Source organism: Gymnodraco acuticeps, unplaced genomic scaffold (genome assembly GCF_902827175.1).
Source record: "Gymnodraco acuticeps unplaced genomic scaffold, fGymAcu1.1, whole genome shotgun sequence".
NCBI lineage: Eukaryota > Metazoa > Chordata > Actinopteri > Perciformes > Bathydraconidae > Gymnodraco > Gymnodraco acuticeps.
In genome coordinates this window covers 1,656,177-1,800,355 of record NW_022990014.1, presented here as the reverse complement: position 1 = coordinate 1,800,355, position 144,179 = coordinate 1,656,177, and the positions used below count along the sequence as shown (strand labels likewise).

At 39.7% G+C, this 144,179-nt stretch overlaps 4 protein-coding genes across 12 annotated transcripts; 2 read left to right on the top strand and 2 right to left on the bottom strand.

Annotated features, from left to right (window-relative positions):
- Nucleotides 1-52,681: 52,681 nt before the first annotated feature.
- Nucleotides 52,682-58,591, top strand: hnrnpa3 (heterogeneous nuclear ribonucleoprotein A3). 9 transcript variants are annotated; one of them, XM_034213302.1, is made up of 11 exons: nt 52,682-52,811; nt 53,776-53,898; nt 54,026-54,172; nt 54,254-54,464; nt 54,552-54,641; nt 54,749-54,817; nt 55,181-55,228; nt 55,384-55,536; nt 55,668-55,769; nt 55,889-55,971; nt 57,233-58,591. In XM_034213302.1, exons 1-10 carry the CDS (start codon nt 52,794-52,796, stop codon nt 55,954-55,956), a joined length of 1,029 nt encoding a protein of 342 aa, XP_034069193.1. In that variant the 5' UTR covers nt 52,682-52,793; the 3' UTR covers nt 55,957-55,971; nt 57,233-58,591. The 9 variants fall into 9 exon arrangements, with proteins under 9 accessions (XP_034069193.1, XP_034069191.1, XP_034069199.1 ...); XM_034213300.1 differs by having other exon boundaries at nt 55,668-55,784; XM_034213308.1 differs by lacking the exon at nt 57,233-58,591 and adding an exon at nt 56,073-56,571 and having other exon boundaries at nt 54,749-54,784; nt 55,384-55,392; nt 55,668-55,784.
- Nucleotides 58,592-59,735: 1,144 nt separating this feature from the next.
- Nucleotides 59,736-66,379, bottom strand: nfe2l2a (nuclear factor, erythroid 2-like 2a). Its single transcript, XM_034213298.1, has 5 exons — nt 66,104-66,379; nt 62,895-63,161; nt 62,522-62,614; nt 62,259-62,435; nt 59,736-61,378 (listed from the first exon to the last, which is right to left on the bottom strand). Exons 1-5 carry the CDS (start codon nt 66,137-66,139, stop codon nt 60,122-60,124), a joined length of 1,830 nt encoding a protein of 609 aa, XP_034069189.1. The 5' UTR covers nt 66,140-66,379; the 3' UTR covers nt 59,736-60,121.
- Nucleotides 66,380-72,024: 5,645 nt separating this feature from the next.
- Nucleotides 72,025-99,562, top strand: agps (alkylglycerone phosphate synthase). Its single transcript, XM_034213391.1, has 20 exons — nt 72,025-72,319; nt 75,829-75,918; nt 77,455-77,545; nt 77,651-77,771; nt 77,941-78,015; nt 79,037-79,108; nt 79,881-79,960; nt 81,647-81,727; nt 82,868-82,993; nt 83,273-83,381; nt 86,143-86,270; nt 86,849-86,900; nt 88,400-88,476; nt 88,561-88,673; nt 90,300-90,369; nt 91,293-91,354; nt 92,618-92,707; nt 93,976-94,075; nt 94,239-94,296; nt 97,977-99,562. Exons 1-20 carry the CDS (start codon nt 72,135-72,137, stop codon nt 98,096-98,098), a joined length of 1,902 nt encoding a protein of 633 aa, XP_034069282.1. The 5' UTR covers nt 72,025-72,134; the 3' UTR covers nt 98,099-99,562.
- A 6,796-nt stretch (nt 99,563-106,358) lies between these two features.
- pde11a (phosphodiesterase 11a) lies at nt 106,359-143,220 on the bottom strand. Its single transcript, XM_034213252.1, is given in 21 exon segments — nt 106,359-108,703; nt 112,484-112,567; nt 113,501-113,575; nt 114,011-114,074; nt 114,159-114,236; nt 114,455-114,555; nt 116,974-117,064; nt 117,927-118,036; nt 120,218-120,325; nt 120,444-120,590; nt 122,828-122,878; nt 124,341-124,433; nt 124,534-124,601; nt 129,485-129,560; nt 130,857-131,013; nt 132,408-132,472; nt 132,631-132,771; nt 133,347-133,436; nt 140,901-141,002; nt 141,004-141,060; nt 142,127-143,220. Coding segments are annotated over 21 exon segments (2,751 nt in total). The 5' UTR covers nt 142,901-143,220; the 3' UTR covers nt 106,359-108,484.
- Between the last annotated feature and the right edge of the window lie 959 nt (nt 143,221-144,179).

The following is a 144,179-nucleotide window of genomic DNA, read 5'->3' as shown; positions in this document are numbered from 1 at the left end:
ATACAACACATGATTAGGAGGCTTTGTGCTAAGCTAACCACCATTTTGTTGTACACACTTGACAAGGGAAATAATTGGATTAGATCTAAACACTGTTTTCACGTATCATAACTCAGACATTATACTAGGTAAAAACATGACGTGTGCTTTCATAAACATCCTTTAAAAACATGTACACTCTTCCCTTTGGGTTGAGTGTAAAACTTATATGACCCAGTACTAGCAACATGAGGTTAGAGACAGGGTTACTAAACTTGTACATGTGAACATTTCACACATACTGAAGTAGTTTTCATGGTCTTAAGCACATCGTTCCCCCCATACCAAACGCTTTACGCCTGCTGGTGCTGCATACAGTCCCTGGTTATAATATAAAGGTCGTTGACAGTTGGTTGTGTACTACACAAAGCTATAAGGGGATGGCATAATACTTCACTTTTTATTGCTGTTTTTAAGAAATGATAATGTATGAATTGGTTCGATGCAGTAATTAAACTGCATTATAATAAGAGAAAGGATTTACTTTTTAGCTCAAACTGTAATGAGTGCAGCAGCCGATGACGCAAAGACTTAATGAACAGGATTGTTTCGTCAGTAAAGATGCAGACAAAAGTTCTGAAACAATGAGTACTAGCTGCACCAGATATACTGAAGATATGATCTCAGTTTGACAAATGATTATGATGATTTTGATATTTCCCGCAGACAATTCAACTTTTTCATTTCCTGGTAAAATTGTCTCAGCTCCAGTCCTGTCCTGGTGGGCTTCCCTCGCGGTCCCGTCTCCGCTCTGTGGTTTTATTAAAGCTAACATTTGTCAGCAGGAAGATGGTTGATATGCAAAATGTGGAGCAGCTCACACCTCACGCTTTAGTTATTCTGGCTGTTTGAGAAATGAGATATGAGGAAATGCTATGACACAACAGATAAGAGACATGAGTAATGTTCAGAAGATTTGGCTGTTATTACTCTTTATTATATTTCTTTTATTTGTACCTGAGTAGCTTAGGAGGAATAATGGTACTAGAGAGAAAACATTACGAAAGCATTTTTTACGAATGTATTGAAAATAAAAACATGTATGCAAGCATGTAAAAACTGAGAATGTACTGAACTGAAATAGATCATGTTTGTGCTCACTGGAGTGTGAATTCATTTGCACCATTCAGCCACCATATTAATAAACCATTATTTATCACAAATCTGCACCATTCACTCTTTTGCTGTCTGCCATGCAATGTAATTACAGCAGCCCAAAATGTCAATATATTCTGGGCGTCACGTGAAAGTAGATTAATCTAACGCCTTCGTGCACAGGTCTCATTGTTTCTAGATTTCAGAAGCTATTATTTTCCTTTTTCTTGTTTAACTTGCTTAATAGAATAATTAAAACATTCAAAGTCTGGTATTGTGATGATGAGATGGGAGCCTATTTTAAGTCAAGTAAAACTGAATGTTCATAAACATTATGAAGTTGTGACTCAGACACACGTAATGTGAGTCTACAGCAACAGTTTGCACATTGTATTATTATTTATCATAGGCTGTGTCAACTCAAAGGGACAGATCCTTTCTTCTCGCCTGCTTGTGTTGTCAAACTGGATCTGAGATACAATAAGATACAAACCAGTACAGTTTGAAAGCAAGGCAATTTCTCTGAATATAATTTTTGCTGGCAAGATGAAGAGAGAGGACCATGCTGTGTGAGGAAATTGTTCTGCTAAGTGACTCTTCTCCTCACATTGGCAAGCAGCATCTCTCCATATAAATGGCCGTCCAGGCTATTTGTCAGGAACACACATCAATCTCTGTGCGTCTCGCCTCAGAGCCAGGAGGCGAGTTGCTGTAGTGCTGCTGTTACCCGTCAGAAATGTGTCTCCTCAGGCCTTCTCGCTCTGTGGAGCATAGAGGAACAAAACTGCTGCCACTTTTTCTGTAGACTAGTCACTTTTATTAAAAAAGGAATTACAGGAGCTCAGCTATAGATTTTTCTTGGATTAGTTTACTTTGATTTTACTCAATTCATCAAGCATGTAACTGAAGGCTGCAGTCATGTTTTATTGTATTAGCAGAGAAAACTCTTCTATTATGTGTTCTCTGCATATGTGAGGCAAAATGTTTCTATCACTCTTTGCATCTGTGGGTGCTGATGACCTCTTAGCTTCCCTAAATATGTCAAAAATAAATATGGGGCCAGACGGCTAATCCAGTAAGGATAACAATTATCAAACAGGATTTAATGATCAATTCTTCAAAGAAAACATTCAACAAGGTTCTAAACCTTTCTCAGGTACTGTATGAATAAAGTGTGTATTCATGAGTATGTATACTGTATATATTAGGACCGATTGTTTTCTACTGATCAACTAAAACAGAGAAATGTCTTAAATGTATGGGACATCTCAAACAGCTGATCCAAAATGTATCCAAACATTTTTTACATTTGAAAAAGTTCTTAAGCTCTTCACTCGTTTAAACGATATGAATTGAAAGAGCAAATAGTCTTTAAAATTAAATAAATTCAAACCTATTCATCGCTCAAATCTTACTTATCTTACTTTTACTGGAGCCGCTTGAAATAAAGAATCATTCTCATCTTTCTTCAGCGTAGTTATTTCTGTACGTTTAGTTGTCTGACATTCATCGGTTACCATAAATCCAGCACATACTGTACATGCGTGGATTTTCACGATTCCCCCCTTTACTCATGATTCCCCCCTTTACTCATGATTATATTGTCATGAGCCAGAAGAGTGTGTATTCAGGGGGATGTTTCTGATCTCATGTCCCGAACTGTGGAATAATGTAAGAGCACTGGTGTGTTGCTGCTGCGGCTGGGGGAGCGTGTTGCCATAAAATATTAACGACTTGGAAGCCCAGCCACCTGACAAGATGAATGTAATTGGCCCTCGCAGCTCTATCTGTGCATGTAAATGAGATGGGATGGTATTTAAATCAGTCGCGCCCCAGACACTGAGGCTGCAGACTAGAAAACCACAAACAAAGACGCAGTGAGAGAGTACAGATGCAGTGAGATAGATGCAGAAAATGTCTATTATTCCATTTTGGGGACCTGCTGCTTGCATCTCTTTGTATTAATATTGTTTTTTTTTTAACAATATCCAGTTCAGCCTCAAACCCCTTTTGATCAAAATGAATGGAAAATAATGCTTAGATAAGACCGTTTTTCAGATGTTGTGAGGCAAACAGCGAGGAGATTGTGTTGGTGCAGAGATGCTGTGGACAAAAGGCAGATATAAAGCCGAGGTAAAGGTGTGCACCTGCACAGCACCTGTCCTGTGGGGTCAAGCCCTGCCTGTCACCGGTGGTCTGGAACAAAGCTGTAGTCTCTAAAACAGAATGTGACCACCTCAGGAGAAAACTGGGCTGTGGTAACCTCAAACAACAGCTTCAGCCAGCTCTCCCAGGGGGCAGGACTGGAGGAAATTGAAGCAGGTAGCAATAATATAACCTAAATCTTAAAGGGAAAGAAGCCCGGCTCGTGGTCAGCAATGAATCCCTGTGTGTGTGTGTGTGTGTGTGTGTGTGTGTGTGTGTGTGTGTGTGTGTGTGTGTGTGTGTGTGTGTGTGTGTGTGTGTGTGTGTGTGTGTGTGTGTGTGTGTGTGTGTGTGTGTGTGGTGTGTGTGTGTGTGTGTGTGTGTGTGTGTGTGTGTGTGTGTGTGTGTGTGTGTGTGTGTGTGTGTGTGTGTGTGTGGTGTGTGTGTGTGTGTGTGTGTGTGTGTGTGTGTGTGTGTGTGTGTGTGTGTGTGTGTGTGTGTGTGTGTGTGTGTGTGTGGTGTGTGTGTGTGTGTGTGTGTGTGTGTGTGTGTGTGTGTGTCAGAGGGAGAGGGGTTAAGCCTCTCCGATTTCTGGAAAACTGAATGAATAAAACAAGTCAGCAGATGGGAAGCTGTGTCACTTTACTTTCATTATTCTGACAACTTTGTCCTTTTATGTGACAGCGCTGTGGTCATCCTCACTAGCACCTCGTAAAAAAAGCTCATGTCCTCTGCTGCAGTCATGTGATGCTGGCTGCACCAAGGTGTGATGTATCAAAGCCCCGGTGTCTCAGACAGAAATGTTGGCATGCTGTGTTTGTATCTTTTTGTGTGTGTGTGTGTCTAGGAGGGACCTGACGCCAAAGGGTGGGGGAAGTGCAGGCAGGAGGACAGATGGTCTCCCTCATGGTGGCTGAAATAAAAGAGGGAATTAGAGGACTCCAAGGTGTACACTCTGACGGCAATTACAGCAAATAGATTGGAAGTGGACCTCCAGGCACCCAGGGAGGCAGCTCCATGGGGGGGAGCTCCACCTCACCGCATCTGGTTCATACACCCCCAAAACAAGTCAAGATAAAACCACACACCCTGTCTCCCCCTTTAGCTGAGGCATTACCTCCTGACCATTAGCATAGTGTATATCAGAATAAGTGTCAGAACATAAAAACAAGACTGAAAATAAACTTCCTGTGCGCTGCAGAGTTTGAAATGGATTCCTATATTAACATTTCTTCTTGCTTTAGATATGTGGCTGAAGAATTTGCAAAACCAATTTCAGACAACCCTGGGAGCTGTTTTGCTGCCTGCAGGAGTTTGAAAACAGTCAATTATTTGTGTCTTGCTTGCTTCCGCCCATTGATTCTCAAACGATTTTCACTGCCCCTCCAAGTAAGGATATGCAGCAATTGAATTAAATAAGCCAACCCAATCAATATGAGAGATGTAACACATCCATGCTTTGCTTCCATAGCCTGTGGAAGCTGAGAATTCATTGCAGATGAAAATGCAAACAAACTGAAAGATACTTTTATAGATCTATGAAAGCTGTTATGAAGTTTATAGATAGCCATCAAATATTTGGGATATAAAATATTTAATGCATTACTTCTGGCAATATTTGTGCGCAGAACAGAATTTGGGCCGCTTTCTTTCTTTCTCCCGAGCCATTTAGAGCAGTGGGGATCAGCAGATTCCATTAGCCTTGCCCTGTGGCTGAATGAGCGAGATACCATTTAGAGAATGTGTCTCTAACCCCAAAACCTTGTGTTCCCATCAATGCATAAATGATAGAGACACAGTCTAATGAAACAAAAGGCACCCTGCCAAAGTCGGCCATAAAAATGACATTTGGGGGAGAGAGACCTTAAGCTTATCCATTAACCACAGAAAAGTGTCTTCAGCGTTACTCACACACTGTACGATCTGGGATGCCAACGCCACTGAAATACACACAAGACAACAGTAATAAAACTAAAGTGATTCAACTGCATCACTTTTTACTTCAGTGAGTAAATTAGCAATAGATGTGAAAGATCCAATGGTCAAACTTAAGCAAACGCAGCCAAAATCGACATTTAAAGTAATGCATTTTATGGTAAACCTCATAATGATAATGAAGTTAATGGATCCTCTCAATAACAAATATACATGATATCATCAGAAATGCCCTAAAAGAGGAAGAGGAAATAGATACCGAAGATGTTCCTTGTTGGCTAGTACAGCACTATTATCAGCCTCAGGTATTCCTGTGAAGATTTACACACCAGGCTTTAAAACAAAATGAGAAATCAGGATAGCATTGTGTACAATGTAAATAAGGCCGACTTTTGGCCCGTGAGTTATGGCCTCCAGAACTGGCTGCTTTCCCTTGTTGCATAAATTCATGAACAGTAAATCACTAGCTTCTGAAAAAACAAAGACAAAAAAAGGAAAAAGAAACCAAGGCATAAAAGATAATTAGGCAGTGAACACATGTAACCAATAAAAGACTTTAGTTATTTGTACCCACATTTATAAGAAGAAGCAGAGGGGGAAAGTCACAACATCAAATATGTATCACATCTTAAAAAAGTAATTGCCTGCAAGAGTGAATTTGTTTATGGAACATACAATTAACATTTGACAAATGCAGGAATGCTTTAACGTAACATGTAGATGTGCAACATGTTTTAAGCCCAGCGCTTCTCCTAAAAGAAGAACACATTAAAGACACTTGAGTAAAGGAGAGAAGCAATGTAAGCTCACAGGAAACAAAAACGTTGTCATTGAATACAGTTTGTTTTATGTGGAATCATTAGGGAAAATAACATGGAAGAAAGCACAGAGCGAGTCTTACAAAAATAAAGTCCTTGTGTTTGGGTTTTTCTGCTCCAAAGAGTACACAATATCGTGCTCACAGTAAGTAGTGAATGGTTCGCATTTTTTACGCATCTTATCTGGGTAGAAATATTCTCTTAGTATTAGGGTCAAAATGCAGAATCAGCATAGGCAGGCTTAGCTGAAATCCCTTGCTTTCTGTGAAGGGAATTTTATTTGGCATGTGACTTCTACATGTCTATTGTTGAAAGATGACAATAATACGGTGGCCCTGAAGTGCAAGACACAACAGCATTTCAAAAAACACAACAGCATTTCAAAAAACACTAAAGCATTTCAGAAAACGCTACAGCATTTCAGAAAACGCAACAGCATTTCAAAAAACACTAAAGCATTTCAGAAAACGCTACAGCATTTCAGAAAACGCAACAGCATTTCAAAAAACACTAAAGCATTTCAGAAAACGCTACAGCATTTCAGAAAACGCAACAGCATTTCAAAAAACACTAAAGCATTTCAGAAAACGCAACAGCATTTCAGAAAACGCAACAGCATTTCAGAAAACACAACAGCATTTCAGAAAACACAACAGCATTTCAAAAAACACAAAAGCATTTCAGAAAACGCAACAGCATTTAAAAAAAACGCTACAGCATTTCAGAAAACGCTACAGCATTTAAAAAAACACAAAAGCATTTCAGAAAACGCTACAGCATTTCAGAAAACGTTACAGCATTTCAGAAAACGCTACAGCATTTAAAAAAAACGCTACAGCATTTCAGAAAACGTTACAGCATTTCAGAAAACGCTACAGCATTTCAGAAAACGCTACAGCATTTCAGAAAACGTTACAGCATTTCAGAAAACGCTACAGCATTTCAGAAAACGCTACAGCATTTCAGAAAACGTTACAGCATTTCAGAAAACGTTACAGCATTTCAGAAAACGCCACAGCATTTCAGAAAACGCTACAGCATTTCAGAAAACGTTACAGCATTTCAGAAAACGTTACAGCATTTCAGAAAACGCTACAGCATTTAAAAAAACGCTACAGCATTTCAGAAAACGTTACAGCATTTCAGAAAACGTTACAGCATTTCAGAAAACGCCACAGCATTTCAGAAAACGCTACAGCATTTCAGAAAACGTTACAGCATTTCAGAAACGCAACAGCATTTAAAAAAACACTACAGCATTTTAAAAAACGCAACAGCATTTCAGAAAACGTTACAGCATTTCAGAAAACGCCACAGCATTTCAGAAAACGCCACAGCATTTCAGAAAACGTTACAGCATTTCAGAAAACGCAACAGCATTTAAAAAAACACTACAGCATTTAAAAAAACGCAACAGCATTTCACAAAACACCACAGCATTTCACAAAACACCACAGCATTTCACAAAACACCACAGCATTTCACAAAACACCACAGCATTTCACATTGGATGGAAAGGGTATTCCTTAAGGGAGAACACTTCTTGTTTGTGATTTGACAGAGCCAGACAGAGAAGCACTGCTCTGATTGGTTGTTTTTGCTGCCAGTCAAGAAATGACGCTTCGTGATTGGTCAGCATCCGACAGCGCAACATGTCCCAACACATCAGCCGTTAGCTGTTAGCACACACTCAGAGCTCACAGCCATAGCCGCGGGAAGTCATTTTGCTCAGGGGGTGCTGCCAAAAGTGGGGAGGGGGGCCGGCTGTCAGCGATACGAGCCGCATAAATTGTTTGTTAAAGGCGAGACAGGGCAGGCAAAAACATCGTTTTCATGCACTGGTCAATTTTGAGATGTTGTGCTATTTTGATTCCATACATTTCTTTCTTTCAGGCCTTTGGAAGGAAAACGTACAAAATACACATTTAAGTGTTTATTTTACTATAGTTTCTCTATTTGCGTCGGTATATTTCTCCTAAATTCACCAAAAGTTAGCATTCTAACGTAACATAAAGCAGAGGTGGGAGTAAGTCCTACATGTGCAAGTCATGAGCAAGTCTCAAGTCTTGACCTACAAGTATCAAGCAAGTCCCAAGTCACTGTGGTGAGAGTCAAGCAAGTCAAGTCATTGCTCAGGTCAAGCAAGTCAAGTCAAGTCATACAAAATTCTGATGAATAAGCCCAGTTTCCGCATTGAAATCAGTTAAAAGGCAGTGGTTATGAAAATTGATTTAACCCACACTATGATCTTCATTACATACACAGTTAATCATTTGAAATCTAATTTAGACCAATGACAATCATATTAGATCAATATTAACCCTAGAACTGCAGACAATATAGCTAGGACTCAATCAAAAATGTCTGTTCAAAAAGGCAGAATTCCAGGTAACAAAATCATATATGGCATTTGCCATTACACATATTTAATTTAAATGTAGGCCTATGTAGAACCGCCAACAGCGTCAGCACCTACATAGATATCATTTTCAAATAATTTAATTTGTTCCTCTTCATAATTTCCTTATAAACTAAGTAGGACAATTTAAAACTCAGTTAATTGGGTTCATTTTGAAACTGCTTCAGTTTATCATCAAAACAGATCAAAAAAATTCATTTTACAATAAATCAAAGAATGATGCACTTCTACAAACAAAAACAACATAATTAAAACATTTAAACAAACTACTAAAAGTAGATTAACTACATTATTCAAAAGTTTACAGTAACTTCTGATAATAACACAGGGGAAATAAACGAGGCATCTCTTTTCCTCTCTCTCTCTCCCTCTCCTGACAGCCCGTCAGTATCAGGGTTAGTCAAAATGAATCCCTTGGCGGTTCTAGTGTTCATTTACCGTTTTGTCTTCTCTTTGCAATGCTTAATCGATTTGAAACCAAGTCTAACGTAGCTTAAACTTAACGTTAGCTTTCTAGCTAACACAACACATGCACGTAGCCTACCTTTCTCTGTGGGGTTTTTTGTAGTGACGAATGAAGTTGGATGTTGTGGTGGTCCTGTCACCGATCTTTATGCTGCAGACCCTGCATACCGCTGTTCTTTTCTTATTAGCGTCACATAATACAACATAATCCTTGAATCCAAACTTCACTATTTTTGGAGTAACGCTAGCCACTGCCATGTTAACTGATACTCCTGCCTACTAGTGGGTTGCCAGATTTGCGCGCATGGCGCTATAATCACAATCACATTTCGAAAAAACTAAACGTAATATCTCAATACAAAAACAAACGCAAATATTTGCGTTTAAGTCCTTTCAAGTCATCTGTCTCAAGCTTAATGAATACCAAGTCAAAGTCAAGTCTTTTATCAATGTTAGTCAAGCAAGTCTCAAGTCCAAAAATATGCGAAAAAAATGACTTGACTCGAGTCAGACTCGAGTCCCCACCTCTGACATAAAGTACCGCGACCGCTGTTTGCACCATGTCATCAGAGATATAGTTGGAATGCTCCGTCTCTCCTGCACAATCTCATCGGATCCAAATATGGTCATTTCCTTTGTATCAGCAACCAATCGTGAAAGTACAAAAGGGTCTTAAACCAAGAAACAAAATCTCATTGGCTGGTGTCAACTTCTTACAACGTGATTGGTTCAGATGTGTTACATGGTGGTGAAACACTTCCTGGTTAGCTAGATATTTAAATCTCAAAATGGCAAAAGAACAGCGAAAAAAACGTTCACAGAGAAGACAACAACAATTGTCACTTGCACGAAGCAAGATTATACAAAAAACAAACAAACAAATACCCTGAACATGAAATACCTTCCCGGAGTGCGTCGAGGCGCAAGCTGTCATCCAAAGAGAGTGAGTTTAGGTAGCGCCACACAGCAATCTTTGAAGGTCGTTTTCTCAAAATAAGTTTTTTCTCCTACTCTGAGTCCGAAATGTCCACTTCAGTAGCACGTACAGTGGCGGCTGGTGGAAAATCTTTTTGGTGGGGCTGTTGATATAGTGAGTAAAAAAAATGTTTTTGGGAGAAATTACCCCTTAAATTAGGACTTCTGGTGATGTAATGGCGCATTTCCAGTGCAGCGCGGAGCTCGCTTTAATGCTGCATTCAGACCGGACGCGATGCGAATATTCGCTTCGCTCTAAACGCTCCTATCGCATCGCTCTAGTCGCTCGAGTTTCACCGCGGCTGCCAGCTGTGTTTACTCGCATCATTCAAACAAGACGCGCTCGGGAGCTACAACAAAATGAACATATTTTACCGTGATTAAATTGTAATACACGTTTCTAAATGATGCCGACGTAACAACATACTGATACCGGTTAGTAAAAACCATGAATTAATGCTTTGACAAGTCTGCAGACAGACGGCAGGCGAAAAACCTTTTAGAATGCTTGTTTTCTGAATGGAGATTGGGTCGACCAGGCTAAGCTAACGTTGTATGCTCACTCCACACTCATAACAACGGCCTACAGACATAAATAAACCAGCGACTGTATTCGCCATGACACAGACAGTGCCGAGCCGTGCGGGGCCCATTTTTGGTTGCGTTTCCACTTGGCCTAGTACCGGCTAGCGGGTTCTAATTCACAGTTTTTCTGGTCCCATAAAATCGTGGTTCTAGGGCCAGGAACAACCAGGCTGAGTCGGGCTGAGTATGCTAAACTCGAGAGAGAATCGCTGGCAAGGGGGCTACAACTACAACAAGATGAACATATTTTACCGTGATTTAATTGTAATACACGTTTCAAAATGATGCCGAATTAACAACATACTGATACCGGTTAGTAAAAACCATGAATTAATGCTTTGACAAGTCTGCAGACAGACGGCAGGCGAAAAACCCTTTTAAAATGCGTGTTTTCTAAATGGAGCTTGGCTAAGCTAACGTTATATATGCTCCGACCGTCCACACTCACAACAACGGCCTATACAGACATAAATAAACCAGCGACTGTATTCTCTATGACACAGACAGTCTGTGGTTTGTACTTGTTTAACTTTTGTCTAGTTTCTGAACAGATCGTATCTGTCCCCGGCTGTTTGAAGAGCAAGCATGGGAAACAAAAGACAGCATTTACCTGTTTGCATCCAGCAACAGTTTATCTCCCAAACTTCTCCTTTCGAAAGGATTGGAGATTAGCTCTCGAACAGAATTGGGCGGGGACCGAGGTCCGGCGACTCCACCTGCACACGAAGCCATTCTCATCCAACTACACCTTGGTCACTCACGAGTCTAAAAAACAACTCACGTCAACGCACGTAAGCAACGTGGGCGCCAACGTGAGCGCCCTCGTGACCAAAATATTTGACGGCGCTGATTGGCTGAAATTATGTTTCGGCAGCACAGTTTACTATTGAGACTTTTGCAACGTGCTGGTTGCTGCTGTTTGGCTCGGGGGCTCCTTGCACGGCGCCCGGTAATGATAAACTAATGCCACGAGCAAGGCCAGGCAGGAAACATGTGACTTATCAGTAACTTTAGACATCGTAACACAATTTTAAACGACATTTTATTGTAGATTATACATTTTACTGATACCAATTGTATTATATTTACCTTGTTCATTACAAATAAAAATATAAAATATATATTTTTTTTTTATATATTTTTTTTAATTTTATATATTTTTTTATATATTTTTTTGTATGTGGGAAGAGATGGGGCGGCGCCCCTAGCGCGGTGATAAAAGAGATATCCAAAATCCCTTCTGTAAAAGCCTTAGATGCTAATATGACTACAAAATGAAACAAGAATTTTGAACCTGGCTTTATCCAAAGTTCAGATTTCGGTTCCTGAAATGTGTTAAAATATGCGCATATTTAATAAGATACTGGCTCATTTGCATATTTAAACATGCAATACAAGAAACAATTGCCTTATTGTAGGTAATTTTCTAGCTAATATCTTTTAAAAAAATTACCCTATTCACCTGGGGTGTCTCGCCTTAACTGTTAGGCTTAATAAACCATTATAGACCTACATCACTTAGCAACAGCTGCACATGCCCAGCTAACTATGGGTCATACAAACCTACATAACATTACAAATAGTCAGAAAATATTATTTACAATATTAATAAAACTATGAATTCAATTGTAACTGATTGACAAGGCAAAACACTGCACAGCGGCAGCAGCATAAAAGGAAAATATCGTCTTACCTTGTGTTGGGGCTTCACAAATCTCCAAATGTAGCCTTCCTCTCTGGGGTGGCACTAATGAAGACCCTCATTAGAGCAGATACATCCACATTGTCCAAAATGTTACTATGGACATGCATCAAAGTCAGATGTGTCAGTCTCTTCTGTGTCATATTACTCTAGTTGTAGAGGTGGTGGGCTGAGGAGTAGCTGGTGGTCCACTATTGTTATTGGGTTGTTTGTTGGAAAAAAAATCCAAAATCCTTTTTGGCGCCATTCTAGAAAGTCACTGGCCGTTTCTCAATCTCGAGGATACTGGCTTCCAAGCCAATATTTCAAGGATGCTACGTCATCGAGTGCTGCCGAAGTACTGTTCCAATCTCCAGCATACTTGGAATTCCACCGAGGCCGCGTCCTTGGTTTGGGGGAAATTTCGAGGCTGCACATGAGTAGGCTTCGCGTCCTTAAAATCCCCAAAATGCTTTGCGCACGGACCAATTTCAAAAACCCTTGCGGAAAATGGCTGAACCGACGCAGCACACATTTAAATGTAAGTACTGTATGTGGTGGTGGCGTAGAACATGTGTTGGTAAATATGTTACTTTGTTACATTTGTTATCACCAAAAATGTGTTCCGTGAAAGTAAAGCAAGTTCATAATTAGATAGACATCGTGAGGTATTTATTTTCGGTACAGTTTATGTTGAAACCGTTAGAGAGAGTGGCACACATGTTAGCATGTTCCATTCTTCTTCGTTTTCCGAAGCCGTGGCTTGGAAGCATACTTGCTTCGTTTCTGAAGGAAGTGATTCGGAAGTATGCGACTACCAAGCCAGCATCCTCGCGATTGAGAAACGGCCACCGTCACTCTGCAGTGTGTGTGTCGCGTCAATTACGTCACTATCCCACGACCTACGACCTAGATGACTCGGATTTTATTTATTTGGAAAATAAATTCAAGCCACCGTACTGATACAAATATATACTATGACTATTATATGCTACTGTATAAAGCACATTTTATTTTAAGTAAAATCATAACTATTTTATGTAGTTTAATCATTTTTATTTAGGTGGTCACTCAGTTTTTCAAATGTACACCACTCGCCAACAGGGTGCTGGGGGTGCTGCAGCACCCCCAGCACCCCTACTTCCCGCGGCTATGCTCACAGCCCCTCATATCTGTTCAGAAACTAGACAAAAATGAAACATGTACAAACCACAGACTGTCTATGTCATGGCGAATACAGTCGCTACTTTATTTATGTCTGTCTGACGTGTTAGCCTGATCGATCCGATCTCCATTCAGAAAACACACATTTTAAAAGGTTTTTCGCCTGCCGTCTTGTCTGCACACTTGTCAAAACATGGATTCATGGTTTTAACTAACCGGTATCAGTATGTAGTTACTTCAGCATCATTTTGAATCGTGTATTACAATTAAATCACGGTAAAATATGTTCATGTTGTTGTAGTTGGTATCTCCCATAGGGTTTACATGGAGATACGCCCCACCCCCTCTCCAGCCCGTCTTGTTTGAATGACAAGAGTAAACACAGCTGACAGTAGTGATGGGAATTCCGGCTCTTCTTGGTGAGCCGGATCATTTGGCTCGGCTCACCAAGAAGAGCCGGCTCTTTCGGCTCCCAAACGGCTCTTCAGTTTACCACATATTATACCTTTTAATTAAATCAAATGTAGCCGTGTTTTGACTAATGATTTATATGTGTACACATATATCACTTAAATTATTCAATACATTCTTTGTACTGAAGTATTCAAAAGTAAAAATTACATGTTTAATATAAATGATTTGCTGTGGCCCGTGTAACTCTCTGATACCACCCAATGAATGCATTGACTTGCTTGTATAACCACGCTACACAAAACAGATAGCAACACCTATAAAAACTATTTTTAAAAAAAAAAGGGGGGCTACTGTATCGACCTATATAAAGTATATAAATATAGTTGTTTTTTTTCAAAATACCAAAAAGATCCTGCATTTTAGCCATGCCTCATTTTGCTCTATTTGCTCTTGCCAGCGCTGTTTTTGCAGGGGGCTGATTCTGTGAGCTGCAGCTGACCATGCCCCCCTGCATGAGAGGGGAGCGTGCTCTGAGATCAGCTGCTGGGCTGTCAGAAGAGGGGGAGAAAAAGAGATCTCCGTCCTCCGTGTTTTATTCTTATTCTTGAAGTAATGGGGCAGAAACTCTCCTTTTTACGCAGCGTAAGCCATAGACATCAAACGGCGACACATATTCAGTTGCCAGTTACTTTTGCATTAGGGCAGGGATATCTAGATACTTTCCAAGGTTTGACATAATGAATTGTGCTACTTTTAAAGCAAGCAACGATGTTTTCAAATCTGTAATCAAAAAGCTCCTCAAAAACACTATCGAAGCAGTTCCTGCCGTTGCTACGTTAGTTCAAACCATAGGTTCTAGTGATGTGTCGGTCGCGAACGAGCCGGCTCAAAGAGCCGGCTCTTTTAAGTGAACGACGGGAGCCGGCTCTCGCCCGCGAACGAGCCGTTTTTTGTTTTGTTTTTGCGGAGGGATCTAGATCGGCATGAAGGCACATTATGCAATGTGCACATTATCCCGCTTATTACACATGGCCACATTCTCAACAAAGTAACGAAATGACTCCCAATATTAATTTAAATGCTTTTATGGATTTAGAAAATTATTTTATTGATTTAAAAAATAGTTTTATGTATTGATTTAAATTGACATGCATCCGCTAAGAAAAGTAGTCCGTTGTTACTGTTTGTACTAACGTAACAACGGCAGGAACTGCTTCGATAGTGTTTTTGAGGAGCTTTTTGATTACATATTTGAAAACATCGTTGCTTGCTTTAAAAGTAGCACAATTCATTGTGTCAAACCTTGGAAAGTATCTAGATATCGCTGCCCTAATGCCAAAGTAACTGGCAACTGAATATGTGTCGCCGTTTGATGTCTATGTCTGGACCGCTGCGTAAAATGGATGGTTTCTGCCCCATTACTTCTCTTCTTACTTCTATAAGAATAAAACACGGAGGACGGAGATCTCTTTTTGTCCCCCTCTTCTGCCCGCTGCAGCCTAGCAGCTGATCTCAAAGCACGCTCCCCTCTCCTGCAGGGGGTCGTGGTCAGCTGCAGCTCACAGAATCAGCCCCCTGCAAAAACAGCGCTGGAAAGAGCAAATAGAGCGAAATGAGGCATGGCTAAAATGCAGGATCTTTTTGGTATTTTGAAAAAAAAAACTATATTTATATACTTTATATAGGTCGATACAGCCCATTTTTTAAATAGTTGTTATAGGTGTTGCTATCTGTTTTGTGTAGCGTGGTTCTACAAGCAAGTCAATGCATTCATTGGGTGGTATCAGAGAGTTACACGGGTCTGTAAATGCAATGAAAACAATTGGCCACAGCAAATCATTTATTCTTTCACACACAGTGACGTCACGAGCTACCCACAATGCAACACGCGCCATATAAATATATATAAATGCGCCATTTTCCTGGAGGTGCTAATATCCTGGAAGTGCAAATATAAACAGCTAGCTAACTAGCCAGGCAGAGCGCAGTAGGTTTTTTTTCTGAATTAACGACCGAAGAAATCGCTGCATGTCTTCGGATTACATCTCTGGACTTGAGGGGTGTGCTTTAGGTCGTTACCAGCGTAAACTAGAGCTGTGTGGGTTGTTGCAGACTGCTTGCAGATGTATGGAAAAACGACAGTGGCCTTCGTCGATTTTGGCTGCATCTACGTCTAATTTCTGGAAACACCAGGTGAATACCCCACTTGTCACAATAATATTATCATGCCATTGCATATATGTGGTATTTTAGAGTTGACTAGATATTGATTAAGGCAATAGACTATGATATTCAGTACAGGAAGTTTAGCGACACCTAGACGGTGTACGGCTGCTTGCACCTCGCGTAAAATGGCGCAGACCGGAAGTACGGTGTCGCGCTCGGCCCAATACCCGTATGTGTGTGTGAAAGATGTAATTTTTACTTTTGAATACTTCAGTACAAAGGATGTATTGAATAATTTAAGTGATATATGTGTACACATATAAATCATTAGTCAAAACACGGCTACATTTGATTTAATTAAAAGGTATAATATGTGGTAAACTGAAGAGCCGTTTGGGAGCCGAAAGAGCCGGCTCTTCTTGGTGAGCCGAGCCAAATGATCCAGCTCACCAAGGAGAGCCGGAATTCCCATCACTAATATGTTCAAACATTAACAACGGACTATTTTTCTTAGCGGATGCATGTCAATTTAAATCAATACATAAAACTATTTTTTAAATCAATAAAATCATTTTCTAAATCCATAGAAGCATTTCAGTTAATATTGGAAGTCATGTCGTTACTTTTTTGAGAATGTGGCCATGTAATAAGCGGGGAAATGTGCACATTGCACATTGCATAATGTGTCTTCATGCCGATCTAGATCCCTCCGCAACAAAAAAAGAGAGCCGGCTCCCGTCGTTCACTTAAAAGAGCCGGCTCGTTCGCGACCGACACATCACTAGCTGACAGCCGCGGTGAAACTCCAGTGATTTGAGCGATGCGAATATTGGGTAGTCTACCATATTATTTACATGGAGATAAGCCCCTTAAAAACCATGAATTAATGCTTTGACAAGTGTGCAGACAAGACAGCAGGCGAAAAACCTTTTAAAATGCGTGTTTTCTGAATGGAGATCGGATCGATCAGGCTAAACTAACCAAGTAGCTGCTCCGTCCACACTCACAACAACGGCATACAGACATAAATAAAGCAGCGACTGTATTCACCATGACATAGACAGTCTGTGGTTTGTACATGTTTAACTTTTGTCCAGTTTCTAAACAGATATGAGGAGCTGTGAGCTCTGAGTGTGTGCTAACAACTAACGGCTGATGTGCTGGGACATGTTGCGATGTCGGGTGCTGACCAATCACAAAAGTGTAATTTCTTGACTGGCAGCAAAAACAACCAATCACAGCAGTGCTTCTCTGGCTCCAATCACAATCAAGAAGTGTTCTCCCTAAAGCAGGGGAACTCAAATTCAACGAGGTCCAGTTAGATAAAATCTCCCCATGCAAAGGTCCGGAACATCAAAATGTCTAACTTGTTTTATGAATTAGTGTGATATATATTGAACTAGCCTGTAGCTTTATCAACTTCTGCATGTAATCAACAACTGACTGTCAATCAAATAAAGAAAGTTCAATTCAAAAACAACAATATTTATTGTCAATTAACATTGAACTATACAGATATACAGTAAAATACTGTGGATATGTGTAATGTTCCTCTCTGGCTGCATTTAAAAATAAAATAAATAAAATAGCTTTTGAAAATATGTGCATCTTAAAAGTGCTGCATAAAGATAAATAAAGTAGAGCAGCAGCTTGAGTTTCCCTTTTTCTTTGTTAACCGTTTCACATCATGACTTAACTGTTTCAGACGATTATGGAACAATATCAGTCTTTACACATCATAACAATTGAACAGTTTTAAAGTTTCTCTTTCTTTCCCTCTTATATTGCAGTCCCTCACTCACTTTGTTTTATTCAGTGCGAGAATTGAGCTTGAGCTTATTGTCCTGCCAGGAGTTTGTAAATGTGGGCTGAAATGGTGTCAGGGCCATTCTCATACACATGCAGGTGCTCATTGGTTAGCCTCGGTTAGCCTGCCCTGGAACGATATTTAGTTTTAATTTTGATCCTGGTGGACTGATCATATTGGGCTCTGAGACTGCTTATTTGTTGTGACCTCAGTTCTGACTTGAGAGGGAATGTTTGGTCAAACACTTTGTGTTTTGTCTCATAGTGGCGTTTTGGCACTTTTAATGAGCGCCACGGTCTCTGAACAGATGAGACACACTGGTTCTGTGCTCCCAGTGGGCAGGATGAACATGAATGAGTCCGTCCACTCAGGTTTAAAAGCTGTGTTCTCACTGTCCACTTTCCTCTTCTTGGAGAGCGCCATGTGTAATTATTATGTGTCTCTCCCTGTCTGCCGCTAACACGCCTGTTCACTCTCCTCTCCGTCTTCTCTCCCTGTATCGCTAATTATTCTCTTCACTCACTTTCCTCTCCGCTTCTCTCTGCCGCTGTCTCGTCTCTTCTTCTGTGTTTCTCTCCCTGTATCGCTCACTCGTCTCTTTCGCCCCCTGTCGGCGGCGGTTAAAATAGAATCGCCCCGTCAAAATTGAAATCCCCTATTAATGTATTGATTATAGGTCCGGGTCCGTATAGGTCGGCGTCCGGATCCGGACCGCGGTCCGCCTGTTGCCGACCCCTTCCCTAAAGGAATACCCTTTCCGTCCAATGTGAAATGTTGTGGTGTTTTCTGAAATGCTGTGGCGTTTTCTGAAAGGCTGTAGTGTTTTCTGAAATGCTGTAGTGTTTTCTGAAATGCTGTTGTGTTTTCTGAAATGCTGTAGTGTTTTGTGAAATGCTGTAGTGTTTTCTGAAATGCTGTAGTGTTTTGTGAAATGCTGTAGTGTTTTGTGAAATGCTGTAGTGTTTTCTGAAATGCTGTAGTGTTTTGTGAAATGCTGTTGTGTTTTGTGAAATGCTGTTGTGTTTTCTGAAATGCTGTTGTGTTTTCTGAAATGCTGTAGTGTTTTGTGAAATGCTGTAGTGTTTTGTGAAATGCTGTTGTGTTTTGTGAAACGCTGTAGTGTTTTGTGAAACGCTGTAGTGTTTTCTGAAATGCTGTTGTGTTTTCTGAAATGCTGTTGTGTTTTCTGAAACGCTGTTGTGTTTTCTGAAATGCTGTAGTGTTTTATGAAATGCTGTGGTGTCTTGCACATCAGGGCCACCGTACAATGAGCCTCTCTCTGAAAACATTTCATTTGTCCAAGATGAACTTTGCTCTTTTTCTTTGTTTCTTCAAAAGTCTTCCTCCTTTTCCCTCAGAGCACCTTGAGGAAGAGTAGGCTACTGAAGTTAAAGTACTGCAGACGTTCATGATGCATGTAAATCATATGTTTTAAGCTTTAATGTGCCGATAAACCAACAATACTTTAGATTTTAGATTACACTTCTACCTTACTCTTTATTTGACATGTCAAATACATACATACTGTGTGTAGAGTATACAGGAATTAACTATTTGTTTTTAAAGTTTGAGCAATCCTGGGAGTACTTGCAGCAGCTTCTTAAAATGCAGGGAATGAAAACATCTGACCTTCACTGTGCATGACTGCTGTGTTTATGTTGGAGAGAAAAGTCTGTGAATAAAAGTAAGAAAGTTTGTTGAACTCACAGGGTCATAAATCATACACAATACTTCTCCAAATGAAATATACATTTTAAATAGTAATAATAAGTTATAATAAACAGAAACCCAACTGTGGAATGACACATCTTTACAGTTATTTTAGTAGTTTTTGTAAGCATTACTTGAGTTAAAGTATTGAAGAATAAATCTTTGGAACACTTTCCAAGAACAAGTCAAGCTCTGTTTTTCTAAAGAGAGACCAGAGTAATGACTCTTTGACTATTACCCTAAATTAAGGTTTGAAAAAAACAACAATTGACCTAAAACAAACAGTGGTGTTGGACCCCAGCATGCTCTGATGATCCAATACATTTCAACATTAGATTGTACGGTCATTGCTCCACAGTGCTTTGAGTTCAGTGTGTTTTATCTGCACACTTTACCTTTTCCTGTCCCAGATGTTTGTCTGTCTGCAGGTCAGCAGTGAGCCCACTCTGCTGTGGACAAACAGCAGCTGCAGGAAGCCCCCCGCCTGGCAGAGTGAGCATGTTCTGGTCATTACTGAAACAAAAACATACCTCTGCAATGACACAACAACCTAGTTTCATTTCATAGCATTTTTTTATTAAATCATGCTTAACATTTTCCAGTGAGCACCAACTCTTAAAGTTATATTAAGCCTTGGAAGATAAGCAAAGCATTTCTTTCAAACAGCTATTTAAGAAGTAATCAGATCTGTAACTGAAGTAAAAGTAGTATTATAGTGTAAATGTACCCTGTAACACATCACTAATTCAAATGTGTACATACCAGTGAGTATTACCTCAAAATATACTCATACTACAACAATAGTAAATATACAAGACCTCATAACACAGAATGTCATAGAATAATTCAGAACAATATTATATCACTTGTTTATAGTTTTTGATGCATTACTGTTTAAACATCTCTTAAGCAGGAGCATTTTTCACATCTATAATAATTCATCAGTTATAAGGAGCATTAGATGGAAAGTAGCTCAAACTGTGCTTTTCTTGAGTATTTCCATTTAATGCTACAGCAATTGTGTAAATGTCTTCAGTTACATTCCACCATTTGTTGACGTTTTTCATCCAAACAGTAAAATTCATGCAACACAGTGATGACAGAAATCTCATTGGACTGATCATCTGCCTGCAGTACTGTAGACTGATGATTTCTGAATGTGATCCTAGAGATTAATGTTTTCCCACAAACAAACAAACAAACAAATACACAAGACGCCAAACTAATATCTAATCGCAGCAGCAATAAGCATAAGGCTGTGGTTTGTCTTAAATGTAATCGTCATAAAAGCATTTAATCAAATGCAAACAAATCATATCAGAAACTCGAAGTCTTTAAAGAACTATTCAATATCCTCCTCCAATGATTTTAATAGAGTGAGTCATATTTCAGGTGGCCTGCTTTTCAGATTGTATCACTGCTAAACATTTGTCACCTGTCAAATTATTTTCCCCCCGCATGTCATGTTCATTTGTCAAAACAGCGTTGTTCAAAGTTGCCGACTGCTTCACGTCCAACTAAATCAGATTGGGTGTGGGAAGGGAGGATTTTTATTTGGATGTCATATGCTAATGTTAGAATAATACAATTGTGAAGAATTACAAATGTCATTTATCTAAGTCTCAATGTATTTAAGCACATATCAGGACCATGAAGTGGAAATTAGAATATATTTAATCAGTCTCAGACAGGAACAGCTGCTGCAGGCATCACCTACCTTGCCAACATTAAACAATTGCAGCCATGTTTAATGTGGAGGCGAAAAAATGAAAGGCCAATGCATTAGTGACTATGGTACCTGCGTGTTGAAAGAGCATTTACCTTCTTCACATTAATGAGAACCGAGCCTGGCCGGAGTCCAGACCTCCAGAGGCCATGTTCTCAGGGTGGAGACTTACTGCTGCCTCTTAGCACGGCTTTAACACGTTCATACTTCTGCGGGGTCTGATCAATGCCAGAGAAAACCATTTCTTATCATTCTTCCAGCTACTTAGAGCCACATCTGAATTACGGTTGGTGTATCCGATGCACATTTATTCTTCCCTCCTGACAGTTTTATGGAACTCATTATCCGCTTTGTGGCCATGGCTGTGAATGGAGAACCTGTGGGGGTTTTATATGTGTAGCCAGTAGCTCCTCCACTGACCACATTTAATGTCCTCTCAGAAACAAAAAAAACTGGCGGGTTGAGGGGGGGCATCCAAGCCCGCTTTGACAACAGCAGCAAGCTCTGCTCACATACAGAGTGGCAGTGTCGGGTCCGTGGATGTGAGGGAGCAGACCGAGAGCCAGAGTTTTATTTACATCAGGTGCAACGGCTCATTATAATGGTGTTAATGAGCAGCAGATGTAGCTGAGTGAGGAAGACGAGGGGGGGGGGGGGGGGGAGGTGGCTGGAGGAGCGAGGTGTGGCCTATCCAGAGCAAGCCTACATGGAGGTCCTGTCCAGGGATTCCCAAATCCCCCCTCTCAGTACAACCAATACACCCGCTCCTCACGTGTTAATATCTACTCAGCAAGTGCCATTAGCAAACGCTGAAAACTGCCTGCCGCGGTGATTTAGAGAGACCCTCTCAACGTTGGCTATGCTGAAAGGTTATCAGGATATTACTGTAGTCATCAATGATTTAGACCTGTGAGGCACCATCTTTTTTAAATTATTTGAGTTTTGGTTAGTCTGCACCCACACATATTTGTCTTATTGTCAACAAACCGCATGAAAATACCCAAACCTTCAATTAAAGCTGGGGTATGCAACTTCGGAGAAACTAGCAAGAGTAGGCTAGTTTATCGAAATAATTTGTATTAATCCGCAGCAGAAAATTGTTCCCAAATAAAATCACTATTTTCATGTTTGACTAACTTTTGTTGAAACCTAAATATTTATAACCTATTTTACATTTAATTGGAAACGAGTGGACTTAGGAATGAGTGATGCAAGCAGAGTAAGACCATGTTGATTTAAGTCTTTTAATTTGATTAGGTGTCGTTCGAACTATCTTTAGCATATTACCTCTAATGTTTGACCTGTGCACCGCTTAGTAGTTAGGTTTAATTTTAGGGCTAATAAACATAAAGTCAAGGACATCAATCTGCTTTAATGGAAGAATTAAGAGTCAGACCATTATTGCTACAAAGGACAGAACAATGTTGACATAGAGTTATATCGCAAAACTCAAAGTCAGCACCAGAAAAACGTCTTTTCATAAATCTAAGATATGGCTTTTTATGTTTCCCTTAATGCCTCCCCTGAACCCCGCAGCAGAGAGAAATGCAGCCCTCTGTTAGTGACGAGCCCCTTTCGGCTGCTGACAATGGAATGGCTTCAGCTTTGAGTTTGCCATTGTGACTTCTCCACTGACTGAGCCCTGGCAGTAATGATCTCCATGAGCCCTCTGTGCATGCCAACAGTGGGCCATAACAGTCTTTATTCACCATGAAACCTCCACTGGGAGCATCTCGTGGTCCCCAGGACAACAATGATGGCAGCCAAGCCCACAGTCGGCCCGCTCGTCTTTTACGTTTTTATGGGCTTGGCCTTCCCCCTGCTATTGAGGCAAATGTAGGCCATCAAACAAAACAATTTATGACCCAGTCTAAATTTGACCTTGGGCCTCCTGAAATGCCATTGCCCTCAGAAAATGTAGAAACACCAAGAATGAAAAGATGTATATATATGAAGACATAAACTGGTTGCTACACTTACTTGGCATTACATGAGAACATTTGACATAGAAAATGTGTAGCTGGGGAGTTTTTGTTCCAAGTTGCCGCACATGACAGATCCTGCCCGACATGCTCATATGTTAAGGGGAGTTTTAGGATCAAAGCCTCCGTATAGAGATAATAGTGCTGTCCTTCATGCCTGGAGCAGATAGGAACTGCATTTTTTACTGCCTCAAATATTTCCCTGCTATTAGTTTTTTTTTAGTTACTGACGCAGCACAGTGACCTGGTCGACTTTTGCCTTCTGGTTTGTGAGCATAGCTGCAGGGAATTCCTTATTTACGGCAGGGGTGTGCCTCGCCTTGTCTTCATACACCAGCACATGTTAGGTTTCTGTCTCTCACCCCGCTGCAAAGCTTCAGTTGTTTATGGCTTCGGTTGTTTATGGCTCATCCTTTCTAGGAAGTGGAAAACCCCAAGCTGCTGATTGTGTTGCTCCACATTTCTCAGATGTGCCTTTTTCTCAATGGTTTGTTCTTATTTATAACACACTTTTATAACACGCTTTTCCAATTATTCACTAAAAAGACTGACACAAATACAATCCAACATAAAACATACAATATGACACAGATAAAACACATTTTGGACACAAAATACGCATTAAATTGAGGCAAGAATCATAACAATACAATATATTTGGATGTGCTCCTGTTACAAGTAGAGTTGGGACATACTGCTTTACTTAGAGTACGTAAAGTATTACTCTTTCCAAATCATGTAAAGAAACATACATGCATATAAATCTGCAGCTATGTAAATTAACTTTCATTATTGCAGTTTTAAATGCAAGAAAACATCCTCCTCTGAATATATGTACACATGATTGCTGGATTTTCGCATTTGCTGTAGAGTGACCAAGAAGCATGAATGATACCAGATGAAAAAAAAGGCTCTGTATGTTATATGGATTCTTCTCACGCATTTCCCTCTGAGACAAGGGGTTCAGTAATCTGTATCCTTTAGTGAGAGAACCCCATGGAGATGCATTAAAGAGATAAATTGGTATCATCCCCAGTGTGACAGACTCCTCATCTGTCTTTGCTCGCCCCCATTGATCACAATTTATTTTATTTGTGTTGTTTCATTATTAGGCGGAAGAAAAGCATTGCATTAATAAAGCCCTGATTATAAAGTTAAACAGAAATGCTATACTGTTACACAGGAAGCCGGGGTTAACGCACGAGGCTCTGGCTCGCCTGCCCTTGTATCCTCTTACAGAACAAACTGAGAACACAGGCGGCACTGATCATTCACTGCAGATCTAATTCATTTCTTAACGATTATCAGGCTCTCCTGACTGGACTCACTTCTTCTAAATAGATCAGTAAAATCCTGCATTTCCCAGTAGTCTACTCATATCTGAGACAGAAAACTGAGATTAATTCGGTACTAGTGATTTAACTGATATGCCTTCAAAGGAAAGACTTGATCCGGTTTGTCGTGTGTCTGGTTGTATTAGTCAGGTCATGTGTAAATGTTACGCCATTTTACAGTTGGCTTGGCTAAGATATATTTGGTATCTATACTGATTTCAATAGCTACTGTGTTTATAATGTGCTTTTTGGGCATCTTTTCATCATCAGAGACGATGTTAAATAGCTCTATGACGTAAACAGTCAAATAATATCTAAAGCTATTATCACAATTAATTTAACTGCGTTATTTTCGTGCTCCACAGATATGTGCTGTTGCTTACCACTGTACCAGAACTATTTGCTTTCCACATCTGATTTAAACCAACAAGATATGAAGATCACTGTTAAAAAATCACATCATTATAAATTGTATACAGATGCAGATTGTCCATATTTTAAGAAATTATTCCAACAAAAGATATTGTAAGGTTTCCAATATTTTACTTTTTCTTCTTTTTATGTTTTTATTAGATTTTAGAGCTCTTTTTTATAGCATTAGCAGAAACCATATAAATTCAGAGATTACGAATATTAAATATAAGCAGAATAGTTACCGTGTAAATCCCGTGTTCTAACTGTTTCATTAAATATCACAATATTTTACTTTCAAATCCACAGTAATCCAGCTGTCATGGTTAAGTAAGTGTTGCACCACTGCACTTACTGGAGAGCTGTAAAGCACTCACACATTTCAAACACAACATGTCCTGACATATTTCTCAGTGAGAAGTTGTACACTGGTGAAAGCTTGGACTCTCTTAAATGGACTGAGCTGTATGCTTTGATAAATAGATGGATGGATGTTTTTGAACTTTAACAAGCAATGTATTAATAAGCAATCTTGCAAAATGACTCTAATTGAAATGAAGGTGGGGCCCTCAGATGTTAATTCCTGCCCCGCTCACAGTGGCAGCCAGCAACAACACCGTGGTGTGGGCCGGGGTCTCGTGCTGTGTGCCCTGACTGTGTGCCACGAGGTGATTTGGCAATGTGCTGACAGTATAATATTTCAACACCATTTTAGAATGACCCGACTTTATAATATTCCTTATAAGCCCATATGATTCACCATAAACACAGTGAAACACGCAGCAACCTGGAATTGCAATTATTTCTACTGATCAGGTTGTTGTGACCTTTACTAAGAGACAATTTCATTCAAAGTAGTCAAGCCAAACAACCAAGTGCTTTATTAGAAACACCAGTAAATGTTTTTGGGATCAAAATAAATGGGTTAAAGATTTTAACAGACAGTCATAAGGACACTCAAATGCTAGCTGAAAAATGTATTCAAACATATGTAAGTGTACCAAACAATAATATTAGTGCTGCCTTCAAGAAAATAACTAACAATCAGACGATTTCATCATCAACAGACCTGCTTTAATGAGTTACTCTTCAAAGAAATATTGTCAGTAAGTCAAAGTCCAAACTACCAATTAGTATACCAATTGACTATGAAGGGAAGCAATACATTATATAGAAATATATACATACATAACCACATTTTCAAGAGGTATACCATTTTGTGTGATGGGTGACATGTTCATAGTGTGCAAAGATAACAGTAACGTCCATTGCAATCAGTATTTTATCTAATTTAACAGTGCATTTCTAAACTTGAAAATGTTTTCTTTTTTTTTAAAAAGATGATGCAGAGGCAATAGTAGACCAGCATTCTTACTCTTAGATGACAGTGAAGACGCAAAAAGTAAAAGTTGACCGCTAGGTATATGACTAAAAGTCCCCATCTGGAATTGAACCAGGGACATTGCTGTATTAAGTGCCTGGACTATGAGACCTTGAACAGCATTCACTCTGACACGCCTAACACTTAATGTTCATTTTGAAAATGTCAGGGATTTCTTCAGCCAAATTCCACTTTTTCAATTTCATTTAATGTTATTATTCTAACGATGGTCCTGTTTCACGCACTTGGTATTCACCGGCCTCTTCACTCTCTTAGCAACACAGAAAACATTACTGCCTCTGGATGCCCGCTTGCCCTCTCTAATGATCATATGGAACATTTTCTGGGCGAAAAACCTTCATGCTGTGCTGCAGGTAATAGTGCTTACTTTAAAAATAACCCAGACTGGAAATAACTCCTATTTCTTTTAACTACACTTTACTACAGCTGCTAATACAGTTTTTCCCCTTCTCAGATCTCAAGAAACAAGCCAAAAGGAGTGATTTGAACCACATAAAAGTAAGTTGTAAGATGTGAAATAATGGTTACATGCCCTGTGAGATTTAGCTGTGAATGTATGACAGAAGTAGGATGGGGCCTCTGGACGTCCACATGTCATGTGTGCACGCCCTCATGGAGCAGGAGCCTGTGCTCGGGTTATTTTTACTCCGGCACCTGGAGGTGGTGCAGACTTGCTCCGGCCTGCAGAATACTTTCCCTCAGCACTATCAGGTGTGAGAGCAAGTGATCTTCATTCACTGCAATTAAGATTCAGCCTTCATCTTCTCCTGGTACACAATTACTGCGATGCTGCTGTTTGCTCTAATTGCTCTTTCTGCAGGGATTGGTGGGGAGCCAGTGATTGTGATGGGTAGGGGATTATCTCCTTTCCTTTACTCTGCCCCCTTAAAAAAAAATCATTTGTAAACTCCCTGGTGTAATTACTGAGCCTCATGATTAATTGTCTATTGAAATTAGCACGGGCCGAGCTTTCATTTTTATTGCAACGAATATTAATTAATGTTAACTCCCCCCTTTCTTTCTTCACCCTTTTCTAAAGCACATCTTTTGAATATTCATTGTGTCTTGAAAAATGATCACAAGCCAGTACCTTGAGTCCGAGCACTGACACTTGGCTATCACAAAAAAAGATATATCTGGAATTAAAAGATGTGTTTTAGGCCATAAATAATATTTACAGGAGGTCGACAGGTGAAGAAAGCAAGCTCTTATTTAAATCACGTCTCATCTGTTAGTCGAGAGGTGTCAGGGAATATGCAAAGCAGCGGCTCAGCCTTTGTTTTCCTTTGGAGAGGGAAGAATAGTCACATTTAATTCAGTTTATTTATTTAACCCTTGTGAGAAATGACAAGTTGAATAAGTGCCATGTAATCACATTCAGCATATTGTCATACCATAATGTATAGAACGCAATGTCACCTTGAATAAAGCATCCACCAGAGGAATACATTTGGGTAACAATATGGAAATACACTAGGGTCTGAATCAGATTAACATTAAAATATCACCATATTCTATCAAGCAGAAAATGCTCTCGTTGGCCTGGACCCCAACACGGAGCCCAAAGTTCACAGTATAGGACATAGCATATAAACATCTTTACATTAAATAATTGTATTTAACTTAAGATACGCTTATTGTGTCCAAAAAAAGGTACGATACTTATACAGCACTTTTTAAAACCAAGGTTACAGAATGTTTTACAGCTACACACATTTAAATAATATAAAAAAATGTAAAATATATGGGACTAAATGGTGACTATGGTGGTGCTGATTGCCTCACCAACAACATATCCTTTTACCTTTCAAATTGACTTGTTTTTTAATCAATTGTGACAGATTTAAAGATGAATGTAGCTGTCAGTCAACACTGAATGTTGTAGTACTTGGTGACACACTCCTCCATTACAAACATGGACACCGCAGTATATTTTGACTCAAACCCACATACACAATTATTTGGATGTAAATAATAATAATACATGGAATTTATATAGCGCTTTTCCTAATGCTCAAAGACGCTTAAAATGCGTACTAGTACACCAAATGTTGGTTCATTCTCAGCTGAAAGTAGTCCCCAACAAATCTACACTTATTTGAGTAGCATTTACCAAAAACCACATTGCCCAGCTGTCAGGGGAAATGATTCTGCCTTTCTTTTGCTTTGAAAGATGTACATCTAAAGGAATGAATAGGATTGGCACAAGGATACATCCATGTAAGGGTTGTTTGTATATTGTTGAATATGAGAAACATATAGAATACCCTTTAATAAAGCGTATTTAATAAAGGCTTAGGAGCATTTAAAAGCTATTATGTGTGTCTCCATTCACTCACTCTCTCTCTGTAGTCACACCCCCTCTGCCCTCTTTGTCTCTGTGTGTGCAACAGAAAGAGTCGACCTTCATCTTGCCTTACTCAATCCACATTCATTCAGATAAAGGGATCAAACCCTGCAGATCAAACTAATGTCTTCACCTCTCAGAACAGCCACTGAATAAAAATCGCAGGTGCTGTGAAATGGCTGTGACATAACTTGATCCACGCAGTGACGGCACACACCACCGCTGCACCCTGTAATATATCAGTGCCAGGAAACAGTGGACGTGGAGACACACTGATTGAATCAGGGGCCACGGAGCCTCTGGGGAGAGTTCATCTACAACAAACCGGCAGCAAATACGCCAGAACGCCTCTCACTGCGTCCACTCTAACTATGTTTACGGACTTAGCGGTCATTCACTCAACTTTTCCATGACTGAGCACACAAAAGAGGAAACACAAAAAGTTTTAAAGTCTCCTAATGTAGCATTAAAACCAAAGCACAGCAACCTACAACTGATCTTCAAGAAATCATGTGGAAACTACACAACAATTGATGGTGCTGTCTGCATTTACCTAGCATTCTGAATGTGTGTTCATCATTTTAAATGACATGCATAACTTTAAAATGAAGCACATAAAAGTTGTCTTGATGATCATGGACTTGTATCGCAGCAGTATAAACATCACTACTCACCTTATCGTTTTCAATTCACATTTGATTTATTTTCTGTGAGGATAAACAATTAAGTATTTATGACCATCACTCTGCGCCTCTGTCTTTATGTCTTTATGAGTCACCAACTGTTATACATCTCACTGTACTGAGACATGTCATTGTTCTGCTATAAATGACCAATAATGTTGACAAATGACAGTAAAATTGCATTGAAGGGAGATAATAGAAATCAGATTTTCAGATTGTGACAGCTTATGTTATGGGGTTTGGAATTTTTAATATGAAGATAACATTAATATCCAATAAAAAGGTGTTATTGTAAGGTTGACAATGGTATTTTGCGTCAGATTCAGCTGCCTAGGGAGTAATAAAACAGTTTGAGTTATCATTAAAAGACAATAATAATGGTTTCTTTCCAGTGACCCTAAGAACAAATATGGACAGGAGATATACTATATATATATATATATATGAAGATGTTTGAGGAGCTTATGTATTTTCTTTCTCGAGAAGACAATGAATACAAAATGTATGATTTATTTTTTTGTTTCCATTGATTCCTAGGGCTGCAAATATCTGAATACAGCATATCGTTTCTTAAAGGTAATTCCAACTACTTGTTAGTGATAATAATCAGGAACGTTAAAAGTTAATATATATTTTTGCATATAGTTTATCTGTGCTTTTACTGGATCGATTTCTTCTTGCATTTCTGATCAGGGATAGATGAACAGACAGCTCTGATTGAGTGAGGGAAGTATTTGTATAGACAATTATACTGACAGCTACTTAAAGAAATTAGATAGTATATATAACACTGATGTGATTTGTAGCCACTGAAACATATGCAGCAATTACAGCTGTGCTTAGTTATTTTTGACTTACTGTTTACAACAAATAACAGGAAAAACAACGGTTTGCTTGTTGAACAAATCTGTTCTGCTTAAATCCTTATGACATGATTTTGGCATTGCCAGGAAGCCAACCTTATTCATTACAAAAATAATTGTGATATGTGGAGTTGTTCTCTGAGAAACAGCATGTTGAGGTAAATAATATTTTCTTTGTGTGATAGCCACATAAATTGGTTGTACAATTTCTATTTTATGGTCCAGCTAGACACCACATGCCATGTGCAGTAATGTTTCTCTTTGAAAATATAAGTTATTTAACTGTTCTCTAATATGCTAATGTGGTAAATTAAAGTGTCTGCGGGCTCAGCAGGAATAATAAAGCAAACTGATTTAAAGAAGTCCTCTCATTTGCGATATTGCTGATAGTGGCTGTACATCCGTCATGTTTCTGTACCTGTGTCTTCTAATGGGAACAAGGACAAGTGACTAATTCTCCTTACAAGAGCTCACCCCTCCCAAAAAGAAAGTGGGCTCCATCCCATCTCCTGCACCGCCGTGACCCCGATCCTCTCCGGAGTTGCACTGCTCTCGAAGTATAGCCTGCGTTGCCATAGTTACCTCCTCCAGACTACTTTGTAAGGTCACCATCTCCGGTGAGCTCTTCCCTTGCAGAACAGGCATAACTAATGTCCTGCAGGTTCAGGCTTGATGTAAATAGTCTCAGCTGACAGCCTACTGTACAAATACTCAATTACGTTTGCTTAAAGGAAATGATTTGTTGTAACAGCGAGCACTCAACTTGTGTGACATCAGTGTTGCCTGGGCAACGGGAGCTGATTGCACAGGCTGGAATTAGGTATTGATCAGAGGAGGGCGCCCGGCGCCAGTGAGGGACTGGAAGCCATCCGCCACTACGATTTACCGAGGATGGGGGTGGGGGTGAGCCTGCACACTTCGCCCGAGCTCACAGAGCCGAAAGCCCCTCAGGAACCAATTTACACACCGCTACAGTGCAATATCTGCAGCAGTCAATAATGGAAATCTGATGCCCCCTCTGCCATCAATGTGACCGCTCCTCTGCCTCTCGTTAGAGCACCTTGAAAGTTCTAGGCCAATCCATACACACCATGGATTTCCAATGGTGCAGGGATATTTTGACTTTGGTATTCTCCGTGTAATTACACCTCTAAGTAAGGTTGCCTCTTTAAACTGTCCTCTGTAGTCCCTATGAAACAAATCCTTCTTTGATTTATTCATCACATTCATACTCCTATTACCTTCATTCCAACTGCTTACTATTTCCGCCTATTACCTGTCAGTAGGCTGTGCTTATCAACACAAACTGCTCAAATAGCATCTTTACTTTATATTTTAGAAACTTCATTCATACTGGTCTACGTTTACTTACCTGGGAGAGTGCATTCTGGTTAAGATAGTGCGTTAGCTTTAGCTTGCAGGGACTGCTTTTGTGAAAAATCAAGAAAAGTAGGATGATTGAATCAAAATTGGTCTTAAAATGTACATTTATAATTTAAAAAAAGTGTTTTTGGCACACAAGCATCTTGATTATTAATATGATCTTTGGAAGTACAGGCTTATAAGTCAAATTGTAGTGGTGAGGGCCAGTTGTGAAAGCAGTACAGGTCCCTTTACAATCCTGCGGTTCAGTGGTAAGCAGGGTCGGCTCTAGAACAAATCGAATGGGGGGGGAAATCATTTACAAAGGGGGGGCACACACTGCCGTCAACAACCAACACACAAACACCAACGCAACTTCAAAAAACATGCTGTAAAGTCTATTGTCTTTCACACACATTGCAGAGTGTAGTGCTATTGTATAGCGCACCTATGACCTGTGCATACATGCACGGTTGTGGCACGACCACCAAAACAGAAACATATAAGGACATAGGCCACCATATAAAAAGGGTGCAAATGTATTTAGTATCCTATCCATGTGAACATGTTTTAGGTGGGTGTGGACCTAACCTCCTCTAGGAGGGTCTGGGGGCATGCTCCCCCGGGAAGATTATTTTTAAAATATTGAAGTTAAATGCATCAATCTGGTGCACTTTGAGAGCAACATGAAGAGATCTATGGATACATCTCTCAACATCCATATGAAACAGAACTGTACACAGATTTACTTTTTCTTTATGGATATTTTACTAATCACTCCCCTTGTAAACTGTATTCTTGTGTTACTGTCCTATAGTATTTCATACCCGTTTTTAATTTATTCTCTTATTCTTTAATAACTATAATGATCATATAAAGGTATTCCTCGCAAATACTTGTTTACATAAATGGTGACCAACCCGTTTGAGACCCACTGAGATAACTTACACTAAAGTGAACTATCTAAACACTGAGAGAGTCCTTTACCTCACTGAGCTGAGGTTATACGATCCTCTCAACAAACCTGGAATTATGTATTTGGGACGTTTTTTTGCTTTTCCTTGTTGTACCGAACCCGTACCGAACCGTGACCCCTCCTCCACTTTGGTGTAGAAACAGCTCTTTATATCCGTTAGCATAGCGAGCTAACCAGATGCTAACATCAACATTCCACGTTACCGCTCGCGCACTCACAAAATGCGCTCGTGCCACACACACACAGAGCCGAGCTTGAATGAAACACAGAGACCCAGAAGTAGGATACTTGTACTGTACTGTATATGTATATCATATTATTTTCGATGGCTTTACTGTATAATCACTAATCAGTGTAACAGATGAACAGATCGCCACCGGGCTTTCATCTAAACACACAGCCACGTAATGATAACAAAACAAAGGTCGGGGGTCATTGGTCAAGCAACACACCAATCAGAGAGCAGCAGTGAGCACAGCTCAGGCTGTGTTTTATATTTGTATTCTTTATTTCTGACGTATTTCACACAAAAAACCTTTAGTGGAAACGTTTTCACTTATATGATTTTTTTTTTTTAAACGGCAAAGTGGCTAGGCTTGCCCACCCTGCGTTGGGGGGGCCCAGTGACTCATTTGGGGGGGCATGGCCCGCGAATGACCCCCCATGACGCCGACCCTGTAAGCACTGGGTTTAAATGTTGACCGCAGTACTTTCTACTGTATGTATTGAGTTTGTATGTGCATGTACATGTGGGTTTTCTCTGCGTTTTACTCTCACAGAAAAAGACAAGCATGTTAGCTTCCAGGAGACAAGGCTCTGACCTCTGACCTCAAAACAGACCACCTGGAGGTATATTTGTTTTCATTCAGCAGATGATGTGTGAGACAAAAACGTTGGTATTGGACATCAAAGATCAAGCTTTTTTCCAACATGCAAGATATTTGTAACAACAGTCACCCACAAGATACATCATCCAAACACCGTATAGAGTACCTGATTGTGGTTCAACAAAATGTTTCTTTTAGCTAAACTGAAGCTTGAGACCAGCTGTTGAACCCTGAATGTTGAAGCCTGTTTCTGCTGCGGATATGTAATGCAGATGGTGTCTGAGTCTTTGCTGGTTAGACATGAAGTCACTGAAAGGTAATGCACTGCTGCCTTGATAGAGCCAATCACATTCTTGACATGAAAAACTCCCTCTCCTGGCAGAGCTCTGTAGTGCAGTCCACAGTGTGAAGAAACACTTAGTGACATCTGACCATGTTTAACCCCGCAGGGCCCCAAATTTCCTCCCATCTTCATAAGGAGCCGCCTGCTTGTCTCTTTTACATTACACAGACCTGGGAGATGTCAGCCGCTTGTCTCATCACAGGAATCGATTATAGAATACATTTTCCATAATGTGATATATGCATATTAAAGAGAAGCCTCAAAGGCAACATAGTCTGCCTCTTTAAAAGAATCCAGCTATCAAGGGTGAATTCCAAGACCTTGATGTAATGGAAAAACTGTCTGATCTTCCCAGCGCTCTCATAAGGAATCTGAAATGCCTGCTCGTGGTCACAGGGGTGTTATGGGTAGTCAGCCATGACCTCCAGGGGGAGGGGGGTTGCAGGTTTATGTCACCAAATACACACATTTGCTGCAAAGTTATGGCACCCTCATCAGCAAAGCAATGACAGCTTCATAAAGTTTGATTTAATCAGACAGGATAAAATTGAACCATTATATGACATAATCTACAACTCGGGGATGATATATCTGAAATGTGATGTGAGACGGCGCTGATTACAATTCATCCCTTTGCGTGCAATTCCTAAGAATCTAATCTAGGAAGCAGCTCGAAACAAAAAAAACTCCTTACAACATAACCACCTGCCTGCGTGGTTATGAGCCTGCCTGCCAAAGGTATCTATTTATTTTCGTCTGTTTTGTGTGGTATCATTTCACTGGCGCTGCAAGTTTAATATGTTGTACTTTTTTTTTGTCTCATTCTTTATAGTAGGTTCAATGTCATCTCTTTGTTGTCTCAAAATGCAATCAATGAAGGTCTTCCCACCCCATCCACTGAAAGTCAAAGCCAACCTATCTAGGGCCTCTCCGAGCTGTTCTGTCACATCTAAGAATCAAACCCATATTTCTTGGAGTCATGTTGTGCTAGTCCTCACTCCAGTTTGTGTGTACCCTCGCACCTAATATACAAAAGATCTATTGAAATATGCATGAGGCCCATGATGCCTGCACTAAAAATACACTCAAATAGGGAATACATTGACAGCTCTGTTATTGAGCTCTCCTTGAGCATCCTCTGTCACAGCAGCCACAGATCGCTCTCAGGACTCATGTATTATCATACGCACGCAACACACACACATATATATATATATGTCCTCTCATGATCACTGCGGCTCTCTCTCTTCTTTCTTCTTTTATCGTGTAAATTCATACTCAAAGAAAGATGTATTATTTTAAATTCCCAGCAAAGATGTTTTGTGTTACTTGATACAAATGCTTTGTTAAAAAAAAAAAAAGATTTCTGCAAACAAACATTTTTGTAGTATGAATTAATAACATATAAACTAATATATACTTTAACAACAAGTCTTTAAAAAAGTCTGGTTTAATTCTATATACATGTATTTTTGCCTCCCATGAACTATAATCGTACAGCCTGCAGTGCTACAGCATATCTGCTTTTGTCTATTTCTGTTCAATGGATGGCATTAAAGACTTGTACATTTATAAACACCTTTACTTAAGCCATTAAGACATTTGTAATGGGGCAACCGCATTTAGTAAATTAGTTTGATACTAGCTAGTTGATATAAGACACACAGCTAGTGTAACCCAATCATAAGGGCTTACCGACGTTTTAAACACACCCCTCATGGCCCATGTGTATAAATGTAAGGAGCAGTTAAAACCAACCACCTTCAAAGTAATTTCAACAATTATTCCTATAATACAGTCGGGGCTTCGTTTTACTGCCACAGATGATCTAGAGGGCAAAGTTTTATGCCACATTAACCGCTGCTCTACCATAAAGACCGATGAACGGATAGAAATTGGCCACCAACATACATGCAGACCCTTTTTATTTGACATAATACATAAAAGCAGGGCACACATCCTGTTAAGCCCCCTTATGTTATTGTTCTGTTAAAACATTTGTTCAATATAAGCGCATTAAACTGTGCTGTTGTGCTGTCCACTTTGTCAAAAGCAGTGGTGCTTTACAGTTTTTGCCAAATTGGTAGGCATCAGAAGCTGCACCTCTGTAATTGGGCAGATTTTAGAGAGGTGCTGTGAAATACACCCCTGCAACTTTAATAAGTTCCAGAGTCCTGGGCTCCAGGTTGCTGCTCCCAAGGTGCTGGTCTGAGTTAGCTAACATTTATCACATGAACATCTAACGCCGCTCCTGCTAAAGCAGACAAATGCCTTCCTCTTCTGCAATCCCTTCCTTCGCCATCAGAATCAGGGCAACAAATCCAGCTTTAATAGTTATCTATGGAGTCTCTCGCATGCAATGAACACCCACATTTATTTCTCTGCTTTCTCCCGATGAGGGTAAGTGGATCAATTAGTGAAGACTACAAGTTCAGCATCTTTACACATAGTATCAATTGTTAAGTTGAGCAACAGCAGGTCCCCAGATTATCTCAGATCTGTGCCTCCCCTCACTCCCATCCCTCCTTCTCTCCCTCCACCAGATCCAAAGCTAGCCTCATTACAAATGATCCTCTGATACACACAACCTTGGCACACACCTTCCCGCTAATGGCCCACAGATTGATTTTTAATTAGTAACACTGGATGGTGGCCAACTCAAATGGACTTTTATGAAAAACTAATCACCTTTTAGCTTTAAGTGTTAAAAGGTGTAAGTGGGTGGCTTGAGCCGTAACCGTGTTTGGATATCCAGAATAAATGAAAACGACTAAAAACCTAATTATTCACAAGCTTACATTTGAATCATTTATACTGGTTGTGTGATAAGAAGAAACTACATTTATAACAACACAGAACGATGACCTTAGAGGTTTTTAAAGTTCTATTCTAACCGCGTTGTGCTGAAGCAGCTGGAAAGTGGGTCAGATATTGTCTCAGGGTTGCTGAACATTTTGGGCCAGCGAATTGTCAGACCACATTAAACAAGCAGGTCAGATGAGCCTAAAACTGTTCCCAGTGAGTTCATCTGGTATGTGTTCATTATCAAAGTGTACCCAGCTTTGATAAACTGGGCCGGTATTTATGATGGCAAAAGGAGACACAAACCACATCTGCAGCACTTTAGACCCAGATGTGCTCACTGTGATGTGCCGGGTCAAGTCTGCTGCAGAGGAATACACATGCTATCTTTCATGTTCCTCCATGGTTTCCTCCAAGGCATACATTTTCTCTCACATTATCATTCTGGTTGTACCATATTAATATACGTAGGTCTTTATCTAATATTATTTCATTGTAATTAATACCGCAGGAAAATTCCATCTATTTTTGTAAATTTTCTAGGGTTTTACTGGTTTTTCAGGCACCTTTTGGATCCCTGCAGGCCCTATTTAAATATATAACTTTAAGACTGTTAATAGTCTGGATATACATATGGCTTGACATGTTGTATGATCCATATTGTAATTATTTATTTTTACATTGCATTTAGCTGACGCTTTTATCCTATCTAGTGCATTCGACCAAGAAGATACTAACTTGAAGAAAACAGAATCATATAAGTACATCAGGTTTCATAGAGCCAAAACATTTCATACTTTATTAGTATATAAGTGCTTTGTTAGTAGTTGTATTTCTCGAAGTGGAGTCGAAAGAGATTAGTTTTTAGTCTGCGCCGGAAGATGTGTAAGCTTTCTGCTGTCCTGAGCTCATTCCACCATTTTGGAGCCAGGCTAGCAAACCGACTTGTTTTTGCTGATGGGAACTTGGGTCCCCTATTTCTGTCTATTCTCATACAACATCTGTTCATGTTCCTCCTGGAAGAATGATTCTTCCTTTCATTCAGGGAAAAGTAAGAAATGTAAGAGAAAATGTGTCTAACTGTGGAGAAGACGGCAAATACAAATCATAAAAACATGGATGCCCTAAAACACTATAGAGGGTCATGTGGATATGCATGGGCAACACGTGATCCCTTTTGTAACAATCTGCAATGAATTACCAAAATACATAATGCATTTAGGATTATTTTTTTTCCTACTCTTAAGGAGTTTGTATTTGTGAGCTTAATTTGCCTGTATGTGAGTTTGCCTTCCTCTGGGGGCTATTCATACTTTGGGAGGTTCAGGGCTCTCACACATTTGCTGCAGCTCACACACACACTAACACATCTGACCTAACAATCCACTCAACAGTAATTTATCGGCGTGATCCATCAGTATCATGTTTTATTATGGCCACCATTGGAGATATAATTCACAAATAGGCACGCGCTGTAGTGATGACAGTGAGGGAGAGGGATGTCCTTTACCTTCGTCCTTTGCCAGGAGCCTTCAGGAGTCTCTGCGGCCCTTTATGCAGGAGAGCAGACCCTGAATGGGCAGAGGAGCTGGGGATCTGGGGAGCGGGAGCTTGCCCTGTTAGCCCGTTGCATTGTGGGCCAGCAGGACTCCCATTAAGTGCCAGAGAGAGAAAAAGAGAACACAACGTAGAAACACGTAGTCGGTGCTGTGTCACATGACCACGTTTGTATTCGGTAGCCATAACTCACTGCCTGTGCGTGGGGATTGATCCCAAGCTGGACCCTCCCCGAAGGAGCCCTGGCACTCAGCGGAGTTTGATCCCTCAGATTAATGCAATAGGGATTCCCGGTCCAGGCCTTTGTCTCTAGCCAAACACTTAACGTCCCCCGAATTTGTATCCAGCAAAGGTTGAGTCCTATGTTTATTTGGGTAATGAATTGCTGTAATTAATGCACCTATTGATTCCTCCTCAGTGTCTCCTACAAAGGCCAGTCCGATATCTAATTTAAAGGGAGTGGGAGTGTTAGCAAGAGGATGAGAGAAAGGGGAGGAGAGGAGAGCCCAGTATAGGCAAAACAATTGCACTATGTGCTCGCAGAATGAGAGTGTAATTGTTCAATGAATCACATTTGAATACATTCAATTAAATCTTTCAAATTGAGGGCATTGGTTCTGTTCGTGTGCTTTTATATCACTTCGGTTTCCCTCTCTTGTTTTAATAAAAATGTAAATCCTTGGAGGGCATCTGAGAGCCGATGAGGACGTTTGCCAAGCAGCATCTGAGAGCTCTGGTGTCACGCTAATAACCACAATGCAATTGTCTCACACAAACAGGCAAGAGTGCATTAGCATATAATCCCCTGGAATTATGGCGATACTAATCTCCATCACCATGCCCTCCCAGAGGATTTCTGGACGTGCATTTATAAACTGTTCCTGCATGTAGAGGAATCCTCTGAGCACTTCAAGGACGAGCGGTTTTCAGGTATCGCACTGTGGTGGAAATGTAACATTTGTGGCAGTCCTGGCCGTGTGTGTGGTATGGCTCTTGTTTCTTTTATTTGATCTGAGACCTTTGCAGGGCTCCTTTAAATGCTGTTTATGTCCTTCCCCTTGCCGCGAGGCTGTGCGGCGGTGCCCTGTGTAAACACCTGGTCACCGCCGCTGAGCAACGCCTTACCACAGAACAATGAACAGCCAGCTGGTCCATCTATTATTGTTTATTGAGGTTCACCTCAAGAATTGCATTTGTCCCCCTGTGAGTAATTACAAGAAAATGAGCCTTTGACCTATGATGTATATTGGAAAATAAAACTTTAAGAGTAATATTGTCAATATGTGTATTGATCACAATTGTAATTACTGCTAAATACCTTGACAGTTCAAAGGTGGGTGTTTTTACTGTTTGAAAGATGTCTGCTGCATTGTAATAGATGACTAAAGAGAAAACAGATAATATTACTCTAATCATGAAGTAGACCATTAGATATATGCTTGCTTACCTTTAAGTGCGATATTTAAATTGCTTTGATATCCAAGGAGAGCAGTGATTGTGTGAGTAACAACAATGTAACAGGGCTAGTTATTCAGCTCATTAATAATACTCTTTAACTTAATCATAGCCAGCAGTTCAGTCTATTGCTCGGATTTTACCATTCTAACAGCAATGATGATGAATAATGATTGGTTTTAACCTCCTAGATTTTCTAAGAACCTATGGCATGCCTTATTAAAGACAAAATAGGTAGAAGACTAATTAAGTCGACCAAACAGGAATGACGGCATGCCCAACTGCCAGAGCCAAGTAAGGGCTTGAAAAATGGCTCCTCGGTTATTTCAATTAATCAGTTGTATTTTCCTTAATTTAGTTTGACGTTGGCAGAGGAAACGTCCTCTGGGAGTATCTGTCCTTTGACCACTAATGCTTTAGTAATTCTTCCATCAGTAGAACCCATGATTGAAACAATCAAGTGTGTGTGTGTCTGTGAGTGTGTGTACCTTCATTTCGCTTTGTGTTTGTAGGCATGTCCCTACATGTTTACTGTATTGTTGCCTATACAATGCATACGTGAATACATGCATGTGTTCACACCAGAGCAGTGTGCGTCAGCCCTTCATTCATTTGTGGTGCGTTCATCTTTTTTTCCCTCTGGAGACCAGTGCGGAGGTTGATTGCAAAGCCCACACAACTGAGAGTGGAACCTGATTAACCTTACAGTGACTCCAGAAGCATTTCACCACGGCTGCTTCCCCTCCTCTCCAACCCATAGCCTGGGAAGGAGATGCTGAACTTAACCCCTGCTACAGTGATGAATTAACAATAGAACAATTCAATGCCCCAGTAATTACCAAACACTTTGGACACGGCAACATTTTTCAGCTCTGCCACACAGGTTTGTCACTATTGGTGGCTTTCACCTGGAATCCTGGGGCTCTTTGCTCTTCCTAACTTTGTTTTCTCTGACACAGATTAGATCTGCCACCCCATTACAGATTCATTTTCCTAATTTTTCATGTCTGCGCCGCGCCCCATCTGCACAGGGCTGATAATTGTGGGGACCAGCCCTGGTGATTAACATCAGCAGAATTAATTACGCCCGCCATTAAGGCTCCAGGTTGCACACAATGATCAAGAGAAATTAACTTTCTCCCAGGCCCCTAAATCATCTCACCTTCAAGTGGAGTGATGACAAAGAGACAGGCCCGGAGTCCTGGACCCCGCTCGGCACCTTCTTAACCAAACATGAGGTGCGCATCCCACACCTGCACTGCTTCCCACCGAGGAGATTATAGCCGCGAATGATGTGTATCAATTACGCTACCTTATGTGGTGGGATGAGCGAGGGGTGTCCAGGGTCTGGTGACTAATGGAACTGGGTTGGAGCCGCCCTGCAGCAGGAGACCAGGGATCTGACTGTTTCTCAGGCCAGGGAGCAGCAGCCAGATGCTGAGGGGCTCAGTTCACTGGCCTGACACACACATATATTTATCTGCACAACACATTCGAGTGTGCACTCTGCAGGAGTAAAGTGTGATGCAGGTTAGACTGAAACTGACGAGGAAAAGGTCTTTGTCATGCAATTAGACTCCTGGATCAGTTCCCATAACGTTTTTAAAGTATGTAATATAAGATGCTTTGTCTTGTACATATAAGAGTGTGGCTCCTCAGAGAGAGAGAGTGATGTGTTTGTAAGCTATGCTAATGGAGCAGGCCCTGTGCCCCTGCAGCAGGGAGAACAGTGGTAATGTCAGGAGGAGATAAGCAAATTGCGTCTGTATCATATTGACTTGTCAAGGTTAAGCAGTGTTAGCAGGGGGAGGAGTAAGAGGCAAAAGCTCCTCCATCCTCCTCACTCCCTGTGACCATTGAAAAAGATACATGAGAGCCAGCAGGAGAGGGTGAAGAAGTGAACAAGAGCAGGTAGAGAGGTGGATTTGCCTTGAAGAAACCAACCTCCAAACACAGAGTCCTGTTGAGATAGCAATCAAACAGAGCAGACAACAGACACACTCGTTTGTACAGGGAGGGTTTGGCTCTCTGCTCTCGTTTAGATTGATTTGATTTAGCTCCACAGGATCTAATTAAGCTCAGACTCAAACCTCTTTGGAGTTTCAGCAGCCATATTGTGAATGTCAGGCTTTGAGAAATGGCCATGAGCGATCAAACCTGCGCATGTGTGTTTTTATGAACACACATCACAGTGATAGAACAATGGCTGTCAATGGATATATGGTAATAAAATCTGACGATCGTGATGCATAAGGGGCCATATCCATTTTAATGACAGCAAACGCAATGTGTAGTAAACATAATAACCAAAACAGGAACAATAATGGCAGTTAACATGAGCAAGAAAAGTGGAAAAATGCAGGGAAAATAAATCAGCAGTGCCTGAGGTTCATCCCATGGTGATTGTCACAGAGCTTCCCTTTCCCTCTAATTAGCGGTTGCAGTTTTGCTTGAATTCGGCGTATAATCCCCTGGATGAAGTGCAGTCAGCATCTTTCCTTTTCCTAAAAGCACGAGAGGTGCAGTATCATCAACTCCATCTTCGCTCCAACACTGCCTCAGGATGATTTAATAAGGTTAAAAGACTAGTCAGCAATTACCCCCCGTTCAGTGGGGGAAAACTCTGAAACACAATACAGCTGTAGACAAATGCCAGACACCACATCCAAACAAAGGAATCAGCTATCTCTGCCTTTAACAATCCAGAGGTCTTTTTAAGTGACAAATATATAGACATTTGATAACAAGTTATTTTACTTTTGATTTTTCTGGGTGTGTTTGTGTGTCTATCCCAGAGCCTTGTAATGGTCAGGGTGAGATAGTCCAGAGAGTGTCATAGAGTGACATTTATTGCCTCTGCTGTGAGGAAACAGGTAAGCAGAGCACACCATCTACAAAGTAGTCCCCTTTGACACCAGCACTCTACAAATCAGGGCTGAAGGGCAGGCCAGAATGGGGGCACCGACACACAGAGAGGTCCTTTAGAGCTCCAGCGTGGCCAGGAATGTGGTGGAGCGCAGGCAGCTGAACCTCCAGACGTCTGGGATTTGTCTGGCACCATGTTTGATTTTAACCTCCACATGAGACAACTCAAGGAGATAGAAATGTCTCGCTAGTTTGTGTCCCACTAGACTAACTTGCTTTCCAATGATAATGTTTCAAACTGGGTTATCCTCCCTAACACAAGTCCTTTGAAAAAAAATGCTCGTGGGGGGTATCAGCTCTATTGAAATTAGTCCTCCTAGTTGCACTTATTAGATAATGCTTCCTGTATTAGTGGGGCAGTAGTGATAGCAGGCAGATTTACAGCTCTCCGCGGCAGGCAGCTCACTTTAACATGGGTCGTGTTAACTCTGCTCATTAAACAGAGGATGTCATCACTCCACGCCACCGCTGCATGTTACATGTCACACATATCCTCCATAGGCCAGACTCTGTCCACCTCCGTCCACAACATCCTCTAAATCTGTCAATGCCACCTGGATAAGGGTCCCACATTTGACCACACCGCCCTGCTGCAGCATTGTGCGTGCATGTGGTGGGCACATGTGGAGGCAGATACACACAGGTGTTTGTGTGAGCAAGTGGCACATAGAGCATTACACACACTACCCTTCCTCCACTCACTGCATGTGTGGACGGATGTGTGGGACAGCGGTCGGTCCATCCACATGGGGAGAGGTGTAGGCGTGACGCTCATTACAGACCCAGCTCTGTACACAGGCCAGATAAGCAGAACAGGACAAGATAAGGAAGCGAGCCTGTTACAGCAAAGTGCAGCCAGATATTCTGATGCCAACAGCATCAAGTCCCTCTGGACATTTACTCTCTGATTCACCCATGAAAGCACTATTTTATCAAACTACTTTCTGCAGAACTTTAATCAATGCACAGGAGAGCAACTGCTGAATCTGCAAACTTTGCTCAATTGACTTTATTTACTTAAGAAAAATAGATATATGAAAATCCATTTAAGAACCTTTTGAGAGGCTTTCACCGGTGCCTGTTACTTACATTACACATAACTTAAAATCATGTTTTGGTTATTAGTAGTATCCCAATACAATGCAAAAATATATATGTTGTTGTTGTTGTACAGTTTATTCCTTAAATATGATATTTAGCACATTGATGTAATAATGAGAACTTTTCTGGGTTTTTATACTCTAAATATTTACTTAATTATTTTTTTTAAAGGGTTAATGGCAATTGGCTCAACCTCAGGCTTGAGGCTCCCAAGTTGTGTCCGAGCATTGCGTGGAATTTATTTATCAAAGCTACCACAATTTGCATCAAATAGAGAACATTCAAAAACTAGAAGAATTAGAAGAAAAAAAATGTGTAACCATTATACAATTTACACATAATAAGAAAATAACCATAATAAGAGAAAACCAAAGTAATATCTGGATGAATGTCAAAATCAAACAATACCAATTTATATTATATTATTTGCATAATAATGAATGTGATTTCAAAGGGGAATTATTGGATTATTTTTTCTGACAAAGTTCCTATCTTTATACCTTACATAATTTATTTTCTAAGAGATGTTTATTATAGGCTTTGTATGATAACAAATGTATTTCTATAAAGTCTAAAAATGTGTTGAAATGCAGCTGATAGTAATAATTTCTCTAACAGGATAAAGGGCCATTGAGGATTTGCCTGGGTCGACTTGCAAAATGACCCGTGCCAACACTGGCTATTATCCTACATTAGTCATCGGCTCCTGGGGCCACACAAGCCTTATGGAGGATCAGCTTATTCAAAACATAGAAATGTGTTTATCTGTTATATGTTTGTGTATATAACTATACAGTATATTGAGGTTGTGTGTTAGTACACACAACCTATGTGTGTTTACAAGTCTGTGGGTGAATTTAAAGAGTGTGTGTGTGTGTGTGTGTGTGTGTGTGTGTGTGTGTGTGTGTGTGTGTGTGTGTGTGTGTGTGTGTGTGTGTGTGTGTGTGTGCATGTCTGTGAGGCAGTATTAGATCACCAAGTGTGAAGGTCATAATTCTGCTTCATAGTGATGCAGATAGTGTTTACTGTGTCCAAGTGGTGCCATTAGACATCATGTCTGCCGAAATGTAGCCGTTTCTTCTCAACCAATAGATTGCTCCTCTCATCATCAACAGTGCAATCATTCTCAGTGATAGTCAAACACAGGGGAGGGAAGAGGAGCCGGCCCTCCAAGATGGATGTGTGTTATTGTTTGTGGGATGACAGTGTGTTTCAATCAGGTCCTCTGTGCTCTAATCCCAGGTAGAGCTTTTGAAGTGCTGAGTCAGTTACTGCTTCATCGATCCATCACAGTGGGTTAGTAGTGGGCAGGTGTACTCCCCGGCTCCCAGGAGACGGAGGAAACACCTGCCCTGCACTGCTCGGGACTTCATCATCCCACCATCCCTTTGTCTCGATCTGCCGGGAGCTCAACGTCGGGCCACAGAAAACTGTGAAAGCAGCACTTTTGTGGTCGTTTGTTGCCCGTACACAAAAATTAGAGGGAGGGAAGGATGGTTTTCCCCTGCCTCCCACAACTGCCCCCTGCTGTATTCCTCACCCATGAAGAAGGGACATGCAGTGAATGGACCGCACACAACTGCCTTGGAGCAGGTTCACACCATTTAAACAGAGAGCAGGCATGCAGCACAGATGCAGTCCCCAAACTATAATTTTATTAGTCAATCCCTGTGTTATCAAAATGAAAACTCTTTTATGATGGCTGTATAGGAGGATGACTTTGGAAGTGCATTGAAAGAAAGCATAGTGTTTATTATTACATCTGAGATCAGTGGGCCAGTGAGGGGTGAGAGTATGTTTCTCCTGCTGCAGGCAGTCAATTAGTGCCACAGGGAAACACAGCACTCCTCTGTTACTTTCCACTGAGGAGCTGTAAATAAAGGTTTTTATTACACCACACTATCTGCGTCTCTCCTCTGGACATCAATAGGCCAATGCATTGGACTGTTTCCTAACATTATCACTCCTCTTCTTTCTGTTTGTCTCTAAAAATCAAGATGGAAGGTCATGGACACTGACTTAAAAATGCAAAAATGATCAAATTCTTGGATAGATTGGTATTTTTGCACTGACAGTAGCACCAACTTTCACAGCCATGAATCCTAGCATTACATTATTCATTTGGGAAAGGATTGACAAACCCAACAACCTAACACGCTTTATTGCTCCCACAGAGCATTTGAAGAAAACCGGCAATTATCTGTCCATATACAGGGGAAGGAGAAAAATACTCCAAGCCCATCCTGACCTGTAGCTCATTTAAAAGGTTTTGTCCTGGCCTGTCTGACAGCATCAATACTCACTGTGATGGCCTCCATGTATCAGACTAAAAGAATCGGTCAATATTTAAAAGCAAACTAATTGCATAGATGTTCAAAGATATATGGTAACAGAGTATCTGAGACACCCAGATACTCTAGCAAAACACAGTTCTCTATGAAGATAGTTATTTATGTTGAAAGAAATGTGATAATCTTTTCAACACTGATCCCTGTAACACATTAGCTTATACTATTTTGACTGGAACCATTCGATGTTAATACAGATTTACATTATACAATTATTGGTATGGAAACTGAGCAATCTGGTGCCACTAAAAGTTTTTAAAGCTCGCTTGGATGCTACTCAATCGGAAGCTGTTGGTACCTGTTCATGTGGATAGTTATGTAAATTGTAAATCCCTGTAATGATGCTGTATGATGTCCTTTTTGTTGTTCTGTTTATGTTTTTATGTTTCATGTGGAACCTACTTGAGCAGGTCTCCCTTGAAAAAGAGATCAATGATCTCAATGGGATACACCTGGATAAATAAAGGTTTGAAATGAAATGACAGTAGTAGCAGTAGCAGTACAAATATACATATGATAATCTGTTAATTCACTTATAGCTTAAGAACATGCAATACAAATAAGTGTTATACAACTTTTTATTGCATGTTCTTAAGCTATAAGAAATCTCAAGCTATATGCAATAAAAATATGTGTAAAGAATGAATAAATACTAAAGTTAAGTTTTGTGCCTAATATTTAAAGTACATTTTGGTTAATTTTCCTCTCAGCTAGTAAACGGCAGAGTGCTGAAACTTCATTTGTACTTACATTTTAAATTGGAGAGCCACATAACTATTATTTTATATCTGAAAAAGAAATTAAATTATTATGGTGTATACTCTGAGGTCAGACTCTATGAGGAAATGCAATCTTTAATAGGTATAAATATCGAAAATAATTGCATGGGTGAAAATAGAAAAGGAATTGTTCCTATAAAGAATATGGTTGTGTAGTATATGCTACTTTCCTGATAAACATGACATTCTAAGGTTATATAGAAAAACATATTATTTGGTATGTTTCCAGTTTGAAAGCACATGAATGTCATGTGATGAATCTGATGCAGTGATATGTCCATTTTAACACTGCATGTAGATACATGTACATTACTGTAACCAACTTCAGCTCCTGTAAATTGAATGCTGATTCTATTTATATTCATTGTGATTTACACCCAGTTTCCTCTATGCAAGTGAGCAGGAAACAGATGCTAGGAATTGTTCTTTCCCTAAATTCCTCGGAGAGAGATTGTACTCAACACCGACGTGTGAGACTGGCTTTGTACTTGCATGCGAAAAGGTAGTAGACAGTGACTAAATTGACTCTCTGGTTTCCCTGCTCTGAATCTCCATTTCCTCAGAGTTTCCACTTGCGTACGTCCGTCTACCTTATGGCAGGCAGGCTTCCCTAATGGAGTCATGGAGCCAAGTCTACTTTCTCAGGACAAGGTCAACCCTAACACCCCAGGCACCACAGCCAGAGGGTTAGGGTTTGCTAGGACATTGAGTTCATACAAATATTTCAGTGACATATAAGAAAAAGTAAACAGATATGACATATGCAGCTAAAAAAGGTGATCAAAACAGTAACAATATAAAACTGTTATCTGTTCTATTCTATTATCTGTGTCTAGTATCTGTTAATAACCTTTAAACAGCCTCCCCAATAAAGTACAATTTAGCTATGCAACAGTTAACAAGGACAAATAATAAAAATGTGTTCCCCATAATTACATTAATTAAGGAAGCAAATAGAAACAAATTAAATTATGGTTTCAAAATGATTGCAGATAATCAAGTAGACAGAGCTGTGACACAAGGGGAAAATAATAATTTAGTGTCAAGGAACATTATTTGACATTTACAAGGTGATATGATTTGAAAATAAAAGGTCTATCTTTTCATGGACCATGGTGCCATCTAGAGGACGCTGAACATCAGGCACAATATGGCCCTCATTTATAGATTACATGTTAGTGTTGTTATTTGCTCTGTGTAAATAGTGGGGCTTGTGCTTGGTCATGCAAACTTCTTTTTTTTTTGTTGGAGAGGATTAAGGGGAATTATTGGAAATGAAACCCTACAGGCTTAGCTGGTCTTCCTTGACACTGGCACCTTATGGAGCATTGTGATATGGTGCCACCTACTGTTGGAGCACTTCCTCTATAGCTGAACAGAGTGCAATCAGAGCAGCAATGCTATATTGATCTAATTCAATTAAACCGCTACAAAGGCCAAAACCGATACAATTTGATAAGTGAGGGTGTACGTGTGTGTGTGTTTCTGTGCTCTATATTTTCACCCTTCGCCACCTGATAAGAATAAAAGGGGGAAAGGTTATATTCATGCCATCCCTTACCTCACAGATGATTTGCAGCCCATGGCTCCTCCCTCACAAAGATTTACTGTACATGGAATTTTTGCTGACATGGTACTCTTCGGCCACTGCGTCTCAGATATATAGCAAACCATAATTTGGAGGTGTAAAATGGGTATAAAACCTGTATTAATTATTTAATCGTGGTTCTAAGTGCTGCCTTTTAGTCCACACCAGGATGTCATCCCCCTCTATTGCAGGGGATCGTTATATCACTCATTTGTCACAGAAAAGTTACAATCAAGATATGGTAAATCAGAGCAAACCTAGACTTTTTTATTAGCTTCATTAACTATTACTTTTATTAATTGTTCACCCCATTTAATGTAAGTGAACTGCTAATTACATTTAAATCTCAGTTTTTTTAGCGCTAGACCCAGTTTAAGGCCAACTGGAATACAAATTAGTGATGAATATGCAAAACCACAGTGGTAATACAGGAGATGAGACTGAAGAAATAAAAACCTGTATCTTAAAATGTCATATAAAAGGACAAAGCAGTGGACAGAATAGAAATGTCCCTGGCAGGTAGCACTGTGTGGGACCTGTGATATATCTTTGTGTCATGGGGCAGTTAGGTACAAAGACTGCGGGGTGTGATCAACAACCAAACAAACATGTTGTCCTGAGGTTGGGGCGAGGAGGTGTACACAGAGCATCCATCAAACTACATCTGTGAGAGGCTGATACTGTACTGTTTGCTCTCACTGCACTCAGCTTAGCTCCACCTTACAACATCTCAGATGTAGGCTTTTAATTATCAGGTTATTTATCAGGCCCATGGTAATGATTGCTGGGCAAAGTGTAATTCTATCAAGGTACATTCACTTTTTCATAGTGAATATCATAAGCCAAAAAGCATTTTTGTGAGTAATAAGTTGTTTTTATTAAAAGGCATACAGTCCATTAAACAACATTTATTCTGAAACTCGACATACTGTGATTTCAGTCTTGTTGAAATAAGTCAATTACAAACATTATCTTGAAAATACAGATACTACTGGCAGTGTTGTGAGAAGTATCCAGGGTATTTTACTTGAATAAAAGTGATAACGTTAAAATCATTTAAAGAAATCCAAATGAAAGTCTTCTATGTCATTAAGGCAAAGGTACATTACATGACATGTCATTTGTTAGATGCTTTTATCCAAAGCGACTTACATACATTTGGTACTGTGGACAATCCCCACAGGAGCAATTTGGGGTGAAGTGTCTTGCCCAGGGACACAACAACATGCTGACTGCAGTGGGACTCGAACTTGCTACTCCCTGATTCGAAGTCCAGCACTCTATTCACTGAGCCACAGCCGCCTCTAGTACATCAGCATTAATAGGTTTTCATTTTATTAACATGAACCAAATTCAAACTTATTTATTCACTATTCACCATAACACATTGTTAAATTAGTATGTTTTGCATTAAATATGAATGTATTGCTATTAACTATTCAATTTAAAGCAACTATATATATATATATATATATATATATATATATATATATATATATATATATATATATATATATATATATATCTAATGTTGTTTTATAAAATGCAGAGAAGTATGAAATAATATCATGTGAAAGACTTTAAGTTAAGTACCGTAATATAGTACTCACTGAGTAGTTGCACTTAGTTATTTTCTCCAATGACACATGGTTATACATATCAGATTCTGACATTATTTAACAAATTCAAACTGCCATGTTAAAATTAATTAAAAAGCATTAGCTATATTAATAAATGTTGTGATTTAAAACTTTTTATTTCATAAGAACCTCAGCTGTCAAAAAGTTGATTTATACATGGTATACATTTCCCTTAAAATCGAAGCTACGGTAACGAGGAAGATCAGTTCTCAGACAGAATATGGTGTCAGTTATTGTTGCACGACCACACATTGCATACTAATGCTTGTTTGGGTAACTCCTGGTCGTCACAATTCAAACAAAGACGAACATTCACCTTGACATTTGGAAAATACCCTAACCATCTGCTGTACTTCACACAGGGTTCAGAGTCTGTAATGTTGGTCTGGCTGAACAGGCCTCCAGAGCAAATACACAGATAATATATAGCAGCTCTTTGTGGTCTGCAGTACCATTACCAATCTGAAAAGATGAAAATTATGTTTACATATGTTCCCACATGGCAGGGCATCAAAAATAAAGATGTTAAACAATAGAAAAAAGGTGATATTGGTGTTACTGCTTACAATAATGCACCCTAATCAAGGGTAGCCTTCTGAATATACTCTATATATTATATATATATATATATATATATAATTATGTTACCAATTACTCACATTCATTAGGAGCTCACTTAAAGCAAAAATGTAGCCCACAGTCAAAACTATAATTTGGCCTGAATTATGCATATTTTTTGCATTTAATGCAGCCATTTTTGCTCTATCGGCTGGTGTTGTTATCTTACAAATGTAACGATAATCTTTAAACAAATACAGTAACTTATGTAGAATAAGAAGGGCAAAATACAGCCTGCATGTGAATTTCAACTATGGACTGATCATAAATACTCATCATTAACAGTGTCAGAAAAACATTACCCTTTTTATTGGGGCTGTATTTTCCACTACACTACAATACACTACAATAAAGTTAATGACAGACATTGTCTTAACCATAAAACAGTCATATATTCGGACGCTGGTCAGCTTCAACAGGCTCAGTAACATCTGGCTCATAAATCTTTGCCCTTGCCCGGTCAAGTATTATTGTCAGAGTGATTTGACTTGATTTAAAAACACAGATGTATGTCATGTTTCCACAATTACAGCTGAAAATAACTTGAATATCAGCCTTGTTACACATTTAACCATGCGTGCTCTGAGGGCATTTGGTCTGAGAAATGTATGCTTAATGTTTAACATCGTGCTATATGTTATTATGAATGAATGTTTTCATGAACGTTAACGATGAAAGCGCTGTTTGAGACGATGATATAACAAATAGACAAACAAAACACCTCCTTACAATACGATACAATAGCCCTCCAGTGAATATACAACTCTGTTAAGTTAATTTGCTCCACCTATTATGTGTGTTACTCTTTTCCTTTTCAGTATTGCCGCGCTTATGTCTGACTTTTTTGCCTTTCATAGTTGCTATTTCTGTAAGCTGCCTTACTTTAAACACCAACTTATACAAATAATGATGCTGGAACTGGAAACATAGGCCTACTGTTTATAGTGTTGAAACTCACACTGTAGTTGTAATGTTTAGTATCAGTTACAACGTTGAATAACTTTGTCATGTGCCAAGGGGTTAAGTTGCAAAATTCACACTAGGGTGCCAAACAATGAAGAAATGCATTAAGAAACAGGAACTGTGTGTGGCTAAATGCATGCTTGTAGTGGTAAACAAAACTAACCCCAAAAAACAATGCATCCTAGTGTCTGCAAGTCCTGGGTGTCCTTATAAGATATCCATTTTTGTTTTAAAGCCCATCCTCCTGTTTAGCCTATATTTGTATTCAGGGTTGTTAGTTCATTTTGAATTGGCTTTGTTATGAACTATTAACGAAGTACTTTTATACTAATAAAGGACTGGCTTTTCTAAAGCCAGTTGAGTAGCACTTGAAATGTTTTTGCTCTATGAAACCTGATGTACTTATATGATTCTGTTTTCTTCAAGTTGTATTTTGTTGGTCGAACGCACTTATTGTAAGTCGCTTTGGATAAAAGCGTCAGCTAAATGCAATGTAATGTTATGAATCTATACTCTAAAGACATACTGTGTCTTTTTTAATTGCAAAAATTGTCTTAAATGGTAGACCACCAACAGTTCACTTGATTAAAATATGTGTTTAAATAAACAGCAGACACAAAATTAGCAGTTGAGATCAGAAATGGCCATCAAAATAAATCCACACCCAAAAATCTACGTTAATTAACGTCAAGTGTGGGTAAAGCCTACTATAGAAGTGCACCCTATGTATGTGTGCTACTTGTAAACAGCACTCAGCTGGGTCCCTTGTGAATTCAATATCACATTTATTATGGACTGAACTCTGCCCAAACAATTCAATGGCTGGGTGAACATCAACTGTTCTGTCAAGACCTTTATAACCAGTAGATGGCGCAAATTATAAAAACAATTCTCCCTTGTATTGCACAAAACTAGACAGCCAAAAGGGACAAATTGGGCGAAAACAACTTTATATATATAAAAAAACAATCCCTCATGTACATAATGTATGCATCATAAACTGCATGAATCACTGTAGCTTTCATGTACTAAAATGTGAGTTTTGATTATTTTCCAGAACAGACCAGGGAACCTGATGGGGATACTGGGAATAAAAGGATATGGGTAAGAACTACCTTCATAAGTGAAACAGGATTGGTGAGAATAATTTAAAAGATAGCTAAAATCATGGTTGTACATCCATTGGGAAATGACATGATGATAACACTCTTGTACAGTAGGTGGCGGTCTACACCTTTACATTGTTTGCGATCCGCCAATAAAAAGAGAAGAGAAGAAGATGAAGGACTGAACAAAATTACGTGACACGCGACACGTGACGCGACACACTTAGCTAATCAGTGATGAACAGCAAAATGGAGGTGAGTTTTCGCAAATGTTGCACATTAAATACGGTTATTTAAAACGCATTAAAGCATCGCTTACTCTACAAAAATATGTATAACAGTGACGAATGAATGCAAGGTGTTGTGTTGAAACGTGTTGCTTAAACGTTGACCCAAAGTCATCGCTGTTTAAAGTAGCTAGCCTTGCAGCTAAGATAAGCTAATGGTGGTAAAACCAACCAAAAGCTCTGTTGTTTGACAGTTCCATTTGACTGTTACATGAACGTTGTTGTTGGCTTCCTTTGACACGCATTTTATCAATATAATTAATAGATACATTTTGTTTTTGGTTATAACGCAAGGCTCAACCTGCAGCTTTACTAAAGTAAGCTAACATAAACGCTAACGTCATTGCTGAGGCCCGCCAGGCTAACCCAGCTGTTGTCAACTGTAATCATTGTTAAAATAACTGTTTGTTCGTGCATTGGGTTTTTTGACAACTTTATTTTACAGTGCAATGATATATTCAACATTCAACATAGCGCGGTCTGTCGCTTGAATGGTGACGGGGGGAAATAAAAACAATGTATTCGCGATATTTGTGTGCATTTATCAATCCGCGAGAGAATCAGAATCCAGTGTATTGCTAGGTACGTTTACACATACAAGCAATTTGCTTTGGTGTATGGTGGTGCTAACATTATCAACATAAGGAAATAACTTCTAACAGAAAAGGTCAAAAATAGTACTACAATAAAAAATAAAATATAATAATGGCACGTTTTACACCAAATATAAGTATACAAAAGAAACTAAAAATACAATGTAATAAATGACAAGCTGCAGTATATTATATTGTACAGTTTGTTTGCAGGGTGGGAGGGCCACAATCTTCCCAGTAGATGGTAGTAACTTCATCCATGCAGTAGTAATCGTACTTATTTCATGTAACACTATTTACAGCGGCAATTATATATTTTTCTTGTTATGCCTTTTATAGGAGCGTGAAGCTAGAGAACCTGAGCAGCTCAGAAAGCTGTTTATTGGAGGACTGAGCTTTGAAACAACCGAGGAGAGTTTACGGGCTCATTTTGAACAATGGGGAGCTCTTACCGATTGTGTGGTACGTATATGTTTTGTTGTTATGTTTGGCATTATGGCCTCTACAATAAGAAACCATATTAATGTTCAAAGCCACCATCTTGTTAAACTGTTATCACCACCATTGTGTATGTCTTTGGTTTTTCTAGGTGATGAGGGACCCTAACACCAAGCGTTCTAGAGGGTTTGGCTTTGTGACGTATGCGGCTGTAGAAGAAGTCGACGTTGCCATGGCTGAAAGGCCTCATAAAGTGGATGGTCGTGTTGTTGAACCCAAGAGGGCCGTGTCCAGAGAGGTAAACAAATCCCCGTCCTGAAGGCAGAAACTACAGCCATGTTGGTGTTTGTTGTGTGCTCATTAATGCCCACTGTTTCAGGACTCCAATAAACCCGGCGCCCATCTGACCGTCAAGAAGATCTTTGTCGGTGGGATCAAAGAGGATACCGAGGAGTACCACATCAGAGAGCATTTTGAAAAATATGGAAAGATTGAATGCATTGACATCATAGAAGAGCGCTCCACTGGGAAGAAGAGAGGATTCTGCTTCGTCTCCTTTGAAGACCATGACACAGTGGACAAAATAGTTGGTATGTGTTTAGTTTTTAGAGTGAACACAGCTTTCAGGCAACATTTAGTAATGGTATGTAAGTGTATTGTTCTTGTTTTCCTCACAGCCCAGAAATTCCACACGATCAATTTCCACAATTGTGAGGTCAGAAAGGCCCTCTCAAAACAGGAAATGAGTACTATGTCCACCAGCAGGGGTAAGCACACCATAAATATATTCCTAATGAACATTTAATTAGTCTTTTCAGCCATCAGTTCATTGATGTTGTTAAGGGTTCTAAAATGACACATTTGTACATATCAGACAGGAGTGGAGGTTCTGGAAACTTCATGGGAAGAGGTAATTTTGGTGGTGGTGGCAACTTCAGTCGAGGTGAGTAGTAATTGAAAGCCAGATTAAAGTTCCTCTGTCACTAATTACACAACAGCAGATGCATTTAATAGGGATGTGTACGAGGGAGAGTAGGTTTCAGGATCTCATTTGTACTGACGCACTAAAGGAAGTAAAATAGTTGTATCTCTTCTCTTTTTTTTTTAATGAATATGGTGTAGCTATAGCTATCTGGTAAAACTGGTTGCTCAGCTTGGTGAAAGATCTGTTTTCAAACTTAATGTATCAGTATTGATTTTCATGTGCAGTTGCCATGCCTTAGACAGAGTTTCCAAAATACAACACAAATCTACAATACAGTTCTTCAGCTTTAATGCGTTACTCTATTTTACACTTGTGTTTTAGGAGGCTATGGTGGAGGACGAGGCGGTTATGCCGATGATTTTGACAATGGTGAGCTTTTTAAGAAAGAAAAAAAGAATCTACTTTAGGATGAGGCGGAAGGAGTTTTATGTTAATGAAAAGCATGAGTGTTTCATGTCACAGTGAATATGAATTATAAGGTTATGTTGTAATACGCAAGTTTGCTTTGTTTTTGACTGTTCCAGGTCCAGGAAGTAATTATAGTGGAGGACCAGGTTATGGAGGTGGCAGAGGGGGCTATGGAGGTGGTGGTGGTGGTGGTGGTGGTGGTGGTGGTCAAGGGTATAGCAACCAGGGAGGTGGAAACTGTGATGGAGGATACAGAGGCAATGACGGAGGTAAAATAACATTCAAAAAAGGTGTTGAGAATTGTGATTTGTTAAACTAAGTTTTAGATATTATTAGAAAACTGGCTGTACTAAACACCAGATTTAAAGATTTACCTTTAACATGGACATTTATTTTTCAGGATATGGAGGAGGGGGAAATTACAATGACTTTGGAAATTATGGTGGCCAGCAGTCCAGCTATGGGGCCATGAAGGGAAACAACTTTGGTGGCAGAAACTCAGGTGCACCATATGGTGGTGAGTGTTACCACCGACTCTCAAAATCAAGCATTTATTGACATTACATAATTTCTGCTGAAAATTATCCAACGTATTTTGCGGGTACTAATCTTTAACTGCAGGTGGCCATGGATCCGGTGGCGGGAGCAGCGCCGGCGGAGGAGGGGGCTATGGCTCTCGGCGATATTAATTATATCATGTTTTGGTAAGTTGCATTCAGTTCAACAACACACTCGTAGCACAGTACAGACTGAGCCCTTGAAAGTGCAGATTAACTATTTGTTCTATCCTGTATCCATTCAACAGGCTTCAGTTCTTAGCAGGAGAGGCGAGGAGATGAGCAAAGGAAATGTCAGGAAAGCCGCAGGTTACTTTGAGACAGTCATCTGAAAGCATTAGAGGAACACTCAAGTCAGACATTACGGCAGCTAAATCGGAGAAGTTTATGGAAGAAGGACTGTATACACAAGACATGAGTGCAGATGATACTCCTCCCTAATTGTGATAGATGTTTCCCTACCCAGCTATTTTTTTTTTCTGTGTGTATATTGTGCCTATGGTATCATGGGTGAAGAGAAAATTGTTTTCTTTTTTTAAAGTTATTATGATTGCTCATTTGCAAGTGTCAAGTGTAATTTGTTTATGTGAAGCACAGTATGTACATCCTTAGTATAACCAGTGTCAACAAACATAAGCAATCTGGATTAGAATCAAGGGAATCCCTCACTCTTTTTCCCAGCACACAGCATTTTAGATTTGTTTGGATTAGAAGAAAAAGACCAAATAAAATTGTTTAGTAAAGTGACAAGAGGTTCAGTGCATCATTGGTCCAGAAAGAAATCACACGAGTTATTTATCTGTTGCCTGCACACATTTTGACTGTGAAGTTAGACAAATTTGCCTGTCCAGAACCACTTCTTCCTCTTTTTGGGGACTATTTAAGACTTCTTTGGGTGAAATTGTAAATATACTGTATTTATTTGTACAAATGTCAATGACAAGGGAGTTTCTGGTAGTCCTAGGGCAAAGGCCCATACACCACCTATGCCAGTTTTGAGCGTTTAGGATTATAACGGCCACAAGCACCTGCAGTTGAGCCTTCAGCATCGCTAGTGTGGAAGATTGCAGATGACAGTCAGACAAGACGTCTGCAGCCCCCGCACAGTGGACCAGTCAGCATTTTGAGAGACAGAGAGAAGGCAGCATCGAGCACAACGCCCATGGAGGAAGCTTCTGATAGTGAGCGTCTATCTCTGTCAAGGCTAGCTAAACCCTCCAGCAGCTGGTTCTAGCGAAGAAAGAATAGTTCCTGGACACATTGGAGATCCTGTTGAGTCAGAGATACTGCAGTTTTACCCGAAAGTGCTAGATTTCAGACATTAACGAGAAAAGGGAGTGAGTATTTCACAAAAAGCTGACTTAAGAAGATGAAGCAGGTAAGAGTAACCACTTTGCTTGATTTGCAGATGTGGAAAAGAGGAATTCTCTTCTTGCTGAAAATCTGTAAAGACCTGATAACATGGAAGGTTCTGGATGGGTAAGACTTTTTTCAAAATATTATCAAAGGCTGCTCATTATGTAATCTAACAGCGCAAATGGTAATCACACCAGGTGCAAAGGTTCTTTTAAGGTAAAGGGAGCAGGAGCACTTCAGGTATTGTTCCTCTTTGACCTGAATCAGCCTGTGACCTTCACCACAGCTGGACATATCTTGCAAGCAAAATATGTTTTATTACCTTTGCCATCTGTCAGTCCTGATAAAGTTCATGGTGCTGAAACATCCTTAAGGGAAAACAAATGAGCATGCTCAGGAAAGAAACAATATTTACACTCCCTGGCCACTATTAGGCACACCTATATTAAACAATATCACAATTTAATACAGCAGGTCTACAATCAACTTACCTCAGTGTTAAACATATTGAATGAACAGCCTTGAGGTGATGTAAAAACTCCATCAAAAAACAGTAGATGGCAAAACAGTTGTATAGATTTGCATTATATTGTATGGATGTACCTTTTTATAAAATAGTCACAGTGACCATTGTCGATATCAATGTCAAGCAATCACTTGCATCCTGCAGTGCTAACGCTCTTGGCAGTCTGTAAATAAATCTACGCATAACAGATTTGTAACTCTTAAGTTAACTATAATTACTGCAAAGGCATGTCATAGAAAATTAATGTGACAAAGACAATGGTTTAACTTGAAGACATGTTGAAAAGCAAATCTATTCAAAAATACTCCTAGTTGTCAAAGGAATAGTGTAGACAAATCTTACCTTTTAGCTTAAAAACTTTTTCAGTAAAAGTACTGAATATTTAGCCGAGTTCAACATAAGTTTGGAGTTTCAAGCTGATTTTATAAGGTTTGCTTAACATAAAGGGGTAATCCTGTACATGTACCTGTTAAGCAGGTAAAACAGAATGTTTAAACATTCATTCCAATTACAAACCCTTATACGTTATATTTACACAATGCATAGCTGTCTTGAGAGTGATCTATACAAAAACGTTTATTTAAATTAATGTTGATGTAAGATCAATGTCCATCCATTGAAATGTGACCGACATAATTGATGATGCAAATATGATCTTGTTCAAAATGAATGATACATGCACTCAGTGGATTCCACGCAGGTCATGTCTACTCGATCAAAAAAAATAAAGAAACCATACCTGTTGTTTCTCAATCAGTAAAGGCAGTGATTCTCAAATGGGGGTACGCGGACCCCTGGGGGTACTGCAAGGGGTATGTGAGATTTAAAAAAAAAAAAAAAAAAAAGGTTAATTAAAAAAATAATCTTAGTAAAATAAGTTCAATAGAAAACACAATTGTATATAAAACATTCCTATGACCACCAAGGGGGTCATCATATAAACATGTCAAATGTGTGTATTGTATTTTATAGCTTTTCACAATAACATATTACTTAAATTGAAAAACTCCTTGGAAAAATCTATTTTATAAAAGTGTTATGTTATTTTTTTTCATGCATAAAATTAAAATATCATTAGTTTGTTGTAATGCATACCAAGAAGGAGTTAATACATCACACACTGAGGGAACATCACTATATTGTAATTATTTATATAGGCTTTTTTGATCAAAAATGTTCGGGATCGGTCAGGGGGTCCTTGGGCTGAGAAAATGTTTCAAAGGGGGTACATTACTGAAAAAAGTTTGAGAAGCACTGAGTTAAGGGATAGTGTTTCTGCAGAGGAATGTAGAATGACCCAACTCACCGAATAAAGACGTGCTTGGCAGAAGCACCCCAGAGTCAGTTAACTATGTTGGCTAAACTGTAAAATGTGTAAAGTTTGACTTATACTCTTAAAATAAAAATATTTTTCATGATTTGAGTCTTTTATTTCTGTAAGCCATATACTGAGCTGTGCATTCCTGTTTGAACTGTTGTCAGTGGGAAACTGTTTCTATATTCACAGCCAGCCTTGAGTCTCACCAGTTTAACTTGCCACACAGCCTCTGATGTTTGTCATGATAGCAGTAAATGGGCTTGGTGATCAAAGGTGGTGTTTGTGTGTGAGTGCATGTAGAACACAGTGATTGCGTGGGCTTTATCTTTGAATGCTTGTCCGGGTTGGCCCTTTGTGAAGTTGTCATGCATTGCTCAAACAGAGCATACTATGCTGTTGCGTCACAATGAATGCAGTGGGTGTGATTTATTGTCCGACTGGAGTTTCACAGTATTAAAAGCTTTAGGTTACTGTACAAACAAGCTTGCTCTTAAAGAAAACAAGCCGATTGTAAAAAGTGGTTTAAGCCAATAACTCGTTCAGTACAATATTTCTTTTCTTTGCCTCTTTTTAAACCCTTGGGTGAGCCTTCAAGTCACGAACTGACTTGAACATGTGGTAAGTTATGCAATCATTCCTTAGACTATATATCCATCTGGCATCAATCTGTTGCACACCACACAATGTTCTTTGAGTAAATGGGACGCTTTATAGCTATAGGAATTCTTTATTGAAAAGCACAGAAGATTTTATAAAAGAACCTGGGCAGCAAATCATAAAAGGGACAGTTATAAAATATGAGTAACAATGATTGAAACAATCATTTAGCATACAGAAATATAATATATACAATATATATATACACGTACAGTAACGGTTTATCAATCTCAAAAGCAAGTAATGTTTATATTTACAAATAATATTGGTTAAAGAATCTGAACATATCGGAGTACAAAAGAAGTAAAATATCAAAAATATTACAACATTCAAGAGAAGTGCGCAAAAACTATACAATAGTTCTGCTGAGCTACTAGTGCTTTAAAGCTTTACGACTACAAAGTTATTGCATAGTATTACTATGATAATGCAGTACCATATTACAAAGGAGAGAAGAGGTTGTCTTCAGTCTTGATGAAAGTCTTTTTGATGCGAGGAACGAGGAAGACGCTGCCGTCAGTGGACTGCTGGAGGGAGTATTCGGAGGGAGAGTAAGAGTTCCCCTTCTCATCTCTCAACATGCTGAAGACCTCCAGGTACAAGCTGTTGAGTTGCTGCTTCATCTCCTTCATGTTTGTGATGTTCTCGCTCTTCTCACTCAGCAGAAGCTCCTTCTCGTCCTTCAGTGAGTCCAGGTTGCTCTCCAGACCCACTATGTTCTCCATCTTGCGTTTGCGGCAGTTCTGGGCAGCGACCTTGTTTTTGCCGCGGCGGCGTATGTCTCGGACCAGGGCCAGCTGGGCTTCATTCAGTTCGTGCTTTGACATCAGCTCGTTGAAGTCATCAACAGGCAGATTGATAATCATGCTAACCGTGAAAGGGATTTTGAGGGCCTTGGCCCTCTGCTCGTCTCTCGAGAGACGTACTTCCGAGCGTTTCTTCTGCTTGTCTTTGGCGAAGGGGGCGCTGTTATGCCCGCCGTCCTCTGCTGGGTCCGTCCTGTGTTGTTTGGGATTCTTCTCCTGTTGTGTTTGCCCTAGCGGTGCGGACACAGAAATTGCCATCTGATGATCATCAGGTTGGAAATTGAGTGAGAACATCTCTGAGTAGTCAGATTCTGCACTTCCAGGATTGTCATCCATCTCATCCATGTCTGAATCGCTGTAACCATAGGAGTCATTGCCATACACAGACTTCCCAGGGGAACTAGCATTGGGGCTAGTGTTTGAAGAGATTCCTGAATCCGAGTCTGGCAGTTCTACCAATAGATTGTGTTTACCTCTGTCAAACGCATCTCCTGGTGAAAGGCTGTAAGGGTCCAATGGGGTGAAGAAAGGCTTGTTTGGGATATCAGGCATGGCATTACTTTCATTTTCTTTGAGGCCATGTTGACCACTGCTCTCTTCCAGAATGACATTGGGGTAGTATATCTCACAGAAACTTTCAGCAGTTAAATTAGCATTTAACTGAGGAGCGTTTGCCCTTATCTGGCCGAGATTCTCTGCTGGGGCCAAATTGTGAACAGAGCCATCAAATGTATTCATAAACTCAGCAGGGCAGACATTTAAACTGTTGGTTTTGTCTGGGAGATTGGTCATGGGGTAAAAACTGTAGTTTGGATCCTGAACTTCAGGGCTGTTTGGAAGTGGATAAGTTGTGGTCTCAAGTGTGTCTTCCATCTGCATGCTCAGGCATTGCTGGAAAAAAAGATAAAGAACCATTAAAACAAAAACATTAAATGTTTCACAAATCTGCTTTGTTGACAATGCAAATATTGTTGTTGTTGTTGTTGCATATATAATATGTACTGACTGACATAAAAGCATACTTAACTTATTATCTTCCCAAATAATAATAATTCAGTCTTTAAGTTGACTAGTATTTCACTGACCAATGCTAGTAGCCAATTGGTAAAATGTATACGAAATCACCAATACCAATCTCCCTCTTGCTGTGAAGTTACCCAAGTACATTATCTTCCCAAAGCAGCTTACACAAACAGAAACAACCACACAACCTTTTTTTCCCTACAATGTAAAGTCTTATCAGCAGCTTGCCAGAGAACCTAATGCAATGCTATGTAAGCTGCATGGTTGGGATTTAGTTAGTTTAGTTCAGAGTGAGAGGTCAAGGCAACAAATGGCACACTGCTCCACCCATCAGCTAATGCAAATTTGAGCTGCCTCAAAACAAAACCGATAAGGTAACTACTGAAAAACTGCAGGCACACTTTTTTATGTTGCTGCCAGAACGTAAACGCTTTAGGATTAGCGCACCCTGTCCAAACAAGATTTCTTCTTTTCTGCTTAATGAATCTAGTGGTTGTTAATCATAGAAACAACAACACATCTCAAACACCCAACTCCCTAATTCTTTGAAAAGTCTTAACAATGAAACCTAATAACAGAGGAATGCCAGGTGCACCTGTGTGGCATGTATGAGACCCCTGTCCCACAGAGCAACAAAAAGGTGTTTGTCCTCTAATGCTGGGCTCCTGCCCGCTGATGAATTCTTTGGGTATTTGTTCCACAACAAAAAACACCCTGCCATTGAGGTGGTAGAGTCAGTGTATTATACCTGCAGCTCAGGGAGGGACAAAAGCTCCATCCAGGCCTGCTCCAAATCTGGGGTGACCCTCTGTGGTGGTGGTGGTGGTAGTGGAGCAGGGGAGAGGGTGGCCGGGGGCAGAACCGGCTGCTCGGGGGGCATTATGGGGGCTGAGACAGCAGTTGTGTCCAGGCAAACTGGGGTGTTCTGTCCAAGAAAGGGAAATATGTCTTTAAAAAAAAAAAAATGGAAAGGCTGAAGTCCCATGTGGGGTAATTATCCAATGTTCTTACCTCAGTTTCCTCTACAGGAAATGTCTCTGCCAGTAGCTGCAAACATTCATCGAATGACATGGCATCACCGCTCTCTTCTGTGTAGCTGGCATTCTGCAAGACACGGTAAAACATGTTCAGTTTCAACACATAGCATCCTTTGCAGCTCACCATATTTTAAAAACAGTACATGGCTTATAGAAGTTATTTCTCTGTTGAGTTGTTTCTTGAGCAGAATAAACCGATGCAAAGCTACAGACCCACCTGTGTTTCTGTAATTACGCAGGATGAGTGGTTACTTAGCTACGGCATAGCTACGGCATAGCCACAGCCTATCAAATGATGTGGGAGTGGTCCAGCTCTGACATGAGTAATGATGGCATTGTGCGTGTACCTGTGTAACCTCTAGAGGTGTGACAGCCGACTGCAGCGGGGCGCTGGGTGGCGGGCAGGGGATGTACTCTCCCGTTTCCTCATCGAGCTGAAGCTGTGCCAGCAGGGCCTTCTGCTGCTCCCGCACCAGATGCTGCCTCTTCTCTTCTTCCAGCTCCCGTTGCCTCCGCAGCTCATGTTCTTTCTGACGGTGATTGTAGTCAAACACCTCACGCCTGGCTCCGAGATCAATGTCCTGGTTCCACAGTATGTCGATCAGCTCCATGTCCTAAAGAAGAGAACCGCAGATCATGTTAGAGAGTCGTGAGCCATGCTGTCCTGCAGTGAGTGTGAGCAGCTTTGGAGCAGAGAGTGCACTGCTGTGGAGCGTGGCTGCTGCACCCGCCACACCCTGTCCCTCAGTATCTCTGCACTGACAGCAACACTGGCACTAAAGTCAAGGGGGAGAAGCCGCATGAATAATACATGCACTTCTCCGTTTCCCCTGCTGCCACCATACGCCAGCAGAAGACACCTTTCCGCACTTGATACTCTTTTCAAAGCAATCATTAACCATCTCATTACATTGAGGTGTGAAATCATTTGTCCCGTTCAAACTTGCAAATAGGGCACACAGGAAGTCAAGTTTTTTGCACAAGTTAATTCATACTACAGTATAGTTCTCAAATTAGTAACATCTATAAAAAAAATGTACAGCATGTATCAACTCAGGAAGTTAAAGGTAAGTCTATTATTGGTTTATAAAATGCATGTTACAAAGGTTATTTCTTAAAGGGTGGATAATTTAACCAAATTAAAAAGGGAATATAAGGCTATAGATCTGTTGCTGGGGGAAATTACAGAATTATTTTCCTTTTTTTCCTTTCTATTATATTGTCAAGCAAATAACTTGACTATTGAAAACTGATCTAAACATACTCACACACTGCACATATTTTCCACATTTGTTGTTCTTCATTTAGCATACACACATTATTTGAGTGCTCCTTACAACACAGAATGTTAAAACAGGGTCCTAACAACTGTGAGGATATTTAAATACGGTTTCCTGTAGATGTCCACCCACAGGCTGAATGTTATTTGCTCTTTTAAACAAGAATGCTGAAAGATAAACTGTGCTTCTCTCTTTTACACAGAAATTATTTACAGAAGGAAACCATTTCACAAGGCCCAGGGATGTTGCATAAACCCAATACACTGGTTCACAGGAACATGTCTGAGCATATGACTTGTTTGTTCCTCAGATTTGTGTATACACAGAATTATGGGCAAGGCTTCATAATGCCTGAAGTCGGTCATATGGCCAGAACAGACATAGCCGGCAGGGAAGCTAAGAGGGAACTGAACTCCTAAAGGGGAATAAAGCACAAAGCAGAAATCACAACAAAGAGGATGTGAAACTCAGGAGAAAAAAAGTGTTTTCTTTGATTTTAAGAAAATTGGGCATGTTGTAAATCTTAATCAACTCATAATAATAGCAAACTAGCACCTATATATATATATATATATATATATATATAGGTGCTAGTTTGCTATTATTATGAGTATATATATATATATATATATATATATATATATCCCAAAACATTGTTGACAGCAATTTTCTGTCTACAGCGGTGGCCCTGCAAAATAAGAACCCACTAACCCTCCTTGATTCAATGTTCAGAGCCACGACCACTAAAGGATTACACGTCACTTAGGCTGCCTACTATAAACCATACGCACAGGGTGAGAGGTGAGCACACAACTAGACATTATGGGTTCAGCTGGAATGGGGAAGTAGCCTCATATGTCAAAGTGGGACGTCTGGTCATCTGTGTTTTCCGAACAAAAAAACACCATCGTGTCTGTTTTTGGCATTTCAAAAACTCATCTGACAAGTCCTACGAGTCCCTCAAAGGACAATCCCATTTCTAAAAAAGGCTTGTCAACTATGAAGTGAAAGTTCAATGTGCCCTTTCACTGTCACTCATTAATTAAGCTGTTATATAATGTCAACGATCAAACTCCATTTGAAAAATCCCATCTCAAATGTTGTATTAATGCAAAATAAATGTTGTAAATGTAAAAATAAGCGGGTTAGATCAGGTTATCGGTGGTATCAGTAACAAGGCTGTCACAAGACCTGAATTGGCACCAGAACAAGGAAACTGGCTCATAAATGGACTTACATTTCCAAGACTTCTCTGCCACACAATAGAAGCTGAGCAAGCTGTCTTTTGTTTAACATTGTGACAAATGTGAGAAACAGACACACAACACCCAACTACCAGAAAACACATGTTGGTCCTGTTGGCTATCAAACTGGGTGATAGGAGTGATACTAAATGTGTGTGCTTCCAGGGTTGTTCATTTACTCCTCTTCACCTAAAAACCAGGGCCTCAAAGGGGACATGACTCCAGTAGTTTATTACAACTCCTTTCATCACACACTTGTGGACATCAACCCTTGACCGAGGAGGATGAAGCACAGCAGCACATGTTCCAAAAACAGACCTTTAGGCCCCCATTAGTCAACCATGGTCTTTCACCCTTACATATCCAGACCATATCACATGAGATTATCCCAAATGAAAAGTTTGTTTCAATGTCTATGAATAGAAACAATGCTATACTAAGGGTAATGTGGTTATTTTAAATGAGGAATACACTGAAAAAACAAAACGAAGGCAGAAGCAACAGTTCAATAATTCACAATACACGTTTGTCTATATCAGATATGGGATATCACATGCTTGGAGGAGGAAGGGGAGGGACTGTTACGAGAAATAGGCTCATGAGACTTCTTGTTTACCTAACTTGTCAAAAATGTAAAAAAATAATGTTTTTAATTCAAATAATTCTCCAGATTCTCAAAAAAACACTGCTTTACTTTATTAGGAATGATGTTATATCATGTCGAGGCATAACGTCACAAGTGAATGACTTGCATAAACGCAGACAGGAGCGCGACGTTAATATTCTATAACTAAAACACAGCCAGGTTCACGAGGGACTTTCTAAGCTCTCTCTCACAATTAAAGAAACAGCTGTTATTATAACCTTATATCTACGCTAAAACGAGGTTGTCACTGCGTATTGATCATATAGGCCTACATAAAGCGAACATTACAAAAGTTTACCTGAACTATCTCCCTATCAGATCGTTTCGGTATCAAGGAAGTTCACAGTCAGTGTTTAGTGATCATTTTAAAGAAATTATGTGTTTACCTGTTGACTGGAATGCATCACATCCATTTCCAGCATACTGGAGATCTGTCTAGTCTTGAACGGACGCTTTATTATTGTTAAATGTGTGTTTTATTCCTTGAAATGGCAGATTAAAATGGCGAGCGGTCCGAAGCCGATAGAGTCCGTCGCAGCAGCTGAGCTAAGGGAAACATTGCTTCCTTTAAATCTATTGAACATTACGGAGGTGCTGGCCCTGCCCACCGAGCGGCGGCGCCGGGATCGTCCCCCTCTCACCGGCCTATGAGGCGGTGCGACCTGGGTGTGCATGCGTGTAGAGCCGCTAGGCTGAGCAGACAGACCTACATACATTGAAAACAACCCTAACTAAATAAAAACATGCAAACATATAATTGTGTTCATGTTAAAGTTTCTATAACTCTTAAAAATGACTCTGGAAACACATTTAATTCAAACAAACTAGTAGGCCTACTTGTGTTCACTGTCTAATAAACACGTTATGGATTTTTTATATTTCTGGCTGAAAAAAACCGATATATAATGTGCACTTATGGAACAAAAAAAATATTTCTAGTTTCTATTTTAGCTCCGCCATCAGAACAGTTTTGACTGGTGCATAGCACCCCCTGCTGGTTGTTTGGCCCGATGTGGAGCTGGAGGCCCTGGGGCCCTAATGTCCCTGTGGAAACACTGAACACATCCACTGCCAGCTAGAAGCCTGTCTAAAAGTGGTGAGGAGACAACTATGGGCTTTATTCAGTGGTGGAAGAAGCATAGATTGTTTAGGCTAAATGGCACTACTCCATTTTCTATTTAAAGTCCTGACCTTTAGCAAACATAGCAAGACAATGTCGCCTACTTCCTGTATCTAAATTGAAAGTAATCAATATGTTGAATGGTCCCTGTCAGTTAATATTATTTTATGTTTGGATCCTTTTAATGACAGATGTAGTAGGCACACTTTAGTGATTATGGTTGGTCGGGTGGAGTCCTTTTTCACTGCTAATACTGCTAACTAACATTTTTCTCAATAGTTTCATCCTTAAGAATGCATTACTTTTAAAAGTAATGCATTCAAAAGTGTATGTAATAGTGTATAATGTTAATGTAGTCCAAAATAACTGTAGTAGAATATTTACTTTTGACTTGTAGTGGAGTATAGAAGTACAAAGTAGCAATACATGGAAATTCTTATGAAAAGCACTTAAAGTCAAGTACTTAAAAAACAAATGGGTTAACTCAGTAAATGTGATTACATGGTGCCCGCCACTGACTTTGGTCCATGTTAATTCGAAATGCCTTATATTTAAAACTGATGATAATTAACTGTTATAATGGTATTTATTAAAGAAGCATTGTATACAAAATGGGATTTTTACGAAACACAAACCAAGTGTTTGTATACTTACTGCATAGGGTGCATAACAGCGGTTGAAGGTAAATATTTGTATGGACATTTTATTGTTTGCTCAAGGCATACTGTACTGCATGTTTAAGTACCTGTAGGAGTACTTTTTTTAATTTGGGCTACTTTATTCCACTCTACTATTTTTTAGAGGGCAATATTTTACTCTTCACTATACTTTTATTTCACAGCTGTCCTTAAGATCTCACATACAAATCATAATGTCAACTTTGTGAATTGTTATATATTAAACTAACAAACAAGAGCCTTAATTAAGTATGGCTCAGTCAGTAGGGGCTTGGACTGTGAGCCGTAGGGTCGCCGGTTCAAGTCCCCGACCAGACCTAAATATGGAGTCTGGACTGCTACTTGGAGAGGTCCCAGTTCACCTCCTGCCCTGCTGTGGTGCCCTTGAGCAAGGCACCGGATAACCCCCTTCCCCCATTGCTCCCCGGGCGCTGTACAATAGCTGCCCACTGCTAGTATATCATTCTGGTTTATAAACTTTGATTGCAGGACCTACTTGTGATAGAGCATTATTAAACTGTTATGAAAGTGCAAGGTCTGACATCTTCTTCCACTAAGTGCTATAGATTAAGCAACCAAACTCTAAACACAGTTGCTTAGATTGGCTCCACATTGTCGATGGTCAACACTAAAGTTATACTATGAATGATGTAATATGGACTAACATGTGTAGCCTTAACGTTTGATGGTTTAAGTCTGAGCATGCTTGTTGTTACTAAAGTCACATTTTATAAATGCAGGACTTTAACTTTTAAAGTAGGCTATTTGTTACAATGTTGTTCTGTTTTTACCATATAGGTCTACACACTGGTTGACATGCATGCAAGAAGTGAATATTGATATCCTCTCAACTGCTATGTTTTAACTTAATCATTACTGTTTTTCAAACAAGTTGTTGAGGCTAAGTCAATAACAATTTAACCATTGTGACACCTCAGCGAAATTAAGAAGATGTAATGAAGTGTCTTTTAAAACATGTCAAGGTTCTGAGACAGACTTAGCCCTGGCTATAACACTTATCTGTGAAGAACCTCCTCACACTAAAGTGCAGCTCACTGTGCCACTGCGTGAAATTACACAAAAAAAGCCTTTTTTTTTCTCCCCCTCCTCATGCGCGTTCATGAACACGCGTTCACGTTTGGCAGCTCCACGTCGACATTCTTCCAGCTGCATATAGTGAACTGCACAGGACTGGGGGAAGAAAAGGTAAAAGCGTCTGTAGCCACCTTACGATTAGAGCGCTGCAAGTCCGCAGACGGACACCGACCGCAGTGAATACAGGCGTTTGCACTGTGAATCCAGAAATGGCCTGCATTATTCGCATTCTGCTTTTGCATTTTAACATCAAGACTACTTGCCCTCGTGTTGGATTGCAGCTGGTCCCTTGCGATCACCTATATCAGGTACAGTATGACTTGCAGAACTTTATCATATTACTTATTGGGTACATCATTGTCAAGAGAATGATTGAGGCGTGACACTGTGATTTGGTGCATTATTTTGCACTTCAAAAGTTGCTGTCACTTTATTGCTGTTGAAGTGGCAAGTGCCCTGAATCCCTTCAAACTGACAGAAGTGAATACTTAAAGAGCTCAGCTGGCCATCTGCATTTTCCAAATTGCTTTATTATATATATCTACATTGTTTAGTGAATAACATATTTCCCTAGGGCCTTTTGAATTCTGAAAGTTGTTAAAGATCAACAGGTAGAATCAATGACACATCTGCACAGGAGGGGAATTCTTCTAATGGAGTTAGAGGTATTACCAAAACTGGAAACTTTAAACATGTCAGCTAATATAGAGACTGCTTTGTGTGTGACCTTTGCAACCTACCAGATGGTCACGCTTAAAGGTAATGAAATACATTAAAGGGTCATTTCTGGTTGGATGTAACCAACTATTGCACATAACCTATTATATTTAGCCATTTAAAATGCCTAAGGACACCTAACAATGTGTAAAAAGACTCTGTCTGGCCTGCTTTACCTGTGTTACTCTAGGGAGGACCCACCACACAGCAAGCCTTTCTCTAGGCCCATTCCTAAAAGCATTCAAGTCTTAACTACTTATTGTTCTCTAGTCTTTTACAAACCACACCAGCTATTTTCTTTCTTGGAGTTGTATCTTTCAAACGTCAATACAATGAAAAAAGTGGTAATCAAAGTGGATGTCTGGTTTTCCTTGCTTTTTGTCCCTAACTACAGGTTAAGGGAGCACCCAGTCATGAGGCTCTGCACAAGGACAAACCTATGAGGTGGCACTATGGCTTTCCAAATAAAGTTCTGTGATACACTTAGACTCTAATTGCCTGCAGTCAGTGCATTACAGAACTTTGTTTTGTGAGTTAATACTTATCCTGTGGGAAATAAACCTTCAACCATCTGGACCTTTTGAGTTTACAGCATGGTGCAATATTTCTGTTGACAAATAACTGTTTTTCTTTAATAAAGTTTATTTTGGTTTCAATATTGTTTTCACAGTCTCTGTCTTTTTTGAAAGTTTAAACCAATGTTAATGTTTATTCTAAATATACTGTTTTTGGATGTTTATGCATACTAACTTTGTGTTGAATGATTAGTTAAGTAGCACTGCTGTGTGCCATATGGAAACAGTGTTCAGGTGAGTGAGTGGAGGTAAACAATTAAGTCATATAATATTACTTTTTAAAACCACGTCACAAATTACACATGAGGACTTTTAACCCTAGATGATCAATACTCAATAATTTAAATAATAATTGTCTTAAAATAGCATTAGTTCACTTTAACATAATGTTAAAATACATTTAAAATGTCCACACAACTTTATTATTTAAAGTAGTTATACTAGAAGGACTACATTCATTTATTTATCTCCTTAACATCTATGTAATGTGACTGTTAATTCAGTCAATGGAGCATATGCAACCAGTCGTATATTGCAAGGCATGCTGGGAAATAAGTAAAGTGGTGCATTCAAGTACAGAATAAAGAAAACGTAACTTGTGCAACTATGTTTAATTTTCTGGTTTCAAAGTTCAGCAATGAGAGATTTAAAACATACAACACAATTATCGTTTTTAATCTTCAAAAAGCATATTCACATTGTTTGTTATCTCGACTCTAAGTCCAAAACCCAAACATACACTTTACAATCATGTATGAATAGAAAAGCAATTTGAAACTTGAAAAGCTACCACAAGCACATATATGGCATGTCTAATGGTAAAATGTTTCTAATGATTATTTGGTCATTTAAATCGTAAAAGATATTTTTTTGTAAATGTCCTAATTGATTCATCGATTTATCATTTCATTGCAAATCTGAACCAGATTTGGAAAGCACATTTACTCAACTGTATTTAAGTACAATATTGGGGCACGTTCAATTTAGTTCAGTATTTATTTTTGTGCTAACTTGTAATTTATTTACTCTACTGCAATTCAAAGGCAACTATTGTACTTTTTACTCAACTAAATGTATTTGAAGCTGTTTATGCCAGGTACATTTACACATACAAGGAATTAACTTTGGTGTATGGTGGTGCAAACATAAACAACATAAGGTAGAGAAGATCAAAAATAGAATGATTATAATATATATACGTTTTAACATTAAAATGATAAAGACAAATATTAACACCATATACAAATATACATGTATGTGTACAATGCATACAAACTGCAATATTATATATTCAGACATTCAGAACGATGAACATGAACATGGCTCACAGTATTAAAAAAGAACAATATGTTGTTCACATGATTTGCATTAATGTAATGTGTGTCTTTACCACTGCTAATTATAACACAAAGTTACCGTCAAAAATGATTTATTATATGGCATTATCTTAAAATTATGTTTTGTTGTTCCATATAATATGCTCTCTCCCAGTGGTGTAAAGTAACTACGTAGATTTACTCAAGTACTGTATTTAAGTAGGCCTACAAGTTTGAGGGACTTGTACTTATACTTATTTCCATTTGTTGCTACTTTGTACTTTTACCCCACAACAATTAAGAGGTAAATTGTGTACTTTTACACCACTACATTTATTAAGTACATTTACTTATATTGTACATTTGGGTTATTGATGTGAAATATAATCAACACTTAAACAAAACTTTAGTTACACCTGGAGTCAAATTCACAAGCTACCCTGCAGCATACAAAGTAATTACAATTAGCTGCACCAGCTTTGATAACACTAAAATGCACACATTATTATAATCAGTACATATAAATATTATTCTGAAATGGACCAATCTGTGTAATGAGTATAGCCTACTTTTGGTACTATAAGTATATTTTGATGCTTATACTTTTGCACTTTTACTTAAAGAACATTTGAATGGCAGTGGTTTTACTTGTAAAAGAGTATTTCTACACTCTGGTACTTTTACTTAAGTACAATATCTGAGTACTTCTCCCACCTCTGCTCTCTCCGAATGCTAAACGTGGCAAGAAAAAAATTCCCATTTCTCAGTCGCCATGCATTTACCACTACTCGTGTCATTCATGTGGACTGACAGTAATTTTTCCGACGGTCTGTGAACGCGGCGCACTTTCCCTGCGCTGACCTCTGACAGCCGCTCATGGATCCGCTGCTCCCTCCCTTCACAAACAAGGAAGCAGCATGGCGTCCAACAGCAGCGGCGGCTCCGACAGGCAGCGGGTTGCACAGCAAAGACTGAGAATAATTACCGGACATTTACAGGGACGAGAAGACGGGGACTCCACCATCATAGCCGCCGAGTGCAAAGCCGAGGGCAGCCAGACAGATGTCTCCAGAGAGGAGGGGAAGACGGTGCCGAGGAGAAGGTACAAGGCTGTGATGGAGCAGTGTTTGAGGGTTCATCCTCTCTGGTTTTAGCTTGTTATTAAGTAAAACATCAGGAAACATGAACACATGAGGGTGATATGCACTGACAGACTGGCTTCTCTCTCTTTCCCAAGCGTTAAAATGTAGTGATAGGTGGCTAAGCCTGCTTTAATTAGCCTGCTAGCTAACGTCACTTGGCTACAGTGTCTGTATTCATTCGCTAGGATTGTGGGGTGCGGCTAGCTTCACTCTCAAGAGTTTAAGGCTGGTGGTGTAGTCGACTTTCTTAAAGTTGGTCAGCTGAAGCCTTTTTCCTCTGTCTTATATTTGATCGTTTATTGTGTTATATGGCTGTTTTTCAGCGTTAGTGAGGTCCTAAAACCAAGCAGGAAGTGGCGTATCTGGCACTTTCTGATGCTACAGATAACTAAGTCATACAGTTTGATTCACTAGCTTTGCCATTCATTCAACTATCCATGCTATAATCGATACAAATAATCGTATGTGATTACAATGTACAGCACACATGTTGGTAGGGGAATCATTAAGTACAAGAGCATTTAAAAAAAAAATATAGTTTCCTTTACTAGTTGTCAATATATGGGACACATCAGAAATAATGTAAATCATGTTAACAATAGTTGACATACATAAACTCCTCTGTCTCCTCTGCTGAGGATCTGATTGGCTAGGACAAGTGGTGGTATGACTTTCAACCTATTGGCAGCTCAGTTCCTTTTGAGGAAACGCCTTAACACGGTGCTGACATCTAGTGCCAGTCTGAGATAACAGATGTAGTTAAAAGGGTAAAAGCTGCACTCAGAAGTACTAAGCATTTGGCCTTGTGAAATTAATCATTTCCTGTTCTGGTCAAAATGACATTGGGATGATAAGATGGAATATTGTGTCTTGAGGAAATGTTTGTTACATTAATTGTAAAACTGATCTTTAACTCGGGGTTGAAAGTGTAGGAAGTTTGAATGTTAAGGAAACAATAATTTAACAATCAGTGTGTTTGTCCATCAATATCATCATAAGTAATATAATAGTTACATTATTACATGGAACATCAGTAAAGGGTGAATAACAACACAAAGCTGCAACAATGAATTTACTAATGAAATATGTATGTGTAATAAATCCACTGACATAATAATTAATAATTATTGCTATTTTACTTACACTTACTTACGTACATGGCTTTCAGCCTCTCAAATATGGAAATACCCTAATTTTCTTAGTGGCATATCCAACTAAATATTTTAGTTTTTTCAAATACATCAAATTGGCCTTTGAGAACCTGGGATGGACACTATTTTCTGATATTGTATATAGACCAAATCATTAGTTGATTAAGCTATATAACAATATAAAGATTAGATTAGTCAATTCTTGGTATAATTCTTAGGTTGAGCCCTTATGAATGAGATATCTTTTTATGTACCAGAAACAGGCGCAATCTAACTCTGTGGCAATCATTGTCTCAGTCTTGTTTAGTCTAACATAACCACATACAATACAAGTACAAAAACACATAGTCATTGTTTGTATGGATAAGTGCCAAAAGACTTTCTCTGTTTAGCTTTTCAGCCACAACCTTTGCTGTTGTCTCGTTCTTAAAGCACCTTTCAGGCATGCTTTGTTTAGTGGTGTCAGGGAGAAATCCAGATTTTCAGGATTTGTGGTATCTTGGCTCCACCAAGCTCAAACTGAAAGACAGCCACACAACAATAACGCTTGATGGGCGTGTTAGTTTAAACTGAGGTGTAGATTACTGGTTATTATTTGTACAGTGTGTTGTGCAATCAAAATGTTTTCAGCTCCACATATTCAATAACCTTATCCCAGTTTATAGTCATAGTGAGATTAGCGTCACTATACTACAGATTGTACAGTTTAATAAAATCCTTCTAAATTCAAAATAGTGTTCCTTAGCTTAGATAGACAATGTCATGCCCGTGTAGCATGTTGATATAAGAAAGCATTACAGGCTGCTACAACATCATTTGTATCCAATTTGATAGGTCTAATTAAGTCTAAGTTATTTAAATAGCACAAAACTACAACTCCCACCCGTTAGAGGTCTTCACACAGCATCATTACAGCTTCAATGCTCCGGCCTTTGATTTGGATGAGGTAAAAGTTGCCCGTTACCAATGAAGAGCTAATTTTGTCAAAAAATATGAATGAAGACCTGTTGTTTGGCACCTTGCTAATCACCTTACATTGTCATAAGTGTGTACTTCCTGACCTTGACACACACTCGCTATATTTATTGATACATTTTTATTCAGTATGTTCAGTGGCTATGACAGCATATCAATGGTGGCGATGATTCATTAAAGTATGACTCAGTGTGTCTCTCTCATTTCTGCTCTCGCTTCTAATTTATAGGAAACTCCATTTTGGCGGGTATTAATCTCAATTATGGCTTTTACTCCACTGTGTTAGCATCCCATCCCAAGTGACCCATGAGTTATGGTTGCTGCGTGAGCTGTCTCTGCAGAGTGCCAGTGCAGCACACAAGCTCTGCTCAGTATTGCAACATAGACAGTGTAGCGTCATCTCTGGTTGTTAAGCTGCCGTTGATTATAATGGGATATCCCTCTGCATAGTGTAGCATTTGTTAAGTAGCTAGGCTGTACTTTTATTTGGTTTCTGATTCCACCACTAATAACAGAAATGATGTCTGGTGCTTATGTGCTATATTAGTGGATATATGTTGCTGAATAATTAGCTGGAGCTTGATAGTTCAGCAAACATATTGAGACATAGACCTAATCTTAACAATTTAGCAATAATAAATTAGCTATGGTGGCTACCAGGTAGAGACTTAATGGTATGAAAATGTAATATACAAATTAAAGTAACACTGTAATCATTATTACTGTTATTTTATTAAACTGCCGAACATGATCAACAAGTACTGATATACACACACGTTTTATAATGAAAACAACAAAATAATAGCAGTACTATGCACTAACATTGACCCATGCACAAGTACTAAGTCCTTTTAGAAGGCTGAAATATCTCTGGACCCTTATCATTGCCTTATGCAATGTTTTTGGTGACTCGAAACTAAACCATGTTGCATTCTTCATCCTGCATCCTGGAGACTTGCCTACTTTGATTGACGCTGGACATTATTAATATTTACTGTACGTTTTTTAAAGAGCGTTAGTCAAACCATGAATCTGTGTATCGCGAAGCTGGTAACGGTTTCATCCGTACTAACAGGTGCCATACATTTAAATAATATTAATTTAAGGGATGGGAAAAGGTTGAGGGCACAGGAGGAATGTCTGATGGATAAGTTATCTGAAGGTGTTGCTTCTGCCTCTGCATTGGTGTGCCAGTCTGCACCCTCCCATACTCTACAGCTGCCAAGCATTGCCAATATGTCTGTTTACATTTCAGCGATGGTGTTTCATCTCGTGTCTTGACGTTCAGTGTAAGGGTTATACATTTTATGTTTTAATATCTCCTATTATTTGTTTCTCCACAGGCAGGAAATCATGAAATGGAACGGCTGGGGATACAGCGATACAAAATTCCTCTTCAATAAGAAAGGTCAAGCAGAATTTACTGGCAAAAGGTACTATATAATAATCACTGCTCCCAATGCTTAACTACATCTCATTCAGCCTCTAATCTTGTTCTGGTACATCCTTTGTCTCTACCTTCATCCAAACCTAATGACTGGACTTCTGCCTCGATCATTTTCACAGGCCATACTGTGTGCTTTTAAAATCATTTGCTGTCCCCTTCCTACGCTCACAGCAATGTGGTGCTACTGCCACCTAGTGGTTGGCATTTGAACTGTTTATTGTCATATGAGAAGGTCACTGCTTGTGATTGTCAGCTCTCCCAAACTCAGCAGCTCGTTAGCAGAAAACACTTTCCAAAACCATTTGAATGTCTGAGGGGAAACAAAGCCAGTTGTCCTCAATCTTACTAGATATGGCTCCAGTTAACAACAGCACCTTTATCCACGTCTCCCATGACAAGAGCAGAGGTAAAGATGAGCCATGTGATTATAATCATGACATATGACTAGTCAGACTGTTAACATGGAGAACTAACACTCTGTGTATGAGGATGTATTTTGAGTAATGAGGCGAGCTAAACAGGATGTTGCACAGCAAATGGTTTCCTCCTGTGAAAGTAGTTCATAGAAATCGCTCTCTGCCCTTTTGGAGTGAATAGCTACCTGGGTGGCGTACACAGATATCGGGGCTGTTGGAGGAATGTCACAGACAGTATTCTCCCCCTCCATGCTCTCTTCGACAGAGGCTTTCCATTATAGGGTGTGTTTCATGGTCTCGTGGACAAAGGCCCGCCAGAGTCCCCTGATGGGCTGGCCCGGGCTGTGCCAGAAACTCGATTATTCAGGGGTGGAAAAGGCGGTCACATGGACAGCACTGTCACCGCTGCTCTGCTTCCCTAATAACCTCATTGGACACAACCCTCACACTCTTCTTATTAGACACAGTCCTGGTTTTAAAGGTCACCTATTATGCAAAATCCACTTTTTCATGTCTTGTATACATAAACATGTGTAAAGAGATTCTGAAAGTTTCAGGAAAAAAGATTCGCTCACTTTTTGTCCTTATCCATTTATATAAAAAACCTGTCTGAAAATGAGCTGATCAGATTTTGGCCACTTTATGATGTCATAGCGATGTTTTGGTTTGTGTAACAATTAGCCAATCACCAACCAAGGTAACCCACCTTATCACCCGAATCTCCTCCTAGAGCACCATGGTGTTCTTTTTAACCAAATATCTCTCAGAGGGGCGTGGGGAGGGGCTCCTTATTTTCATCTAAGTAACAGACAGAGAATCAGCACTTTGGAAACAGGGCTGAAACAGAGGGGATTATGGGATGCTGCAATGATCTGTTTGGTATTTCGTGCCAAACAGATCAGAGACATGTTTGTATATATCTGAGAACTATAATGTATTGATGAAAAACAGTATAATAGGGGACCTTTAAATGAACAAGCCCAGTGAAGCATTCAGATGTTTTCTATTTGACTTCCAATACAGGAAATCACTAATACATGAAGCGTTGATGATTCTTTTATATTCTTGTATTAATTGGATGTTTATTCAATCTGTGTTCCTTCCAGGTATAGGCTAAGTGGTATGATCATCCCTGCTCTGAAGGAATGGTTCGAAGGCACGTTTGGGGCCAGTTTGCAGCATAAATCTCCAGCAGCGGTGAGTGGGAATCATATTTATTTGTTGCGTCTTCAATGAATGGGGAAGAAGAACCCCTTAGTAACCCACAGTTACACATTAACACAATGGCTTTGTTTCTTTCAGCCTGTTCTGAATAGCGGTGCTGTACAGCCTCCCACTCTAAACGAGGCCTTCTTGGAAGAACTGAAGTCCACAGGTATTCCCTTCTCTCATGACGCAGAGGACCGGGTGTATCGGGCCCATGGTAAGGCATTATGGGAGAAAACGTTGCACTTGAAATTACCCAATATTCATTCTTGTTAAAATGGAGCATATCATATATGTAATGTCTTATAACTTAGTGTTTGTGTGTATGTAATGATTATATTAATATTCCTGTGGGCTCCTCATCTCATTCCTGTATTTTATTCCAGGACATTGCTTACACGAGATCTTTGCTCTGCGAGAGGGGAAAGTTGGTCGTGTTCCGGATATGGTGGTATGGCCAAGTGAGTTCAGAAGCTGTGTCATCTCTGTTTTTATTGCTTTGTTTTTTTCCTCCCACATCGCATCCCTGATCCCCCCCCCCCACCTACTGGCTTAGGTGATTTAAAGGGTTGATCTCTGCAGAGGCAGGGGTATTAATATGTATGAGTGGAGGCTTAATAAGAAGCGTCAGGGGGAGGACGGTTGACACCCAATACTCCACGGTCTGGCTCTGCACACTGCACCCATGAATTATGATGCAGAGATTGGTTTTCTGTTGTTATCGCTGGCACTTTTTTATCATGCAAATGAGTGTTGACTGATGACTGAGACTTGATTAGCACCCTCCCCAATGGGCAGCAAATCACTAAGCAACCGTGGGCATCGCTTCATCCGCACCAGCACCACATTTAAATTTGGCCGAATACACTATCATTTGCTCTGCATATAATAGATATTTTGACCTGTAATTCGCATTCCTCAGTATGCCTTCCATGTCAAGCTGTGTATTTTAAGTGGAGGTTTAGTTTGTTGGACTGTAATCCGTGGGCAGAAGCTGTGTGTTTAATTGGATGGCAAAATGCACTAGAATGCAGGCATTTCTCAATGCCTCTAAAAGCAATTGAGGCCAGTCAGGCACATCCACGTAGGCGGGTATTGCCACCCTTCCCACTCGCTCACCACTCCAGTGTGAATGGATGTGAGAGCTGTGATTGGCCAAAGCACGTTTGTATTGATCCAGCACATCCCACCCCTGAGAGCAGAGCCTCATGCAGTCGGACTCCGCCTGAGGAAAGCTCCAGGCAAAACACAGCGATCAGGCAAATCAAAATGTCCCTCAGCTCTAATGGCACCGCCCATATACATGTATTTATTGTCTCATGTACACACCAAGTGTTAGGAGGCATTTTTATTTCCTTTACAATGTGTCCACTCTGTTATTATGTTTACACTTTATTTATGAATGCATTACAGTACGGTAAATGAAAACATTCCCTTTATGATGGCCAATCATTTCTAAAATGATGTTCTGTGTCTTTGCAGACTGCCACGATGATGTGGTGAAAATAGTTGAACTGGCGTGCAAACATGATGTTTGTTTGATACCATATGGAGGTAAGTCATGATATCAATGTCTCTAAGCACCATCATTAGCAGTCTCAGACTTTATGTACAGAACACTAGATGTGTAGTTGCATTTAATGTACTTTAATACATCATTTACTTTACAATTGTAATGTATGTACATTGAAGTATTATTTACACCCAACTCATGCTTGTACATTTCTGTTATTTTTATTAATGAAGCCTCATTCTCACTAACTGTAAATCAACCTGGTAAACGTAGTACCTCCGTGCATTCGACGCTATGAAGAACTTGATGTTCTGTCTTTCTGCCACTGCCACTACTGTTTAATGATAGCAAAATAATTGAAAATAAAAATGGTTTTCATTATTGCAGCAGTTTCTCAACAGGTTCCTGAGTAATAAAAGTCAGTCAAATATTTAAGCAATTATATCCTGAAGCCTCCGGTCATTTTCATAGAACAAAGTCCTGATGATGGGTTATTTGCACCTTTGCTTTTTTTAAATGATTTCTTTAAAACTTTATTTAACAAGAATGTCACTAAGTGCAAACATTTAAATACATTGCAGAGCCACATCCGCATTGCTTTCAGAAGTAATGAAAGTCTGATTCATGTCAGGTTTGCTACTCATACCAAATAATGTTTTTTAATATCTTTGTTTGAGATATTTGTATTCCCTAAACATTCATGTGTTGTTGTTTCACAAAAAGCCTGGGAGTATTTGTGTGAAAAACATGGAACCAGTAAAGTGTCCAATGTGAGGAGTAACCACTGACTGTAACGGTTGTTTTCTCTCTCAGGAGGGACGAGTGTCTCTAGTGGCCTCGAGTGCCCAACAGAGGAAACTCGCTGCATTGTCTCCGTGGATACCTCACAGATGGTAAGTAAACACTGCACTAAGGACAATATGAACTGAAACCAAATGAAATGCTGTTTGAATCAACTATAAAAATAAATAATTGAACCTAAAAAGGTCAAGTTTATGATGCTATGTCTGAAAAATACTGGTTTGCTTTAAAAAGGTGTTTCTAATTTTGTACAGTTTTTGATTTAATACTTGTATTTTATCATTTAAAATGTGAGCAAAAACACTTTAAATTTGAGTAGCTTTCTGGGTTATTTAATAATGTTTTTGAGAATGGGACACTAGTATTTATAATTATTTTTGGCATTTTATGTGTTTTATGAGTGAATTTTCTACATTTTAAGAAGAATCAGAATTTATTCATAATATAAGTCACATTTTAAAATGGTTTATCAAGCAGCAATATCATTTTGTTCTACCTTGTGAGCTAGAATGTGACTATGTCCAATTTTTTGGGACACAGACTATTTGTTGGATATTTGACTTCACTTCAGCCGTAGTTAGAATTAGCGTATTTTGTTGTGTGTAAGTTAGTACATCTTATTTCTTCTCTTTATGATGATAAATGTGTGAGTCGGGCACCAGCTAATATTTAAAAGATATCCCAAGCATCTCACCATGAAGGAGATGATGTTTCATTGGATATGATATGAAATGGTGAATATTGTCACCAGCCCTTTGATCCGGGCTCACAGAGCGGTGATATATACGCTGAGTTTGGTGCCACACACACCAGCCACCAGTGTTCTGTGTCAGGGGGTCAAAGGTGAGGTGGCTCCAATGGAAGCACATGAAAGGGTCTCTGTGGTTGGAACATAACGTTTATTACCTCTGGAGAATAATTGATGGCAGTAGTGAAATGACCTCCTGCAGGTAAGGGTATGCCACGTGCCCAGCGGCCTAAATAAGAGGCATATATTTGGAACTACGTGTTAAATTGAGTTTAACCTTGAGGTAACTGTCTCCGTCCCGCGGCCCTTCTGCACTCATTTATCCTCAGACATGTGACCGTCAGGCTACAAGGACAAGCAGGGGCAGAACTTTAATTTTGTTTTTGTTAATTCAAGAGTCAAACTGTCAAAGGACTGTCTCCATGGACTGCTGCTGACATGAATGTCTGGGAGCAAATTCATTTTATATGCTACACAAATATGGCCAGGATCCGTTGAATTTTCGTAATATTGGGTTGCAGATTACAATTTTCAAAAGGGTGGTTCGTTTAGCATGAAACACTTGAAATAACTAAAGGATTAGTTAAAAAAGAAAGTAGAGAGAAAGTGAGGTCAAAGAAAACTATTTCTGCTAAAAAGTTAGCAATGATTTAGAGTCAGAACTAAACATTTCAGATGTGTGTATCTCACACTGCACTGTAACTTTAATTCATGTACCTTTGTTATTCATGTTTTATTACAGTATCTTTTGCTTTTTAAATTAGTCTTTTTAAATGCCATTTTATAATATGCTTCTTAATGTCTTTAATTTTTGTAAAGCACTTTGAATTGCCTTGTGTTGAAAGGTGCCTTGCCTTGCTGTTGAGGGTCTAGAAATGGGGATATGCAACATTAAGATATTGTAACTTACACAACAGAATAGCAATGTTTTTAGACAAATTAAACAAAAAGCATTAGAGTATTTCTATTAAACTGTTTGGCATTAAGCATTTATACCAAATGTTGTATGACCTGTGTTTCCTATTCACAGAACCGCATTCTGTGGATTGACGAGAAAAATTTAACGGCCCATGTGGAAGCTGGCATCGTCGGCCAGGATTTGGAGCGATTGGTAAGTACTGCTCATCCATCCATATTCATCCATGAAAGAGCTTACATTGCTGTGCCGTGTTGTGCCAACAATCAAGCTGTGCGACCATTCACATGCAGGTTGCCCACGCTCAGTCACCTTGCTACTCTGCGCTCAGTAGATTGAGCAGCGTTTAGGAGGGAGTGTGAGACGTGAGCAGAGCTGAGGGGGAGAGATTAGAGAGTGAGGCGGCGGTCATGAGCAGATGGCACCATCAAGCTAATTCAGAAAAATGGAGAAGGAGCGGGCATTTGATGCAGAGGAATGCGTGAGCTGCATCTAAAGCAGAATCTACCTCTACATTTAGACGGGGCCATTTTGATGGAGCAGATGGGTCTGCGTTAAAAACTGCCTTCCAGGGAAGTGCTGCGATAAAACAAGGCTTGACTTAACCCCTGTTTTGTGCCTCTGCAGGGGGTTGTTGTTGTACTTTAAGGTCCTTATTATTATTATTATTATTACTATGAAATGTTATGCCTGAAGATGCAATCTGCAAGCTGGGCAGCCTTCAGGTAAATGTGTTTGTTCCTGAAGACGGACTCATTCTCCTCAGAGCTGCAGGGACAGTGCATCTGATGGTGGTTGCGCAAAGGTTTTATGTTTAATGTGTATTATTCTCACATTCTAAGGCTATTTAACAAATAACTAAGATGTCGCTTACAGTATTCGTGGAATGGGTGGGACTGAATGTGCACAAAACTTAAATCGCAACTGTTTGTATAACTTACAGCTTTACATAAACATTTAAAACTGAAGTGTACATTTGTATTTTTCCCAAAAATGCCTTTTCATGTCACCTGGCAGAATTCAGCAATTTTACAAATGATACAGAGAAGCAGTGGAGCTTTGCATTGCCCAGACATGCACTGATATCTCTTTTTGTGCTCTTTCTCTTGGTTTATTTTAGGCGGTTGTAAAAAATGTATGATGCCATAAAACCAGAGTTTTAGCATTGCAGCAAAACAAGAGCAGTGAAATTCAGCCTGCAGCTGCAATTATATGTTTTCCTCGTGCTTGCTTGCACATGTTATTAAAACATTCTTCTGGGTTTACTACATCATTTCCCCCAAAACATTTTTCTCTCCCCTTTTAATTGCAACCAAAAAACCCTATTTTTTACAGCTTAATGAGAGCGGCTACTGTACGGGCCATGAGCCTGACTCCATGGAGTTCAGCTCCCTGGGGGGGTGGGTAGCAACCAGAGCGTCAGGCATGAAGAAGAACATCTACGGCAACATTGAGGACCTGGTGAGTCGCCCCCCCCTTTATCTTCCTGCTCATGTTTGTGCCAAAGGATGACAGTCAGCACACAGCTGTTACTGCACAGTAATTAAAGAGGACATTATAAGCAGAAGCTTTGTGGACTTGACCCTCCCCTCTAAAATGCAGTGGTCAGAGTATTGGATATGACATATGGCAATAGCCAAACACATTTTTGTCAACATTTGTAAATCTGTGAAAAATAAATCTAGACTACTGTTTTGCATATTTCTGTTTCTAATGAGTGTTTTTTATGTTGCTCAATAGGTGGTGCATGTAAAGATGGTGACCCCTCAAGGAGTGATTGAAAAAAGCTGTCGGGGCCCACGCATGTCCACGGGGCCAGACATTCACCACTTCATCATGGGCTCAGAAGGTGTGCTACCGTTCTCGTGTGATTTCAGTACAGCAGAGCATGTGGGCAGTTTGTATGTTCATGTGTGTTTGTTGTGCAAGTCTTTGTGATAAAATGGTAACACCAGGACGGTTCTCATGCTCTGGGCTTCTTACATATTAACCAGCTTTGGTGGAACAGAGAACTGGAGGGGTGTTAGTTAGGAACCAGCAAGTGTCCTCCCAGCCCCATCTGCAGTGCCCTGTCCTTGTGAATGCCCACAGAGAATACTGCCAGATGCCAGGTTCCCCCCCTACATAATGAGGAGGTTCAGAGACTCTTGGCATGGCTATGTTAAACAGCTGTCGATGCAAAGTTTATATTCGCCCTACAAAGCTCAGCAATCTGCTCCCTGACTGAGCTGGGATCACTGCAGAAATCTTCATTTGTACTCATTAGAAGCCATTTCAATACCAAGAGCGCGTATTTGTATATAAGATCGGATTCAAATTCAGTCACAAGTGACACATTTAGTACTGAATGAAGACTACAATTGAAAATGTTTCAACATTATAAAACATTTTCAATTAACAGTTGTCAGTGATTAATGTGCTACAGCTGCTTTTTGAAATAATTATTGTATTGTTGTTGTAAAAGACTATTTATCAAGTAAACCACCCTGAGATGAACCATGTTGTTATTGACAGGATCCAAACATACCATACAAATAAATACGAATAACAAAATCAACGCAAAGACATTAAATAATGGGAAAACAGAAACAAAACAGCAATTCAACCGACACACAAAGACAAACCATGTTTAAACGTGCAAAATGATATGTTATCATTGATCATTTCTAAATTACCAACAAAACACTTACATCATTTACAAAATAAGTAGTTTCTTAACTGTGCAGATCAACTCTGACTTAAATCATTTTAATCCTATACAAACAAACATTTTTCTTTTTAAGTATGAACAACCACTTTCATAACAACAAAATTATAAATGTTGGGCAACAGCATTTTAGAAGCATACCGAAGCAGGTTGAGTTTTGTAAACCAGTAAACCCAGTAAATACATAAAAAAATCTTTATAACACATAACGGTAAGTAGTGGCGTTCCAGAGATGGGGGGGGGGGGGTCACACGTCTCTGTGAGCACGTGTACTTCTGGGGGGCCGGACGCTGGGACTCAGAGGTCACACCAGCAAACAGTCTCATTAAAATAATCTCCCTCATCACCCCAGAAACTGCATCCTGCGGCCTGACAGTAGGACACAACAAAGCACCACACTAAAACCCTCAACTATGCTCTGCATGTTAAGTGGAACACATCCATTTGACCAGAAATGACTGTGGAACATGGGAGCTTCTCATTCACCGCACAACAGCCGGGTCTCTCCATCTCTCTGACCTCGGGGTAGCCTGAATGCAAAGTATTTGCTTCTCTCTTCTTGCTTTAAACCGGTGTAAACAGTGGAATAATCAATGATAATAACTATAAAACTCCTCTCAGCCGTAGAGGATGTGATGTAGGTGTGCTAATTCAATTATTTGGTTATAAAGTGGGGGCTTCACAGTGGTCAGCGTTGTTTTTTCTTACTAATATCTCTTGCAGCGGAGGGACTATTCATTGGGAACGGCCCTTCTCCCCGTTTACTCCTCCTCTGAGAGGAGGTTGGTTTAATAGAGACGGTCACAGTAAAAAATGACTTAAGCTGCACTCCAGCTTTTCATTGCATTGCATCCGTCCCCAAGATAGTGTTTTTATGACCTTGCTGTTCTTATTACCTCCCTTTATTCCTCACTCACTCACCTCCTTTACTCCCTTACCACTGTGGCTCCTCCCTTGTTCCTCTCTCTCTCTCTCTGCTCGTCCTCGCTCGCCCCCTCTGTAGCTCCTCCTGCCACTCTCAGGAAGGAGGAGCCTCTTCTTGGCTGAAGCCTAATGGAGTCACATGTTTTCCAGAGGGCCACTAGGGAGCAGCGTGTGGCATGTAGTGTCACGTTAGAGGGCTCATTAACAGACATAACAGGCGGGGGAAACCTCCCTAATATGTTTGGCAGAGATGCGTCTCTAAATGGAGATCTTCTGTAGTAACACACAACAGTCGGTGGGGGTCGGGGTGGGGGTCATATGATTGGTCCTTACAGATAAGATGCAGGAATAAGGATTGCAACTAACACTTATTTTTCTTGATGATTTATTTTAATTAGTTAAATGTCAGAAAAAAGTTAGAGATGTCCGTTTACACTTTTATTAAAACCCATTTCTAGAAACAGTCCAAAAAACATATATATTTAGTTCCCAATGATGTCAATCAAAAGAAGACAGCGTGTTATGTGTTGAGCTGGAACCAGCTAATATTTGTTTGTTTCTTATTTTCTGCTTAATGCAATATTCAACAATTAAATGTAATCAAAATGGTTAGTAATTATCTTTCTGTTAACCAGAAACTAATGGTTGATAGTTTTTAGGGTCATGAGGACAGCCAGAGGTTTCGGCTTACCTGTATGTTTCTGCTCCTGTTGGCCTCGCTTCCTTTGATAGGGCTCTGCTTTATTTCTTCCCAGTCTTAAGTTGATAAATCTTAGTTCACCCCCAGTGTGCGGTTGAAAACCAGATCTACTCGGTGAAATGTGAGACAAAGGTCAACCAAAGGACCCTCGGGACGTGTACCACAGACTTGTAAACAGTCTTTAAGTTCCGCTCTAAGAAGAGGTTAGGTCATATAAATTGTGCGAGCTGATTTACTTTTTTTTTAAAACTGAAAATCTTTCACTGTGATCTTCCACAGGAACCCTGGGCATGGTTACAGAGGTCACGATGAAGATTCGTCCCATGCCAGAGTACCAGAAATACGGCTCAGTCGTATTCCCTAATTTTGAGCAGGGAGTTGCCTGTCTTCGAGAGGTTGCCAAACAGGTAATACGTTTCACTGCTTTCTCTCCCTGTCTCAACATGAGGCCGAGCCAGAAACCTTTTGAGTGTTGAAAGTTACTCAAGCTGCAATGAGCACTTTTTACACCTTAACTGCAGCTCTTCACTGTCAACACAAATCAGCAAGAAATACCCCAATGTTTTTTAGTCCAAGAATATTGCCTTAACTGCCAAGACACTGACGAAAGCTTCCTTTTATATCCTTCTTCTACAACTAAGACAGGCTGACGATGCCATTATCCCAACTTTAAAGTGCCAATTGTTCTCGGTTTTATGTTTTATTTTATTTGCACACACATAACACTGCAAATAAAATCCAGATAATGAAAAAAATGTGGAAGGAAAGATCAAGAAGCCACAAGGGTGATACAATGAACCTCCCTTTAAATAAAAAAACAACAATATTAAAAAAGGAATTAAAAATGACTAGCACAAAACATATAAAATGATAGAATACAAATCAATACACTGAAAACATTTCATATCATTTGGGGGATTTATTTGATATCACTCATTTGACATAATTTTGCCCTGTGATTCAAATAATAACTTTTGTTTTTCAGAGGTGTGCCCCAGCGTCGATACGACTCATGGATAATGAGCAATTTAAATTTGGTGAGTTTTTTTTTTATCATCACAATATAAGCGAGACCGGGCTCTAAGCATTAAATAGTACTGCTGTCATTACATCTTGTATGTGAACATTACTCTCATTTAAGCTATCTGAGTGATGTGTGGTGATCACTCACAGAGTAAGTAGGACTTAGTATCTGACCTGGTTTTTATTTTCAGGAAGTGTATTTTTCTTTAGGAAATAAATGTAACCTTTGGCTTTGAACATATCACAGCAGGCATTTAACCAGCAGACTGATTTTAATTATATGTAGTTATTTAGAGTTGAAAACATCCTGTATTTATGGGTCAATATTGATGTGGGGAATACCTCTGAGAGAAGAACAATGAATGGCAGTGGTACAGCATGCAATGATTTTACCTTCAACAACACTGAATTGTTAAATTGATTATTATTTTTGTAACACACACACACACACACACACACACACACACACACACACACACACACACACAGCTGAAAAATGACCCTGGTCAAAATTAAGTAGTTGTTACATTGAAGTTTTATGATGTTGTTAACTAAGGTCTCGTGGAATGCATCTGGCATTGCCAGAGATCTCTGTAAAGTTCCCCAGTCTCCGGGGATCTCATTATCTCCCCTATATTTCCACTTTTCACAGAGTAGGCACTTCTTAGCATTAAGCAGGGAAGATGAAGCGACCAGGTTTTTCACTAATAACTAAAACTCATGGCTCTATGATACCTTCTTGGGCTTATTAGTGGCTTGTCCTCACTTGTAATCTTGTTGGCTGTTTAGTAAGAAGGGTAGATGTATTCACATTCTTCATCAGATTGGGACTACAAGTACAATTTAGAGCTGCCTGTCTTGATCCACAAGATGAAAAGGATGTGGTAAGTAGCAGCGTGTTGATATGCAAAGAAAATACCACACCACAGATGGGAGAGTCAAAAGTAAAAATATGTACAGTGTAGGTATCATTTTCTCTCTCAGGATGTTGAGTATTTAATTAACAAGTATGATGGCTGCGAGAGACCCAAAGACCTGCAATCAAATTTTGGAATGGAAACAATTAGGACACTAAGTGATGAAGAGACATGGGGGGAAATAAATGAACTGTTAAGTCTCTGCGACATCACCCGTGACTTCGCCGCAGTGATTGATAACCATCCCATTGGCCCCAGCCCCTCATTTTCGCTTGTCCACAGGCGCTTTTGTGCGTCCGATCAGAAATAAATCAAAAAGTGTGGGTGAGGAAGACGGATATCGCTGTGTCAACCCCACTTCCCTTCGGAAACCCTCTGATTTATAGTCGCTGTCGCTGGCAGCCACTGGCCAGTTGTAAAGTTATTCAAATGTTACCATTTATTTTTTCCTCCTTTTGTTTGAAACCCCAAATAAATCTGACTGGCTTGCCCTCTCAGAGCGCTGGAGGATGTAAGCTCAAGCTGCGTATGACTAATGTGTGAAAAGTCGGTCCACATCTTTGTGAACAGATGGAGCTTATCTTATATGTTCACAGGTCATGCCCTGAAGCCTCAAGTATCTTCCATGTTCACATCCTTTCTGGACGGCTTGAAGAAGTTTTACATCACCAAGGTAAAATAAAATAGACGTGAATATCACCAGTTGCTTGGCTCAAGTGCTTTTTAATAAAAAATGAATCTATTCTTTAATCACCAGTTCAAAGGGTTTGACCCGGACCGCCTGTGTGTGGCCACCCTGCTGTTTGAGGGGGGCCGGGAGAAGGTCCTGCAGCACGAGAAGCAAGTTTATGACATCGCTGCCAAATTTGGGTAAGCCGTTTTATCTCTCTTAAAATAAAGCGTGTTACAGAGATCAGTTACAGATCCCGACCGTGTAAAGCGCAGAAATGACAGCATGGTGAGGCTTTGAACATAATGCCCGAAGCCCTGATGTCACTTTATTTAACCAGCCGTTATGTAGTAGCAGTGAAAAGGATGGAGAGGCACAGTTACACACTTCAGACGTGGTCTCCTACTCAGTAGTTTGTCTCTGTGTGAGTTGATGGATCACCTGTGGATGTCCTCCTGTCAGGCCAGCTTTTCTGTTAAAGTAGGTGTGGTGTGGGCGGGGGTGGAGGGGGCACAGCTCCCCTCAGGACAGCGCGGGGCGAGAAGACGCAGCCTGGGAGTGCTTGGCTGTTGTGATTGATCATTAAACGGATCAATGAGGACTTTGGTGGAAATCAGTTCCCTGTCAGCCGGAGAGGGATGCTCTCTCTATCCTCTGCCTGGTTTAGACCCACAACAATGAATTCATAGATGAGTTCATCCCCAACATACATTTAGTTGTGTGCCGTCCAACTTGTTCATTTATGATTCTGAGATGGCTCTGATGCTTTAACACATTGTTTTAAATGTGAAATGTGCACTGTTCGAAGCAATATGTTCTGCGCATAATCATTAGTAGTTCAAATAGTCTATTCTTAGGGTGTTTTTATTTTTTTGTTTTATAAATGGAAAACATTCAATTGTTTATTTTGGATATAATAAAAACTAAATTCAGTCTGCTTTTATCACCACTTGATTTTACTTGACTTTCTGGTCGATTATGTGGTCGGCACCCTGTTGCTGCAAAAAGAACTGCTTTTTAGGAACAACCAGATTTGGTTTAACCTCACACTGATTAATGAGTTTAAACCAAATCGGTTCACTTTAACTTGAGAGTAAGGAAAAGGCAAAAATATCAAGCTTTATGTAAACAGTGCATAGAAATAAACATGAAGATGTTTATTTTAAGGATCAACTTAAAAAAAGCCTTCCTTATTAAACTAAACATATAGATGTATTACTTATTAGTCAGAAACAATAGGTCATTACAAAACAGATTTAAACAGGGGACCAAGCGGAGCTGCTGCGCTCCCCACCGGCGTGTCAGTGATTTTTTATCCAGGGTAAATCTTATGGATTACATATTACTGTTGGTGTTATTCTCTGGCTCAGCGCCCAGACCTGCAGGTAGCTGGAGCCCTGCCCTGGTGACCGCCAGCAATTAAATCATAAGAAACTTGTCAGTTACATGCAGCATCCTCTGCTTTATTGCATTATTACAAATAAATTGTGATCAGCCATCAGATCAAGTGCCAGTGATGGATTGGTGCGGTTCTGTGAGGAATATTTTCTTGTGGTGTTGGGTAAAACAGGAAGAAGGGTGACAATCGATATAGTGATTTTCTAATGAGCATGGCCTGATTAGTTTGGGTGGTGGATGAAAATCTGATTACCCACTGCAGGTGATGGATGTGTGGCTGACCTGTGGCGATGCACCGAGCAAAGCTTCATTGATCTGAACATTGTTGGATTGACAGGCTCCCAGGCGGCTGTTGTGAGGCGAGCCGTCGGACCAACAAAGCTGAAAGAAAAGAGCTGTTAAATATTAACCCTGTTATCTTCTTCCAGGGGGCTGGCAGCTGGAGAGGACAATGGGCAGAGGGGCTACATGTTGACCTTCGTCATCGCTTACCTCCGGGTGGGTCACTCCTCTTGCTTTTTCTCTGTCTGCGCTGACGGGCAGGTGGGGCGGGCGGGATGGCGCAGGCTGACAGCAGATAGGATAGCGAACAACACAGAGAGGCGGCAGAATGCGACCTCGGGAGGTCTCTGATTTGATCTGGTCACAGTTGTTGTCAGGGTGTCTAACACTGAGGTATCTACACTATGAGGAGAGCACAGAGGCTGCAGTCAGAGGACAATGGAGAGTTGTCTGAGGGCAGTCCTGTCAGGGAGGCCTTTTGATCAGCACAGAAACAAGCAAGGAGTTTAAGTGCACTTATATAACATGGTGGCTCTCTGCTTTCGTTAGTCATATGCTTTCTTAAACTCAGCTGTTTAAATATATAAATGATAGCCTGAAATGTAGGCATGTTCTACCTTTACAAAATAGCTTTTCACTATAAACTTTCGCCTTTTGTTTATGCACTTTATTTTAAGCCACTGAAAACAAAGCTTTTGTAACGTGACGAGTTTCACAAACTCCATTTTCAAAGATGGTGTGTAGAAATGTTGATGTGTGGACCGGATTGGTTTTAGAAAAGAGGAAAAAGCCTATTTTCGAAAAAACTTGTGTTCATTAAAAATAGGCTTCAGTCAATCATATATTTGCAAAGAGAAAACAATGCACCTATTACAGATTCTGTCCTCCTATTGTGTTATTTATCTAACTGTGCCAACAAAACCCAAACAAATAAAACAACAATTATTTTGAATTAGTCGAAAGCCATGGAATCAAAATAAGGGTGGGGGTAACATCTGATTCATGTAGCTTTTAAAGTAATTTGGTTACTTAAGGGCTTGTAAACCTTTGTAACCTGATGTTAGCTGGTGTCCTGGTTTCTTGTGATGATGTAAATGTACTGAATAACCATTAACAGCCTGATCTTGTTCTGTGAGCAGGACTTGGGGATGGAGTACTATGTGATCGGGGAGTCCTTCGAAACCTCTGTGCCCTGGGACAGGTAAACACCTTAATATGAGCAGTTTAATTTAAATCACATTTTTCTTTTCTCTCCTCCCACACAGTCAGTCCTCAGAGAGCCTTCTGTCTTCCTCCTGCTCCTGTTTCCCCTCCTTTCTTGTATTTCTCTTTGCCTCTCTTTGACATTCCCCTTCAGCCCCCCCCCCCCCCCACCTATTAACTGGCTTTGCGTTGGCGGAAGGTTCCTCAGCCTACAAACCCGCCATTACTGACACACACACACATACATACACACACACACACACATACACACACACACACACACACACACACACACACACACACACATACACACACACACATATATAATACACACACACACACACACACACACACACACACACTGAGAAAGAGCTATCTTATTGTGCGCTGTGTAAGAAATGTAATATTAGTCACATATTTATCCCACACCCACATGTGGTGTGATCTGCATTCTCTCCATGGTTTCATCATCATTTTGTCAGACATGCACACACAAGCAGGAGCACACACAAGCAGGAGCACACACAAGCAGGAACACACACAAGCAGGAGCACACACAAGCAGGAGCACACACAAGCAGGAACACACACAAGCAGGAGCACACACAAGCAGGAGCACACACAAGCAGGAACACACACAAGCAGGAACACACACAAGCAGGAGCACACACAAGCAGGAACACACACAAGCATGAGCACACACAAGCATGAGCACACACAAGCATGAGCACACACAAGCATGAGCACACACAAGCAGGAACACACACAAGCATGAGCACACACAAGCAGGAGCACACACAAGCATGAGCACACACAAGCAGTAGCACACACAAGCAGTAGCATACACAGCTTCCGTGTTGTGTAACATGCCTGACGGGAGGGACCAGAGATCAGTCACTGAGGCGAGCATATGTGCCTGGCTCATTACGCCCCCCGCTCTCTTTCCATCCTCCACACACGGCTGCACATGCTTCGGGCTGGCAGCCATTTCCCCAGCAGTGGGAACCTCTCCCACAATGACCGTCGTGTTAGTCTCCTCCTCTTCTCTTTTCTGGCCCTATCCCTTTTTTTTAATCTTAATAATGTAGCATTGCTTGTAATTTTACTTGTATGTAAGTTCCTATACATTTGAGTATTGTTTTTTAAATGTACAAATACCACAGTTTTGACTGCTGTTGTGATACTTCAAAGCCATTTGACAATTCTGTTTTACTGTGTTTATTAGTTTTTTTCCTAATTCAGGTTTTCTTTTTCATTTCCAGGGTGTTGGACATTTGCCGGAACGTGAAGGCACGCATCATTGGGGAATGCAAAAACAAAGGAGTGCAGTTTCAACCGTTATCCACATGCAGGTAATGTTTGTAAATGTCCGTTTGAAACCACATTTTGGTTAATTAAAAATAACTCAAATCTCCCAAGCCCTGGTATCATTAAATATTAATGGAGAAAAGTGCAGATACAATAACGGAGGTTTGGTATCAACACCGGAAAACATTTGAACTTAAATATACACTTTTTCAAATGTTTTTTTCCTACAAAACTCCTCTGAAATACGACAAAGTTCTCATATATTGAAGTTTAAGGCTGGCTTTATTTCTATATTTTTGTTATTACCAACAAATCCCATGAAAAACCAAAAAACATCAATGTGTCAGACTTCATTTACATATCTGTGGAACTTTAATCCCATTTATTTACCCCAGGCCTAAAGAATCTGAACAGACATTCATGGCCGCCTTTCGGTACTGGAAGTCATCAAAACACAACATTTAGTTTGACCAAACTAATATTGAGGCTGTGTATACCCAGTACTACTCCGGACCCCTGGTGAGTTAGCAAAACCACACAACCAGACAGACGGACCAACGGTCAGACGGACAAACTAACAGACGGCGAGCCGGTCGAGGTGCACCAGGCTTCTGCTCTCTGATTGCGGACAGATTAGGCCTCAGCCTGATTATGCGACAGCCATTCATTTCCCGGCTGCAGTCTGTCACATGATTGATTTGTCCATTTAACCTCTAGAACAGTCAGTGTGCCAGGTGATGGGCCATGTCAAATGAACAAGGGCTCTGCACCCTGCTCCTCCACGGGGAACAAGGCCAGAGACGGAGAACATGCAAATTAGAGAAGCATTTTATTCTTAATAAAATGTTCTTTGACACATTCCAGATAGGAGAATATAAGCTTCATTTTATTAGGAAGCAGACACACAAACAGTTTAATTTACTGTGTTTCCTAACAAACTGATAAAATGTTCAGTCCCGCATCAGTGAGTCATCCCGTTACCTGCAGCACAAATGTGGCTCAGATGATTCAGTAAAGCATTTGATGGCCATTTAATGTCTGATAATGTCACGTTATTAAAGGTGACAGTGCTTTCACGCTGCCTCCGCTTTCTAGAAACCATGAAAGGAATTGAGGTCAGGGGTTCACCAGGGAAAGCCATACCTCCCACTTAACTGTGTCTTCCAATTATAAGAAGAAAAAGCATTTATTGGATGAAAAGGGAACGATTTGACAAAACCCTGCTCTTTGTATGTAAACTGGATTTTAAATGCTGAAGGAAACATTAAAGAAGTCTTTGCTGCTTGTGTAAACATGACTCTTTCTCCTACAGGGTGACTCAGACGTACGATACTGGTGCCTGTGTCTACTTTTACTTTGCCTTCAACTACAGGGGACTCAGTGATCCAGTACACGTGTATGAACAAGTGGAGGTATGACCAGTTACATTTATATCCACATTAACGCATGGCCCAGTCCTTCCATAGATCATAATTACATCTGATGCGATGATGGGTTGGATTTCCAGCAAGTTGGAGAGTTCATTTCAGAATATTGTATTGTATAATAATTCTGGTCTTATATTTTTTTCCCCAGCGTGCAGCGAGAGAAGAGATCCTTGCCAATGGAGGGAGCTTGTCACATCACCATGGAGGTACTACAACGTGAATAATACAGAAAATATTTGGTCTGATTTGGCAAACATCATACAGTATTTTGCTCGTAAAATATTGAATGGGGTGTCATGATATTTGACCCTTCTCCTTGATTATAATTTGTGAAAAGAGGTTGCACTCAGAAGCACAGGCAAGATGGCGAGTTCTCCCTGTGTTCTCTTCCATGCTAGCGAGCCGACGGCCAGCTGTAAATGTGAATTTGGTCGGAGGTCTTTCATCGCTTCCTTCACACGTCCAAAATATGTTCCTGCCGATGAATGGCTCTGACTCTGCTATTTGTTCATCTCAGCAGTGACCAAATGAAACGTGAGCATTGGGGGCGGTGGAACAACTCTCAGGGCCCCATCAGGGCTAACCGAAATGGCTGCCTTATCTATATTGCCATCCGCCTCGCTGTTTTCATACATCACTTCGGGCTATTCATCAACCTGTCAAAAACAGTATGCAGTGAATCAGCTGCGATATTAAATCACAATTTTTCCTGAAGGCAGGGACGGGTTCAAAATTAAAAGATTGCTAATAAAAAGGAGGCGGCGAGGCCGGGGTAAATGATGCCGCCGTTATCGCCGGCTGTATACTGACCTCCAAACGGTGGCCCAGCCACCCCGAGCAGCACGGGGAGGTGACAGGGGGGGGGGGAGGAGGGGATATTGATGCAGCTCCCGCGTGCGGGGCCCACTCTGTAATTGTGATTAATAACAGTGGGCTTTGCTATCTGAGCGCAGACAGGCCGGTTTGTCTGCCCACAATCAGTGCTTGACAAATGGAGCTAGTTTCACTGGGTTTTGTGTATCAAACAAAACAGATGTAGTCAAGGATGGTGAGGTGGGAGGGCACCGCGGGAAATATACATTTTTGTGGCCCTGTATTTACAGCAGGTCAGTGTTGAGCTGCGTGGGCGTTGGTAAGGGAATCTGGGCGTGTAGAGCTCTTTCTCTGCGAGACACGATACTCAGCTATCAGCACCACGTGTTGACTGCTGTCCATCACACACATTTCAACTACTTGATTTGGAGTCAGGTTTATGGCTTACAAGAAGATCTGGTATATGTGTGATTATATGCTGGATCTGAAAGCCAGCACGTTGGGAGAAATGTCCTCTTTAACTAGGTCACCAGTGTCGCAGCGGTGAAGAGTTGTTGAACATCCATCACCAGGAGAGTCATCCATCTATCAGCCAATACTCTGGCTCGTCCATATCACACGATGCAGGCCGCTACCTTACCCTGTTTTTCAAGCCCTGACCCCCATTTGTCAAAGAAGCTTGGGGAGAGCGTGTAGAGGGGTCGAGGCTCAGCGGGGCTACTACAGTCTCCTCTGTGTGAGGGTCACCCCGGGGTGCCCAGCATCTGCACCTCACGTCGCCGCCCTGCAAAACTCCAATCTCGCTAACTCTGCCAACCGCACCTCCACACAGGTCACTGCACTTAGAAAATAGAAAAATGACCTGATTCAGTGAAGTTCTTTTCTCCCTGTGCTTCCCTGAGCGTTTCCACACAAGAGAAATATGACACTTTTTAAAAAGAAATCTGTCATTTCTTGAAATAACTACCTGCTCTTCTTTGCATGTCTCAGCTGCACAGACCTAGTCTGGCGAGATTGATTGCAATAGCAAGCGAAAAGGAGAGAATATGACAAGATAGATGTGTAAATTATCACCGTGATGGAGGCAATGATGCAGTTCCAGCACCTTCTGTTTTCTCTCCGTTTCCTGAGAGGAGGGAGGGATGGAGGTGGGACGAGGAGGGAGGCCTGAAGAGGAAGAGGTTGTGGAGAGCGGGGTACTTTCTTAGTTATTGGGTAGCAGCTGATGGGTCCTTCTGTCACCATCTGGAGGTGTGTGTGGTACCAGAGCCCCCGGTGACCCCTGCCGTCGGCCCTGTTTTGTCAGGGGACGGGCCTCCCTAGCCTCATGGCTGATCCCCATCTGGGCTTCCTGGCTGGAGCCTCATCACAGGCCTTCCCTCAACATGCCCTGTGAACACTGGAGCTCCCCAAACTGGTGATGCAAAGAGAGAGGCGTGCAGAGAGCGGGGGAAAAGCCTGTGAACATTCCCGTTATACACCGCGCTTTGTTTAGACCTACCTCCCTATCTAATCTCAAGAGATTACACTGCTGCTTTCAAGTGTTTACTCAGCGAGCAGCACCTGTTCTGAGCTGCTCTGTTCTCAAATGTATCTTTTGAGTTTTGTGATATAGATATCGTGTTTCTTTTAAGTTGACACGACCCCCAAAAGTACAATTAACCCTGCTATCATCTGACATGTTTAAATGTTTCCTGCTTTTTGTGTTACATCCATCGTGTAGCCAAAAGTCCTTTTAAAGGCCCTTTGCTTTTTCTCCTATATTTTTTTGATAAAGACTAGTTTTCTCTGTTAGATGTTCAAACTTCCAGCTGTGCAGTGGTATTTAAAAGTGCATCAGTCCAAGATAAATTAGGCTGGCACTTACATCTGCAACAGTTCATTCAATTATCAATTCGTATTTTTTGGGGTATATGTGTTTTAGTTAAAAATAAATTAGAAAATGAGCGCAAACAAAAATATATAGAAAATTTGAATTCTATTTAAGAATTTTGCTTTCATTTCGGAATATGTAGCATAATACTGCAGGGCCCATTTAGTAAGTGAGTAAATTGTACCTTAGTGGTTCAACGACCTCAACATATTTGCAAAAATAAAAAGCCAAAATGACTGAGTGAGTCTGAGGCTCTGATGCCACGGGCTGTTGTCCTTGTGTGTCATTCTTCTCACCCCCTCTGCATTTCTTTCTCTTTCTCAAATATATATAAAAAAGAAAAACTCACAAATGTTCAAACCCTCCCCATCTGCAGAAAGCTCAACATCTATTTCAATTGACAGATTTTGGCTAATGAATTGCTGAAAATCAAAGTTTCTATATTATTTGAAGTTTTCTAACAATAGTTTGGCTCTCCAGTGAGGTTTGTCCAGTCCTCCGCAGCCACCAGACCTCTCGCTGGCTCCAGACTCTCCGCTGAGAACCTGTCGGGCACAGGCGCTGTGGAGGATGTCGGAGTGGACAGCTGGAGAAGCAATGGGCACCCTCACTAGGCCTGGTGCCACCGCCTCCCTCGCTCCTCAGGTTGGGGGTTTTGGAGGAGGGAGGGCGTAGAGCGGCTGAAAGCCAGAGTCCTGCTGACAGAGGGCCATTGTGTGGGTGGCTCTGGCCCCCTGTTGGTGATCGGGCCGGTGTCAGAGGGCGCCGAGCGGCGTTCGGGACAAGAGAGCACAACACGCCTCGCGGGTCAGCCAGAGGAGCGTGCTCGTGTGCACAATGAGACAGAAACATACAGACAAACGCTCCAGCAACTCTGGAGGGGGGGGAGCAGTGGCTCAAAGAGCGAGGCAGCCGGGGACGGCCCGCTACAGCCGCCAGCCGGCCCCTCCTCTGGGAACACACAGAGCCTAATGAGTTTGATAGTCTGCTGAGCTCCATAAATCATGCCATGCAAAACATTTCTCCTCTCTGAATAAAAGCATTTATCACCCTCTGTTTATTCACTCACTCTCACAAGATTGATTGGCTCCCAGCAGCCCGCTGAGCAATCAGCCGTGCCGATTCCTCTATTTCTCCCCCTCGGTCCTCTTCCTTCAGTTTGTTTGTTTATTTATTTATTTTCTCTCCTCTGTCATTCAGTGGGAAAACTTCGGAAGGAGTGGATGAGAGAGACCGTCTCCAATGTCGGCATGGGGATGCTCCAGTCTGTCAAGGACTACGTGGACCCCAAGAACATCTTCGGAAACAGAAACCTTCTCTAAATTCCCCGCTCACCTTTATCTTACCTTTTTCTAAAAAAGCATCTTGTGCATCTTGGATTAATTGTTACTAAATGTGAACTAAAAATGCACAGACATTTTTCATCAAGTGTCAATCAGTGCCATTTATTGATTCACCAAAACATTTTATTTTACGTTATATTGCACTAAATATGCTGTAGCAATCATCCTCACTCACGGTGAAGATCATCTTGCTGTTTAATCACTGCCTCAACTTGTTGTTGGAGCTACAGCCATGATGCAACAAAACCTTTATTTTTTGTCATATTTTCTTACGCATTTCCTAAATATTCTTGCCAACATGGTTAATTTTTCTGTTTGTTTTTACTTTTGTGTGTGAGTGTGTGTGTGTTTAGCACTTCTTTAGTAAGTTCTAAGTGAATGCACTTTCTAAAGCTCTGTGCCTTTCTAAAGCTTTTGTCTGCCTTCCCCTTGTCCTACGAAACACTCTACTGAGTCGCTTTGTGAAGCAGAATGAACTCGGACATGATGTTTTCCGTGGCTTGCCCTCATGCCTTCTCTTGTCATAAGAGACATTTTCTGTAAGTGTGTGCCTGTGCCTCTGCCTCCTAATTTTAACAAGAGCCCCCCTTTCTAGAAGTACAGTACGATTACAAAGAGAGATAATCCTTGTGTGTTTAGTTTTTTTTTTTTTTGAGAGCATTTACCTTTAACATGGTTTGTTACTGAGACAGTGAAGTGGGGGGGAAAAGCCATTGCATTTTTCCATCACACCTACTTCAATGTGACCCCGTTTGCAGTTTAACGCCTCTGGATCCCGGTGCTCACGTCGTACCAAAGACTCAACAGATCAGATCATGTAAACATATGTTTGACTATGTTACCACACACTTTAAATAACGTCATGCCCAGCTGAACTATATTTTTTAATCAGCATATGCAAAGATAACCGTTCTGAAAGAAGTACAATGTAGATATTTGTGTTATATGTGCTAAAACTTTCTACATCATGTTTCTTATGTTTAAGACACTGTATTGAATCATATCTGCTCCATAGAATGGCCCAGAAACTCATATATTTTCCCTTGTTACTGTACTGTGTAAAGGTTTTGGGATGGATACTGTAATGTGCTACAATTTGATACTAGACTTGTACCATTTGTAATTGTAAACCAATGATTTGGAAGCAACGTAAAGCTGTAAGAAAGCTGTTTGCTGAGAAATCTCGCCTTTTCCCCTTTCTGATCTATGATTTGCATTCTCCTGAACCATCGTCCTTTTTAATCCATAATATTTCCCAAGATAAAGGGACTCATTAGGGACCTGTCATGTGACGTTTTACCTGTGTCAAAAAACGTGAGCTTTTGAACGTTATGGATGTACCTTTTTGTTTTTGTTATTTTCCACTTCCTCCTAACAACGTCATAACAACCGAGTACATTTTGTCTATGCTGTTCGTGCAATAAATTGAACTAAAACATCCCATTTGTTGCATTTTTCTTTCACATATGTACAGCAGAACTCTGCCCCTCTCATTAATCATTTCTAATACGACTCTTCAATAGCAGCTTTATTTATGTTGTCAGACGGTGCTAAGAGGGTCAACAGGAACCTGAGAGCAGGTTTTTGTTTCCTCTACCTGCGACACTCAGAGCTCAAGGTAATCCAGCTCAGAAGAGTTAACACTGCCTGTCTTTTGCTTTCTGACTGGAGGATTTTTTTCTACACACAGGCTCATTTGGGAGTCATCTTCACCCACACAGCCGCCCACACACTGCCTGCTGACGTCAGCGCCACCTATCAACAGCTATAGAGCTCAGCCTTGGACGATGAAATGCACTGCAGTTATCACTTTCTGTGGCTCCATACAGAGGAGTGTGTGGAGGAATACAGATGTTAAAATCATCACTGGAAATGTAAAGAGTTGATAAATATGGTTTCCAAATGTACATTTATAATGTATATTTGAGCAATTTTTCACAATAGTCTTTAACTTTCTAACATGGCCGCATCATTCACTATTTTTTTCAATTCAATGTGCGCATACTTGCAGTATTTGATTGATACATTTCATGTGTAAAGTTACATTTGTCCACATGAGGTCAGCACTGCACTGGGGAAAATCATGGGGAAAAATAACTGTACTGAGCAGCAAAATCAATGGTGGAGAAAGTATTAAGTCCCTTTATAAATAACAACACTTGATTATATAAATACTCAATTTTAAGTGAAGTCAAGCATTCAAAATGACACTGAAGTAAAATAATGTTTTATAAAAAAATAATATTTAGTTTTTACAAAAAAGCTGTCTGCAGGAGGCTCCACTACATGTTATAAAATATTTAAAAATGTGAGCAGAGAGGTGCAGTCAGACCGGGTTGGCGCTTAGTGAACTCTACCTACATACATTCACAACAATGCAATCAAATTAAAGGTCACGTCCTTGTGGGGTATGTTATTGTTAGCTTGGCATAGGTTGAGAAAGTTAAATCTACCTTAATTAATCACTGATTTAATGCACCACCCAGCAGGCACGAGTGACCTAAATCTAACAGACCCAGGAATCTGCGTCACTAACAGGACATCCTTTAGCTAACATGCTAAATACCTGGAATGCGGTAGCCTAGTCTAATATAACAATTAAGTAATATTGAAATTAGGCTGAACATAGCCATACATTCATTTAAATTAAGTAGGCCTATGGTACATTTTATGTACATACATGCAAACTAATAAAGTTAACCACAATTTCACTGGATTTTACGAGTTTTTGTATATTAAATGTTGTTTCAATAAAGATAGTAAACAAAAAAAGGAGGTATCATGCTAATGGTGGAGCTTAATGGAGGAACTTTAAGCTTCAGGTTTGTGAGGACTTTTCTGCTGTTTAATACTGCAGAACCTGAATCAGCTCAACATGTTTGATAACTTTCAGGTCCACAGTGGGACAGAGAGGCTGACTGCACTGTTTGTATTACACTTTGATGATAAACAAGCAAAGAAGGTTAACCTGGAGCAGATTGGAGAGGACGTCTTGGTGCACAATGCTAACAGTCTATGGTCCAGACGTGAGTACAACACACTGACTGACCTATATGCCTTCCTATACAGTTGACAGCAAAATGCATAGTTTTGTAAGAGCAGTTGTTTGTGTGCATCTCTCTTTTGTTTTATTGAGGGTGTTTGTGGCTGCAGCAGTTGCACTGTACAGTTTATTTGCCATGTTATGTCCGCTTTGGTGATGTTCCTCATCAATGTGGCCTAGAAATGATTGATGCACCTGCCATGGTGTCAATAGACAACCCACTCTCACGGCATTTCGTGTTATAGTCACGACATTTAATCTATTGATTCGTGTTCACCAACACGATTATCCCCTTGTTTTCGTGTCACACAAAACGATTTTAAAAGCAATGTATTTCTACTGGTAATGTGTTTCGTGCCTGCAACACGTCTTTTTCTCCGGTCGGGTCGTGGAAGACCGGAAGCTGTGTGGTTCATAAAAAGATGTTCTTACCATAGGTTTTTACTCAATATCAAGCCACAATTATTGCTTTTATTTTAAATCGTATAATTTCGGACTTTTGTTGCCGTCTGTGAGGAAAATAAATGGGGCTCAGAGCCTCAGGATACTGAAATCTGTATTTTTTAAATCTTTTTTTCCTTCTAATTTGTTATTCTTTTCAAAATAACACACTGTTATTTACTCACCAATAACACACAATTATCCTTGTTTTTATTTATTGGTTTATTTCCATAATCTCGGGCTTTTTTGGCGTCCGTCAGGAACTGAATTTCAAAATAAAAATAACCGGAAACAGACGTAGGCCTCTAGGAGTTTAGGATGGCCGAAGACACTACACTACCCATAATCCCCAGCTATCGTTTAGGACTACAGTCCCCGTGATTAATCTTCAAGCTCTGGGATTGGATGTTGGAGTGGCAGTGCGCCAAGGTTACGCCGAGCGTCAAACAGCTGTTTGAAATGGAACGAAACCACGCCAGACTATCCAAAACTGGAATCGAACGCCCCCCCAGAACTACACATGCTGGCTATTGTGTTTCGCAAAATGTTCTATGGGACGTCTCTACTGAACGTTTTCGTTGTTCCCAAAATTAGAAGTTGCCAGTATTAAACACATTGGTGTTATCAAATGTAAAACATATAATTAATAAATGGGTGAAAATCGCTTGTGTCCATAATGCGCAGCATTAATATATACCCACATGACAGCTCATTGTTACTTTGTAATTCTACTCCACTACAATTCAGAGGTTAACCTGGTATTTTTACTCCACTACACTTATTTGAATTACTTTGCAGATTCTGATTAATGATGTGAAATATAAACAACCCTTAAATCAGACTTTAGTTACACCTGAGTAAAATTCAGGGAAGGTGATTGTCAAGTGCCAACAATCAGGAGAGATATTTGATAGTTGGTGCTTGAGAAGACTAAACATTTATCTGCAATTGACATGAATGGAAACGAGTAATAAAGTATATTCATTACTCGTTATTCTCTACTAATAGTTAATTAAAGACTGTATATTATGGCTATTTTGCACATCCCTTTCAAGATTTCAAGATTTTCAAAGGTTTATTGACATATCATATACACAACTACGGTGTAGTTATGCAATGAATGAAAATCTTGGGTCACAGGTTCCTCAACAGTGCATTACAAGACATCTATCAATATATGTGTATACCTCCACCATTAAACTGTCATATTCTGCACATTTGTTATACTATCTACATACAAAAGAGTATAATTCATATGTATAATATCAGTTAAAATAAGTGCTTCAACATAGTTAACATTGCAGGAAAGCAATATATTAGACGTTAAGTACTTTGTCAGGCTTAATATTTATCTATAGATAGATACCCCCAAAGTTTTTTTCTTATTTAAAAGAAGACCTTAATCTAAAGTCATATTTAATGTTTAAATAAAGGTGAAATAGTTGTTCTGTTTTGCACCTCCTCCTATTAATATCTTTGTACATCCTGCACTAAACTGTTTTATTGTAGAGATCACTTATAGTATCTTCTTGATTTTTTTATATTCTATATTTCTATCATTGACCTTCTACTTTCCCCCTATGAAAGTAAGTACTCTTAATATTTTTTGTATCAAATATAACACATAAAAACAATAATTCAATAACGTGCTTTAACCACTAGGTGGTGCACACAAGGTACACACAGTCATAACTTTGTATTATTAGTGTAGGACACTTATGTATGTACACCATCTGAATATGTGTAGTTTTATTCATGTTTTCACATAATTTTAAAGCATATTGCTAGATTATTTCAGACTCAGTATTTACATTCTTATATTCAAAGAAAATCAGTAATATCTTTAAAAACTACAAGTCCTTTTATATCAGCTGTGCACCGTTATGGTGTAAATATAACCTATCTACGAATTAGGTCAAATGTAAAAGTCAGCCGAATTAGTATTGATACTGCAAGGAGACGTATTGTGTGAAGACAAATTGAAGATGTTGTTTAATTGTTGATATATTTATGATCCACATCAAGTATTCAGTTTCGGTGGCATTTCTTCCAGTTTTTACAAAGGTCTTCAAGTTCTCATCAGGGCTCTATAAATAAAGAACTACGGCAGATCTGTAATATGTAATGCAGCCGAACCGTGTATTACAATGCCGTTATGTGATGACTTGCAAAGAGAAAAGCAAGAACACTCGGAATTAAGTATTATTTTATTCTTTTTAAATGTTTTTCCGATTTCATATCATATAAACACCAAATCCCAACATGCATTGCGGCTAAAACATCCAATCAGCGAGCTTAAACCATAGCTGAGCATCTTGGGTAATCGCTCGAAATGCCTACGTCTGTTTCCGGTTATTTTTATTTTGAAATTCAGTTCCTGACGGACGCCAAAAAAGCCCGAGATTATGGAATCAAACCAATAAATAAAAACAAGGATAATTGTGTGTTATTGGTGAGTAAATAACAGTGTGTTATTTTGAAAAGAATAACAAATTAGAGGGAAAAAAAGATTTAAAAAATACAGATTTCAGTATCCTGAGGCTCTGAGCTCCATTTATTTTCCTCACAGACGGCAACAAAAGTCCGAAATTATACGATTTAAAATAAAAGCAATAATTGTGGCTTGATATTGAGTAAGAACATGTTTTTATGAACCACACAGCTTCCGGTCTTCCACGACCCGACCGAAGAAAAAGACGTGTTGCAGGCACGAAACACATTACCAGTAGAAATACATTGCTTTCAAAATCGTTCTGTGTGACACGAAAAAAAGGGGATAATCTAGGGCAGGGGTGTCAAACTCAAGGCCCGGGGGCCAAATCCGGCCCGCCACCTCATTATATGTGGCCCACAAGGACTTGCAAAGAATATAATACGTTTATTATAAGATTACGTGCTGCTTTACAGCAGCACGTTGCCCATAAACTACATGTCCCACAACGCATCTCATTTTGTGAGATGCACTGAAGAGACTTGAAACAATTACTTTCAATTATTTGCCCTAGACTTCTGCTTTCAGACGTAGTTAAGTTATTACCCTATCAGATAATAATCCAATGCAGAGGAAATATTGTTAAATAATACATTATATTATATATATTTATCTATGTATATTTATATAGTCTTAAAGTTACCACCGGCCCTTTGAGTGCAACCATAATTCTAATGTGGCCCGCGATGAAATTGAGTTTGACACCCCTGATCTAGGGTGACCAGACGTCCCCGTTTTCCGGGGACAGTCCCCGTTTGTATTGGCCTGTCCCCGGTTGAAACTGTCCCCGGAAATGTCCCCGTTTTTAAATATACGTTAAAAACACATAGCAAGGTCAGGAAACACTGGGCAAACACAGACTGTGGTCAAGCCAGCCCCCACTTCGGAAAACACAGTCAAGCCAGCCCGCACGTTGTATTGCGATGCTCGAATATGCATTACGGTAGAGGCCTGTAAAAACTGCCTTCAAAATAAAAGCGTTTACTCGGTCAATAACAAATATACCTCAAAAACACACCAAACATATTCATATATACTGGAGCTTAAATTAAGAAATATGTACAATATAATGTGATCAATAATAATTTAAAACAAACCACGTATAACTACCACATTATAACTGAGTGAATGTAAAATGTAAGTATACAGTTATGAAGACACATATCTGACATTTCCACTGCGTGACTAATTTCAATTGATGTTGACACCATCTCACAACACTCCTAAAATAACATTACTTTCTGAAGCACAATTTAAAATGTATGCTGTTTAAAGTCTCAAATTAGATCTATTGTCCATCTATATTTTGATTATTATTTAATGGAACTGTCCATAATCAAAGAGTCATTCGAAGTCAATCAAATACTTATTTCACTTCAGGGTGATAGCAGGAGACCCCATCTAGTCAATCAGAGAAAATCAGGACAATCTGATGTAGAGTTTCAAAATAAAATACTTATGAAATCTCATATATGAGCTATCGTCCTTCTGTTTGTATCCAACAGTTAAAATGTTCGAATGACATTGAGCCAGAATTGTCCCCGTTTTTTCTTTAACAGTGAATAAAATTGGATATGTTGATGATATATTGACCGCAAAACTCAAAATGTCCCCGGTTTTCATTTAGAAAATCTGGTCACCTTAGTAATCGTGTTGGTGAACATGAATCAATAGATTAAATGTCGTGACTATAACACGAAATGCCATGAGACTGGGTTGCAATAGACGTTTTATGTATTGTCGGCCATTTGTGTTTTGAGTTTGACTCTTCTATGGTTCATTTTAGTAAGGCCACATTAAGTTGTCGTCATTAAGTAGTCTGTTGTATGCAACTTATGTCTAAATAAATTGGATTTACTGCTGCAGTCTATTCTGTGGCCAATTGTGTTGTTAATTTAACAGTGGTATATGTCATCTCATGATTTACTTTATTTAAATGTAAAACTAATGTTTATTTTACACAAATACATTTAAAGCAATACACTATACAGTTATATGAGATGTATATCTTGGTCCCTGGTTGTAGAGCTCATTTTAAAATGTCATACACTGTTGGGTATTTTGAACAAGAAACATTCCTCAGTTTGAAACTATAATCAAATGTTTTGTATTTTAGATCAATATTTAAAGTAACCAACAAAAGTTGTCTCTTAATTGTGATGGAGTAGTGTACAGTAGCATGAAGTGGAAATACTCAAGAAAAATACAAATATCTAAAATACTTGCGTAAAAGTGTCAGAATAAACCAGAGTATATGTAGCAGCATATTTTTATTTAAACTCTGAACATAAACATTGCACATTTGCCTTTTCATGCCCTAGATTTCTTTCAGTCTAGCCCGCCATAAATAAAATGAGCGTCCAAACTGGGAGAGGAAAGAAGAAATACAAGAAGCACGGTACGTTGCAAATTAGACTAAATAGAAGTTTGGAGACCTTATAGAAAAATAGAACAGCAATATTCATAACTCACGAAACATAATGCAATATAATTTAAATCATGCATTTCCAATGAAATAATGTGTTTACTGATGAAGTTCAAAGGACGAGGTATTTGTCGGCTCACGTTTGCTACATACTTAGCAAGTGGTTGAATTTAATACTGCATAAAACATGCAATTTAAATGTTTCTGATCAACTTCAATTCAGCACTTTAACCAAAATAAAGTAGAGCACATAGATCCATGCCACACAATGTGCACAGTCACGTTTTTAAACTCCAATTAACAAAGCTACAACACAATTCATAAGGCATAACCACAACCCTAAAATAATACTAATATTAATAATGATAATAATAATAATAATAATAATATCAAAATAATAGCTCATGGCTGCATGGGCACTTCATTACTACCAGTTTTAGTGTCTCAGTCTCCTTTTTGGAAATTATAAAATCTGTTTAAGTAGCATTTGTGAGCTTTGTGAAAAGGACAGCAATCCGATTAAAGCAAATTCTGAAATTTTTGGAAAAACATTTTGCGGAAAGTTAGGTAAGAGGATACCACTTTGAAAAAAGCTAAGCATGAAGAATAAAGACTGGAAAGAGGAAGTAACAGTCAGCCTGACTTTGTCCAGAGGTTAAAAAAAAATCCTCCTAGCAGCACATCTGAAGCTCTCAAATAAAAATGTTGTATTAAGATTATTTAATGTGATTTGTAATTTGTGTCTGACTCAGTTCTAGATTCTAACTTTTTGCTGAACAACCAGAAGAACGTTACATGTTCTGGCAAAGAGTCTGTCACACAACCCTGTTATAAAACAGTATTCTTAGTTTTTTGTTCAGATTAAACAATAATGAATGAATGAATTAGTAAATTTATAGATGCTGGTTGACAAATTGAATTTCCTTTGGACGGAGCCAGGCCAGTTGTTAATGGCCTGGTTACCTTGACTGAATGTAGCTTTATTTATCATATAGGTATTCTCTTATCTAAGCGTGTTTCTTAAAATGTAGAACCCTTATTAAAATAAATCTTAATGTGTCTAGTCTCAGTATTAAATCAGTTGATGAGATTTCTGCAAAAATGAATTGATATCAGTACAACTTCATCAAGGCACATTGTGTGTGTTTGTGTGTGTGACAAGTGAGACCCTGCATTTATAAAACTGGGCAAAATAGATTTCTATATGTATATACTGTTGATGATTTGTGGCTAATATGGGATCAAAACATAATTGCAGTCATTAGTTTTTATAAATTATGGCATAAAACATGTCACGGTTCAACATGGATTTCTATATCTAACAATCTTGGTGAGGAGGCCATGCATTTTTCATTAGGATCTTAAAACAAGGCACAGGGAGGGAGGGAGGGAGCGGAGACTCAATTTGCATTGCAAGCACTGTCACAGGTCCTGCACCCCTTTATCCTTCAGCAACTCTACAGCCACATTACAGTCCAGAGGTTACATGTTCTTAAACAGCACTTGTAAATAACTTAATAGCCTATATACAGATCTACAAAACATATCTCTGTTACCCCGGGCAAAATGCGAGCAACGAGGAGGTACTGAGATAAAACGAACCACATCAGAGACAAACTCTCCAATATTCTCCATGCTTTGGAAATCTGTGCAATGCCCAGAATAGTTAGTTAGCTCACTGCTTGACATGTTGACACAGTGGTTTCCTTTTCTGACGTGGCTGATTGGTAGCTGCTTCAACAAGCTCGCCAAACACAGCTCTGTCAGCCTCCAGCTCAGGAAGGCTGAAGGGAGCAGAAAAACCTCTATGATAGCGCCGCGCTCAAGTCTAAAGCCCATCTCTAGCAGCAAAAGCGAAGAGGAGCAGAGCCCAAGAACCTCTGCATGCACTGCACTGCCTCTGTTGCAGGCTGCATTTAAGAGGGAGTAAAAGCCAAAGAGATCAGCTGGAGATGGCATCAGGAGCTAACTAACGGGTTTAGATGGTGTGCTGTCAGCATCTCCGCTGCAGCAGGGCGCCACCGTGCAGCCGCTCGTCTCTGTGCAGTCTCCACTGCAGGAGCTCGAGGGTGAAGAAACACTTTGGCTTCTCTGTCTTTTCTTGTTCAGTTCCTCCCAATTGGCCCTGTTAGCTTTGATCATGTCAACCATCGGCTGAAGTTTGGGATTCAGCTTGACAAGAGTCTAGAGGGAGAGAGAGGAAGGGCAGAAAGATGACAAGGGGAAATTACAGATGAAATATAAAGACTAAAAACATCATCAGCATTAGAAGCAGTTTGGAGTTCTACATTTGTGAACAACATTTCACAAAAACCCATCTAATTGTTGTTGAGGTATTTTAAAAATCATTACGATGGTTAGAGGAGCAACTCAGGATTCTTATGATTCTTATAGAAGCCAATAGGGGACAATTGTATGTTAACTCGAAAATAAAATTCACAAATAGCATTATACCTTTTCGCATATACTTTATAATTGCGTAAAACATTTAATGCATTTTATTACTAGTATGGGCTTTATATGAGCAAATGAAAATAGAACATTTGAATAATTATTAGAAAATCTAAAGGCAATATAAACAATTAAAACTGATGTTCTATCGATGTGCTAACAATAATAAAGAAAAAGTCTTATAGACTAAACCTGCTTATAATTGAAAAATATGCAAATGATATAAGCAAAACAGCGCCCCCAGTCCTTTCGTCAAGGCAAGTCTTCAGTTAGGACACTAACTTATGACTCCTAGCAGACTTTTACCCAAGATCAGTAAGGGAACATTGGGTTAAAATAACATGTATTTTTCACATATCAATTCGTATTTGTATTTTTTAGAAAAGAGCTTGGCTCTACGACTAGTAGTGATAATATATGGGAGGCACAGATGAAGTGCAGCACATTATTCATCAAAAGCAATGCAAAACAATTGAAACAATACAGAGAACACAGCACTGCTACGAGAACAGCTACGCCCAGTATAGCTTTATAGTTTAAGGCAGTGAAATGGCTGCTGTTCAAAGATTAGAAGCACGTGTATGACCGAGATAAGTCGTCTTTGTCATTTGTTAGTGTTAAACTATAAGTGGCCGTGTATTCAAAGCTTTCATCCACCATTTTAACAAATTACCTGAGAGACGGGGAGATTTTGTTCCCTCTGTTCTCCTCACATTGTCTACTGAGTCTATTGGATTTCCAGGGAAGTCTGTAATTAGTTGTTTCATTAACCCCGTTTTATATGTTAATATAACATGTGGGCATGGGTCCCACATACCACACATTATTCACACACAAATAAAGGAGTATATTGGCAGCCATTGTAACAATGAATGAAATAAATAGGAAGGTAAGTAAGTACACCCACACTGGGGATTGTGTATTGTGCTTATGAAAGGGAAATCAAATGTGCTGTTGGAGAAAACACATCTAATCACAGTAGCCAATTAAGTGAACTTTAAATGCATTTATATTCAGAGGGAGTATTCACTAATTCATGCGAACAATTAAAACACTTGTGTGGGTGGTCGACCAGAACAAAGCTCTGTAACGTGGCCAAGTAAGTTCAGACATCAAAACTATTTTTAAAAAACAGCCCTCTGACCACTTTTGTTTATTAAGAATTCATAACATGTCCTGAAAGGTGGTTTAATAAACATGCATGATTTAATGATTGATTATTTTGTAATTGCTGGAATATGTGTGCTGCTAATCATGATGCCGAGCAATATTAGAGCACAGTATGGATTTCCATTTCTGTAGTCCATGCCTGTTAGAAATGTCAACCCATCTGTTTTTCTATATGTGTAGTACTGTATGGGAACATAGAGTTGATATAAATAGCTAACGATTGAAGTACACTGTATTTAGCTCCTCAACCTGGAGGATTTGCTGCTGTTCTGTCTTAATGTGATTTTAAATGAGTTATTTAGGGTTTTTGGACTGTTTATTGTACTTTTTCTCTGACATTTGTTATGGTATATACATATATATCAAATGTATTCAAAGGAAGTACTGACTGAGACAACAACATGCAGTTTAGCAAGCGTTGAGTAATGTTTGTTATAAATATGGCCGGATGCCAAATTGCTCAGTTTTTTTGCTCTATTTGTGTTTTGTTTTTAGACAATTCATTTCTGATTCCTATTTCCGAGCACACGATGAGATTGCTGTATTATAACAGTCAAATAAGAATATTTTACCAAATTCATTTGTGTGATGTGTTGGGTATGTATCCACAAAGCTCCCGTTATAAAGATTCTTAATCTGATTAAACCTCTTTTCTGCTTAGATTGTTCTATATAAATATATCTTATAACCCAACGATTAATGAGAAAATGATCTGCAGATTAGCTGATAATGAAAAAATATCACACTGTGATGGCATGCGGCCTACACACAGCTGTGAAACTACAAAGAGCGGATTGCTCGTCTCAATCAGTGTGGATTTGTCTCGTTTGCGATTTAAAAGAAGAATAATTTTCTAAAGGAAAACATTTCTCTCTCTGCAGTATCCACAGTGGGACATTGTCATTGGTTTGCACAGCATCATTATTCCACTGAGGTAGACTCAGAAGAAGCAGAGAGAGAGAGTGTCATATTGTGGGGTGTAAAGATGGAAGGTTATATAATGGGGGATTAATATTCCACAAAGTAGCGAGCCACCACCAGGAGAAGGAGATCAGCGAGATCAAGAACGAGATCTCTTCCGCCCACGGACAAAAACCCTGCCGCCTCTGAACTTCCTCTGTTCTCCCCCTCGCAAGTTTAATTGGCAGCAGCATGATCGTGAGCTCCATATCTGCATTCTCCAAACATCAGCCTTTACATGAGGCGTGGAGACAAACCCCCCACGCAGACAACACACTGCTTTGATGCTTTTTATCTACACTACACAGACTGTAACAATGGAGGAACAGAGCCCCGCGCTGATAAGTCTGCTCTAACTTCTGACACTGATCCCGGGATAATTCATTTATTTATTGTTTGTGTTCCAGTCGTGATGACTAAGATTAATGTTTTTAATACAGTGCAGTTTTAACAGTTGAAAGGCTGTAAGGATGCTGCTACTTTTTTTATCCTCGACTGCCTTCACAACTGTTTGCTTTCATGAATTTGGCTTCAGCACGCCTCTTCTCTTAACAGAGCTGATCTCTCTGTAAATCAGACTCTCTCCCACACAGCCGCTGCTACGGGGAGAGGGGGGTGAACCTCTCTTGACGTCATTCAGAAACACACACACACACACATTACTATACTGGCGAGGACACAGTATAGATTTCCATTAATTCCCTGAAAGATTACCACAAGCTCTGACCCTAACATTTGCTCAGCTGGGATCCAGTGCCGCTCTATGTGACAAAAATGTCTCAGAAGAGAGGCAGTCAACAGTCAGGCCTTATTTCATTGTTGTGCAGTAAAGCCCAAAGTACACTGTCTTACAGAGGAGATTTAACCTGACTTACATCACAGCTCTATTCACTGCACTTCCTCTGAGCCGTCTACAGTCAGAAAGTGCCAACTCGTTATTCTCTTCTCAAAAGAACAGGATTCAACCTTGAAGTTGTTTCATGGCTTTCAATAAAAAATAAAATAATACATTTCTTTTTTCAGTGAGAAATCTGTGGCTGCAAAGAGAAAAAGTTGAATAGTTGTTGGTGATGGCTTCACTGTTGACGTCACTGAGGTTGGACAAAAGCTGAGAAAGGAGTGTGTGTGTGTGTGTGTGTGTGTGTGTGTGTGTGTGTGTGTGTGTGTGTGTGTGTGTGTGTGTGTGTGTGTGTGTGTGTGTGTGTGTGTGTGTGTGTGTGTGTGTGTGTGTGTGTGTGTGTGTGTGTGTGTGTGTGTGTGTGTGTGTGTGTGTGTGTGTGTGTGTGTGTGTGTGTGTGTGTGTGTGTGTGTGTGTGTGTGTGTGTGTGTGTGTGTGTGTGTGTAAAGCACGTCACAATGAAGTCCAGATCTTAAAGCATTTACCTCGTACAGCGGCACACAAATTCCATCAATCCATTCCAGCTGAAGCCCTGGCAACTCATCCTTCCTGTTTCGATCAAAGATGGCCTGAAACACAGAGTTAAAATGTATTTACACTTACATTTTTACTGGAGGAACAAGTGAATATAGTGCTTCTCACCTAAGCAAATCCTCCCTCTGCTCTCAAGACAATAGAGTTTATTTCACGTGCGTTTCCTATTCTACCCCATTCTTGTGCAGTCTGAACTTAAGAGGCTCCACTGAGGCTGTGCTTCAGAGATAGTTACTGGGCTACGACTTAGAAGTTAATATTTCATTTCCAACACCCACACACAAGGAGCGGTAAAGGTTTGACACAAGCGGCAGACCGGAGGCTAACGCATTAGTTATTTCAGAGGGGAGGCAATGTGGCCTGGCCCGATTAGTCAACAGCCATTAATTGCTCGCAGAAAGCTGTTGGTTTTCCCCCTTTAAGAACTTGCAACACAGTTGAGCCTTCAAAGCTCCCCAATCAAACACACAGTATCCTCTGTTGTGGCGCTGAGGCTTTGAGGACAGTCTGAATACGATGCGAGTTAAGATCTTCATTAGGACCAAAGTCTTTCCGTGCCACTAGTATTGTGCTATTTTTAAATTCACACGAGAAAAATAAAGTAAATACATGATCTCAGCTATGAGAAAATCAATGCTAGTAGAGCTGAATACAGACAAATGGTGTGTGTGTTTACAGCTGAATTCATAGAAATGTCAGTTTGACTCCTGTATAGGGTTGTTTTTTTAAGAATGATGCTTACACGGTCCACAGTTTGCTCTTGGCGCAGCAGTGAGGAAATGCAGTGGCCAAGCTGACTGTTCACTTCTCCCACACAAAGAGACACAAGATCTCATGTTTCCTACACAGTCAGTGTGTTTTGGAACTGCAGATAAAATAAATCTTCTGCATCATCAGCTCAGTGGAGGTCACGGGGGTGAAACTAACTGCAAAAGCACAAAACACCAGAGATGGTTGTGTGTACTCACAGAGGGCGTGAGCTTCAGCTCTGATCTCTCTCGGTCACCCTGCTCGAAGAACTCGCTGGTCACCAGCTCTGCAACCTGCAAGAGAAAACATGAAGGGAGGTTTTCTTTGTGAATTAGTCTCACAAACATGTTCGTAACTCATTGTTTGGTCTTTAAAATATAAGTAAGTTGTGTTGTAAATGCCTGTGAAAGCCCAAGATGATGATATCAAGGATCACAAACATAAAAAACAGCAAATCGCAACAACTTAAAAACAGGAAAAATCGTATGTTTGGCTTTTTTTCTTCTTGGACCATTTATCGATTAATCAACCAATTGTTTCAGCTCTATTTTAATGGTTTAGAAATGCATTTATTTATTTATTGGTGAGAAGATTATTTGCGGTTTGCCAACAAAAATGACACAAACCACAACAAAAGGTTGATTGTTGTTAGTTTGCCTTATACATAAGGAACATCTTGAATATTCTCATGAGTGACTTGAAAAAAGCATTTTAATAAGTTTTCTCACCTTGCGTGATATTTCCCAAGGTTTAGTGACAGCACCAAGATCACAAGCTGTCATCATCATGGATCTGAAAGAAATCAGATGTATTTAATTAGTGCAGTGCTTATGAAATTATAATATCCCTCATGTTTGTCTGTGTGCAAGGCGTTACCTGCACATGTCTCTATGAGCCTTCACGTTCCAGTTGTACTCCCCATTATTGACCATCTCAAAGAAGGTGTTTCTGTTCCTAAAGGGAAACAAGACATCTGTAGGTGTAAGAGACATGAAATCCACAAGGGGGCAGTATTCCCTCAAAGAAACCTGCAGTAATCATTGTACAGAGAGGGCTCGTATGCTTTATTGTATAAATAAGTTAGTATACTGGAGCCAGCCGGGCTCTATGGACCTCTCACTGTCAGGAGATTTAACAGTTTAATAAGCGGCGTGGTGTTTAGCAGAACATACTCAAAGTAGAGTGTGAGGTCTGTGGCCAGAATGGACTGTTTCAGCAGCTGCATGAGGTCGCTGTACTCTGTGGACGAGAGGTTGGAGAAGATATTGTGACCCTGTGGAGACACATACAGAGATAACATGATAAAACATGTCCCAAACACATTTTCCCACTGCACACAAAGAACCTCAAATAAAGAAGCACTAGCCCCTACATTAATTATTTACTAGTTTGGGATGGGAACCATTTACCAGAGGAGGGTGCATACAACTTAGGTTTATTTTGGAGATGTTTTGAATTATTTAATAAGAGCTTTACTGTTATGACAGACTGCTGACAATACTGGCATATCAGTAACAAATCATCTGTTTACTCTCTTATATTATTTTATCATTTGTCTTCTCTTTAGTATACTATTTTACCTTAATGTGTTCCTTTGTTTGGACTCAGTTTGGCTTTCTGTTGTTTAATTGCCTTCTTGATATCCTGCTTTTGTTTTAGTTTTTTCTGTCAAAGCACTTATATAATTAAAACTATTATTATCATTTATTTTGAATGTGAACATTTACTGTGCAGTAGCTTAGAATGAATAACATTTACTTTCTGCCATTTTATTTGCAAAATTGACACTAAAATGTATAGTTGAGGGCACCATTTTTTTATAACAACCTCAAAGTTCAATGTGTCATATTTAATTTAACATTCAATTTATTTAATTTCCTAGTATTTAAGTCTTAAATATTGGTTTTCACAAAAATCAATTTGTTTTGAAGTGACTTAATATATAGCAATAAATAGATGTATTCATACATTTTGCTTTGTAAAACACTTGAGGCTGCATGATCATATAAAAGTGCTTCATAATTGAGTTGAGTTTTGGATAAGATATCATTGAGGATCTATAATCTATATAGAAGTTAACGAGGGAGAGTCTTTTATTAAAAAAGCCTATTTGCACAACAAATAGTAAAAAACTGAAAAAGAGAGGCCAGCGGTTCCTAATACTTAAGCAACATCTGTCACATGAGCTTCTCCATCATTGAAACATCCACTTAGACACCATCCTATAGAGAATGGAGAGATCTGTCTGGTGAAAATTGAAGATGTCAAGGTGATAACCAAGAAGGAGCCGAATGAGAGGATAATAAGGACCTGCAGAAATTAGAAGAGATCCTCAAAACTGGATGACCACTTCTTCCTTTCAAACGCTGAGAATCCAAGTGCAACTTGCCTTTGATTCCCTGCATGAGCTCATGTGGTCCCATGAAATATTGAACGATGTAACAGCAGAGACACAAAGCACTTCTCTCATTCTGTCACAATTGGAGCGGATGAAGGCGAGAAAAATAGGAAGTGAGAACGATGAGGGGAAATTGAAAGATACAAAGGGAGTGAGTGACGTTTAAAAGTGTAAAATGAATGCTTTGTGCGGGTTGAATCGTGAGCTTTCTGCTTGAATTAGCCACATTATTAATGTATATGCTAATAGGGCGACAGTAGTTCATCCCCAGTATCAACAGAAACCATTATGATATTCCAAGCAAACATTTGTCAGCTTACTGTGTTGTCAGCGCCGCGATAATGAAGCCACTGGAACAAACTCTGCTAAGCCTCGTCTCAGCTGCTCCCCCAAAACCTTTTTAATTACTACTTGATGCAAAGCCAGTCACCTGGTAAAACGTCTCTCTCAACCAATTACCACCAAATATATCGCCTCTGTAATGACGATGATTTGAGGACAGCATGAGCTTTTTGTTTACTCCCTCACCGACTGTACGGTAGACATTTAGACTCCACATGGTTCCCTTCACATGCAAACTACCTTATTTGATTAGATTTTTATGGGCTTTATGATTTAATTTTTTCATTTAGAGATGGCTTAAAAGTTAAGAGAGAGAGATATATAGAAGAAGTGTAACTGTACAAATGTTCTGCTGTCAGGTGTATTGTCATGGTACATTGACTTTAAAAGTGACTTTAATTTTGTATTTTGAAAAGAGGAATATTTTCAACACAATTGGAAATTTCTATCATGCTGAGAGTTGACATTAGAAGACCAGCACCACTTTTGAATCTGTCTCATAAATGTGAATCTGTTAGGCTGCCAACCTAAAATGTTGTTACATATAACTCCTCTAGGAAATAAAACCTGTTGATTTTACACTTTGTTTTTGTACAGATGAAAACAAGCAAGATATCACTTGTTAGTTAATGAACTTTTAAGATGCTAGCACTCATCGCAGATTGTTTAATTTGACTTTATTTTAGGTATAAATGCCCATAATGCTAACTGTTTCAAGTCTTTATGCTAAGCTAAGCTAACAGCCTCTCATCAAGAAGGCAACATGTTTTGAAATAGTCCTTTTAACTTGTGCTTTTTCCTGCACTGGTGAGTCATAATGTTGCTTAAGAAACTAAGATGAAATATTTACTTCAGACATTTGAATTCATGTACTAGATAGTTGATAATAATTACAAATAATTGTTAGTTGCAAACCCACTGCATTGCAGCAGAAAAAGGAACATGGTGCACCTCGCTCTGCAGGATCATAACAGCGTGGTTGAAGTGGTGGTGCTCCAGCGTAGCAGAGGTCCCATAAAGCAGAGCCAGGGCTGAGCCCGTCCTGACACACACACACGCACACACACACACACACACACACACACACACACACACACACACACACACACACACACACACACACACACACACACACACACACACACACACACACACACACACACACACACACACAGGGATCAAAAAGAGAGATAACACAATAAGCATTCAACACATACTGAGAAATAAGAAATAATACAGAGTCTTTTGTAATTCCCTCAGCAATGCTCTCTGTTCTCTGTCGCCAACTTATGGCTTAATAATAAAAGCAGCTGAAAATCCTACTTGAAACATTGAAAATGATCATCATTTATTATGGGGAAAGAACAATGTTTCCAATTGTAAAATGCCGCTGTCAAATCTGACTCATTGGATACAAAAGCTTCTTTACCTCCTTTTTGATTGATTGATTTAGCACTATCGTAGCTACAACTAACAAATGTATATAAAACAAACTATTTAAGACAGTCGATCTGATGACACTGATTAGATGATAATACAAAAATGGATTATCAAGAAAAAAAATTCTAGTTAAGATTTCATGTAGCTCATGATAATGTCGACACTCCAACTCTTTCCCCATCTTGGTTACAGATGCCGTTTACTATGATAACCTTTGTGCAGGCAGAGAACACTGAGTTCAAGCAATTCAATATCAGTTTAATAGCTGCAGATCAGAGTCAGCAGTGTTTACAGTCTCTTCATTAAGCAGACTCTTACATAAGCTTTATACAACTTGCCACTTGACTCTTGCTGATCTGGTTTTGAGTGCTGCAGACGGCTGCAGGTGGTAAAACACTATAAACGGTGTGTAGGAGAGAGTGTGTTTGTGTGGAAGGGACAGAGAGATAAAGTGGGAACATTACTTGGCCTGAAAAGCGTTGTTGGTGCCCCTGTGGTCCAAGTCATGGCACACACAACCTACAATAAGCGCTAAGGTCTCCACCTCGGTCAGAGTCTCCAGGAAGCCCGCCGTCTGAATGTCAGCGAGGAGAGGAGAAAACACACAAATAAGAGCTGCAGTCGGCTGGTTTCAGCAACAAGGAATCACATTGAAACCCGATTAGATCGTGGTTAAACTCTAAATCATGTTGTAACAAAAACTAGGTTAACATTGAGAAAGTTAACATTCAAACCCAATATAAAATGTCGCTTTATGTTTTAAACCTAGATTAAGCGTAACTTTGTTGCACCAACATTTATGAACTACAAATTAGTATCAACTTTAAACTTACATTTCAGGAGGTTTACCTTATAAAATGTCTGCTGTTTTAAGATGTTTTGAGCAAAATAACGAGAGAGCACAATTACCTAAAAACAATTACTTCACAAAAGCGATAAAATATTAAAAAGCTTTTTAACTATTTTTCCAATCTATTAGCCTCCCTGTTTATCCTTTTTTTCCTCATTTTTCAAGAGCACACAACAATTCCTTCCTCTATGGCTGAGACACCAACCTATCTTCTTATTATTATTTACTTATTTTGTTCTACTTATTTGGATGAGCAATCATCTCCTTATTGATTACTGTGGTTCATTTTGACTCTGGATTTACTTCTTTCAAATGTAGATTTGCTATAGTCTAACTAGAAATGTTCCAACATTAAATTAATCGTTAATGCAACCCAGCCTCATTGTCTTATTATATAAAACTGTGAGGTCTTCATTAAATAAAAAGGAAAAACCCTTCAACAGTAGCAGCATCTTTATAAGTCTGTATCTCCCTAGATAGCCAGCAGTAGACAGTCACTCTGGGAGCTTAACGGCTGGGATGGATGATCTCTGGAGGCTGAGTGAGTCACTGAGGGTCATTGTGGGGATAGCGGTGCAGATCGCACGGCCCTCAGCCCACTCATTAAAACACTCGGCAGGAGAGAGAGGCTTAGCTTACACAATACTACTTCATTTACCTCTGTCAATAATCAATTCAGATGGGACGCCATGCATTAATGCTGTGCTTGATTACATAATTAACACTATGGTGTTGTGTGTGTGTGTGTGTGTGTGTGTGTGTGTGTGTGTGTGTGTGTGTGTGTGTGTGTGTGTGTGTGTGTGTGTGTGTGTGTGTGTGTGTGTGTGTGTGTGTGTGTGTGTGTGTGTGTGTGTGTTGTGTGTGTGTGTGTGTGTGTGTGTGTGTGTGTGTGTGTGTGTGTGTGTGTGTGTGTGTGTGTGTGTGTGTGTGTCTGAGGACCTGATGATAAAGTAAAGGTCTGCTGAAGGAGTCAGTCTCTTGGGGTCTCTATTAATAATGTTCATGCAGGTATAGACGACTGTCAATATAACCTGGTACTCATCATTTTAACTTTGATACTTTCATGCAAACACTTTCACCACTAAAGCGTCTACTGGTAGTAGAAGAAACCAGTTGCTTTACTTGAGTACAAGAACCAATGCAACAATTTCCAAGTACTATTTATAAGTCCTTTATGTTCTGTTTTGACTGATCTGAGAAGTTAGTAAAGAAAACACCAAGTTTTCCTTATTTTTGTTTTATTGTCTTCTTTTTAAATGTTGAATGATTTTACTTACTCATACGTTTTTTATAAAAGAGAGGTACAAAGTCGAAATCTCTCTTAAGTGAAGAAGCTAACCTGTAAGCTTTCTAAATTGAACGTGGTAGTTCAGTACCTTCCTTATTTTACTATTTTCAAGCTTTTGGGAGCTCTCTAAATGAAAGCAAATGGACGGACTCATGCCAATTGAGATAAAGATGCTCATGAGTTTCTCTAAAGCAGGGGTGTCAAACTCAAGGCCCGGGGGCCAAATCCGGCCCGCGACCTAATTTTATGTGGCCCGCAAGAGCTTGCTAAGAATATAATATACAATACAATTGGTGTAATTGTTGAATATTTGCTTTCAATTATTTGCCCTAGACTTCTGCTTTCAGAAGTAGTTATTCAGGAAGATATGACCAGAACTGATAATAATCCAATGCAGGGCCAATAATGTAATATAATACATTATTTAATATATATTATATTAAAATTTAAAACCGGCCCTTTGAGTGCCACTATAATGCTGATGTGGCCCGGGATGAAATTGAGTTTGACACCCCTGCTCTAAAGATACCAGTTCAGCAAGGAAACTGTTATGTTTTTCCTTAAACAATAGTTTTATAAATATCTGCTTTAAATTCCCTAATGCAAGTGTCTTTTACCGTTAGCATGGCAAACATGCACTGGCAGACGTTAAAGGCATGTCTCCAGTTGTGATAGAGAACCATTCTGTAGTTTTTTCTGACCGTCAGCAGCCACCTGCACAGCGTCTGAGAGAAACGGATGAGCACATGAGACAGCAGTTATCAAGAAGACACGTTGGTGAAGGAACAGTGTTCTGGGCAAAATCTGTCAAGAATTCAAAGGAAATAGATGAAGTTGTCTCACCTCATAGTCAATCTTAAATTTCTGCACCATTCCCAACTCCATAAACATCCTCAGAGCGGCCGTTATCATGGCATCCATGTCCAGGGAGAAATCATCAAAGTACAGCTTATCGATGCCCAGCTCGCAAACCAGGGGAATGTTGGCTGCCTGTTTCATTGAGAAAAAGAGGAAATTAGTTCAGAGAGCACAAGAGCATGGAGAGGTCAGAGGGTGCTGTGCCACTTTCAGATGATACATGGAAATATGAAGACATGCTAATTAAGACTCCGAAGACTCATTTGGTGAGGGTTAAGATTAATGAGGGAGCTTTAGCGGAGGTTTTCACCGTTGTTTACTTTCAGAGCTCATTGACGAACGTAGCGGTGCAGTAGTAATCATCAACAGCTTCCACTATTATTCAGACAAAAACAAAATCTCCCTACACATACGTGATTCCAATTAACCATATTCACACTGAAGCACCCATGTCTGCTGTCTTGGATGTGGTTTAATGAGCAGATATTTCTTATCCGCCATTTTTCTCTTCCTGTGTCTCCCCTCTAACAGCCACCATGTTTCCTTATCAAATGTTTGCCTGACGGGTCAGCAGGTATTCTCTTTTCTCTCAATTCACAACCCTGGGTTGCCAAATGTCAGCCAGGTTTGTTTGCCATTTGCACTTTGGTGGAAGCCCAGTTTAGTGTGCTCTGTGAGGCTCCATATGTAGAGCAGTTATGAAAGACAGTGGGGGGGGGGGGGGGGGGGAGGGAGTCAGCAGAGCGTGGATGAGGGGGCTGAGAGATCACACGAGCTCACGGAGAAGCGGGGTTCCTACTTTGCCGTGATGGCCACAGGGGAAATTCTTACACAAGAAAGTGCTGGAAAATAGGTCATATCTATATTTCAGAAGTGTCATGCCAATAAAAAATGCAGATATTTTCATTTTTTTTACTCTTTATAAGTAATGCATGGACAATGATTGTCTATTGATTGATGTAATACATTCAAATACCACAATTATCCTATTTTCATTGGGGAATTCCAGGCCCATATTTTTGCTCGCATGCTACTGAAGTTCTGGAGGAAATGGAAAAGGAAGTCTAGAAGACAGGCTGCCAATAATTCGTCTGTTGCCATAGATTTTTCTTTCCTATTAAATGAATTACAGGTTGTTATTGAATTAGAAACAAGATATCCTAATTAAAGAGCCCATAAGAAAAATAAATGCATCATGAGCTACATTTCCAAGCCTTCACCTTCTTGTAAACAACAGTTTAAGCCATCAGAGAAATCCAAATGTGTTTTACTGCTGATGTCTTGAATCATATTTTTGTTAATAGGTTTTTGCAGAACCACAATAGACCCTTTAATATTGTTCTTTTTCATTTGTCTTAATTGAACTCAATAAAAAGCAGAGACATTAAGGATCATGACTACATAAGTAGGAAAACAATGAAATTATATAAAGGCAATTACCTGCACCACCAGAGCAAACCTGATGATCAAACATTGTAATCGACACCAAGAGTGTGTGTATACACTGCAATATTTATATATACAGGCAGACTGTCCTCACCAGAAAACATCAGATCACATAATATTCACATGGGTCCCTTTGGAAATAAATGACAAACAACTTATTTGGTCATTGAGTTATTAGGACTTAATTATTGGTGGTAACAGGGGGTTAAGAAATTATCCCACATCATCCCTCATCCTCTACTTTGTGTCCACAATAAGAGCAATATATGATACCAGGTAGTTCAACATAACAAGCTTTTTATTTGTAATGGCCTCAGTTGCCTCCAATGTTGAGAAGATTTATGAATAATCCCATTCTGTTTATGAATAGCTTTGCACACTACAGCAATATGTTCGTTGAATGTATGCATGCATCTACTCAAGGACAGAGGCTCTCCTGAGCTCAGCTGAGCCGAGGAGGACGCTATTAATGTTTACATCTCACGCTGTCACGAGCATGAGCCTCTCATCCATGAGATGATGTACGGTTCCTTCTGCACAGTGATGCTGTACAAAGAAAAGTGTTCCTACATGAATCTGCTCTCTACAAGTCTGTGGATTATCCCGAATAACCGTGTCATGATTTCTGGATAGAAACCTTACTGTTTTTGTATCACAATCAAAGTGCTATTTGGTTTGACTATATTTCTTAGAAAGCTTACTATCTCTACGACCAATATCTTTAACAATCGGCATATCAGACCAAAACAATCTAGGCCTACATTGATAAATAGCAAGGTGATACAATAAATATGTTATGTGGGGTAACCTCTCCCTTTAATATCTGTCTTGAGCTCAGATTTATAAATAACTGAGTACAACAGTCAGTATTAGGGGAAAGAGATGGGTTCACTCAGACAAATGTAATGATGAATATCAGTTACCTTGAATTTATCAACTTCAGTCTTGGAGCAAGTGGCATGGTAAGACAGAACCTGTAAAAAAATAATAATGACACGGTTTCACTCATTGTATTATTTGTTTTATAATTAAGATAAGCATAAGGGCACACTGGCGTTACATCATTTCAGTGGATCTTCCAGATGAGGAAGTTAACGCTCGCCTCTGGAACAGTTTACAAGAGCAGCGATGTCAGCCCTGATCACATCGCCATGTTCCCTTCATATCCTGTGAGAAATACCTCGCACAGACCTCCAGTTGCTTATTTGATCATAAACGCTCATGTTTATTCAGTGCTGCCAGGAGCAATGCATCTACATATTAGTTCACTGTGTGCCTCTCCTTTTAAATGCTCTCTCTCTCATTCGGTGCTTCTCCTGTCTTGAAACCGGGTGCTGAAAACGACCACAATGCACCTGAAAGCTCCCTATTGTAATGTAAGGGCGTACCGTAAAGGCTGAGTAGTGCTGGATGCCCGCATACTGCAGGGCAGATGAGGGATTGCTTTTCACTGCCGCTCATTAATTTTCAATAAAACCTTTGTGAGAAGGTTATCTACGAAGAGATATCAGCACTTTTATTCATGCGTACAATCTTGCGGAAATATGAGACTTAAAAAAAGGAGCCGAGCACCAAGACCCCTGAGAGAGAATTACTAAGAAGAGGTTTTATATTAGCCAGCAGACGTTGTTTCCAAAGACTTGTGGGTAAAGGTTTTAGCACAGCATACAATGACGGGAAAGGAAAATGAAAAAAAACATTATGGCTAATGGAGAACAAGAACAGATAGGATGCACAGAGAAATATCATCTGAGGGAGGGCATGAAGCTAACATTAACACAATCAGCAGCAGTGAGGAATAACTTCTCTCAAGTCACAGAACAATTTGCTAAGTATAAGATGTTCTAAGTAACAATAGATAATTCCGATTGGCGCCAATGTTATATTATGGTATATACATCCTAATTTATTTACATTTGACTTTTGCTAACATACATTAACACAGCTAACAAACATGTTTAGCATTATGGGAAGAAGTTTCCAAGGGAATTTTAGTTGATTTGAACTTTGACACAGTTTGACTAACGTTAATGCGCTTTGCTGCCAGATCTCTGAAAGAGTATCTGAGACTGACAAATCATACAAATTGGTCTCAAACAAAGTACATTTGCTTCTGATTAACCGGTAAAAAAATATTTGGAAGATATGTGGCGAAGAAACGGTCATAATTTGTGTTCAAATGTTCTTCTCCCATTGAAGTTACTAGACTCAAACTGCCATTCGTCTCTAGAAGTAACATGGCAGTGGCGAAATCCATGTGAAACAGATACCAGAAAGGTACTTAGTGCAGGGTTTCCTTATCTAAAATGTCTCTATTAATAATTATTATTTGCAAATGGAAGTAGACAAATAGATTTACTTTCTAACACAACTAAATTACATATTTGTGTTTCAATTCTGTGATGTGAGGCAGGCAATCGAATGAGATGTTCTTACATCCAAAGCCACGGACTGCTTGGCCCAGGACTTCTTCACCTGGTCGTACATGATGGTGTTGTTGATGCCCAGTCCACAGAAGATCACAAACGCCTGTGAAAAGCACAGAGAGCAGAAAAACTCAGTAACAACAGTTTCTGATGTACCCACAAGCTGCTGTATGTTTAAAAAGATGTAGAAACAAGTGTAATACTTCAAAGAGACGCTGGTCTGCGTCATCAAATGGTTGCCCATCAAGCAGGTTCAGCACTTGGGCGACACCTGTTACACAAACCATACAGTCAGAACTTCACAGTGATATTGGAAAGACTGACTCCAGTGCATATAACCTGCCTCTAATTAAAAGAGGATCAAACCCACACACTCATTGACTAACATGCATTATTAATGGTTTTTGAGGAGAAGCACAACACATACACGGTTACACAAAATGACATCACTGTGGCTCTGGTGAAAATGGTTTTCAATTAATGTTATCTTTGACAAGACATCCAGTTATTGAACACTATTCTGCAGCAGAATTCCCTGTTAAGATGGCTCCCCTCAACGTCTAACTACAAAAAAGAGAAAGGCTTTGTTGATAAAGCACCACCTTTTATTGTCCCTAAGAAATTATGCTAAAATCTAATTACACAATACATTACCATTTTTATTTATCTCTATGAGGTCAAACCAACCTGCCAAAGTGACATTTTAATATCAATATATAGCTGGAAATCCACAGAGGAGAAATGGGATTAGTGCTGTAGCTAAGAACAATGTATTTAATGGTGTCATTACATTTTTAAAAAGACACGGCTGATTTTGTTCTCTGGTCTATTATTGCTCCATCTGTAATGAGCGTGTAATGTGTAATAAGTTGCAGAATAGGAGGTCCAAAGCATAACTGAGCTAAATGACTGCTTAGAGCCCTGTGGCCACCACGTTATCTTTAACTATTCCTAGTGCCACATGTGTTTCATGATCACAAATAATACCAGACATATTTAAATGAGCTCCATTTTGAGTTTTGACATAAATTGCATTTTCTTGTTTTTTGTGACTGTTCAATGCACAGTTTGATCACTAGGGGTGTTGAATGGAGAAAAATGACTAACTTGACTTTGTTAACTCACAAGGAAATAAACCAAACAACCAGGCTTTATCTACTAAAATAATACGGTAGCTGTTAATCATAATGGGACGTGCAGATTGTATCATGAGTGGACTCAAATTGTGCCTTTAGACCAGTGGTTCTCAAACTTTTTCGGTCAGGCCCCCCCTTTGGAGAAAAAAAAAAGTCGGGCCCCCCCAACACAAATAGTCAGGCTCAGTGGCTGCGCCAGAGATTTCTTTTGGGGGTGCTGTGGGGTAGCTTGACCTTTCATAGAGCGTGCTCAAACATTTAGGGTTTCCCATTAATCTACCGGTCGCTACAGTGGAATTTTCTACTGCAACACTCCCCACGCACATACACTATGTACCCGCGACTGTTACAATGAAGGCTCGATATCAAGTCTCGGCATATAGGTGTAAGCAGGGGTAAAGTGCTATATTTATAGGTGGTGTGTGGACCTCACATAGGGGGGTCCGGGGGCATGCTCCCCCGGGAAGATTTTTAAATATTGAAGTTGAAAGCATCAATCTGGTGCACTTTGAGAGCAAAATGAAGAGATCTATGGATACATCTCTCAACACCCAGATGAAACAGAATTGTAAACAGATTTACTATTTCTTTATGGATATTTTATAAATCACTCTTTTAAACTTTATTCTTGTTTTACTGTCATATAGTATTTCATAGCTGTTTTTCATGTATTCTCTTATTTTTTTATAACTATAATGATCATATAAACGTGTGCCTCGGAAATAATTGTTTACATTAATGGTGACCAAAACGTTTGAGACCCACTGAGATAACACTGAGAGTCCTTTAGCTCACTGAGACTCTCAGTCTGACAGGAGAGGACTCTCCTCCACTTTGTTGTTAAAAAAAACTCCTTATATCCGTTAGCATAGCTCGCTAGCACCAGAAGCTAACATCAACGATCTCCGGTACCGGTGCGCTATCTCTCTCTCTCGCTCACGCACGCACACAAAATGGCTCGTTCCACACACACACACACACACAGAGCCGAGCTTTAATGAAACACAGAGACCCAGACGTAATAGTACTGTATCATATTATTTTGGAATCAATAATTTTTCAAAATATGATTTTTTTTTTTTTTTATAATCTTTTTTTTTTTTTTAATAACCATTTTTCCTCCTGGTCTCTCGCGCCCCCCCCTGTCATGCCTCTGCGCCCCCCTGGGGTGGCGCGCCCCCCACTTTGAGAACCACTGCTTTAGCTGAACTAAAGATGTGTGTCAGTTTCTGTCTTCAAGGGACACTCATCATTTTACAAGCTCCTCGTGTCCTACAAACAGAAATGTTAATGTCCCGCAGTGGATTTGTCCAGGGCTCATAGAGTTTGAGAATTTTTAGCTGGACTTTAGAAAAGCAGTTCACTCACAATTTCATTGCAACCTGGCAGATCTTGAGCTGTTTTGCAAAGAAAAATAGACGTTTTGTCTATTGATCAGTAATGGTCAGTAATGTTGTAAGACATTGGAGGATTAAGGGGGTAAAATACTTTTTATAGGTTTAAAACACCCTGGTTTGTTTAAAAGGGTATGTTCGAAACTCTAAACAACTGTAAGAGGCTCAGGGTCACATATTTGATTGATTTATACGGATTATGATCACAACAAGCCAACTGCAGCCCGGTTTCTCCTACTGACCTTTCATCCATTCATTTAAAACCCTGTAAACCGTAGTATGACTTGGTCGATCGCAGGGCTCTCATTATTACGCTCAAACTAATAGATCAAACATTAAGTCCAAATTCCACTACACAGTCCACAGTCAAGGTGAGAAACCTGGATCCTGACTCTATACACTACTGTACAAGCTCACCTATAAGACCAATTATCCCAATAATCTCGGGTTAGCAGAACCAATATGTTTTATATTCTCAGGTAACTGAAATTAAAAAGAATCATCACTACCTTTTAGAAAAGTAGCCTTCATGGGTGGCATAATGCTAATGTCATTTGTACACTGCACGCACATATGAAATGTAACATGACACGTCATAGTAACAGTATTTCTTGTGCGTATTCCTGGTGGTTACACAAGGACATTCACTTTCTAACTGAATGTATCCTTGGCTTGAGAATTTCATCTCCTGCCGCTTTGTTTGTATAATGTTTTTTTCACTCAAGATCCTCAGGTGCCACCCACACAAACTGCATTTCTTTCTCCCCCTCACTCTCTTTCCGTCCTTCTTACGCTTCCATCTACCCTCCCCGACACAGGCACTACGCAAAAAGAGAAAAAAAAACACACACACAGGTTTTAACCAACCATCCGCGGCAGATTTGCTGATCACTTTGCACTCAAATATAACGAATGACCTACTGCATCAGATCTCAGTGGACCGAAAGGAGCTGCTATCATTGCTCCTCCCTGCAATATCCAGCAACAAAACCAGACGAGAGATCAATGATTTATCAGCGTGTCAGTGTGGTGTTGGCCTGGGGCTGATTCACAAACACAAAGCACACAGCGAGAAGAAGGGAACTCCACCTCCAAGTGTGTAGTGATGGTGCAGCGTGGATCTAATCACACACATGCAGCCTGAGCTGAGCACAGGCTCCCCTCTCCCTTTATGTCTACTACAGCAAAAACACATTTGAAACCTACATTGTGAGTGCTACACAATGTTAGTGCTGATAATGTGCATCATATATACACTTTATGACCTTAAAGTATGTGGACACGTCTTTCTTTAGCTTTGGAGCTGTTATTTTTTTAGCTAGTCCAATTCTTTCAGATTAGGGTAAATACTAACGCTTCCTCAGGATATTTTTAGATCATTGTATGCTTACGACATTATGGAAACAATTTGGTTATGGCACTTTGTTGTTTGAATCTTAGACTGTATAAAAGACGTGGACATACTCAATGTGACATCACCCATTGTTTTGTGGACCTGGACTTAAAGCCTAGAGTTTTGCATTTGCCCGTTGCAGTCTTGCTGTTTTGGAACAATAATGTGACCGAGAGCGTGGAACAAAGTATAACTTTGTGCTAAAAAAATTAATTTTAGGCAAACAAATGTTGCAATTAACTTTCATGAACACACACTTTTCAGACAACACCCAAACTGGGAAACACTGTTGTAGCGACTTCTTAAAGCATACCCTGCTTTATCGTCTATTTTGCTTTAAATGGGACCATAGTTTAAAAAAATGTACATCATTCAGTTTTGATGAAGACTTATAAATAGAGTTTGATACCAGAAAGTTGTCTTGAAAATCTATACTCGGGTAATAAATCAAGTGGGAAGCAGAAGCATAATTTTCTCGTAGACTTCTATGCAATTGGACTTATTTTTGTCACATGGTAGTCATTTAAAATAATGCAAGTTTAAGGAAACTCCGTTTTGGCTTCACCTTTCAGACCTGGAGGTTGTTGCTAGGTTTGGACATGACAATGCTCCGCTTAACATTGCACGCCCGCACTTAAAGGTGGGGTAGGTAAGTTTGAGAAACCGGCTCGAGATACACTTTTTGTTATATTCCATGGAATGCTCTTAACATCCCGATAGCAATGAATATCTGAAGTGCTTTGACAAAAAATCCATAAAAAAACGTCATCTGTGGAAGCCGTAGTACTGTAAAAAGCACGACCAATCATTTTAGCCGGCCCGGCTAAAATAACTGGATAGCCTACCTGCCTGTCAGCTTTCCATCTGTGCACAAACTTATCTCGTGCCCTCATTGGTCATGTGCGCGTTCGTGTGTGTTGGAGGAGGGGCTCTGTAAGGAGGTGGCAGATTTGTTACGGCTGTGTATTTTCAAATTCTAGCGCACTCGAGCTGGTTTCTCCAGAATGACCTACCCCACCTTTAACCGACTTCTACCTCCATCACTCTTTATGATAACGTAAACGCCAACACAAAGCCAAGCCTTACCGTCCCACAGCCTTAGCTCACTAATGCTCTCATTGAAAACCATCCCAGCAGGGTAAGTGTTTAAAAGCTTGAATTAAATAAAAAACTTTGAAGTAAAAATATCAAATAACTATAAGAGAAAATGAAGCTCCATTTGTGAACTTACCAATGATTTGGTGGTTGCTGTTCCATATGGGAACACAAAGCACGGAGCGAATGTGGAAGTCTGAGAACTGGTCCGCCTGAAAGAGTGGGAAAACATTTATTATCATCCATCTGTATTTATCTTTGCACTTTTCTCCAAGGCCTTTAGTTTTAAGCATAACTAAGAGTTGTTATACCTCAAAACTCTCTGATTACCCCAAAAAATCAATGAAAAAAACAGGCAAATTAATAAATTTGTTTATATACTCTTTAATCTGTTATTTCTTATTTAAATAAAATGTGACTAAGTTTAACCAGTATTTATTTTACAGAAAACTGCTTCCAACTGCTACTACAGCATTACACACTGCTGCATTTGAGACATAATAAAAATAAAGATGTTTATATTCTTAAAAAGTAGGGTGTGGACTCAAATATAATTTTGTGTTCAAATATTCACCCATCACGCATCTCGTCTTGCATTATATTTTCAACAGCCGATTTGAACATATGCATGTATCTTTAGTAGAAGAGCAAGGCAACATGAAGGTATAGTACCAACCAAGTACACATATTTCTGTCACTCCTGCTTAAGGTAGAACATATCAAACTTGTGCTGCGTGCAGCTGGACGCAGAGCGGACTGCTTTGCTGGTCGCGGTGGGATTCTGTTTGAATCTATCAACACCAGCCTCTGCGGTTGACACTTCCTCCATTATCCTACTGAGATCAATTTACAGCTGACAAAATGGAAAACTAGGCAGGGTGTAACGTCTCACCATGAGGTGCCAGTAAAACAAGAAAAGAAAAGGTGAAGCCAAATTAGCTGAACTGGTTGTGAAGGCACTTCCAACAGACTCCAGCTGCTCTACCTGCATCTATTTGTATCTTCACACCTGGACACATCCTTAAAGTCATGTGTGAGTTGTTAAGGTCACACGACAGTCACATGAGAGATCACAGTCCAATTAATGAACATGTGAATTGTCACAGAACCATGAACGAAATATTAAGATGTAAACCGATAAACTGGATGAATGGTACGGTTTGACATACATGGTTTTGACCCTTCATTTTAGTTTCAAGCCATCTGTCTTCTCGTCAAAATGCGTCCGTACATAGCCATCCCAATTTAGCTCACCATGGGGATTCACAGCCCATAATGATTAAATCCCATGTGACCTCATTGGCTCGCGTGTGACATAGACGTGTGAACATCCTATGGAGGATAACATTGCCAGGTCTGCATACTCGTTAGTGGAACTGAAGGTGCCTCTTGGATGTGTGTTGAAACATCTGCATCTGTTTTTTAAAGAGCTCTTTTAAAAATATACTATGACCTAAGTGATATCCAATATTCATACTGGTTTGTCTGTCATGTTGGTTGAGATGAACACTGTTATTTTGTGTTTTACCTCGGGCATCAAAGCGAGGGTCCTGATAGGCATCACTGATGTTCACGGGGAGTCCTGTAGATGCCACCAGCTCTGCAATGCTGTTGTTGATGAGCCAGTCTGAGTAAGACGATTTCTCCATACTGTCTTTGAAGGGGCTAGGGACAGAAAATAAGAAGGGACGATGAAAAATGGACACAACAAAACCAAAAAATGGTGCTGAGGCAAACATAAAAAAAAAACTGTAATATACTTTATATGGTGTTTATTTGTTAACATAAAAAGAACATAGTATTACTAAAAGAGTATAAAAGTCCGTTCTCCTTCAGTATAATGTAAAGAGATGGTACTGATTAAACTGCAAGCTTGCAAAAGGCCATTCTTATTCCTCCTTAAGGACTGTCTTTAACGTTGACTTGCATTTAATGACTTTCTCATACAGTAGATATCAGTGAGCTTCTCCTGTAGCTTATGAAGTAATGAAAAGTTAATTGTGTGATTGCCTAACACCCCCACACTCTGCCACAGACAGAAACACCTGCACCCCTGCACAGACTTCCCATTCCCATTTACTGCAGTGGGCTGTGTCGCTGACTTTTAACTCCCAAACGCAACAAAATAAACGTTTAGTGTTGCTCATTTTGTCTTCCTAGCCTAGAATAAAGACACTGATGTCAGATCTTTTGAATCCCTTTGATCTAGTGATACAGCTGTGTATGTGACAATGTGTGTTTGTCTTTTAGCTGCCACAGACCCACTAGCAGCACGGTGCATTCGCTCAGCGTTACCCTCACCATGGGGATGGCAGGGCACATTAGAAATCCCACAATACTCTCACCATCTGACACCAAATGTATTCATTTAATTACACACATGGATCTTGCACAGACGCCCTTGTTATTCAGATGTGAACCTTTAGGAAGAGTAGTGTCATCACAGAGACACTGTATTCCTGTCATTTCAGCTTAGTTTGTAATGTGGCGTTTCATTACTAGGAATCACAATCTGTTTGTTTATTTAATATACGACCCCAGAAACAGGGAGTGTGTTTAGTCAGAAAGAAGACTGATGTTTATTAAATTACTAATAATGTCTAACTATTGGAATTTCTGGTGTTCGGTTTTTTATTTTATTGTTGTTGCAGTTCATTGCTTCCTTGAAGTAACCAATCAGTAATGGTAAGGGCAAGACTTGGGGAATAACCCACACAATATCCCACACAATTTTAAGCCTCTCTTTCTCCACTCAGCCATCCCTAGCAGTGGAGAAAAGCAGCAAAACCCAATTAAGTGGGGCTCCTACTGAATATTTACAGTATACCTTCTATTCAGCATCAGCATATTACTCCCACAGCACTGAAAAATATTTTATGTTTATATTTCTCTTATTTATTTCCTACATGGATGCTTTACAAATTCAATTAAGGCAAGGCAAATATGACTGTTGAGGTAAAAAGGTTTATTGTATTAGAAATGTGGAAAAGAAAGCATACGCCATGTTTTTTTTTAGCCGGATGTTAGAGTAGATTTTCCCACTGAAGCACCAAACATACCTGATTTCAGTGTCTGCACTACACTTGGGGGACAGTAGCTCAAAAGACTTGGTGAACTTGACCACCTGAAAGATTTAAAAGGAAATAAAATCACTTAATCTCTTGGAAATAGTGTGTGGAGGAACACAGTATTCATTGACAAAAATTGAGGCAGACATGTACTAGCACAAATGTACAGACTGGTAGACACACAGTAGAAAACAGCAGTAGAAAATAACCGTACCGGTGACTCAATGTCCTCCAGCAACTGAACAGAGCAGCGCTCACACTTTAGCAATGTCTGGGCACGATGCATGATCTTTCTGACAATCTTCTCCAGGTCAGTCTGCTCCTCAAACAGGTCATTGACGACCTCCAAGAGGGCCTGAAAACCATCAACAGGAAAAACACTGCCATTATTCCCAACAATTTAAACAACATGCTGTTTTAAAACCCATTTTAGATAAAGATGCTTTGCCTCAATCAGCTTTCAGACTACTTATTATTATATTTATTATGATAATCCTTAAACCATGAACCAATAGGATGAAATACCATGATCAGTATTCCCAATAAAAGTAAATTAGGCCCTTTTTATTTAAGGCAGTGTCAATCCAATTCATACAAATCATATGGTGTGAAAGGAGCTCCCCTCCATTCACTGAGCGCTGTGTTCTCATTATGTTCTGTTCCATCACAAATCAATGTGTGACATGAAGTAGTGCATCTCTTAACATTCCCTAGGAGATTTAGAACATGGATCAGGCTCCGGTCTGCATACAGGCCCCTCCCCCAAGATCCAGAGAAAGTGTCCATGCAGGGCTGCATGCTGCTCTGTGATCCCCACTGCAGTGGCAGCAACTGGGCTGCTGCTGATCAATACTCAGCCTCAATGTCAGCATTAGGGGAGGGGGGCAAGTTTGGCTGATCCCAGGGATGGGGGGGGTTTATTAACCTTACCCGGCTCCTGTCATACTCCTTCCTTGAGGCGGCGAAAAGTTGGGCATTGGTGATCGCAATTCCACAGAAAGGAAGGTACATATGCAGCACCTGTTGACATAATAAACAGACTTTTGTTATTTACCAAACAGCATCCCTAATGTCACAAAATGACTGCTATTATATGCCAAAATAAATGGTTGAGATGCCGAAAAACCTACAAGGCAAAGGTGTTTTTAAAGTAAAATAAAAAGGTAGCAACATGAGAGAAACACTGAATGTAGCCTGACTCTCATTTTGTTACTAAACTCTGCAGGGTATGTTTTATGTTGTAGCCATTTTAGAACTGGCTCTAAAATTGAAGCTATTTATCAAAAGGAAACACAACAAAAATGAGTAAATAATATTTCCATTCAAGAAAAACGTAGCTTTCAAATTCGAACGCATAGAAAATGGCCTTTCATTGGCAACATTACTTGCTAGTTGCCAGGACAAATACATAAATTCATCTGACATTTTACCATTTGACTGAATAGTCGGACTTACTATGCCCTGGGCTGATAACATGAATTCCTTATGTCCCTCATATTTCCTTCACATAAATAATGCAATCACTTCATGTGGCCTAATGACTGTATTTAATAAGTATCCTGAAATCGAATGATTGATTCAGTGTGGAATTGAACTACATTATTTCCCTCCTCACCGCTGTGAAGAGCAGGAATGAGGCTGTTCTTGGATATGAATACACAGGTTGACTTCTATACGACTACAATTAGCCTTATCTGAAAGACACTCAGCTCCCGTAACATGGAATCAATAGGATGTAGGTTGTGTGCTTCCTTACTCTGCCTCATTGTTTAGCTATCTATCTTTAGCATCTGGATGCTGTGTCAACAACACAATCGGTACAACAAACCCACTAATATTTACCATCCTTCAGTGTGACCTGAGGGTAGGGACACTACAACAATACATGAATGGGAAGTTACTCAGCTGTGGCCGCTGATACAGGGATATCTCTCTCACCTTTCAGAGAGAATAAAGCATCAGTTACTCGTCAGCCACAAATGAACATGTAAAGAACAGGAGCGTATAGCACTGTGTTGATAACTGGGGCGCTTGTGCCTATTTAAAAACTTTTTTTAGGTAGTCAGCAACCTCGAGTTAGTGGAGAGATGTCACATGTAGATGGATGTGCAAGAAATAAATGCATTGATATTGGCGGTTTGTATGTTTGATATACTTAAAATATTTAAAACATATATCCTTACATTACACTTGGCTCTTCTTCAGTGCTCTTTGGTTTGATCACATGACAACTTGTCAGCTCTAATTGCTGGGGTCATGATAATTGTAGACTTAAAGATGGCGTCGCAGTCGAGAAAAGGTTGAGAAACTCTGCTCTAATTGCTACAATTTCTCTTTACAATCAAACAGGTCTCCTGGGTTAGCTGGATCTTAAATATCTTATTTTATAAGTTAAGAGCGACAACCATTGTATGGGGAACATACAATGGTTGATTGGGAAAGCATACATTACTTTTAAACTAATAAATCGCGCTTCAAATCCCAAACATGTGTTGTATAAGCGCTTAAAACATACAAGCTTTGTCAGTCTTGTGTTGAATGAGTGTGTGTTTGTATTTTGGGGGATCACAATTTTGGCATTACTAATGATAGGGGTTAAGGTGAGGGTGATTTTAAATTTGATAAATCAAAAGCATGAAAAAGAAGAATTCTCCTGCTCTGGCATGTCACGCCGATGCTCATATTATGATACCCTTTTATGCTAAGTGCAAATTAAATCACTAAATTAAAACCAATTGTAATAATAATTTGGTATGAAATATCACTCTGTCATTGCTAATGAGTGCATTAACTTTATGCACTTCATTTAGTCATTATACATAATCAAGCACCTCATGCAATTGTGGTCAGACACGGAAAACAGATGATGCCGAGTAAAAAGCTCATACATAATGCCATTTCAGCTGGAATTCTCTGATAATGATCTTCCCAGAAAGGCAGTGGCCGTCAATAGCCCCGGCAGGAGCAGATTCATTAGCGAGCAGGACTTTGGGGATCTGGCTATGGATCTACAGGCAAACCCAAGAAAAGCAGCGCTCTCTCTAATTACATTCTGTCAGGCAGGCCATTATACAAGGTTGCATTACAAACAAGACGTTTTTGCCTAGAGACCTGTGGACTGACTGGTAAAGAGTGGTTTAATAACGAAGCTAACTGGCCGAGGCCTCAGGGACAGTCAGTTCCTCTAACCTCAATGACTTCTACTTCCACAACTGGAAATTCATATGAGGCAAGCGGAGGGAAATGAGGTAGACAGCACTTTCTTTCTCCATAACAACTACTAGTTGCACTGCATGTACGGTAAAGCGAAGCCATTGTTGTTTTGCCAAGAATTGTTCTCGGGAATACAAATGAAGCTCTTTATTTTCTCTGATCTCATATGGGACTCCCTGGCTTGTGTCAGCAGAGTGCACAGCAGCTTTACAAACACACTTAGCAATGATTGCTTCTTTTAGAGATATCAAATATTTATGCAACAGGAATCTATACTCCAATACATTTTACAAACCAAGTCACTGTTATAAATCATTATTATCTACATTAATATGATGTGTCCTGCCTTTATGCCACTTTAACAAGTACAAATTAAAACTACATCAAATATACAGTACTGGCTGACTGTAATTTAAGGGCACTAATACAGCAAAGCTAATAAACACTGTTCCACGCTAAGAGTGCCGCTCAATACTTATTATCCATAAATAATTAAATTGTTCTACACATAGCTGGCATATGGAAAAACGCCAGGAGTAAAGCGAGGTCACAACAACGAAGCGGCGGCATCAGCGCAGTTACATCAAGATAGATCAAGTCTTTGCAAACACTCATTGCTCCTCAGACGAATATTATGGGGACATAATAAATGAGTAAAACTAGAAATATGAAACCTTTCAAACTACAGTGACTTTCGGATGATTTCTTGTTCTTGTAAAGAAGTGCACACAAACCCTAAAGAGAAATGATGCCCTTTATTTTAAAAGATAAACCGTGACAAGAGCATACAAAGCCTGACATGCTTCTATTCAACAACTCACAACAAAGTCTTCATATTCAGTATCTAAATTGAAATACCCGTAAAATGCCGCTTTAGAATGATAATATACTCTATCTGTCAGGCTTTACTTCAGGGACTAAACCTGGTGATTTCTCCACAAACATTGCCACAATCACACCCAGCTCTTGCTAAATTGAAAGATGTCTTTACACAACACGGTAGTGATCAGATCTAAGTGAGTCAAAGGTTGCTGTTTTAATTTTATGAGATGTAAATGGGTTGTACCTCTGTATAAATATCAGACCTTCATCAGTGTGGAAATAAGGACAGTGCTGTTGAGCTATAATTCCAAATCACTGCGTCAAATCACATTCTTTTATTATGAAGTTGCACTGTGATACACATTTTATCTGTTGGACACAATTTTGTTAAATGAAATGACCTGTGAGAAATAGATAGGCATCCAGTAACCTATATCTGCCTGTCTGCTTTGCTCTGTATCAGTTAGTGTTTGCTTGTTTTGATAGTTGTCCAGTCAGAAATGGCATTGTAGTTTAAAACATAATTTTTGGGCATTTAACCAACGTAAATTGGTTGTTCCTCTTATTCGTTTCACATGAAACAAAATGTCTTCTACATCTTCTTCTGTATCTCTTATATGGAAATTAACAACGACTGTTGAATCGGACTGCAAACAGCCCTAGTAAATCCACACCGTTACAATGCATACTGGTTGTGCACTTGCTCCAAATCAAAGAATCCAAAGAGTCATAAAACTACCTCTTTCATTTATTTAAAGAATGCAATATCAGAAACAGAATAATAGACAAGGAGTCAATATTGAAGTTAATTTAGCTCACTTAGCCAGCACTGAGTTTAATTGAAGCCCTTGATCCCCATCTTCATCCCTCTATCTGTTTCCCATTTCAGATGCCAGGCAGCAGGTCTGCTTCCACAGTTGTGGGTCCCCACTCTAAAGTATGTCATCCTTTTGCATTATTTACATGTTGCGAATGTCATTGTTCATTTTTTAGGGGGACATTTTGCTGAAATACAGAGAAGAATGTCAGGAACCAGTTTGGTATGTTGAACTTACTACACTTGATCCTATATCATGCAGGAATCATTTTAAAAAACATGTGTCTCAGAGCAGAAATTGTGTTATCTCCTCTTTAGCTGTAGATCTACATTGGGACATTTTGTAAAAGTGGTTATGACAGTATTGCTTCGAGCCAATTGGGAGTTTGGCAGCCAGAGGGAGCACAGCGCTGAGGTGAGAATTCAGTTTGACAATCGACTCACAGCGACATATTGGCAAATGGGAAATACTGTATGTGGCAGAACTAGAAAATTCATGGAAATGTCTACCTGGGTAGTTCATTTCATGTCTAATGTATTAGCTCAAATGTATGAAAAGGCATGCAAAGTGAGGAAAAGCCAAATCAAGATTATAACGCAAGATGTAGAGAAAGCAAGATCAGCTTAAAACACTTACATTAAGTCAATTGCTATATTCCTGTACAGAAGATAATGAGACAATGCAATTATACACGGGTTGAACCATTATCCAGGCTCCCCAAAGGACTCCCATCCTGCAGCGTATGAACACAACACAATTAAGGCAGCGTGGGATTTAAAAGCAGCCCTATAATGTGTTTAAATATCCTATAAGCTTTCAGAGAACGACATCCATTGTAATAAAGGGACGCTAAGATTTCTAATGACACCTGCTATTGCAATATCATCTCAAGCTTTGGAAATTGTGATACATTTTCTTATTACTAGGTCTTGTATAAAAGCAGGGCAGCTGTGCTGAGCAGAGAGCTTACTGTGTTCTCTGACGCTAGCATTGCATTTCATTACTAATTCAGCTGTAGCCATCCCGAGCATTAGTGTGACATTAATGCAATGTGAGATGAACTCAAAACATTAGAAAGAAAACAATTATAATTTCTAATCTGCATATACTATGAACAATGGATGTCATTTTGACAGTCGAGCTCCAATGACGACAAAAACATTAGAATAAAAACTGCAGTGAAACATGGCCCTAAAACAGAAAAGGCACAGCTAGCTCTTTGCTTTTATGTTTCATCTCTTCTCCCCTCACAGCTGCAATAAGAGAAGCCAGTGTGTTGGCTTGTCTCCGCCTCTCTGTAACATCCATTCATGTGTGCTGATGGACTAAACACACTCGGCTCCGCGTGCCTCTCTGATGATGGCAATAAGTCAAATAAACATTCATTCAGAAAAAGATCTATCAGGACCAACCCGCAAGATGTAACACCCCCACCTACTGCTTTGACATATACTGTATATACTGCATTCATTCACTAACATTTGTCTTTGTGTTATAGCTGCCAACTTGGCTGATCTCTTTTCAGACTGAGTTGATTCACAAAAAGGTAAAACAGTGAATTGTTGCATTACTCAATACTGCTCGTCACTGTACAGTTTTTTACATTAATGATTTGATTGTCTACGTTACATGTAGTTATTTAATTGCTCTTCTTACTGCACTGTTAGTGTACAGTTTTATTATCATGCTGCTGTGTTTATTGTATATTTGTAACTCTTGCACAACAATTTCCTTCGGGATAAATAAAGTCCTATCTTGTTGTCAGTTATCCAAGAGCACGCTTCAGACGTCTTGAATCAACCGACAAATCAGTAACAATTCATATACTTTTGTATCCTGTACACACATCTTGAAGACAAATCATGTGGTGTATTCGGCATTAAGCTGCTCCATACAAACAGTATGTCCTTTTTGCTGGTGTTAATGCGTCAAAATCGCATGAGTGGTTGTGAAATCTAAATGGTCACACTAAATGAAAGCCTGACAACTTGGCTGTCGCACCAAGCACTAAAGTGAAGCCCCAACCAATTGGACATTCTGAACAGCTTATATAAAGATGTTATTCTGGGTGACACTTCAACAGGGCCCTGGCCCTTTGGAAGAAACTGCCTGAGGAAAATGTGATGATGCTGAGAGACAAGCTATGACATAGCTACAAACTAAGCACTGAGACTCAGGGCCAATATGCTACAAGTCAGACTGAGTTGGAGTTAATAATACATATGAGTTATGTTCAGCCAAGACACAGAAACAAATAAATAAATAAAGGGTGAACATTACTGTCTGTTTATCAGACAGCAGCTGCAGTTAGTGTTTCTTAAGACAGGATGCAAGAGGAAAAGACAAATGTAGCGCAAAGAGTGAGCTCTGATACAATTCTGAAGATAATATTGTGATGTTCATCTCAGATTTTCACAATTCTAATTAAGTAAAAACGAAATGGTCAGTCTGAGCATCCGTCACAAAAAAGTCCTATAGATCAATGCCCCAAGCATAGATTAAATGTTCCAAAGAAACACTCGCAAATCCTAACATACAAATTGTGAGAAAACCCCCTTTTAACTTCGGAAAAATCCATCCATCAAAATAACAACGCTGCTTTGCTTCTGCACAACAAACCCTACATAACAGTATTGGCCTAAAAATAACCCTGAGAAACATCCTTGAAACACAACACATGAATCATGAAGTCTGAACATTTTTACTTCAGGCATATTTTCCCTCTGCACTAGACTTCTCTGTGCTGCAATAGTAAACTAAACTAAGGCCATGCTAGCAGCTCTGCTAGCGTCAACATGACATCATCACAATGAAAATGTTACCGTTCACAGTCTTACAGTCTTGATGATGGCACTAAAGAAAAGCTTTCCAGAGGGGAAACTTAAAGATGGGGTAGGTAATTTTGGAGAAACCAGCTCGAGTGCGCTAGAATTTGAAAATACACAGCCGGGAAAAAATCTGCCACTTCCTTACAGAGCCCCTCCTCCAACACACACGAACGCGCACATGACCAATGAGGGCACGAGGTACATTTGTGCACAGATGGAAGGCTGACAGGCAGGTAGGCCATCCAGTTACTTTAGCCGGGCCGGATAAAATGATTGGTCGTGCTTTTTACAGTACTAGTCTTCCACAGATGACGTTTTTTTATGTTTTTTTTGTCAAAGCACTTAAGATATTCATTGCTATCGGGATGTTAAGAGCATTCCATGGAATATAACAAAAAGTGTATCTCGAGCCGGTTTCTCAAACTTACCTACCCCACCTTTAATGTCTGTTCCAGATTTCATTGCAATTCATCCAACAGATGTCAAAACATTTACTGGTGGCGCTCGAGGACGATTCACATCATCATGAATCATATATCTTCTGAGTAGGATGTCTGTAAAAATGTCTTTGCTCTGTGGACCAACTATTGCAATTGCTATCCCTGGCGCAGGTTTGCAAATGTGACACAAATTGTAAAGAAACTACAAAATTGCCACAGAACCATGGAGATATAGTTATTGGTTACTTCATATAAATCACTGGTAAATTAGCATTACATCATTGTTCCCCCATCATTTCATACATGTATTCAAATAAATAATCACACAAACATCAGCATTTATATAATTTGTACTGTAATTACCTTCTCATCATCTTCATTGAAGAGTTCTCCAATTGAAGTCTTGTTGATGGCCTGAGCCACTCCAATAATATCTCCATCACTGTTGCATATGGGCATGCACAGGGAGTGACCTGGTTTTGTACCCTGTCAGCTTGTCAATTTCATCACTGAACCGACGATCCTGCAATCCATAGGGACAGTGCAAAATTAAGACACAATGTAAGCACTTTTTGCACCCCCAAAAAGCAGTTTTTCCCTTTTTACCTTCAGCTGACTGTGCAGCAAAATGTACAACTCATCAGGACTCCATGTCTCACACACCAACAATATACTAGAAAGGCAATATGATGTATAACATGTCTGGCTTGTAGAGGTTGTGTATGTGTTTATTAGGGCCTTCCTGGACTACATAAATGATTAGTCGACTAACACTGACGCCAGTTTGTGGACTAATCGATTACTGGACTTATTCAACAGATGTGTCCATAAACAACCATGTAAAAACACCACATTTAATCTTGTGTTTAGCAGAGGTGTCCTCTAACTTTATTGAAAATAACGTCAGCATGAGAAATGTGTCGACTAGTTGACTGAGAGGGGAAGCCTTACTGTTTAAGGACATTAAAGCAATATTAGTTCACATTTGTATACTAATTTCTACTGGTACCATTTGGTACCAAGTAACGGTATTGTCTTCTACATAAAAAAAAAGCCTCCTACTTGCAGCTTTAATGTAATCTAGTAATGTCTCACTTTCTTAAGTAGACAAAGTGAAGTTTTTAAAAACCACAGAGAGATAATTTCTCCCCTCCTTTATTTAGTTATTTATTTTCCTACTCAGATATTTTCTTGTGAATCAGTTGTTTGACAAACACTCAGGCTGTTGGTCTTCCATGCTCTCAGCACTGTAACCCAGTTTGATTGATGATCAATTAATGAAAGTAAACAACCTGTCTCCCTGTCTGAGTTTTATTCTCTTCTCTCTCTTCTCCCTATCGGCTCTATTCTCCTAGCGCGCTCTCTCCTCTCGTCTCTGTCTCTCTCCCTACCTCTCTCTACTCCACTCTCTACTCTGACGCATCCCCTTATCTCCCTGCTCCTCTTCCATCTCCTTATCTATCTCTACTCTCCTCGCTCTCTCTCTCTCTCTATCTCATATCTCTCTCTCCTCTCTCTCTCTCTCTCTCTTTCTTTATGTGACTCATGCAAATGCACACACGCATGCATGCACAAAGAGGAGCAGGCACCTGATAAGCGTCAGAAATGTTCACTGTCTCTCCGTGTTCGGCCACATATCCAATGATTCCTTTCCCCCACGGCACTTGAACTTCATCTGAATTAATTGAGGGTAACACTTTTGTACCCGCGTGCACGTCAAAGAATTTGGACACCAGTGTCTTCTTGTTGCCTGTGCCCTCCACTAAAAACAAGGAGCACCGGTCTGCATCCACCATAATACAAACAAACACAAGTATTTTGTAGCTGAGACTCGTAAGATCCAAGTCATTAGATATGTCTTTTACAAGCTCCAGGAAAAACTCTCTCTCGTTGTGTTCTTTGAGGTAATATTTAAAATCCACGGCTGTGGACGGGTACTGGGGGATGTTGACTCTGGACTCCAGCAGTGCGCTCAGGATGTGCGCAGTGGTGGGGGGCAGAGAGCTCGCCTTCCTCAGCAGAGCTCTCCTCCTCATGCTGGTCAGGGGCTCCTGGGCCCTGGTGTTCACATGTTCGTCGTATGTCCTGTTCACATTGAAGGCTTTTGATCTGGCGAAAGTTTTGCGCAGCTCCCTCTGCGAGGCTCTCCTCTGCAGACCATCACATTTGCTCGCCCAGCTGTCCTTACTCTTCTCCTCTCTGGGCTCGGCGGCAGGTGCAGCACTTTTAGACGCCTTGTGATTCTTGAGCCATTTCTCCACCATGCTATGTTTCCCCTTTCTGTTCAGATAGTCTTCGAATAACTCGGGATGCGAGTCCAGAAAACTTTCCACGTCAGAGAACACCATAGTTGACACTGCCATGGCTGTTCTTCAGAGGGTCCTCAGAGAACCAAATCCACGAAGACGCGCAGAAAAATATCATCTATGAAGTTTTACTGAGAGTTAAAGTAGAGAATCGTTGCACTACCATAACTTCCAAGATGCATTGTGCTGGGAACAACCCCGGAGCCCTGGCCACATAATCCAGTTTCCACTGAGAGTGGATGGAGTCTCCCTTTGCGCACCAGCATATTCCTCCACAGCATCTCCACACCGCTCACTTAATTTAAAAACAATAAAGAAGATAAGGAAAGGACATTTAGACAACCACATGCATTGGAAATCTCACAGAGAGCCACTAACGAGCGAACAACACCGTCGTATGGGTCTTCTTGTGCGCAGATGACGCTGGCTGTGGTTGGCTCGATGCCGCTGACGCTAACTTCGTCACAGAGAGGAGCGTTGCTCCAGCAGTCACTCAGCCCTCTGGCCATCTGAACCGCCTGCCCCTCCTTCAAAGTGTTTGATGGTGATGATGATGACAATTAGGATGCATTCTTCTATCATGCATAATGTATTATGCATATTGCTTTATGAAGTTGTAAAAATTGTAGATACAGTGGTGGATGTATGCTCATTGATTAAAATGTGCTTCAGCAATAATTCAATACTCAACTAGATGTAGTATAAGGCTTATTTGAGGTAGAAGAGCCCCAAATTGTGGGTGGATTATAATTTAATGAAAATAGCTTCAACATAATGGATTTCTATGGAGTCAAGACAAGGCGTTGGTGATGGCACTGCTGGCTGCCAGAAGTAATCAAGTTGAATGACTGTCGCCCGAAGAACAATGTGTAAGCATGTATACATTATATAGGCCTAACAGATACTGCAACTCGGCAATACATCTATTTCACAAGCCACACACTTTGGAGATGTGGAATCAGCAATGGATGATCTATACAATTTCATTATGTAACATTTTATTGACAGGAAGGGATGTCAGAAAATGTAATTCCTTTATACAGAATTGTTGGTGAATCTGTGTGCAGGTGTGACATCTGAACACTAGAGGGAGCTATACTCCACAGCATAGACTGGAATACACTGAAGACACACGGCCCAACTCTGATGGATGGAACAGTTTTAGCTTCTCTGCCTCATGTACAACAATTGATCCCTTTTAACAATACATTTAAATTAAAGATTTCCCAAGAAATGTCGAAAACATGTAAGAGTCATGACAATGAGTCTTAATTAAAAAAAAAATTGGATTGCATAAATACTTGCAAGTTAATGACATCAAGCCAAATCACTTTAT

What these genes read in the sequence shown, in the direction of transcription:
- nfe2l2a (XM_034213298.1), bottom strand. Translation starts at nt 66,139, where the DNA reads ATGCTGGAAATGGATGTGATGCATTCCAGTCAACAG. An exon ending in TTCCTGTAGAGGAAACTGAG is followed by an intron (nt 62,436 to 62,521) that starts GTAAGAACATTG and finishes TTTCTTGGACAG; the next exon opens with AACACCCCAGTTTGCCTGGA. An exon ending in TGTCCCTCCCTGAGCTGCAG is followed by an intron (nt 61,379 to 62,258) that starts GTATAATACACT and finishes CTTTTTTTCCAG; the next exon opens with CAATGCCTGAGCATGCAGAT.
- hnrnpa3 (XM_034213300.1), top strand. An exon ending in GAGCTCTTACCGATTGTGTG is followed by an intron (nt 53,899 to 54,025) that starts GTACGTATATGT and finishes TGGTTTTTCTAG; the next exon opens with GTGATGAGGGACCCTAACAC. An exon ending in CTCAGGTGCACCATATGGTG is followed by an intron (nt 55,785 to 55,888) that starts GTGAGTGTTACC and finishes CTTTAACTGCAG; the next exon opens with GTGGCCATGGATCCGGTGGC.
- agps (XM_034213391.1), top strand. Translation starts at nt 72,135, where the DNA reads ATGGCGTCCAACAGCAGCGGCGGCTCCGACAGGCAGCGGGTTGCACAG. An exon ending in TTGTTTGATACCATATGGAG is followed by an intron (nt 79,109 to 79,880) that starts GTAAGTCATGAT and finishes TTTCTCTCTCAG; the next exon opens with GAGGGACGAGTGTCTCTAGT. An exon ending in CAACCGTTATCCACATGCAG is followed by an intron (nt 92,708 to 93,975) that starts GTAATGTTTGTA and finishes TTTCTCCTACAG; the next exon opens with GGTGACTCAGACGTACGATA.